Below are 110,944 nucleotides of genomic sequence, written 5' to 3'. Positions count from 1 at the left end.
AATATATATAAGGGTAAAGTGAACTTAAGAGGAGAGGCATGTACAATTTATGTTTGGTATGTTTGTGTGTGCGCTTGTTAGTATATTGGGGTTCTTTTTTAAAACTTTGAATCTATTTGGATTTGTACGATTTGTTTATGCCTTGTTGCGAGTTCGCGGAGAGGGGCGGCATACAAATCTAAATAAATAAATAAATAAATATATGAAAGAAAGAAAATATATATGATAAGTGAGAAAAAGGAATGACAATTGGACAGGGGACGAAAGGCACACCGGTGCACTTATGTACGCCCCTTATGTGGTATTAACACGTCACGTGATCTTGATTCCGTCCGTCTTTTAATACAGCATAAGATCATCCCAAGAACCTGGTAACACTGGAAAACAGGTGAAAGGGAAGAAATACCCCCAACCTTAAAATGTCAGCTTGGATCAAAAAAAAAAGGAAACCCGTTTGAGGTTAACAACCCGGTCATTTTGCAAATAGGGATTTATAGCATAATCTGTTCTGTAAATCCTTTTTTTGGGGTGGGGTGGGGGGCTTTTCCCTTGTATCTCACATCTCCTTTTCCCCACTCCCTTTCCTTCCCTTAATTTCCTATTTTTTTTCCTTCTCTGTAATTTACATAATAAAATAAAATAATACCCCAAAAAAAATCTTGATAGGTTAAACAGCGCAGTACTTAACGTCAGCAGATCAGTCCTAGGATCAAATTAGTATTTAGTAGCATTTACATCAAGCATACACAAAAGTTTCCAACTGCCCAGTACGATAAAAAGACTGCAGAAACATAACCTGTTCTGTAAATCCAGCCAGCTGAACAATGATAATTAAATATGTTCTATTCCTATATGTTATATGTTATAATAGATATGTTCTATTACTATATCTTCTTTTCTATTCTTTCTTAGATATATTTTACTATGAGTATCTCCTCTATAACCTTCATCATGTATTTTACTCTGTGTGTGTGTGTGTGTGTGTGTGTGTGTATATATATATTTAGATAACGGTTGGTATGGTTTTTTTTCCATTTTACAACAGCACGAAGCTTGGAACTTCAGCCTGATGATGGTGAATGTGATTTCACCGAAACGTCGCATAGACACTCAAATTATTACATGGGGCAAAACCCGAACTCAGAACAATCTACATATATATATATATATATATATATATATATATATATATATATATATATATATATATATATATATATATATATAATGTCGGATCACCCTGGTATATTGAAGGAACGTCACAGCTCCTTTTTGCTTTTTTCCCAGTAAGGAAGGGTGTGGCTAGCTGATGAGGACAGAACAAGGCCGAAATGGGACCATCCTAGTCTCCCTTAATTTTAAAAAAATTTCAGCTAAAAACATTTGATACATATATATGTATGTATGTATATGTCACATGTTTTTTTTTTGCTGAATTTGAAAATTAAGGGTGACCAGGGTAGATCTATTTCGGCCTTATTTTTGGCCTCATCAGCTAGCCATACCCACTGGGTCTTGAAGCTGCAACCTTTTGCCCTTGTAAGGCAGAGAATTATCCTCTAGGCTACAGTATCCAATCCCTTCAGCTCTGCACCAGGGAAGGGTTACATATTTTTGTGTCGAATCACCCTGGTGTATTGAAGGAACATCACAGCTCCTTATTTGCCTCTCGGCCCAACCCAGGGCCATTTCCAAGGCAGTTAATTTTATTGATAGCCGACAATTCTATCTGTATGTGTCACATGTTTTGTTTTTTTTGCTGAATTTGAAAATTAAGGGAGACTAGGATAGATCTATTTCGGCCTTATTTTTGGCCTCATCAGCTAGCCATACCCATCCATACATCCATACATCCATACTGTACATCCATACGTACATAAATACATACATACATATATATATATATATATATATATATATATATATATATATATATATATATATATACCCACTAAAACCCTCATTGTGTATTGGACAAAATAAATAAATAAATAAAATAAAATAAATATGCTGAGCGTTGAGTGGCAGGGCAAGTTTGTGAAGATAGCAATGGCATTTCTTAAGAAAGGAGGAATTATTAAATTTTCTGCAAACTCGCCTAATTTTTTGCCATCTATGAAATGGCAGCCACCTCTATCTATGCATTTATTTAGTATTTATTTATATATATAGTATATAGTTACTCTGCGGAAACATACTTTTCTAGAGACACAAATGGGTGGAGAAAATCAAGAGAACCACAAATTTACAAACCTATCCTGAATATTTGTGGCTCTTCCTGTAAAGAGTTATTTTCTACTGTTACAATTTTATTTTTATTTTTTTTGCTGTTGTTGTTCCAGTTACTATTTTGGCCCAAACTGAATATGTTACTTATTTTACAGACAATCACCTTATTCCCCACACCCAAAATGTGGTAGGTTTAAAAATAGACATTTCCTAAGCATCACGGGACGGTCTCTTTGGTCTCATTTTTCTGGATCTCTTTCAAGAGTTGTTGTGTCTGTGGATGAGATTATTTTAAATCCTGGCAGCGCCTAGAAGTCACGGAGCATCAGCCAACGTTTTGTTCAGTCCTTAATTAATGCTTTCAAATCCTCTTAAGGAACGAACACCAAACGTTGGCGATGTTGGATAACCATTTGTCTGGTGTAGGGTTTCCTGCCTAAGCAGTTGGCTGGACTAGACGATCTCAAAGGTCCCCTCCAACTCTGTCATTCTATTATATTCCATTCCATTCTATTTCCTATTCTATATTCTATTCTATATTTTCTATTCTATTCTATATTTTCTATTCTATTCCATTCCATTCCATTTCCTATTCTACATTCTATTTTATATTTTCTATTCTAGTTTTTCTATTCCATTTTATTTTTTTCATTCCATTCCATTCTATTTTTTATTCTATTCTATTTTTTCTATTCTATTCTATTATTTTTTTCATTCCATTCCATTTCATTCTATTTTCTATTCTATTCCATATTTTCTATTCTATTCCATTCCATTCTATTTCCTATTCTATTCTATTTTTCTTTTCTATTCTATATTTTCTATTCTATACTATTCCATTCTATTTTCTATTCTAATCTATATTTTCTACACTTTCTATATTTTCTAATCTATTCTATTCTATTTTTTCTTTTCTATTCTATTTTTCTATTCTATTCTATCCTAGCTTATATTTTCTGTTCTATTCTATTCAAATGGTGATGTAATTGGAAGAAAAGCAAAGTGCGAAACCCAGGAACCTGTTTAGACAATAGAAAGGCCTTTCTACACTGAGCCTTCTGATACACACTGCTCCAGCTCACCTTGGGACTTCATTTTGTGAGGGTGCCCACAGGAGGCGTTGGGGTTTTTTTTGTAATCCTTTATAATCTTATTTTTGTAATCCTTTGTAACCCACCTGGCCATATAGATTGAGGGCACAATCAATACATCTTTTATTAGGATCTTTTATAAGGTGGCAAGATCTTATTCTCCCCAGTAATAATTAACCTCTTTTATTTCTTGTTTATTCTGATTTCATTTATAAAATCAACTCATTTATTATTATTTATTTATTATTTATTCTTTGTCCAATATACAATACATATGAAAGAGAATAGACATTAAGTGATATATATATAATGATAGAAAGTAAAGAGGAAGAGAAGTAGGTGGGAAGGAAAGAATATATATGATAAAAGGGAAAGGAAAGACAATTGGACAGGGGATGAAAGGCACATCAGTGCACTTATGTACGCCCCTTAATTTCATTGATCAAACTTACATAAATTAATAAGTAAAAATATAATATCTTTTTTTTAATGGAAATAAGGCTTAGTCCCGCAGGCGTTATTAATTGCATTACTTTCCACGCGTGGGAAAGTTGCTTTTCTTAATATATATATTTTCCCACGTGGAATGTGGTGCCAGTCAAGGGGCGTGGCTCGGGAGGAGGCGCGGCGGTGAATTTTCCCCGCCCCTCCAAGGGAGTAGAGATGTAGGTCACGTGCTCTCCAGCTCTCGTCCTGTCCCTAGGGCGCGTTTGTGTGCCTCGTTTGCTTTTCTCTATATAGAGAAAATAAAAGAAGAAAAGTGGTTTCGCTTTTCGTTGTCGCTGTGGATTCTCCCCTCCGCCCCGTAAAATTTATACTTGATTACTTTCAAGGGCACAAGCAAGACCCTTAAAGCAGTGATTTTCAACCTTTTTTGAGCTGCGGCACATTTTTTACATATACAAAATTATGGGGCACATTGAGCGGGGGGGGGGGGAGTGGGGGGGCTACAAAAAGTTTGGACAAAAAATTATTTCTCTTCCGCCCTTTTGCTCTATTTCTCTCCCTCTTTCTCTCTCTTCCTTCCTTCCCCTCTCTCCATCCCTCTTTCTTTCTTCCTTCCTTCCTCTCTTTTTTGCTCTTTCTATCTCTCCCTCCTTTCCTGCCTCCCTTTCTCTCTCTTGCTTTCTTTCTTTCTCTCTCTCTCTTGCTTGCTTTCTCTCTTTCTTTCTTTCTTTCTCTCTCTTTCTCAGCTTCGCGGCACACCTGACCATGTCTCGCGGCACACTAGTGTGCCACGGCACACTGGTTGAAAAACACTGCCTTAAAGGACGTAAAATGGGGCCGAGCTCATTTAAACAACGTCTCACTCAGCAAAGGGGAATCTTGTGGTCGTAAGTCGAAGACTACATGTAATTAGAGAACACTAAAATAGAATAGAACAGAATAGAAAATAGAACAGAACAGAAAATAGAATAGAATAAGGAATAGAATAGGATTCAATAGAATAGAGAAGAGAAGAGAAAATAGAATAGGATTCAATACAATACAATAGATAATAGAATAAGGAATAGAATAGAATAGGATTCAATAGGATAGAAAATAGAATAGAATTGAATAGGATTCAATAGACTAGAATATATATAGACTAGAATATAGGATAGGATAGGATTCAATAGAATAGAAAATAGAATAGGATTTAATACAATAGAGAATAGAATAAAAAATAGAATAGGATTCAATAGAAGAGAATAGAAAATATGATTCAATACAATAGAATAGAGAATAGAATAGAAAATAGAATAGGATTCAACAGAATAGAATAGAGAATAGGATTCAATGGAATAAAACAGAACAGAATAGAATTCAATAGAATAGAATAGAATCTCCTATATCCCATATACATCTTCTATCCCTATATCTTTCTTCTATTCTCATTGATTATTTTATCCTATACTCTCTCTTGTATTCTTTCTCTTAATTCTATTTCCTCGAAGGTGTCGTCTGTTACCTTCATTGTGTATTATTGTGTATTGGACAAAAAAAAAAAATAGAAATTTTTGGCCAAGTGTGATGGGACACACAATTTTTCTTGGTGCCTATGCTCTCAGTGTGAATAAAACAAAAGAAAAAAGACATTTCACTTAATTAAATGTAAAAATTCTTTAATCTCAGGCACAACGAAGGATATTTGTGAACCGCGGATGCAGAAAAAAAAAACCCGGATTCATTTCACTGGAGGGAAAAAAGACCTTTCTTGCCAAGCGCACCCGGAAGCTGCCGTCGCGAAGTGGATCCCACGGGGACCGTCTTATTTGTAGGTTTGGATGATCTGCGGCGCGCAAGCGGATGGGGGGGGGGAGACACGTTCCGGGCGCTTTGTGACGCTCCTACGCCGCCCGTCCGTCCGTGCGTGGCGGCACATGCGCGGTCGGCCTCTCCCGTTTTACCTCAGCCGAGCTTTTCCCTCAGAGCGACCCCGGGCGGCGGCGGGGGCGGCGGGCGGACGGGTGGGGAAAAGACGAGCCGCCGCCAAGACGGACTTCCTGTGGGACAAGCGCACCGGGCTGACGGCCAAGAGGGTGAGGCGAGGCGAAGGGGGCCAAGAGGGGGAGGCCTCGGGCGGCGGCGGCTCTTCGGGACCCCGAAACAGGCCCGGAGCAGCCGGGGTGGCCTCCAACCCGACCCAAAATAAAAATATCCCTCCCGGGGCCATTGGTGCACAACTGCCCTGCAAGGTAGGCCGTCCCTGTCCCATTCGGCCGCCTAAGGCAGTGTTTCCCAACCTTGGCTACTTGAGGATACTTGGACTTCAACTCCCAGAATTCCCCAGCCAGCGAACGCTGGCTGGGGAATTCTGGGAGTTGAAGTCCAGATATCTTCAAGTTGCCCTAGGGTTAACATTTATTTTAATAAATTATATATACTGTATAGTAAATTTCATATAATAAATAAATAAAAATGAGGGCGGAGAGGAGGAAGGGAAATCTCTCTGGTTGCCTTTCTTGGGTGGAAGGAAAAGGAGGCCACTAGGAAATCACACCGGAGTAAGACCAACGGGGATTTGGAGGGGGAGAGGAGAGAACTGGGTTTGAGATTTGGGGGTCCCATTGCTCTCTCTCTTTTCAGCCTTGCCCAATGGGAAGATGTCTACGGAGAGGGGCAGAATACAAATCTAATTATTATTATTAATAATAATAATAATAACTTCCCCTAGAGATCCAGTAACAGGTAGTCCTTGACTTACAACCGTCCACTTAGTGACCGTCACAAAGTTTGACAACTGCTTGGGGGGGGAAGGGGGACTTCGGTTGTTCACACTTTAGGGACCTTATGATAGCAAAATCTTCAGAAGAGAAGGATTCAGGGGTCGTGATTTCTGACAGTCTCCAAATGGATGAAGAGTGCGGGCAGGCGGTAGGGAAAGCAAGTGAGATGCTTGGCTGCATAGCTAGAGGTATAACAAGCAGGAAGAGGGAGATTGTGATCCCGTTGTATAGAGTGCTGGTGAGACCCCATTTGGAATAATACTGTGTCCAGTTCTGGAGACCTCACCTACAAAAAGAGATGGATAAAATTGAATGGATCCAAAGACAGGCTACAAAAATGGTGGAAGGCCTTAAGCATAAAACGTATCAGGAAAGACTTCATGAACTCAATCTGTATAGTCTGGAGGACAGAAGGGAAAGGGGGGACATGATTGAAACATTTAAATACTCGAAAGGGTTAAATAAGGTCCAGGAGGAAAGTGTTTTTAATACAAAAGTGAACCCAAGAACAAGGGGACACAATCTGGGATCAGTTGGGGGAAAGATCAGAAGCAACGTGAGAAAATATTGACTTGAAAGAGTAGTAGATGCTTGGAACAAACCTCCAACAGATGTGGTTGGTAAATCCACAGGAACTGAATTTAAACCTGCCTGGGATAAACATATATCCATCCTAAGATAAAATACAGGAAATAGTATGAGGGCAGACCAAATGGGCCAGGAGGTCTTTTTCTGCCATCAATCTTCTATGTTTCTATGATCCAAATTCAACCCCGTTGGACAAGTGACTCATATTTATGTCCAGTGCAGGTGGGCGGGGAGGGGTTCCATGATCCCCTTTTCGTGACTGGACAAGTCAATGGGAGGGAAGCCAGATTCACTTAGCGATCAGGTTACCCCCTGAACAACTTGTGCAGTGATTCACTTAAACAACTGGGCCGAGAAAGCTCATAGAATGTGGACAGAATTCACCAAACGTCTTCCTTGAACGACAACAATTTGGGGGGGCTTCCATTGTGGTCGTGGTTCATGGACTAGCTGTAAAGCCTGGCCTACCTCACAGGATTGTGAGGAAGAATCTTGGAAGTGGGGGCAGGGTGCTAGATGATGAATGAATGAGCTCAAAATGTATAAAACTTTGTAAGGAAGTCATAGAAAAGAGTTCTTTATTGCCCAAGTGTGATTAGACACACAAGGAATTTGTCTTTGGTGCAGATACTCGAGGGTAGATAAAAGAAAATATAACATTCGTCAAAAATCATGAGGAAACAATATTAATATAAATTGTTAGGACACAAGCAACAAGTTACAGTCATACAGTCAAAAGTGGGAGGAGGTGGGTGATAGGAATGATGAGAAAAAACTATTAGTAATAGTCGTGCAAACTTAGCAAATAGTTTGACAGCATTGAGGGAATTATTTGTTTAGCAGAGTGAGGGCGTTTAGGAAAAAACCTGTTCTTGTGTCTAGTTGTCTTGGTGTGCCATGCTCTGTAGTAACGTTTTGAGGGTAGGAGTTGAAACAGTTTATGTCCAAATATTTTTTGGAGAGTTAAGTAGGAAACTTGGAGAGTTAGAAGTGGCTTTCTTTTTTCCTTCCAACTGGCCTACCTTGCAGTGTGGTTGTGTGGTGATTTTGTGGGGTTTTTTCCCCTGTTTCTTACCACTTTTAAGGTTCAACCTCTCAGTCCTCTGGCTTCTTTTCCTCTCCTTGCCAGATGCCTCGTTCTCGGAGGTTTCTGTCTTCAGAACGCAGCAGCCGGGGAAGCTACCGCGACTGTTACCGAAGCCGTAAACACAAGCGTCAACGGAGCCGTTCCCGCTCGAGCAGCAGTGAACGGTGGCGCCACAGAGAGGACAGCTATCAGGTCCGATCTCGGAGGTGAGTAATGGTCCCTAAGGCTAACAATGCACTTAGACCAGTGGTTTTCAACCTTTCTAATGCCGCGACCCCTTAATATAGTTCCTCGTATTGTGGTGACCCCCAGCCATAAGTCTAGCTCTAATTCTCTCAACAAAGCTTTAAGGTGATTGGCAGGAAGGTCAGAGGGACAACCCCACTTTAAACGCCTGATTGGTCGGATCTTGCTTTTTAGCCTTTTTAAATGTATTACAGTATTGTTATTTTAGACTCTAACTATTAGATTTGTTATTATATATTGTTTTTATCATTGCTGTAAGCCGCCCCGAGTCTACGGAGAGGGGCGGCATACAAATCTAATAAATAATAATAATAATAATAATAATAATAATAATAATAATAATTGTAAAAAATATGTTCCAAGGCACCAGAAGTCCTCTACTTACGACCACATTGTCTTTTCCCATGGTCTTAGGCGACCCCTGTGAAACAGTCATTCGACTCCCAAAGGGGTCCCGACCCCCAGGTTGAGAACCACTGACTTAGACCATGACTTAATGACCACCACAATTTCTATAGCTAAGCGAGACGGCGACTGAGTTGAGTTTTGCCTCGTTTTTACAACCTCTCTGCCACAGTTACGAAATGAACTACTGCAGTTAACGTTCGTCATTGGGTGGTTCAATCTGTCTTCCCCACTGACTGTGCGGGTCAAAAAATGACAGAGGGATCACGTGAACCGTTGTAAGTATGAGTCAATTGCTGAGTGTCACGCGACTGTGGGAATGCTGCAGCAGTCATTTGTGAAAAATAATAATAATAATAACAGAGTTGGAAGGGACCTTGGAGGTCTTCTAACCCCTCCTGTTTAAGCAGGAAATCCTACACTACCTCAGACAGATGGTTGTCCAACATCTTCTTAAAAACTTCCAGTGTTGGAGCATTCACAACTTCTGGTGGCAAGCCGTTCCACTGATTCTAACTGTCATTAAATTTCTCCTTAGTTCTTATTTACTGACCATAAATATATTTTTTCAATACTGCTGTAACTTCAGGGGTCACTAAATGAACTATTTTACATGTAATCCTCAAACAGAATTGAGACCAGAATTTCTCTTCCTAAGCAAGATAGTTAAGTGAGCCCTGCCTGATTTTATGACCATTAATTGTTAAACCTAATTGCTAATCACTTTGCTTGTTAAGTGAATCATATAATCAGTTTTCTGGATGAGTGATGTGGTGGCCTAGAGCAGTGTTTCCCAACCTTGGCAACTTGAAGATATCTGGACTTCAACTCCCAGAATTCCCCAGCCAGTGTTTGCTGGCTGGGGAATTCTGGGTGTTGAAGTCCAGATATCTTCAAGTTGCCAAGATTGGGAAACACTGGCCTAGATGTGGAGCCTTTCGCCTCACCATCAGGAGCCTGTGAGTTCGATCCTAGATAGAGGCAGATATTTCTCTCTCTCTGGGCACAATGAGAAGAGACCTGCTGAACAAAACTCTGTGTTGGCGACAGGGAAGGCATCCAGCCAGTAAACACTCAGCGGCATTCAGTTGCTCTCCCCCCCCCCAACTTCACCCTGCAATTAAACGGCGGTTTTCTGGATCACCTTCATTTCGCTCTTCCTCCCAGTTACGACAATCACTCGTCCGACCGACATGCCTACGACCGGCAATACCTGGAGGATTACCGGCGAGACGGCTACAGTGACCGGGGAGGCGATGCCTACTACGAACCCGAATATCACCCTTCGGATGAGTACCAGCGTTCCCGGGACGGCAGTTACCGGAACTGCAAGAGCAACCGGCGGAAACGGCAACGGAGACGGCGCGGGAGCCGCTCCTTCAGCCGTTCCTCCTCGGTGAGTGATCTCTGCTTTTTCCGATCCTTTGATCTCTTCGGCCTCTCCTGATCTCCGGAATTTCGCCTAGGAATGATTGGCATTCTGGATTTTCATGGGAATCGCCACCACGGAATGGGATCCGAGTCTGTCTCTCTTGAATTGGTTGGGAATTGACATTTTTTTCTGGGACTGGCAGTAGTGGAAGCTTGGTCGGGGAAATGTGATTTTAAAGAATTTCCTTCTGTAAAGTTTCCACTGCATAATAGTGGGAGAAGGCTTTTAAAGGCCCTCACATAATCCAAAATATTATTTCTATATATACTGCTCAGAAAAATAAAGGGAACACTTAAACAACAGAATATAACTGCACGTAAGCCAAACTTCTGTGAAATCCAACTGTCCACTTAGGAAGCAAAACCGATTGACAATTTCATTTTGCTGTCAGCACTTTCAACTTTGTACAGAACAAAGTATTCAATGAGAGCATTTCATTCATTCAGCTCTAGGATGTGTTCTTTGAGTGTTCCCTTTATTTTTTTTTCCCAGCAGTGTATTTATTTTGAAGAACTTCAAAGTCAAACATTTCTGATCACGGAGTCTTTCCGGTGGTAGCCCCCTGCTCTTTGAAATGATCAAGCCTCCACCCACCCAACAAAGCTAATCTTGCCCAACTCTATTAACCTTTTCAAAAGCATTAAAAAAAAAAACCCTTTCCCCTGGAGTTGTGGGGCAATTTATTAAACTTACGGTATTCATGATTACATTTATATGTTCCCCACTGTCTCGGGTGAGTCCGGTTGGATTTGACGGCCCTGCTGTACTTTTTCTTTCTATTATTGTTGGTTTCGTAGCCGTATAAATCGGGTGGGTGGCTGGGTAGATAGATAATTTCTGAGCAAACTACAATGGTGGGATAGTGGTTGATCACATCTATCCATTTCATAAGATTCTCTTGCCTTCAAAAACCGTCTGGCCGCTAAAAGTTCCGAGGAAAACTTGTCAGGCCCGGCAGGTAGAGTCACCTGCACAGGGCAAAAGTGTTTTGGCCTCTTCAAAATCTTTAATTTTCTTCTTTTGCTTTCCCAGCGTGTGTGTATGCGCTGGACGAGTGATGCTCAACCATTTTCGGCTCACATGTGTGCACCCACTAGTGTGCCACGGTGCTAGACGAAGGGCATAGAATCTGTCGTCTGTCTATACACATAGTCCTCGACTTACGACCAACATTCACTTGTTAAGTGAGACTTCGCGTAACTGCACCCTATTTTACCCCCCCCTTTTCCCCCTTGCTGCAGTTGTTAAGCGAATCACTTGGTTGTTAAGCGAATAGGGCTTCCCCTGTTGACTTTGCTGATGAGAAGTAACTGAATTTAAACATGCCTGGGATAAACATATATCCATTGTAAGATAAAATACAGGAAATAGTATAACGGCAGACTAGAGGGACCATGAGGTCTTTTTCTGCCGTCAGTCTTCTATGTTTCTATGAAGCCAGATGGGAAGGCTGCTTCGACCGTCATAAATGCGGGACGGTTGCCAAGCACCCAAATTGTGATTGTGGAGTGGGGAAGATGGCTGTAACCTCAAGTCGTAACTTCAAACTGGCATGAAACAAATGGGCCCTAAGTCGAGAACTACCTGTATATTGGTTGGCATTTAGGATTTTTATTTTGGGTACGGACCTCTTATCAGCCCTGCTATAAGACCCTTTTTATTTTTATTTATTTTTATTTATTTGGTTTATTAAATTTATATCCTGCCCCGACTCTTCGGAGAGGGGCGGCATACAAATCTAATAAATTATTATTATTATCCCGCTCTTCTCACAAATAAAAAACAACTCTGGTTTTCCTTCCACAACAGCCCTGTGAGGGAGGTTATTAGGCGACGTGCTTATTTAGACTCTGTTGGTAGATGGCGGGAACTAAATTCAGAATTGCCTGAACGAATTGTTGGTTAAACTTCCAGAAGGAAGTTTTTAAAAAGCGACAAATGCAAAAAAATGAAATTGAAGGCCCCGAAGGCCCAGGTGCAGGTTGGGTTAATTGGGTTTGGTTGTAATCCAAGGGAAGAAGATTTTGGAAAGGGACTCAACCCCAAACGTCAAGAGGTCACTTTTAGGCCGGGTGGATTGCAATCCTAAGAAGCCAGTGGACCTATGCTCTGTGTGACCCAGACCCACATTTTTAAGGGGAATTCAAGACCCACCAGGATGAGAAAAAGTAAAGATGAGGGCTCCTCCATGGGGACTAGAAACCTTGAAAGGAGTGGGGGTGGGTGGGAATAGGATGGAATATGATTGTGCCGTCCTTTTTTCCATCCTCGCCTTAAGGATAGCCAGCGCTGCGCTGTGGCCTGCTTCATTTGCACATCTGCCTTTACAAGAGGTCAGAATGGATGACCTCTGGCAGTTCAGGCCTTTAACAAGGAAAACATTTTTGCATTTGACTGTGGGGAAACTGTGATGCGACCCCACCCCTTCCTTTCCCCTCTCCCAACCCCAGCCAGGTGGGCTATTGATGGTGATGGGAGACAGGAGTTTATCCCCCCCCCCACCTTCCTAGGATCCTCCCCCTCCTCTTCCTTTCGCAGGAGTGGCTTTCTGATATTGGGGAGGGGGTCCAACCCAGAAATTTTCAGTGCCAGCTTGCCTGTTCTCGCCTAGAAACAACCAGGGTGGGGGTGGTGATTATACCTTGTACCTTGTGAGCCGCCCCGGGTTTTTGGAGAAGGGCGGCCTACAAATCTAATAAATAATAAAATATTAATAATATATCCTCTTCTCCTTGGTTTTCTGAACTGCAAACTCAGATTTTGACCCTGGTTGGTGTGAATGGTTTGCTAAATTCTCTTAAATTGAGGGCATGGGGAGAAATTTGGCCTTTCCCTGTCATTCCATCGCTGGCTTTTACTTGAATTGTGGCTTATGGGGTGGGGTCCTCTTCTCGGGGCAGGGGGCACCCCGTTTGCAGAAGGTGCTCTCCCTAACTTTGATGGATGAGCCCTATTTTTTTCCCCCTGAATGCAGGTTGTCCTCGACTTACCACAGTTCATTTTAGGGACCGTTCAAAGTCACAGCCGCGCTGGGGGGAAAAGGGGGGACTTACGACCACTTTCCTACTATGAACGGTGGGGATTTTACAATCGGACGTTTGGCAACCGCTTCACACTTATGACGGTTGTTGCAGCGTCGTCGTCCTCTTTTGCCACCTTCCTACAAGCCGCGTCCACAGGGAAGCCAGATTCGCTTAACGACCACGTGACTAGCTTAAGGAAGGTCATAAAACGGGACAAAGCTCACTTAATAAATGTCTCGCGTTCGGGGGGGTGGTGGCCGTAAGTCGAGGACCACCTGCAAAAGACCACCCTGAGCCGGCGCGTGTGTTGAGCATTGCTTTTCCTCCCTTGCCCCCCCTCTTACTGTTCACGTCTGTTATATATTGTTTATACCTCTACGCCTCTGTGCCGTTACGAACTCGGCCTGGAATTCGTCCCGCCAACACCTCCATATCCGCCACGGGCCCACCGTTGTCCACTTGGCTGGCTTACCCCCTTCGCCGCCCGGGTGAAAACAATGAATGAAAACCCTCCCCTTCTCCGCCCCACCGCCGCCGCCGCTGCCTTTTTCGGGGGGGCCTCCCCGGCAGCAGAGTCGTCCCGGCAGCAGGAGGAGAGCCAAGAACGTGGAAGTCGACGTGGAAGGCCACCTCATCTATCGGGTCGGCGACTGTCTCCAAGAGAGATGTACTGAGAAATCGTAAAATTAATGTCTAGTTTAAGCTCCCCCCACCCCCCCACCCCTCCGTCGCAGTTACAGAATCGTTCTTAGCTTCCTCCCCTTTGCCTCGTTTGTTCCCTTTTATGTTCTCTCTCTTTGCAGTGCCTTTTTTTTTTTTAAAAAAAGACTACACCGCAGTCTTTTTTTATACTCCCCCCCCCTTTTAAGCATCCTTCCTCGCTTTTGGCTCCTATCCCTTCCTTCCCTCCCTCCCATTTTATTTCTGTATCGATATCCGAAGCGTTAGGGACCGGCCAACATAGCTTCTCTTTTTTCTTTTTTTTTTTGGTGGTGATGTTTTGTTATTTGGCCCTCCGGACGCCGGCCCCTGCGCCTCACCCTCTTCTCCCCTCCCCTGCCCCCAAATCTCTTTCCCCCTTTCCTCTGCAGACGAGATCATCACCACTCTCGGGGAAGGCACCTTTGGCCGCGTGGTGCAATGCATCGATCACCGCAGGTAAGCGGACTGCGGAGAAAGGGTGCTACCCTCCAGGTAGTATGGAGGCCCAGCTGGTTGCAAATTTTCCTCCTAGGCTGAATGGCTGCCACAGATCCATGCCTAGAAAGGGTTTCCAGGATGGATGGATGGATGGAGAGAGAAGGAAGATAAGGATAAATGTTAGATGAGATTAGATAGATAGATAGATAGATAGATAGATAGATAGATAGATAGATAGATAGATAGATAGATAGATAGAGTAGATAGATATAAAGATAGAAATTGATACAGTAGATCAATAAATAGATTAGATATGATAGATAGATTAGATAGATAGATAGATAGATAGATAGATAGATAGATAGATAGAGGAGGTAGATAGGTAGATAGGTAGATAGGTAGATGAGGGAGGGAGATAGATAGAGATGAAGATAGATGGATGGATGGATGGATGGATGGATGGATAGATACAGTAGATAAATAGATATAGATAGATACAAGAGATAGATACGATAGATACAGTAGATAGATACAGTAGATAGATAGGCATAGGTAGGTAGGTAGGTAGATAGATAGACAGACACTAAATAGATACAGTAGATAGATACAATATAGATAGATAGATACGATATAGATAGGTAGGTAGGTAGGTAGGTAGATAGATAGATAGATGCAGGCAGGCAGGCAGGCAGATAGGAAATAGAGTTTAGATTAGATAAGTTAAATAGACTAAAGTCAGATTGGAGATGGATGGATAATTGGATGGGTAGAAATAGGTAGATAGGGTGGGTAGGTGGATTGTTGTAAGGTGGGTAGATATAGGTGGTAGAAACAGAGGGAGAGGGAGCAGGAGAGAGAGGGATGATAGAAATAGACATAGAGAAGAATTAGAGATGAGATGACAGACAAAAATCAGATAGATTGGGGATGGATAGTGATTAGATGAATGGAGGGATAGACAGACAGATAGATGGATGGATAGATCGATGCAGAGTTTCTCAATCTGACCAATTTGAAGATTCCTGGACTTTTAACTGCCAGAATTCCCCAGCCAGCCAGGGCTTTAAACAAATGACAGTTGAGTATCAATGTGCCAAGCTGGTCTGTCTTGGTCTTATATTAGGCCAGAGCAGAGCATTTACAAAGAGGGCCGGGTCAGTCCGCCTGCCCTGGTTGCTTTCCCTGCCCTCACTTTCTTCCCCGTCGTTTCTCCGACCCTTTCAGGGGCAACACCCGGGTGGCCCTCAAAATCATCAAGAACGTCGAGAAATACAAAGAAGCCGCTCGCTTGGAGATCAACGTTCTGGAGAAAATCAACGAGAAAGATCCCAACAACCAAAAGTAAGTTGGCTTGGGGCCCCCTCCTGGGTGAGAAAGAGGCTTTGTATTTTGGGACACATTTTTGCTCCCGGGGACGAATGCCCGGCCTTGCGGTGCCAACTTGCAATGGACGGTTGATTCCTGGGTCAGAAGACCAGCCTGGCACCCAGGAGCCTCCGCTAGAGATTTATCCTAACTGGGTAAGCGGTGCAGGCAGTCCTCAACTTACGACCACTCCTTTAATGGGTGTTCCAAATCACACCCGTGCTGAAAAAAACAAGGGACTTGCCGCTGGTCCTCGCTCTTGTGACCCAGGGACACTGGAGCGGTCTTGCAGGCAAAATACAGGGGCTTGGCCATTGGTAACATATTTACGATGTTTGCAAGATCGTGGAAGGGGGTGGGGAGTATCACCTGTGTCATTTGCAACTGTGCCAATGAGCAAAGCCAGTGAGGAAAGATGGTTTCGCTTAATGACCATGTGATTACTGTGATTATTTATTAAGTTTATATGCCGCCCCTCTCCGAAGGCTCGGGACGGCTTACAACATATAAAAGCAGTATACATCGAGATATAATACTTAAAGTTAAAATTTAATCATTTAAAAAGTTTTATAGATGCGTGAGAGATATTAAGGGTATAAAAAGTCAATAAAACAGAAAAACCATGGGGAAAATGGTACAAATGGATCTAAAATGGAACAATTCAGAGAAATGTAAAGAGAAATACATACAACACTCTCTCATTAAGATTAGCACAAGTAAATGTATAAATATATAAAGTTGTATACTTTTTTGACTTACGGACGATGGCTTCCCTCCCCCCCCCCCTTTTCCCTGTTTTTATTGGCTGGGTCATTGCTTCCCCCTCCTTTATTTTTAAGAGAATAGGCCCAAAACAGATCTGGCCAGGTCTGTGATAGAACCCTTAATAGATACAATCACATTTACTCATAGGTGTGCTCCATGTTTCAGTCCAACCCGACCTGTGTTTTCTCGGGTGCCAAGCATATAAGTCAATTAAATTACATTTTTGAAACGTTAATTCCTCTCTTTCCAACCTCTCCTCCTCCTCCTCCTCTTTGCCTTGGTTGCTCTTTTTCAGCCTCTGCGTCCAGATGTATGACTGGTTTGACTATCACGGCCATATGTGCATTTCCTTCGAGCTTCTGGGCCTCAGCACCTTCGATTTCTTGAAGGACAACAACTACCTTCCTTACCCGCTCCACCAGATCAGGCACATGGCTTACCAAGTGTGCCAGGCGGTCCGATGTGAGTGTCCGGGGTGGGAAGGGGGCAGCAAGGGGGCTGGGAGAAGAGGGGAGGGGGGAGGGGGGTCATTCTAATTTGTTTTGAATTAGCTGGCAGTGACTTTCAGTGTAAAAGGGTGCGTGCCAACTGCCCTACTTCCATCCGTCCATCTGCCTGCCTGCCTGCCTACCTATCAATCTAAATGATCATCTATCCCTATCTTTTCCTTCCTTCTCATCCATCCATTCATCCACCCAATCTTTATTTTTCCATTTCCTCTCCATTTCTTGTCTCCACTTTTTATTCCCTCCCTCGCTTCCCTCTTTGTCTGTGTGTCTATGAACCTCCTTCCTTCCTTCCTTCCTTCCTTCCTTCCTTCCTTCCTTCCTTCCTTCCTCTTCCTTCCTTCTTTTCTTCCTTCCTTCCTTCCTTTCAACCCACCCATCTATCCATCCAATCTTTGTATCTTTCCTCTCCATTTCCTCTCCATTTCTTGTCTCCACTTTTTCTTCCCTCCCTTCCTTGTTGCTTTGTCTGTGTGTCTATCTATCACCTTCCTTCCTTCCTTCCTTCCTTCCTTCCTTCCTTCCTTCCTCTTCTTTCTTCCTCTTTCTCTTTATCTGCTTGCTTGCTCCCTCCCTCCCTGTATTTGTATCTCTCTTCTCCATTTCCCCTCCATTCTTTTCCTTCCCTCCCTCTTTGTATCTTTCTCCTCCATTCCTCCCTCCATTCTTTCCCTCCACCTCCTTTCTTCTCTCCCTCTCTCTTACCTTTTCTCTCCCTCCCAGTTCTACACGAGAACAAGCTCACCCATACAGACCTCAAGCCAGAGAATATCCTTTTCGTAAATTCGGACTACGAGATGACCTACAACCTGGAAAAGGTGGGTTTTTGTCCCGTCTCCTTCTGTGCTGTGGCCCCCCCCTCCCCTTCAAGGCTACTCTGGGTTGGGCCCAATGGTGGGAGAACATTGTCCTGGCTGCTGACTCCCACTTTTTCCCTTCCTTCCCAGAAACGCGACGAGCGCAGCATCAAGAACACCGCCATTCGCCTGGTGGATTTTGGCAGCGCCATTTTCGATCACGAACATCACAGCACCATCGTCTCCACGCGGCACTATCGGGCACCTGAGGTTATTTTAGGTCAGTAGTTCGACCCCGGTGCCCCTCTCAGCTCCGGGTTTTAGTTCTGAATACCACAAATGCAGACTTGAAGCTCCCCTTTTTTCTTTGGGTAACAGAGCTCGGCTGGGCCCAGCCTTGTGACGTTTGGAGCGTTGGCTGTATCGTCTTCGAGTATTATATGGGCTTCACCTTGTTCCAGGTGAGTGTGGCAGGTAGGAGCCATTGGAAGAAGGTGGGGTGGGTGTGCCATAACAAAATCAGATGGTTCAAGGTCTTTGCTTCGTCTTTTTTTTTGTTCACTAACTAAAACTCCCCTCTCCTTTGTAGACCCACGACAATCGCGAACACCTGGCTATGATGGAACGTATCTTAGGCCCCATCCCATCGCGGATGATCCGAAAAACAAGGTAAGAGTGTTGGGGGCAGAGGAAGGAAGGGGTACGATCCTCAGGGATGGTAGAAAAGCTAAAGAAACGGTCATAAGTCAAAGGTTCACCTGTACAGTGGTACCTCTGCTTAAGAACTTCATTCGTTCCGTGACCAGGTTCTTAAGTAGAAAAGTTTGTCAGTAGAAGCAATTTTTCCCATAGGAATCAACGTAAAAGCAAATAATGCGTGCAAACCCATTAGGAAAGAAATAAAAGCTCAGGATTTGGGTGGGAGGAGGAGGAGGAAGAAGAGGAGGAGGATAGTCGCTGATGAAGGAAGAAGGTGAGGGGAATAAAAAAATCCAAAATTTTAGGGCAAAAAAAAAGAAAAAGAGGGACCCTGAGGCGGCGAGGAGGAGCACACACCTCCTGTACACTGCCTCCCATACACTGGCTGCTGCTGCTGCTGCTACCTGCTTCCCCTTCCTTCCCATGCTGAAGGGCTCCCCTCTCCTCTTGCTCTCTCACTCGCTTTTCCTTCACTGTGGTGACTCTTCGGTTTGGCTGAAACTGAGTTGATCTGGCTGGGGAGAAGCGCCCCCTTTTGCCTTTCCGCGCCCAGACGCTCCGGGAGGCAACCTCGCGCCGGGTGTATGGGAGGCAGCGCGAGGGAGTCACCACAGCGAAGTGGTTTCTTCCCTCTCCAAGCACCCAGAGAAAGGAAAATGCTCCGTTCACTCTGGGCTACCAAAACCTCCTCAAGCACCACCGAAAGGCTCTTTTGGCAGCCCAGAAAAGCCCGAAATGACCGGAAAGTGGCTGGGCCTTCGTGCCGCTCTCAAATTTCAGGCTCGGGTTGTTAAGTAGAAAATGGTTCTTAAGAAGAGGCAAAAAAACCTTGAACACTCGGTTCTTATCTAGAAAAGTTCTTAAGTAGAGGCGTTCTTAGGTAGAGGTACTGCTGTATTTTTATACCAAGGAGCAACACACACTTGCCCTTCGTACCACTGACGGTTTTTTCTGATGTTTCTTTTTTTTCCCCTTTTCCTGGTTTAGGAAGCAGAAATATTTCTACCACGGACACCTGGACTGGGATGAGAATACCTCCGCGGGGCGCTACGTGCGTGAAAACTGCAAGCCGCTCCGGGTAAGCCAGGGCCTGTCCCTGTGTCCCACCAGCCTGACCAAGTTTGGATTCCTTCAGGAAACCATAATCGTACATCACAACGAATGTGATAAATACATGCCAGGCCCCGAGCTTCTGGATTTTGGTCACTGAGAGTGTGAAAAACAGCCCTAAGTCATATATTTCAGTATCATCAGACCCTAAACGAGTGGATTTCCTGTCTTTGGCCATTGTCCATGCCTCCTCCTCCTCCTCCAGCTATTAAACTCACAGAAACGGGAGGGACCGTAGAGGTCCTGTAGCCCGACCCCACGCAAGGAGAAACTTTGCAGCCTGTTTCTCCAGCCACCGGCTTAATTTTATTTTATTTATTTATTTATTTAATTTGGCTTCTATGCCGCCCAATCCCGAAGCACTCAGGGCAGCTCAGAAAATTACATATAACAGCAACAATAAAAAGGAGTCAAGAAAGAGGAACTAATATCTAAAATCCTAATTGAAACTAAGGACAATTCAACAGCCTACATACTAGTCATTCATACCAATTCAGACACATGGACAAGATAGTGGTTGATTTAGGGCCCCCAGGCCTGCTGGCATGATAATCATAATCATAATCATAAACACAAGAATAAGGGGGCGCCATCTGAGGTTAGTTGGGGGAAAGATTAGTAACGTGAGAAAATATTTTACTGAAAGAGTAGTAGATGCTTGGAACAAACAATTTCTTTTTGATTCTCTTACTAAAACCTCAATTTAAAAAGGCTAATAAAATAATAATAATAATAATAATAATAATAATAATAATAATAATAATTTTATTAGATTTGTATGCCGCCTGTCTCTGAGGACTCAGAGCGGCTCACAACAGGACAATACAGAATATCTCCGGGACCAACTTCTGCCGCACAAATCCCAGTGAGCGGTTAGGTCCCACAGAGTTGGCCTTTTCCGGGTCCCGTCGACGAAACAATGTCGTCTGGTGAGGCCCAGGGGAAGAGCCTTCTCTGTGGTGGCCCCGATCCTCTGGGATCAACTCCCCCCCGGAGATTAGGACTGCCCCCACCCTCCTTGCCTTTCGTAAACTCCTTAAAACCCACTTCTGACGTCAGGCATGGGGAAATTGATTCTGTTTCTGTTTTATGTATGGTTTGTATGAGATGTATGATTGCTTTTTATATTAAGGGTTTTTAAATTGTTTTAATCAATTGGATTTATACTGTTTTATTGTTGTGAGCCGCTCCGAGTCTTCGGAGGGGGGCGGCATACAAATCTAATAAATAAATACAGACAGACAGACAGACAGACAGACAGACAGACAGAATATACAAATCCAATGGTTAAAAACAGTTTAAAACCGTCATAAAAATAATCATAGCCAGGTCTTCGTGGCCTTATGGAAAGCCAGCAGGATGGGGGCCGTATGGACCTCGGGGGCGGGGGGGAGTTGGTTCCATAAAGTCGGGGCGGCAGCAGAGAAGGCCCTCCCCCTGCGGCCCCGCCAACCTGCATTGTTTAGCTGGTGGGAGCTGGAGGAGGCCGACCCTGGGTGCTCTAATTGGTCTCTGGGAGGTCTGTGGCAGGAGGAGCGTTTTTAACGGGCGCCCCACTTCACCCCACTCTTCCTCCTAGCCGTTCCTCTCTGCTTCTCTTTCCAGAGATACCTGGCGTCCGAAGCTGAAGAACACCACCAGCTCTTCGACCTTCTGGAGGGCATGCTAGAATATGAACCGGCCAAGCGGCTGGTCCTCTCCGAGGCCCTCAAGCACCCCTTCTTCAGCGTCCTCCAACTGCAGCCCGCCCCTAAAGCTTGGGATTCGAACCGGGACATCAGCCGGTGACCCATCGGGCCTCTTGCCTTCGTTTCCTGAACCCTGACACACACACACAAACACACACACAAACACACACACTCAACATATTTGGCCCCTGTGGTGGCTGTCACGTCTTTCTCCATTTTTGGTGCTTTTACAACCGTCCGAAGAATATAGAAAAAAAACCTTTGAGTTCTCCTCCCCCTCCAGGTTCTCTCCCTTTTTGTTACTGTATAAAGCTTGTGGATATGTTAAATAGTCTGTAAATATCTCTGTCGATAATACACACACACGTATATATATATATGTGTGTGTGTGTTTGGGTGTGTAAATTATATACGAGACACACACGATATCTTGGTGCCATTTCCCTCCCTCTGTAAATAATGCTACCATTGTCCACCCCCTCCCTTCTCCTTCCTGCCTGGTTCTCTACCCCGCGTGGAGTTTGCGGTTGTCGGACAATTATTTTTGGGGAGAACAAACCGCATCCCCGTTTCAAATGCCGGGATTTTATATGAATTTTGTACAGTCTTGATGGGGAAAATAAAAAAGGCCACGTCCAGTGACGTCTGCTCTGTGTGGGTGTTAACGCTTCCTGGAGATGGACAGCAGAAAAGGACCTCCTGGTCCATCTAGTCTGCCTTTGTACTACAGTATTTCCTACTTTTCATCTTAGGGTGGATCTGTGTTTATCCCAGGCAGGTTTAAATTCAGTTAAATTCATGTTCTCTCCACTTTTCTCTCTCCTCTCACCCTAAATGGTAATAACGCCAAATCCAGTCTAAACCTCTGGCCGAGCGTGTGATTGATTATAATTATACTTATTTCTGGCAACACACATACAATTCCAGGGTATCCGATTGTGTTCCTTGCCCCAGTGTGCTTCTATTCAGGATAGGGGGAAAAATTATCCCTTCACTAAAACACGATCCTAACTCACTTTCCAGCGCCGCCGTAATTTCAGTCCGTTACTAAGTGAACTGTTGCAAGTCGAAGACTACTTGTGTTAGATCCGGAGGCGTGGGCCGACTCTTCCTGTTCTAAGAAAGCATTGTACGTCCAGGACTATATAGCAGGGTGCTAATTTTGCCTTAAATTTATATCAAAGCCTGAATCCCGAACGGCTAGATTTTTCTCAAAGGGCTGCAAATTAGCAAGATCTAAGTGCATATTAAAAATTGGCTGAACAAAAGAAAAAAATAGCAGCGACTTGTTTAACAGCCAAAATTCTGGCCCCCATTGTGGTCGTAAGTCCAGGGTGTTAATTTGTTTCAGAAAAGTGCGTCTTTTAAGCCGCAGATGATTTAAGGCTAAAGAGAAAAAAAAGGGACGATGGACTCAGCGTCCCTCCCCCTTCGATGCTGGACGTAAGGCGCTTAAAACCCAAGTCCTTGGCAGCTGCGGCTGAGCTGGTCCTTCAGTTTGTTCTACAAACCCTTTCGTCCCTCTCCATGGGACTGTTGTGTCTATTGTGGTGCAAAGGGTTGCTTTGGACAGCAAAGCCCAGGACTCTGGTTCTATTTTTGATTGACAAGTGCTAAGCAATGTTCATAAAGGCAGTGCCAGTCCTTTGGTCAATTGTTTTGGTTGAGGAATCTTTTCAGTTCGTTCACAGCTCCTGGTGCTTTTCTTGTTGTCATTACAGTATTTTATTTTTTCTAGTATTATATGTTAAGGAATTGCGTGTATCTCTCTCTTTGTCTGTCTATCTCTTCATCTAATATCTATATCCATGTATCTCTAATATCTATCATTATCCATCTAATTATCTTTATCTTATCTGTCTGTCTGTCTGTCTCTATCTATCTATCTATCTATCTATCTATAATATCTATATTATCCATCTAATATTCATCCATCCATCTTCATCTAATATATATCATCTATCTATCTGTCTGTCTATCTATCTACCTACCTCTAATATCTATATTATCCATCTAATGTCCATCCATCCGTCTATCTTCATCTAATATCTATATCATCTCTACCTACCTACCTACCTACCTATCTATATCATCTAATTCTAATCTATTCATATATCTCTTTCTTTCTCACTCTCTTCATCTAATATCTATATCAATCCATTTCTGCCTACCTACCTACCTACCTACCTACCTATCTATCTCTTCATCTAATATCTATATCCATGTATCTAATTATCTAATTATCTCTATCCTTATCTGTCTGTCTATCTACCTACCTACCTACCCCTAATATCTATATTATCCATCTAATGTCCATCCATCCATCCATCCAACCATCTATCTTCATCTAATATCTATATCATCTCTACCTACCGTACCTACCTACTTACCTACCTACCTACACCTATCTATCATCTAATATATTCATATATCTCTTTCTTTCTCCCTCTCTTCATCTAATATCAATCCATTTCTACCTACCTACCTATCTATCTCTTCATCTAATATCTATATCATTCTCTCTCCATATCTCATCTCTTTGTCTGTTTGTCTCTCTCTCTGTTCCTCCTTTTCAGCCTTGTCCAATCTTTGGAGACCTCCTGGACAAGCCCCTGCAGTTTTCTTGCCACAGTTTTTCAGAAAGAGGCTTGCCATTGTCTCCTCCTTAGGGCTGAGAGAAAGTGGCTGGTCCAAAGGTCAACTGAGGCAGGACTAGAACTCCCAGTCTTTTGGTTCCAAGCCTTGCACCTTAACCCAAACTCTCTTCTTCCTACCTGGGATAAATCTATTTGTCCTACAGGTACCACAAGGTGTTGTAAACTGGCCTTCCACCTTAAAAACAAATTTAGGATCTGCTTTTAACCCGGGGTTCTCCCAAATCCATTGAGGACTAGCTCCTTGCTGTTTATCCAAGAAAGACTAAATACCTGAAGCTGTTTGTCCTCCAGACAAGGGCACACACCTAATGATCTTCCCAACAGCTCCGCTTACATACCATCTGCCCCGAGTCTTGCCAGCTGTCGTGCAAATGGATCAAGGCAAACGTGTCCTCCTTATTGCTCCTGATCTCCACTTAAAGATCTCCAGCAGACAAGATTTGTAATCATCCTTTGGCCACGTCCAGAGAGGGGAGATCTACCTACTCCAAGAGAAGCTGAACGACACTGGGAATTTACCTTTGTGAGTCCCATCGTTGTTCGATGGAAAGCGAGAATTATCGGTTGGGATGTAGACTTTGCTTCGGTTCCGGCGGAGGGAGAAAAGTGTTGTTTTTGCGTCTTTCGTAAAGCTTGCTTTGCGTTGCTTTTCAGCCCCAGCCTCTTCTCCATTCAGCTCCCATCCTTTTACCATGAGACCATCGGGGTTTGGGGACGCAGTGAAAGAACTGCTGTGTGGTTTTTCAGCCGGTTCCGCCAAGGACAAAGACATCGGCGTCCAGAGAAGCCTCAGCTGGGAACCAGTCAAGATGCAAACCCACCCAAGGCAGAAGTAAGTGCGGTTCACAAATTGGTATACTGTACAGTGATACCTCGTCTTACAAACGCCTCGTCATACAAACTTTTCGAGATACAAACCCGGGGTTTAAGATTTTTTTGCCTCTTCTTACAAACTATTTTCCCCTTACAAACCCACCGCCGCTGCTGGGATGCCCCACCTCCGTACTTCCGTTGCCAGCGAAGCACCCGTTTTTGCGCTGCTGAGATTCCCCTGAGGCTCCCCTCCATGGGAAACCCCACCTCCGGACCTCTGTGTTTTTGCGATGCTGTGATTTCACTGAGGCTCCCCTTGCTGGGAAACCCCACTTCCGGACTTCCGTTGCCAGCGAAGTGCTCTTTTGCACTGCTGGGATTCCCCTGCAACATCACAAAAACACAGAAGTCGGGAGGTGGAGGTGGAGTTTCCCATGGAGGGGAGCCTCGGGAATCCCAGCAGCACAAAAACGGGTGCTTCGGCTGGCAAAAGGGGGGAATTTTGGGCTTGCACGCATTAATCGCTTTTCCATTGATTCCTATGGGAAACATTGTTTCGTCTTACAAACTTTTCACCTTAAGAACTTCGTCCCGGAACCAATTAAGTTTGTAAGACAAGGTATCACTGTACTGTATTTTTCGGAGTATAAGACACACTTTTCCCATTCCTAAAGGAGGCTGATAATTTGGGTGCCGTCTTACACTCTGAATGTAGCCTTTTTTTCAGTCATAACTAGCTGCTAATGATCTTTCCAGCTCTTACCTTGCGAGCTCTTTCATTGTTACTCTCTGCGAAGAATGTTTTCCAAGTCCTAACTCTTTTTTTATTGTTCTAACTTGCTCCGAATAAGTTTCTTTCCAGCTCTAACCAGGTGCTAATGATCTTCCCAGCTCTTACCGGCTTGCAAGCTCTTTCATTGTTACTCTCTGCGAAGAATGTTTTCCAAGCCCTAAGTCTTTGCAGGGCTTTTTCCATTTCTCTACTTGCTCCAAATGTTTCTTTCCAGGTGCTAACGATATTCCCAGCTCTTACTGGCTTGCAAGTTCTTCCATTGTTACTCTCTAAATAAAGTAAATAAAATAAAGGGTTTTTTTTTAAAGTCCTAACCAGGGAATAAAATAATGTGCTGGCTAAGGACGCTAGCCAGATAAATACCTGGTAAGCAGATTCTTTTTCCTATTGTTCTCCCCCAAAACTAAGGTGGATCCTTTCTTTCTTTCTTTCCTTCCTTCTTTCCTTCCTTCCTTTCTTCCTTTCTTTCTTAAGAAACCACAGAGTCCGGTGGCTCATTCCAGGTGTTGACAACTCTGTTGCTGAAGTCAAATTTTCTGCAATCGAGTTTGGAGCAGTTTATTTTGAGTTTGTATCTACTATGTGCTCGTATATTATTATGGTTGAAGCTGAAGTAGTCACTGACAGGTAGGATGTTGTAACAAATAATTTTGTGTACTACACTTAGGTCAGACTGTAGCCGGCATAGTTTAAGTTGCCCAAGCCCAAAATTATGAGCAAACTGTTCGAAATCACACAGCTTAATAGCTATATAAGTAGTTGAAATAGATATATCGATATAGATAAAGATAGATGATAGATTAGATAGACAGATGGCTGGCTGGCTGGATATAGATGGATAGGTAGGTAGGTAGATAGATAGATAATAAAAAAAGAATAAACAGGTGGAGAGAGGGAAGGGAGAGAGGGATTGTGGAGCAAAAGGAAGGAAAGGAATCTAGGAAAAGAGATACAGATAGAATGGAAGGAAGGAATAGATTAATGGGTATCTTTTCATCCTCTCCTCCTTGCCTTTTTTGCTCTCTAGTTCCATTTTGAAGCATTGATACCAGAGTACTGTATTTGATCTAGTCAGTTTCCCAGTGCCAACTCCCAGAGTCGCTTTTCTTTGCTTCTGATAAAACTGATGGGAATTAAAACTGTTAGTATCTTTCTTCGGGCTATAAAATCTTCCAATTCTGTAGAAGAAACGTATAAAAGCAGGGGAGATTTTTCCCCCCCCAGGAGAAACAGTGCCTGGCTACGCGTTCGAAACCTGTGTTTTGTGTTCGGGAGTCGATGCCGCACTTTTATGATTTCCTTTCCCCTCTTCTCTTCCTCCTTTGCCAGGGCTGAACGAGATGCTGTTTTTGCCCGGCAGAAAACCCAGCGTGCTTCTCTCAGAGCTCATTTGAGGGAGAAATACAACCTCCCGAAGGTGAGAAAATTTTTTTTGGCTTCCGAAAGGACCGGTACAGGTTCCAGGTAGTCCTAAAATTATGACTCAAATTAATAAAATACAGATACAGTGGTGCCTCTACTTACGAACTTAATTCGTTCTGGGACCAGGTTCTTAAGTAGAAAAGTTTGTAAGAAGAAGCCATTTTTCCCATAAAAGCAAATAATGAGTGCGATTGGGGAAACCACAGGGCGGGTGGAGGCCCTGTTTCCTCCCAGGAGATTCCTAGAGGCCCCACGAAGGCTTCTCCCTGCCTTTCTGACCCTGTTTCCTCCCAGGAGATTCCTAGAGAGGCCCCATGGAGGCTTCTCCCCGCCTTTCTGACCCTGTCTCCTACCAGGATATTCCTAGAGAGGCCCCACAGAGGCTTCTCCCCGCCTTTCTGACCCTGTTTCCTCCCATGAGATTCCTAGAGAGGCCCCATGGAGGCTTCTCCCCGCCTTTCCGGCCCTGTTTACTCCCAGGAGATTCCTAGAGGCTTCTCCCTGCCTTTTCCGGTTACAGTTTCGGAGGCTCGGGGTTTATAAGTGGAAAATAGTTCTTGAGAAGAGGCAAAAAAATCTTGAACCCCCGGTCCTTATCTAGAAAAGTTCGTAAGTAGAGGCGTTCGTAGGTAGAGGGACCACTGTACTCCTCGACTCAACAGCCATTCCTTTAGCGATGGGAATCAAAATGGCTTTTTCACACTCAACAACCGTTACAGCCTCCCTGGGGATCACGCAATCCAAATTCAGCCACTGACTATTTTGACTATTTATTTCGTATTTGTGATGGTCATAGTATGGGAATTATGGGCAGCGTGGTGGTGTTGGTGTTTGCGCATGTGTGGAGGGATAGGAAATGGGTGTGGGCGCATGCGCCTGTGCTACCACAAACACACACAACTTTTGGCACGCGGACCAGAAAAGGTTCCCCATCACCCGGTAGAGGGTCTCTATTCTGCTTGTCGATCTTTATTCTTTCTTTCTCCCTTTCCCTTCTTCTCTCAGAACCCGGCGGACGAAAAGCAGCTGGGAGCCGCGAAGGTGAAGCCACAGCTGCCCCGAGACCTTCTGAGCCTGGTGCAACCCACCACGGCCTTGCCGATCCCTCCCAACCTCCCTGGCTTCGGCAGGATAGATTTCGAGTCCTTGCAAACGACCCTCCAGAGCCCAGCGCAGTCTTTCCCACGGCCGGGCCAATGTCGTGTCATGTGAAACAAGGCCGCCTTTTTGTTGTTGTTGTTGTTGTTGAAGATGCAGGAAATAAAATAAAAAATTTGCGTAGCGAGCAACCTTGGGTTTCTTGGAAGGCTGCTTCGGCCGTCTCGTAGAACGTCGGAAAGGTTGCAAACTTTGAGTAGGAAGAGGGGGCCATGTCCAGATGTAGCCCTGCGGCCATTATAGAAGCGGTCCTCGACTTACGACCACAATGGAGCCCCAGAGGAGTCTAAAAGGCGTTTATAAATTTAATAAATTAATAATAATAATAATAATAATAATTTATTAGATTTGTATGCCGCCCCTCTCTGAAGACTCCAAAGAGAATTAAATTCCTGTTGCTCAGTGAGTCATTTTGTCAGGTCCCCTATTCTACGACCTTTCTTGCCACAGCGGTTAAGGGGGTTAAGTGAACCCCAGTTGGCTCTTGCAGCATGAATCATCTTTTTTATAAAAAAACACACAACACATTTATCATTTACAGTGTATTTACAGCGTGCAGATAGTCCTCAATTGACAATCATTCGTTTAGCGACCGTTCAGAGTTAAAACGTCCCTGAAATACCGTGAATATTAGTATTATTGTGAATCAGAACTCAGACCCTCGGCCACTGTCCCGTGTTTATGACGCTCCCAGGCTCAGCTAATCCCATTGGCGACCTCCCAACAAGCAAAGCCAATGAGGAAGCCGGATTCATTTAACCACCAAGTCACTCGACTTAAGACCTGTAGCGATTTCACTTAACGACGGAGGCCAGGAAGGTCATAAAACGGGGAAAGACTCACTTAACAACGGCCTCACTTAGCAACAGAACTTTTGCCCTCGGTCGTTAAGTCGAGAACCACCAAATAAATCTAAACTCTCAAATTGATTTGTGAGCCACCCCGAGTCTTCGGAGAGGGGCGGCATACAAATCTAATAAATTATTATTATTATTATTATTATTATTATTATTATTATTATTATTATTATTATGCTAAACACGTTAAGCCTTTTTATTGCGTTATTAGGGATTTATTTAATTTGTTATTTAAGTGTCTGTCTCGCGTACATGCAATAAAGAACCAAACTGGTTAAAAACAATTGATTTTTACACAGGAAGTTTTTAAGAAGGTGTTGGATAACCATCTGTCTGATTTAGTGTAGAGTTTCCTGCCTAGGCAGGGGGTTGGACTAGAAGACCTCCAAGGTCCCTTCCAACTCTGTTGTTGTTATCAACAATGCAACACAGCAAACGAGATCACTATGCTGGATTTCGTATTTCATCACTAGTCGGGCGCTTCCCAAGCACCTAGGACTGCGTGATGTAGATTATATTTGCCAATCCCAGTAAAGCGGCCTTTTGCAATTGACAGGTGGAGATTTTGTCAATTCCGATGGTTTTCAAATGTCCGCTGAGATCCTTTGGCACTGCGCCCAGCGTGCCAAGGACCACTGGGACCACTTTCACGGGCTTATGCCAGAGTCGTTGCAGCTCGATTTTCAGATCTTCGTATTTCACTAATTTCTCTAGCTGCTTCTCCTCAATTCTGCTGTCTCCTGGGATTGCGATGTCGATGATCCACACTTTCTTTTTCTCCACAATCACGAGGTCTGGTGTGTTATGTTCCAAAATTTGGTCAGTCGGAAGTGGGAAGTCCCACAGTAGTTTTGCTTGCTCATTTTTGCCCACTTTTGGGGGCTTATGATCCCACCAGTTCTTTGCCACTGGTCGATGGCAGTTCCGGCACAGGTTCCAGTGGATCATCTGTGCCACAGCGTCATGTCTATGCTTGTAGTCAGTCTGTGCGATCTTTTTGCAGCAGCTGAGTATTTGATCGATTGTTTCATCTGTTTCTTTGCAGAGTCTGCACTTTGGATCGTCAGTTGATTTTTTTGATTCTGGCTTTGATAGCGTTCATTCTAATGGCCTGTATATAATAATAATAATAATTATTATTATTATTATTATTATTTCTACTACTACTATTATTACTATTATTATTATTATTATTATTATGTCAATACAACACAGCAAATGAGATCACTATGCTGGATTTCGTATTTCATCACCAGTCGGGCGCTTCCCAAGCACCTAGGACTGCGTGATGATGATGATATTATTATTATTATTATTATTATTATTATTATTATTATTATTATTATTATTATTATTAATTAACTTGCTGCAAAGTAAAGACTTGCCACCGCTAACCCTCACTTTAAACCAGGTTGTTATTACAGTATTTCCCTGCTCCCCTTTTCAATTCGACGGATTAAGCTTGGGCTTCTCCCATCTGGTGCGGACTACGTTTCCCGCCGTCCCGCGCGCGCGCGTGGTCACGCCTCCCCTTCCCCCTCTCCCTGACGTCACGCCGACCTCCGCCCGTCACGCGCAGGGGGAACCGCCCTCCCTGGCCCAAGCTGGTTGGGCGACGCGCGAGGCCGCGGCCGTCCAATCGGCGTGGAGCGCCTCTGCGGCGGGGGCCCAGCGGAAGGCAGAGCAGGGCCGACGGAGGGAGCCCGTGGCGGAGGGAGGAGAGGCCGCGAGGGAGAAGAGCCGGCATGAGCCAGAGCGGAGGAGGGAACCCTTTCGAGGGAGAGGCGGGGAATCCCTTCCAGGTGCGTAACTGGGGGGGGGGACTTTTTGGGGGGGGGGGGTCCCCCTGGGCTGGGCCTCCTCCCCCCCCTTCCAGCCTGGCTGGTTTGCCTGCCTTTCTGAACTCCTCCCCCTTTGCTCCTAACAACAACCCCGCCAGGTAGGCCGGTTGGAGGAAAGGAGGGGGCTGCTGGGTTGGAGAGGAGGGAGGCCAGGCCGAGGCTTTGGGGTTGGGTTTGTTCAAAGGGGGGGGGGGCGTTAAAGACAACCCCCCCCCAACAGCAGTGTGAGGATGGGAAGCCAAAAATTCTAGTCCTCAGGGAGGAGGGAGGGCATAGGGGGACAAGAGGATCTGGCTTTTGAAATCTTTTGTCCCCCCTTCCTTGAAATGTGTTTCTCATTCCCTCCCTCTCTCCCTTCTTCCTTCTTTTCCTTCCTTGCTTTCTCTCTCCTTTCTATTCTTTCTTTCTCTTTCTTTCTGCTTTAATCTGTTTCTCCTTCCTTCCTTTCTCTTTTCTATTCCTTCTTTCTCTTTCACTTTTTATCTGTTTCCTTCCTTCCTTCCTCTCTTCCTTCCTTTCATTATTATTATTTAGACATATACAGCTTTACAGCCCCCTTTAAGCAATTTACAAAATCAGCTTCTTGCCCCCAACAATCTGGGTCTTCATTTTACCTACCTACCTCCTTCCTTCCTTCCTTCCTTCCTTCCTCTCTCCTTCCTCTTCTTTCTTTTTCTCTGTTTCTCTGCCTCATTCACTCCATTCCCACCATTCTTTACCTGATTCATAGTTTGGCAAATAAACCACCATGGAGCCCATCCCACATTAAACCACCTTTAAAGACAATGAGCCAAGCTGGTCAAAATATTTATCTTTTATCGAGAACTTAATTCTGTTTCTGCTTTGCTGGGTTTCAACTCAATTAGTTGAGCCAGGCAATTGGCTGTTCATCAGTTCTATTCATTACCCAAAAAAAGGAGAATTAGCAAAATTTTGCCTTTTGCTGCTGAGATAAAAGAGCTTTTATATTTATCACATAATCATTCCTTTAACTGCAACAGGACAAAACTTTCATTTGGCCAAAGCCATTCAACCAAATAATTTTAGTTAGTTACAAATTTAGTTTTAAAACTCTGGGAAGGCAGGAAAAATAATTACATTTTTGCCTTTGGGGAAAAAAGAGATGTTTCAAACAATGTTGCATTTTCGCATCTATCTTTGCTTTATTTTGGCCTCTTTTGGAATATCCTGATTTCTGAAAACGATGGCAGCTCTTGCTTATTACTACTTCCTGATTTGAAAGCCAGCAGAGATTTGGGGCAAATCACTTTTGGGGGGGAAAAGAAGAAAGAAAGTGTCGAAATAAAATTTCCTTAACTTATTTCGCAATAAATAAACAATGAATAACATGGTTGACCTTGTTTGCTAGTTAGATCTATTTAAAGGAGTCCCCCCCCCCCTTTCTTTTGCAATTTGGTGAAAAGTAAATAAAATAACTTGTTTTTAGAGGCTTTAATTTTTTTGGGGGGGGGGACTTTTAAAAAAAAATTCTCTGAAAATGAGCTGGGGCATGGCCTGGATGGAGCCTCCAGTTTTCGGGAGCAGTCTATCTTGTCTGCAGCTTAGGGCCTTTCCTGAAAACACCAGAAGGAGGTTGTGGGTTAAAATGCAAATTTTGGGGGAAAAAATGTTGGACTGTGCAGAAATGAGTAGGCTTAATAATAATAATTACTATTATTATTATTATTTATTAGATTTGTATGCCGCCCCTCTCCGTAGACTCGGGGTGGCTCACACCAATAACAAAGACAATGTAAGAACAAATCTAATAATTTAAAAAACACTAAAAACCCCATTATTAAAAGCAAGCATACACACAAACATGCCATGTATAAACTGTCTAGGCCCCGGGGGAGATGTTATTGTACTTTCTCTCTTATCTCGTTAATTGCTATCTAGAACCAGAATCTGATATTCCCAGAAAATTATAGGATGAACCATCGTACAATTAATAGTAGTTTTAACTGTCCAAGTCTCTCCATGCTACACAGCTTCTTTCAGTTGTTGGATATTTGTTTTTGTATCAAGACTGCAAATTCTTTGTTTCCCCCTTTTTCTAGATCCACTAATCATTCCTAGGATCATTTACTTCTCAAAAGAATTTTATGTATTACATGGCCAAAATAGATGAGACCTAGTCTTGTGATTATGGCTTTTAATGTTTCTGGTTTTCTAGGATTCAGCAACTGTTGGTTGTTCTGTCTGTCCATGCAATACACAATAATTTACACTAGCACTATAGTCCAAAGGTGTCAATTATTCTTCAATAATAGAATGGCAGACCGATCAAAGAAAAGAATTTCGTACTGTTGGGGGGTTGGAAACTTTATAAATAGGTCGAAAAAGAAAAGGAATAATAAATAAACAAGATATTAACAAATAGCAACTAGTCATTGTTCTGTCTGGGTCACTCCAGAAGCTGTGACCAACCCAAAAAGATAAGCCAGACACACCGGTGCAAGGCAAATGCAGTTTATAAAGTTCAAGAGAAACAAAACTAACAGAAAATGTTCTTACAAAGCAGGAAAATACTGGAGCTCCAAATATATCCACAAAGGCAATAGTTCATGCAGCAATACAGGATTCTTGCTGCCAAAACGGGGCTGTAAATAGCAGATATACACCTCCCACGGGTCTTCCAAACTGCTGGGCCACAAGCCAGGAACAGAGACACCGAGAAACAAGACAGGGTACCGCAACTCCAAACTGATAACACTCCACATGGCTTCAAGGGCTGGCCTGCCTTATATACCCTTTCCCTGCTAATGAGGACCACACCCAAGCCCAGCTGTTCCTAATTCACTACTGATAGTATTTCTTCAATTGCTCCTTTCTTTGATCTGAACGTCTCTGTCACATGTCAATGACAGCTTGAGCTTCGTCCCCTAGTGACTCCAAGCTACTGGCTGGGGAGAGCCCCTCCCCAGGGCTCTCATGCTGTTTTTCCTCGTCACCTTCCTGACTATACTCTCCCCCGTCCGACTGCTCAGCCCCCTCCTCTTCGCTCTCATCCTCCTCCGGGCATGGTGCCAGCAAAGACGCAGCTGGACCCTGATCGGCCTCAGGCTGAACCATAACAGTCATCAGCAATTATAAATATCAACATAAATGGTACATATTAATGGAGAAAGATCTCCAATTGAATAGTTGGATAATAATGCATCGAAATCGACACGCCGATGTTACAGAAATGTAAACCAATAGATACTTGAATATTTTGTCAATGTCTTTTTTGTGTTTGTATTGGTTTTTTTAAAAAAACCTAATAATTATTTTTTTAAATGCAAATTTAAAAAATAATTGCAATTTCATGAGAAACATTCCTAGGAAGAATTGTGTGGAAGAGAGTCCCATGGGCCCGAAATCAGGAGAAATCTACTTAGATCTTTTTTCTTCTTCTTCTGATTAGCAGATTTCAGCAAAGGGATCTTTTAATATTTGCCTCTTGGGAAGGGAGTTGCAACTCACAAAAATATGGCCATAGACAGTCCTCGATTTATGACCGTGTTTGAGCCCGGAATTCCTGTTGCTGAGTGAAAATAGTTGTTTGCGACCTTTCTTGACATAGTTGTTAAGTGAGGAACGCAGGATCCGGCTATTTTCAGTGCCGTTGTAACTTCGAGCGGTCACTAAATGAACCTAAGTCAAAGGTTGTCTATATATTTATCTGGGTGTCTGTATATTTATTTATTTATTGGATTTGTATGCCGCCCCTCTCCGGAGACTCTGTGCGGCTAACAGCAATAATAAAACAGTGTACAATAGTAATCTAATACTAAAAACGATTAAAAACCCATTAATATAAAACCCAGACATACATACATACATACCATGCATAGAATTGTAAAGGCCTAGGGGGAAAGAGGATCTCAATTCCCCCATGCCTGATGGCAGAGGTGGGTTTTAAGTAGCTTACGAAAGGCAAGGAGGATGAAGGCAATTCTAATCTCTGGGGGGAGTTGGTTCCAGAGGGCCGGGGCCGCCACTGAGAAGGCTCTTCCCCTGGGTCCCACCAAGCGACATTGTTTAGTTGACGGGACCCGGAGAAGACCCACTCTGTGGGACCTTATCGGTCGCTGGGATTCGTGCAGCAGAAGGCGGTCCCTGGGATAATCTAGTCCGGTGCCATAGGTCATAACCAACACTTTGAATTGTGATTGGAAACTGATCAGCAACCAATGCAGACTGCGGAGTGTTGGTGCAACATGGGCATATTTGGGAAAGCCCATGATTGCTCTCGCAGCTGCATTCTGTATACACGTGTACACTTCACAGTGTATGTAATTTCGATTGAAGAAAATATTTCCCAAACTTGGAAGTTCTAGGGAAAGAAACATGGGTATAAAAAGAAAAAGAAGAAAAACAGAGAGAAAAAGAAACGGAATGATAAACATTGAGAAAACGGGGGGGGGGGGGGGGGGGATGAAATATTTAAAAGAAGCAATTTTTGTTTTCCTTTGCAGAAGTTAGATGCCTAGTTAATTATTCAGTTTTCCAAAAGTTCTCCTTGGTCAATTTACAGCTCTTTTTAGGGCAGCAAAACTCAAAAATTGCTCATTCATTTTTCTCTGGGAGGTTTTTTTGGGTAAAAAAGCCCTTAAGGGGTTTCCAATCTTATGAAAGTATATATATTTTTTGTTCTTTTGCCAATCGGACCATGAACTTCGTATTTGCAATTTCTACCTTACATTCTTCCCAATCCTCCCATCCATGATGTGTATTTTCTGCAGTTTTTCCGCCTTCATGTGTTATAATACAAAGGAAAGACAGGGGTTTAAAAATCGCGATTAATAAATAAAATAATAGACTTTGCAGGAGGCTCCCCCCGTAGAAAATTGTCCACAAACAAAATCCGATGCCTTTGCATCCAGTCTCCAAAAAAAAGGCGATAATTTCTCCTAATTTGCAGAGAAATATATATTTGGGGGGCGAGAAGAGAAGGTTGAAGATAGGGATTTTGGAACTTTGGTTCGGATTTTGCTTCAAAATTCAAAGAGTAGAGAAACTTGGGGTGGTTCCTAGGAAGGAGTGGTCAAATGTAAATAAATTTTCTTTTCTTTTTAAGTTTAATTACGTCACTCTTTTTCTCCCCTCTTTCTAAGGATCCGGGCATAATTCAACACCAGCCAAATACCGATTACGCTACCCTTGATGTATATAATCCTTTTGATAATTCGGGGGTGAGTCAATGTCTCGATTTTTTGGGGGGTGGGAATTGAGAATGGGGTTTGCTCTGTTGGGATTTGACGGGCGTTCTGGCTTTGCTTTCAATTTGGAATGCCACCTGATTGACAGGTAGTCCTCAACTTGCGACAACAGTTGAAAGCAGAATTTCCCTTGCTAAGTTTTAAACGAGTCACGTTCTGCAGAAATTTGAATTTTCTCTGTTTATTTTTTTCTCTTGGGGCAGCTTCCCCCGCCGTACCAACCCACGGCTCCCACAATCCCCTCTGCGGCCACAGTTCCTGTCTCGGAGGTGCCCAAGAAACCCAACAATGTGGAGCCCAAAAACTACGGCTCGTATGGGACTAAGGTAAGGAAGGAGAGAGATGATATGATATGATATAAGTATTAGATGTTGGATGGAATGGTTGGATAGATAGAAAGAAAGAAACAAAGAAAGAAACATAGATGGATGGATGGACGGATAGATAGATAGATGGAAGGATGGGTGGATGGGTGGATGGGTAGGTAGGTGGTTAGATGATGGATATATGGCTGGCTGGATAGATAGGTAGGTAGATGGTTGGATGGATAGATTGATTGATAGGTAAGTAGGTAGAAAGGTAGGTAGGTAGATGATGGATATGTAGCTGGCTGGATAGTTAGATAGGTAGATGGTTGTATAGATAGATAGATAGATAGATAGATAGATAGATAGATAGATAGATAGATAGATAGATAGATAGATGATGGCTGGATGGATAGGTAGATGGTTGGATAGATAGATAGATAGATAGATAGATAGATAGATAGATAGATAGATAGATAGATGATGGCTGGTTGGATAGGTAGATGGTTGGATAGATAGATAGATAGATAGATAGATAGATAGATAGATAGATAGTTGATGGCTGGATGGATAGGTAGATGGTTGGATAGATAGAAAGAAAGGTAGGTAGATGGATGGATATATGGCTGGCTGGAGAGAGAGAGAGAGATTGGATAATAGAGATGGATATTAGATTAGAGATAGATAAGAGACTAAGGTAAAGGGAGAGAGAGGGAAAACAACCTGGAGAGGTAAAAAGTCAAAATAGAAAGGTAAACTTTGAGATAAAACTTGGGGGGGAAATTGGGGGGAAATTCCAGTTTGGTCTGGTGGGGAAGGCTCCAGGTTAGAAACCAGGAGATGGTGAGTTCTAGTCCCACTTTAGGCATGAAAACCAGCTCTATGACTTTGGGCCAATCACCAGGAGGCTGGGAGTTCTAGTCTTGCCTTATACAGGAAAACCAGAAATGTGTTACAGTTAGTTTGACGCTTCCAGGCTGCCTTGAAGTGCATGGGACAGCAATCCTCAGCACGGCCAGTAGGTGGTGCTGCAGACCCGTCAAAGAATCCCTTCTCTCTTTCCGATATAGGACGCGACCTCAGCCGCTACGGCCGACCTCTTAAAACGTCAAGAGGAGCTGAATCGGAAAGCCGAAGAGCTAGACCGGAGAGAGCGCGAGCTGCAAAACGCGGCCTTAAGCAGCGGGGCAGGTAGGGGGGTGTCCTTTGCCACACATTCGCGCCCCCCCCCCCCAAATTGCCCCGCACCGAAACACCCACCTGTTGCTTTCCTGTGTTTACAGCCAGGCCGAACAACTGGCCCCCGCTGCCTTCCATCTGCCCCGTGAAGCCCTGTTTCTATCAGGACATTTCCGTCGAGATTCCCGTGGAATTCCAAAGAACGGTCACCATCATGTACTACCTCTGGATGGGTAAGCAAGTTCAGAAGCAGACATGAATATCTCTATAGATGGGGGTCTAGGCATTGAATAGCTCTATGGGACATTTAGCCACTCCTTGACAATATATAAAGAAAGGCTGATGGGGGAGACACAGCCAAGGTCAAATTCCAATGCCTAACTCTTGTATTTTGGGACTTTGTTTGAAAAAATGAGAAAATAGTTTATATACATACATACATACATAGTCGCCCCGAGTCTGCGGAGAGGGGCGGCATACAAATTTAATAAATAAATAATAAATAAAATACATACATACATACAATTACTGGAAATAATGACCCATTCACATGATGATTTCAAAGCAAAGCAATTCTCGTATTTTATTATTATTGTTGTTGTTATTATTATTATTATCCCAGCGACCACTTAAGTCCCACAGAGTTGGCCTTCTCCGGGTCCCGTCGACTAAACAATGTCGTCTGGCGGAACCCAGGGGAGAAGAGCCTTCTCTGTGGCGGCCCCGACCCTCTGGAACCAGCTCCCCCCTGGAGTTTAGGATTGCCCCCACCCTCCTTGCCTTTCGTAAACTCCTTAAAACCCACCTCTGCTGTCAGGCATGGGGGAATTGAGATATCTCCCCCAGGCCTATAAAATTTATGTTTGGTATGTTTGTGTGTAAGTCTTGTTTTTAAATAAAGGGTTTTTTTAGATATTTTTTAATATTAGTTTTGTTATTGTACATTGTTTTTATTATTGCTGTGAGCCGCCCCGAGTCTACGGAGAGGGGCGGCATACAAATCTAATAAATAATAATAATAGTAATAATAATAATAACAACTATTTCTATTACTATTATTATTATTATTTTATTCACCAAACCCCCCCCCCCAGTAATACACAGCAAACGAATATCTCAAGTCAAACACTTCCCAAGCGTCCAGGACTGAGTGATGTATTTTCGTATGATGCGCGCAGATCCCAGTACAGTGGCCTTTTGCAACCGACAGATCGTGATTTTTTCTACGCTTATTGTTTCTGAATGCTGGCTGAGGTCTTTTGGCACAGCACCTAATGTGCCGGTTACTACTGGCTTATGCCAGAGTCGTCATAGTTTGATTTTAAGATCCTGATATCGACTATGTTTTTCTTGTTGTTTCTCATCAATTCGATTGTCACCTGGTATGGCGACATCAATGATCCACAGTTTTTTCTTTTCCACAATTGTATATTGTGTTTAAAAACATTGCCAGTTTGAATTAGAAAATATTTTGGTGTTGTTGTTATTGTTGTTGTTGTTATTATTATTATTATTGTTATTGTTATTATTATTATATCAGTACAACACAGCAAACGAGATCACTATGCTGGATTTCGTATTTCATCACCAATAATAATAATATCATCCCAAGCACCTAGGACTGTGTGATGATATTATTATTATTATTATTATTATTATTATTATTATTATGATGTCAATACAACACAGCAAACGAGATCACTATGCTGGATTTCGTATTTCATCACCAATAATAATAATATCATCCCAAGCACCTAGGACTGTGTGATGATATTATTATTATTATTATTATTATTATTATTATTATTATTATTATTATTTCAATAGAACACAGCAAACAAGATCACTATGCTGGATTTCGTTTGCTGTGTTGTACAGTAGAACCCCGACTTACGAGACCAATTGGTTCCGGAAGGAGGCTCGTAAGTCGGAACGCTCGTATGACGAAACATTGTTTCCCATAGGAAACAATGTAAAGTCAATTAATCCGTGCAACAACAAAAAAAACCGCTGCCGCCGAACGCGGAAGTTAGCGTTCGGCTTCAGGAGACAGCTCCTTGGCGCTCGTATCCCGAATGTGAGCTCGGGAGGCGAACAAAAATGTCGCTCCCCTCCCAGTTCTTATCTCGAGTAGCTCGTAAGTAGAGCTGCTCGTATGTCGAGGTTCCACTGTATTGACATAATGTTGTTGTTATTATTATTATATATTTATTATATAATATATAATAATATATATAATATATATTATATTGTATATATTTATTAATATATATTATATATATTATATTATATATATTTATTAATATTATTATTATAATAATATATTTATTATATATATATATATAATATTTATTATTACTATTACTATTATTATTATTATTATTATTATTATTATTATTATTATTATTCTCTTTTGACAGTCAGCACAGTGGCTCTTTTCGTCAACTTCCTGGCTTCCCTGATCTGGTTCTGCGTGGCTTCCTCAGGCGCTTCTGGATTCGGACTCTCGATCCTCTGGACCTTGATTTTCACGCCTTGCTCCTTCATGTGCTGGTATCGGCCCATGTACAAAGCTTTCCGGTACGTCGGCATCGCGCCTCCCTTGGCTTTGGCGGGCCTGCGGTTACGTATCGGCCCTGGTTTAGATCAGAGAAAGGGGGGACAAGGTGGCAAACTAGAACTCACCAGGAGACGGTGATTTCTAATCCCAACTTGGGCGTGAAAGCCACCTGGGTGATTTTTGGGGCCAATCACCAGGAGGCAGTGAGTTGTAGTCCGATCTGAAACATGAAAGATGGCTGGATGACTTTGGGACAATCACCAGGAGATGGTGAGTTCTAGTCCTGCCGTAGGCACAAAAGCTGGCTGGGAGAATTTGAGCTAAGCACTGGGAGAGAGTGAGTTCTAGTCCCGCCTTAGATATGAAAGGGTGACTTTGGCCGTGAGTTCTAGTTTTACCTTAGAGCCGACTTTGGGCTGATCACCAGGAGAGTGGGAATTCTAGTCCTACCTTAAGCATGAAAAGCCAGCAGGGTCAGTTCTAGCCCCGCAGAACTGAAAGCTGGCGGGGTCACCAGGAGACGGTGACCGCTAGTCCTGCCTTAGGCGCAAAAGCTGGGAGAGTTTGAGCTAAGCACTGGGAGAGAGTGAGTTCTAGTCCTTGGACATGAAAGGTCGCTGGCTGACTTTGGGTGGATCACCAGGAGGCCAATAGTTCTATCTCCACCATCGACCTGAAAGCTGTCTGGGTGCGCGAGTTGTAGTTCTGCCTTAGGAACAAAGGCCAGCTGAGTGACTTTGAACCAGGCTGGGAATTCTAGTTCCACATTAGACCTGAAAGCCAGCTGGCCAATCCTTATTTCTCCACCCAATCTTGGATTGTTGTGGCGGAAATAGGAAGAGGAAGGTGCCTTATTGCTGATGTTCGCCGTCTTGAAGTATTTTGTGGACGTAATAAAAGTACGACAGCGAATCTGGTGGAAGGTCTCAAGCATAAAACCTATCAGGAAAGACTTCATGAACTCCAGCTGTAGAGTCTGGAGGATGGAAGGAAAAGGGGGGGACATGATCAAAACATTTAAATATGTTAAAGGGTTAAATAAGGTTCAGGAGGGAAGTGTTTTCAATAGGAAAGTGAACACAAGAACAAGGGGGCCACAATCTGAGGTCAGTTGGGGGAAAGATCAGAAGCAACGTGAGAAAATATTTGACTGAAAAAGTCGTAGATGCTCGGAACAAACTTCCAGCAGACGTGGTTGGTGAATCCACAGTCACTGAATGTAAACATGCCTAAGATAAAACATACAGGAAATAGCATCAGGGCAGACTGGACGGACCAGGAGGTCTTTTTCTGCCGTCAATCTTCTATGTTTCCATGTTTCTAAATCAAAAATAAAACCGCAGGGGCGAGCCACGTCTGTCGCCCTCCATCTCTCTCTCTTCCTCCTTCCCTGGCAGGAGTGACAGCTCCTTCAACTTCTTCGTCTTCTTCTTCATCTTCTTCGCCCAAGACGTGATCTACGTCCTGCAGGCCATTGGGATTCCCGGTTGGGGTTTCAGGTAAGGGACGGATCCTGAACGGATTCCGCTCAGGTGGGGTCGACGCCTAAATCCTGAATTTTTAATAGCGGGCAGGTCATAACATGGCTCATGCTACGTCCATGATGGCGAAGCTATGCCCACGCTTATCAGTTGATTTTCAGCCTTGGGGAACGCCGTTTCGCCCTCTCGGAAGCCCCCTAGTGCAAAAATCAGCACAACGGGCAAACCAGAAGTCCGTTTTCCTGAACTTCCGGTTTGGCTGTTTATTTCACCATCCCTCGTGAGGCCTGCGCGGCTGCGCGGAAAGAGGGGGATTGTGCTCGGGCAGCACAGGGGTGTGTTCATGCATGGAGCGGGAGGGTGCGGGCACATGCTAACACACACACACGCTCTCAACACGCAAAACGACGTGGCCTGGCCCCGTCCTCCTCCTCACTTGCAAATTGTCGCATGGTGAAGTTTTTTTAAAAAAAATTTCCCTTGTTTTTAATTTTTTTCCAGGCAAGAATTTTTTTTAAATTTTACACTCCAATCACATATTGCAAAATAACATACCCTCAATCTGAAAATACATTATAATAATTATTTCTTTGAACTTTGGTATCCATGATCTATCCAATGCAATACAATTGACCTCTGGACAAGAGTAATTGTTTTTCTGTCTTGCAGCGGTTGGATTATCTGCATTGAGGCCTTTCGTCACTCCCCGGGGGTGGGCATTTTCATGATGCTGGTGGCCGCGTTGTTCACCGTCGTTGCCGGCTTGGGCATCATCATGTTGAAACGGGTGAGTAGAGCGGAAAGACCAGAGGTAGTCTTCGCACTTACGACCACAACGGGAGCTCCAAATTCCCGCGGCTAAACGGAACGTCGGATGAGTGAGGGCTGTCCCACTTTACGACTTTTCTGGCCACGTTACTGAAGTGAGTCACTGCCGTTAGCTATAGTATTTTTCGGAGTATAAGACGCCCCTTCGTTTTTTGGGAGGAAAATAGGGAAAAGAATCTGCTTGCCAGTTATTCATCTGGCTAGCGTCCCTAGTCTGGTCGGTTTCAGCTAATTATTTTATCCCCTGGTTAGGGCTTTTAAAAAAAACTTTATTTGGAGAGAGTAACAATGAAAGTGCTTGCAAGCCAGTAAGAGCTGGGAACATTGTTAGGGCTGGAAAGAAACATTTGGAGCAAGTAGAACAGTGAAAAAAAACCCTGCAAAGACTTAGGGCTTGGAAAACATTCTTTGCAGAGAGTAACAATGAAAGAGCTTGCAAGCTGGGAAGAGCTGGGAACATTGTTAGAGCTGGAAAGAGACATATGGAGCAAGTTGGAGCAATGAAAAACCCCCTGCAAAGACTTAGGGCTTGGAAAACATTCTTGGCAGGCAGTAGCAGCGCAAGAATCTGCAAGGTAGGAGCTGGGAAGATCGTTAGCAGCTAGTTAGGGATGGGAGAAAGAAAAGCTTCAAAATGAAGCTACATTCAGCGTATAAATTATCAGGCACTTTTAGGGAGGAAAAAGGAGCATCTTATACTCCAAAAAATACAGTAAGACAATTGTTAATGGAATCTGGCTACATTTCCCTGGACCTGGCTAGTTGGAAGGTCGCAAAAAGGGGAACGCCCAGCCCCTTCATGCATATGAGTCAGTTGCCGAAGCATCTAAATCGAGGACTACCTGTATTCGATGCAGAATTTGGACCAGTTCCTCCTAAGGATCGGTTCTTCCTTTTCCATCTCGGACGAGCCCCCGATTTCTCGTGCCTCAAAAACTCAGCATGTCCACATACACATTCTCCCGGCTGACCTTTCCTCTCTTCTTCCCACAGATCCACTCCCTTTACCGCCGCACCGGCGCCAGCTTCCAAAAAGCCCAGGCTGAATTCGCTGCTGGCGTTATGTCCAACCAGTCGGTTCGGACGGCGGCAGCCAATGCCGCCGCCGGGGCAGCCGCCAACTCGTTCCAGGCCCCCTAAAGGAAGTACGACCTGCTAGTTGTCAACGGAAGTCGGCCGACTTTGCTGGGACTCTTTCGCCAAAACAAACCCCTCCCCTCCCTCCAAGTGCACGGCCTTGCCTTCCTGGCCTTGAGTTTCCTCTCTCTCCCCCCCCCCACTTTTGCGCTGATTTTCAGAAGCTTCCGTTCCGCTATCTCGGCAGGGAAACCCGCGATGGATCCACCCTGCGACGGCTGCACTGACTTGAAGATCACCGATCCATGAACACGGCTTGAATCTTCTCTTCCTCCGCTCGAAACGGACAGAGGACCTAGCCGCTCTTTATCTCTGCTTGCGACTTCTCCGGTTTACCCAAATCGGGAGGAACGGGGGTCTTTCCTTCCCGCTCGTGTGCCCGAAATATTTGGCTTTTCTCTTTCGCCTTCGATCCCGCGCTCCCTCCCCATTTATTTTCCCCATAAATTAATTTAAGTTTCCTTTCAGCCCCGATCTTTCCGTAGATTTGCTAAGCCAAGCATGTCCGTTTTTCTCACCCTTAGCATCTTTTAAGACATGTGGACTTCAACTCCCAGAATTCCTCCTGGCTGGCTGGGGAATTCTGGGAGTTGAAGCCCGCACCCTTGAGAAACACCACCAACGTTAAATTAATCCGTAGATTTCCGTTATGTCGAAATCAAGAGGGGCTTGTCGAGTGTCTATTTACACGACCCTCATCTTGGGTTTTCCAAACCTGGCAACTTTTCAGCTACGTGGAATTCAACTCTCAGAATTCTCCCTGGCTGGGGAATTACAGGAGTTGAAGTCCAACCTCCTTAAAGTTGCTAAGATTGAAAAAAAACTCGATTTTAATTCCCCCCCCCCCTTTCTCTTATTTTGATGGCTTCTGCCAGTGCTGGCCACTGGGATATAAGTTCCTTTTTTGTTGTTGTTGTCGTCGTTGTATTAGCAAGGGGAGTAATTTTATTCGCCCCCTAAGTCACCTCTGGCCCCTACAATCGTTTTTCGGCCCCTTACGGTGCCTTCTTTTTTATCATTATTTATTTTTTTGCCTTCAAAGTTTTCACGCGGCCCAGTCGGGATAAAAGGGCTGGTTTTTTGCGGATGAATAAATTCTCCCGTCGCCCCGAAATTTGAGAATTGGGATCTCCCAAAGCGAGCTTGAAAGTCTTTTAAACTCTCCGATCGGCTCCTCGTTTTCTCTTTTCGGAGCCTCTCTGAAACACGGGGGCTGGGTAGGGAGAGGAGGAAGGACCGATTGAGACACCCCAGTTTAATTTGGCAATGTTTGGGGTGGGGCTTTGCTATGTTTTCAGGGTTCTTTTTCCAACTTTACCGCTGCCCATCGGGGCGAGATATGGTTTCAGGAAGCAAATTTTGCAAGAAGATGCGCGGGCGTCGAAGCAAAAATATCACCGGAAATCACGGAAGTCTTGCCCGCGCACCCTCTCGCCATATTTTCCTTCCTGCGCATGTCCAGACGCCAAATCTCTCTCTGATGCGCGCCCCCGATCCATTTCCACTATCGGCACGGCGTCCCCTCCTCCCCGTTCTGGCGGGAACCCGATACTGTCTGTTTTGCAATTTGGGGTGGTCTTCCCAAATTCTCCTTCTCCGCCGTGTCTCTTTTGCTGTGTCTGTGAACGACTCTACATTTCGTACGTTTCCTCTTTATTTGACTTCTCTGGTGGACACGCCCCCCGCTTGTTGGTATATTAAATTTCAGACCCCACCCACCCAAGGTTTTCCCATCTCGTTCCCGCTCTTCTTTGAACTCCCCCCCTCCCAACGCCCCACCGTTCTTCGTGCGTCTATAAATGTGCAAAATGCAATATTTCTTTCCCTTCTGTACCCCTCCGCATTTCTCCTTGTTGTTGTTGTTGTTGTTATTATTTTTGCTGTGCCAAGCGCAAGACGGAGTATGGAACTTTATTTAAGGAATAAAAACGACATTTTATCTCAATGGTTCCCAAGGCGCTTTGTGGACCCTTCCTCAAATTCTGACCAGTGTTCCCTCTAATTTTTTGGGGGGGGTGGATGGAAAAGTATAGTGTCTGAGCGGCAGTCCCTTCGGGACTGGGCGGCACAGAAATATAAATAAATAAACAAACAAACAAATAAAAACCCACCCTGTTTTGCCTCAGAGAATTTCAAATAAATACTGTCCTCTGTGTCTATAACAGTGAGCTCATAATAGGGCAACTCTATCAATATCAAAATGCCACTTAAATAGTTGAGCTAGTTTCAAACTAGATTTTGATTTTCTTTCCCTCTTCCTTACTCCCATTCTTTTTCTTTCTCTTTTCCCTTCCTCTCTTTTTTCTATCTGTTTCTCTCTCTTCCTCTCTCTCTCCTCCCCTCTCACTCTTTTCCTCTCGGCTTCTGGGCAGGTTTGGAAAATTCTGAGTTGATGATGATTTTTTAAGTGAGCGATTGCTCACTGCTCAGCTTAGAGGGAACTATGATTCTGACGGTTTTGTCACTTCGCGGAAGGGGAAGCTGCTTGGAGGGGCTGTGCGTGGGAAAAATCAGGCCAAGATTTTTGAATTTTTGACAAGCAGGAAGAGGGAGATGGTGATCCCCGCTGTATAGAGCGCTGGTGAGACCCCCTTTGGAACAATACTGTGTCCAGTTCTGGAGGACCTCACCTACAAAATGATATTGACAAAATTGAACGGGTCCAAAGACGGGCTACAAGAATGGTGGAAGGTCTTAAGCATAAACGTATCAGGAAAAGACTCAATGAACTCAATCTGTATAGTCTGGAGGACAGAAGGAAAAAGGGGGACATGATTGAAACATTTAAATATGTTAAGGGGTTAAATAAGGTTTCAAGGAGGGAAGTGTTTTTAATAGGAAAGTGGACACAAGAACAAGGGGTCACAATCTGAAGTTAGTTGGGGGAAAGATCAGAAGCAACGTGAGAAAATATTTGACTGAAAGAGTAATAGATGCTTAGAACAAACTTCCAGCAGACGTGGTTGGTAAATCCTCAGTAACTGAATTTAATGATGCCTGGGATAAACATATCTCCATCCTAAGATAAAATACAGGAAATACTATAAGGGCAGACTAGATGGACCATGAGGTCTTTTTCTGCCATCAATCTTCCATGTTTTTATGACTGCCTGGGTAATGAAACGTTGACAAACAAACAACAAACTTTGTTTAAACAGAGTTTAAAATAAACTCAGAATTGGAAGGGACCTTGTAGGTCATCTAGTTCTAGTCCAACCCCCACCCCAGGAGGAGATCCTTCACCATTCCTGATAACTTCAAGGAGTACCAAGAATTCCAACAAATTAAAATTCTTTTTTCTCAGTATTCAAACAGCCGATGACTCAAACCCAGTTTTCTACATTTCAACTGTTAAGTAACAAAGCGGGCTGGGTTGTTACAGGAAGGCACTCCCCAGTAATCTAGTTTAATCTTAGTTAACCAAGTTGCACAAATGCATCGCCAATCTTTTCACTTAACCTAGTTTAAAATACTGTTGCTCCATGGCGCTTGCAGGAAGCCGGCTAGTCCACCAGAGGGCGCTGATGTTTATACGCAAGGGAAATATTAAATAAGATTTTTTTCCATCGGTGCGAATAATTCATGGTTATGATTTATGCGATGGCATGTCCCAGCTCCCAAATAATCAAACAAACTGAACGGAAAGGTTAAAAAAACTCACAATTTTCTTCATTCTGGATTTCAGTGAGCAAAAGTTAGTTTGGCTAAAAAATAATAATTCGGAGTAGAGGAAACAGGGATAATAAGATGGCAATCTCTAGCAAGGCTTAATTTATTAGTGTTAAAAAATAATTTATTTGCTTTTTAAACATAGCCAAGTTAAATGGCAAGTAAAGTTTCTTTCTTTCCTTCCTTCCTTCCTTCCTTCCCTTCCTTTCCTCCCTTCTTTCTTTCCTTTTCTTCCTTTCTTCCTTCCTTTCCTTCCTACCTCCTTTCCTTCCTTCCTTCTTTCCTTTCTTTCCCTTCCTTTCCTTCCTTCTTCCTTTCCTCCCTCCCTCCCTCCTTTCTTTCCTTTTTTTCACTGCTGTGTTGATTGTTCTCAACTTTGGTTGATTTGGGAGGTTTATTACTGCAGCAGTTAGATGACTGCAGTTAGGAAAAAAATCCATTTACCAGACAAAGTAAGAAAATTTTTATTACTGATGGGAACAAACGCAGCTTCATTGCAAATAAGAAGCCACCGCTTTGCAAAATGACATTTCGGAGAAATTTAAAAGCAAAGGGAAAACGTTGGTTTCAGGAGCTCGTGATGACTTAGGAAAAGGAGGTGGCTTTTTTGCTGGGCCCCGTTGAAATTGCCATCTGCTGGATTTTAGCCGCAGAGCCGAAAAAATTGAAAAAATTGGCAACGGATCTCGTTCCATTAGCTAAGAGACCTCGCGGGAAACGTTTTCCCTGCTGGCTTCTATCCGGTTTGGGCTCCTGATGGATCAAAGCAGCTGCTGAAAACATTTTATTTCCAACTTAACAGTAGGTAGGATGCTAATAGGACCCTTCTGGAGATGGATGGATGGATGGATGGATGGATAGGTAAATAAGAAATAGATGATAGAGTTTATATGAGAGAGGAGAGAGATGATGGATGGATGGATGATAAGATAGATAGATGATAGATAAGAAATAGATGATAGAGTTTATATGAGAGAGGAGAGAGATGATGGATGGATGGATGATAAGATAGATAGATGATAGATAAGAAATAGATGATAGAGTTTATATGAGAGAGGAGAGAGATGAGGGAGGGAGGGAGGGATGATAAGATAGATAAGAAATAGATGATAGAGTTTATGAGAGAGGAGAGATGATGGATGGATGGATGATAAGATAGATAGATGATAGATAAGAAATAGATGATAGAGTTTATATGAGAGAGGAGAGAGATGATGGATGGATGGATGATAAGATAGATAGATGATAGATAGATAAGAAATAGATGATAGAGTTTATATGAGGAGAGAGATGATTGATAGATTGATTGATTGATAGATGATAGGTAAGTATCAGTAGGTAGGGAGGTAGATAGGTGATGGATGGATAGATGGATAGATAAGAAATAGATGATATAGTTTATATGAGGAGAGAGATGATTGATTGATTGATTGATTGATTGATTGATTGATGATAGGTAAGTATCAGTAGGTGGGGAGGTAGATAGATAGGGGATGGAGATGGATGGATAGATAGGTAGATAGGTAGGTAGGTAGATGATGGGTAAGTACCGGTATGTAGGGAGGTAGATAGGTGATAGATAGAGGGATGGATGGATAGGATAGATGATAGCTAGATACTGGTAAGTAGGTAGATGAAAATAGATTAGATAGATGATTGATAGGTAAGTACCAGTAGGTAGGTGAGAGGGAGGGAGGGAGATAGGTGATAGATAGATAGGATAGATAGATAGATAGAATAGATAGATAGATAGATAGAATAGATAGATAGATAGATAGATAGATAGATAGGATAGATAGATAGATAGATAGATAGATAGATAGATAGATAGATAGATAGATAGATAGATAGATAGATACAAGACGGGAGAAAAGATTGCAAAAGCAGGCCTGAATTTTGCAGTGTTTTTTTTTCCTCCAGATGCTTGAAAATGGGCGGCAAAGGTCCAAATCTGTTAGAAAAGCTGTGTTTTTTTTTTAAAGTAATGGTTGCAAAATTTGAAGAAAAAGGAGGAAGCAAAATTGCAAAGCCAGTCTTTTTTTTTAAAGGGGGGTGGGGTGGGTGGGGGGAAGCAATTAAAAAAAACACCCACCTACCACCTCCCTCTGTGGAATAATTTAATTCATTTAACTTTTAAGCTGCCCCAACCCCTTGCGGACTCTTGGAGGTGTACAATCATAAGCATTATAATGCAGATGCAAAATGAGCAGTAAATAAATAACTTTTTTAAAAAAAATTATTTGTTTTGTCAATGCAGGGATATGAAGAAATAATCCTTAATATACACGAATAAAAGATTAGAAGAACATAAGAAATAGTAATAGGAAAGATAGAGCAAATATCTCTCCCATTGTTATTTTACTTGTGTTCATACGTTTTTGATTTCAGTTTTGGTATTGTGCATGTAATAATAATATTATTATTATTAATTATTTATTTATTTATCTATTTATTTATTTATTTATCAGATTTGTATGCCACCCCTCTCCGTAGACTCGGGGTGGCTAACAACAATAATAAGACAATATAAGCAAATCTAATATTTAAGTTAATTTAAAAACCCTAATTTAAGAAACCAATCATACATACAGACATACCGTGCATACATTTTATAAGCCCACGGGGAAGGGAAAGTCTCAATTCCCCCATGCCTGACAATAATAATAATAATAATAATAATAATAATAATAATAATAATAAAGAAATAGTCATATTTATACACATGATGATTGTAAGACATAGAAAGACATCATAAAGCAGTAAAAAAAAAAATACAACATATGTATAAGATCCATTTGTTATCTATCCCTCCCTCCCACCAGTTGTGTGATAACAGGCTGGAACAGAGGGGGTGGGGTCAAATTTCAGGATCTGGGCCGGAGAACTACAGCTCCCAAGAGGCAACAGGGCAGGGTAGTTTAAAAAAAAACCCCCACAATATTATTATTTTCCCTTTCCCTTCTCTGCAGCATCAGGACCGGGGCTGGAGAAGGATGCAGGATGTACTTAAGGAGAGGAGGCGGAGCTTAAGAGCATCTCTGGCTTGGAGCGGTCCTGCAGCCCAGCAAAGAAACTCCACCCCTTCTGGGTAAGGCTGCACCCGATTTTTAACTCCTCTTTTGGGGGCCGGGGGAAAAAAATAGGGGAAGGGGTGGGGGTGGGGGTGGAAATTGATTTTTTTTCAAGGGAAGAGTCCGTTGCTCGGAGCTCTTCGTTGGGGAGGTGGTTAAAGGCACCGAGTCTTATGTTTTTTGCTGCAAGGGGATGAGAATTCAGGGTTGGGCTGGCTTGGATTTTTAAGTTTTTAGGAAGGTGTTGTGACCCCCGCTCCCCAAATACAGACCTTCTTCTTTCCACCCCCCAAAAGAGAGAGACAAATCGGACCTTTCTTTCCTTTGGTGGATTGGGAATTTGGGGATCCCCAGCCAGGATTGGGGTTCGGGGTGGCCCCAATTCCAGAACTCTTGTTCCCCCCCCAAGAAAAGCCTTCTTTGCAAGCAGCCTGTTGGGGGGGAGGGTTTTTTGGGGGTTATAAATCCCATGTTTGATTTCGGGATGGCGAAGAGCAGCAACAAAAATGATTCATAACCCCCACAAACTTTCCCTGGGTGACAGCACAAAAATACTGGGGGTTTTGTAAGGTAGCTGATGGCCTTAAGTGTCCAATACCACACCTGTCTCTCCTCCCTATAGCCCACCCAAATTCCCCCCACATCTGGATGACTAAAGATGTTTGCCAGCTGTGGGGAGGGAGAAGAGGAAGAGGAAGGAGAAGAAGGAGAGCAGGGAGAGCGATGGAGATGAAAGGAAGGGAAGGAAGGAGAGAGAAGGGAAAGAGGGAGGGAGAGAAGGAAGGAAGGAATGAAATGAGATAGAGAGAGAGAAAAAAGTAAAGAGGAAGAGAAGGAAGGGGGAGGGAAGAAGGGAAGGAGAGAAGGAGGGAACAAGAGAAGGAAGAAAGGGAAGAAAAAGAGGGAGGAAGGAAAAAAAGAAAGAGATAGAAGGAAAGAGGGAGAGAAGGGGAAAAGGAGAGGGAGGGAAGGAAGGAAGGAGATAGTGATAGAGATGGAAGGAAAGGAAAAAAGGAAGGAAGGAAGGAGATAGTGATAGAGATGGAAGGAAAGAGGAAGAGAAGGAAGGGGAGGGAAGGAAGGGAGGAAAGAAAGAGGAGGGAAGAAGGGAAGGAAGAGAAGGGAAAGGGAGGGAAGGAAGGAAAGAAAGAAACAAGATAGATATAGAAGGAAAGAGGAAGAGAAGGAAGAAAGGGAAAAGAGGAGGGAGAGAAAGAAGGAAAGAGGAAAAGAAGGAAGGGGAGGGAAGGAAGGAAAGAGAGGAGGGGAAAAGGAAGGAAGGAGAAGGAAGGGAAAGGGGGAGGGAAGGAAGGGAGGAAAGAAACAAGGAGATAGAGATACAGATGGAGAGAGGAATAGAAGTGGGGGAGAGGGAATGCAAGGAAGGAAGGAAAGAGAATGAGGAGGAAGGAGAGGGAAGGAAAGAATGAGAGGGAGGGAAGGAAGGAAAGAAGAACGGGATAGAGAAAGCGATGGAAGGAAAAAGGAAGAGAAGGAGTGACAGAGAAGGGAAGGAAGGTGAAGAATGATGGAGGTGGAAGGGGAAGGCAGGCCAGCAGAAGAAGGAAAGAAAGAAATGACGATGGAAGGAAAAGAAAAAGCGGAGAAGGAGTGATGGAAAAAGGAAGAAAGGATGAGAGAAGGCTTGGGGCAGGAAGGCTAAAAGACCCTTCCAAAGAGCTCAACTTGCTTCCAACTCCATCATTTTTGACCTTTTGGCTTTTGAGGCTGAATTTGTGGGGCGGGTTTTTATTTTATTCATTTTTTTTTTTCATTTTAGGATTTATCCCACTCCAGAAACCAACAAATGACCTCGACGCTTTTGAAGGAAGGGGGGGAAAAAATAAATAACCCAGCTCCGTGATCGAGATAAAATTTAAAAAAATAATAATAATAATAATCAGCTGGAATTAAATTACTTTTCTTTCTTTTTTCCTGGCCTTCTCGCCTGGAATTGAGCTGCCACTCTGCGCGTGCCCAAAAACACTATGATGATGGATTTCCAGACCGGTCTCCTAGCAAAATTGGGCCAAAATCATCCCAGCTAAAAAAAACCCAACATTTTTAAAAATAAAAGCAACCCTCTTTCACAATATGGAGGTCTCGTCCGTGGAACGGCTCAAAGAATTCAAGTGGGGATTTTTTTTTTCATTTAGGAAAAGGCGACTTACGTTCATTTAATTGAGGAAGGGGCAAGAGGGACGTGGGAGTGGACTTTGCCTGCCCAAAATATGCATTTTACAAAGGCTGGCAGCTGCTAATCCAGGGACCGGAATCGGTTGGACGTTGCTGCGAAAAAAAGAAACGGAAATAATCTCTTGTTTGTTTTCCTCCATGTTCCTAGTCCTCATTTTTTTTTAAAAAAATATATATATATAAATTGTTTTTGGGCTGGGTTTTTTGGGACCACTTTCATGAGTCTGCTTTTCGGCCGTCATGATGCCCTCGCGCAGCGATTCGAGCTACTCCTTAACTGGACGGACATCTCACAGTTTTACACACTTGCGTGTGCGAAGGGCTTGGCTGCAAATTATCCTCCTCTTGGGCTTCATCCAGATGATCCTGGGGGTCCTCATCGTGACGCTTAGCTTGCTGGTCACTACTTCCATCCCCTCGCAACATCCCATCCGAAACTCCTGTCCCATCTGGGCCGGTTTTCCGGTGAGTCTCTTCCTAAAAAGTTGGTGGGAGTGTTTGTGTGTGTGTGTGTGTGTGTGTGTGTGTGTGTGTGTGTGTGTGTGTGTGTGGAGATTGATTTATTTATTTATTTGATTTTTAAAATTTGTTTATTTATTTATTTATTGGATTTGTATGCCGCCCCTCTCCAGAGACTCGGGGTGGCTAACAGCAACAATAAAACAGTGTACAATAGTAATCTAATACTAAAAATGATTAAAACACCCATTAATATAAAAAACCAAACATACATACATACATACCATGCATAGAATTGTAAAGGCCTAGGGGGAAAGAGGATCTCAATTCCCCCATGCCTGATGGCAGAGGTGGGTTTTAAGTAACTCACGAAAGGCAAGGAGGGTGGGGGCAATTCTAATCTTTGGGGGGAGTTGGTTCCAGAGGGCTGGGGCCGCCACAGAGAAGGCTCTTCCCCTGGGTCCTGCCAAGCGACATTGTTTAGTTGACGGGACCCGGAGAAGATCCACTCTGTGGGACCTAACTGGTCACTGGGATTTGTGCAGCAGAAGGCGGTCCCTGAGATAATCTGGTCCGGTGCCATGAAGGGCTTTATAGGTCATAACCAACACTTTGAATTGTGACCGGAAACTGATCGGCAACCAATGCAGACTGCGGAGACTCAGGGCGGCTTACAACATGTTAGCAATAGCACTTTTTAAAGAGAGCCAGCATATTGCCCCCAACAATTTGGGTCCTCATTTGACCCACCTTGGAAGGATGGAAGGCTGAGTCAACCTTGAGCCAGGGATGAGATTTGAACCGCTGACCTACAGAAATGGAGTTTATTTAGGGGGTGGGTGGGTTGGGGGAGTTGAAGGATCGTGCCATCCCCGTTTGCTTCCAGAACAGAACAGAAAACCGATCTGAAATAGTTCGAAGGGTACCACGAAAGCTTTGGAAGGTAAGCTGAATTTCGAGGGGCTCAAACATCCAGCCAGAAGTAGGGGAAGGGAAGGGAAGAAGAGGAAAGAGGAAAATAAATGAGAAAGGAAAGAAAAAGGAAAAGAAAGGAGGAAGAAGGAAGGAAAGAAAGGGAAGGAAGGAAGAGATAGAGGTAAAGGAAAGAAAGAAAGACAATGAGAGAAAGAGAAGAGAGAGAAAGGAAAAGAAAGAAAGGAAAGGAAAAGAAACAAAAAGAGGAAGAAGGAAGGAAAGGGAAGGAAAAGATAAAGGTAAGAAAAGAAAGAGACAATGAGAGAAAGAGAGAAGAGGGACAAGAAAGAGAAAGAAAGAAAGAAAGAAAGAAGGGGAAGGGAAGGAGAAGGAAGAAGGAAGGAAAGGGATGGGAAGGAAGGAAAAGATAGAGGTAAGGGAAAGAAAGAGTCAATGAGAGAAAGAGAAGATAGGGAGAAAAAGAAAGAGAAAGAACGAAGGGGAAGGGAAGGAGAAGGAGAAGGAAGAAGGCATGAAAGTGAAGGAGGGAAAAGAGAGAGGTAAAGGAAAGAAAGAAAGAGAGACAATGAGAGAAATAGAGAAGAGAGGGAGAAAAAGAAAGAGAAGAAAGAAAGAGAAAAAGAGAAAAAGGGGGAAGGAAAGGAAAGGAAGAAGGAAGGATTAAAGGGGGGAAGGTTTGAGTACCCCTACAGAAAATATAATTGAAATTAGGATAGGATAGGGACTAGAAGAGGGGAGAGGAAAAGAGAGAATAAGTAGAGAAGAAGAGAATAGAGACCTGAAAATATTCTAGAATACAGAAAAGAATTGAGCCGCCCTGAATTTGAATTCAAAATCGAATCGAATCGAAACCCAACAGACGCTACCAGCAGGTTTCCTGGCTCTGGAGAGAGCTTCTTTCTAGAAAGATCGAAAGCCGAAAAAACAACTTTATTCCCTTTCTGGAAATTGGCTCTCCCTCCCTCTCTCTCTCTCTCTCCTCTCTCTCCGGCTGGCCGAAGTTCCCGGCCCTTTTGCATTAACGGCGCTTCAGCTGCCTTGCAACGAGACGCAACGATAAATTATTCAGGGCCAAGGCTTCTTTCCATTAGACGCGGGCGCGAGCATGAGAAAAGCCCGCCGCTGCCCGGCCTTGGCACTTTACGAGCATCTCAGACATATTTGCAAAAAATGCCATGCCAACCAAGGAAGGGGAACTCTGTTCCCCAACTTTTACTAACCACGGGCTTCCCCAGCGGGACATTGGGGAAGGCGGTTGGATGGTGCAACCAGGATTTAGCTGGGTGGGTTCCAGCCACCGAGCTAAAAAAAGGGGATCTCGGTTTTTTCAGGGTGGCACATTTCAGACTCCATGACCAGCTGGAGCCTGAGAGCGATGATGGATAAAGAGTCAGGCGGATGGAGCTGGGAGAGTTTGCTAGGGAGGGTTGTGGGGAATTGGGGATGTCTGGTTTAGTGGAAAGAAGGACCAGGGGTTGCAAAAGGGAAGGGAAGGGATATTGGAATGAAGAAATAGAACAGAACAGAATAGAACATTCTCGGTAATATCGGTAAAATGAGGACCCAGATTGTTGGGGGCAATAGGCTGACTCTCTGTTAACCGCTTAGAGAGGGCTGTAAAGCACTGTGGATTGGTATATAAGTCTAAATGCTATTGTGAATAGAATAGAATAGATATTGGAATGAATAGAATAAAATAGAATGGAAGTGGAAGAATAGAATAGAATATTAAATTGGAATAGAATAGAATATATTGGAATGAAGAAATAGAATAAAATAGAATGGAAGAGGAAGAAGAATGGAATAGAATAGAATATTAGAGAAGAGTGGCATAGAATAGAATATTAAATTGGAATAGAGTAGAATAGAATAGATATTAAAATGAAGACAGAGAATAGAATAAGAATAAATAGAATAGAATATATTGGAATGAAGAAACAGAATAAAATCGAATGGAAGAGGAAGAAGAATGGAATAGAAATGAAATAGAATAGAATATTAGAGTGAAATAGAATAGAATATTAAATTGAAAGAGTAGACTAGAACAGAAATTAAAATGAAGACAAAGAATAGAATAAGAATAGAATATATTGGAATGAAGAAATAGAAGAAAATAGAATGGAAGAGGAAGAACAGAATATTAAATTGGAATAGAATAGAATATATTGGAATGAAGAAATAGAAGAAAATAGAATGGAAGAGGAAGAATAGAATAGAATATTAGAGTAGGGTGGCATAGAATAGAATATTAAATTGGAATATAGAATAGAATAGATATTAAAATGAAGACAGAGAATAGCATAAGAATAAATAGAATAGATATTGGAATGAAGAAATAGAATAAAATAGAATGGAAGAGGAAGAAGAATAGAAATGAAATAGAATATTAGAGTATAAATAGAATAGAATATTAAATTGGAAGAGTAGAATAGAACAGAAATTAAAATGAAGACAAAGAATAGAATAAGAATACAATATATTGAAATGAAGAAATAGAATAAAATAGAATGGAAAAAGAACAGAATAGAAATGAAATAGAATAGAATATTAGAGTAGAGTCTAGAGGGAAATAGAATAGAATATTAAATTGGAATAGAATAGAATAGAATAGAGAATAGAGAGCAGAACAGACACGATGACAGCATGCCAATATTGGAGGGCCTGTCCCAAAGAAAAAGGAATCAATTTATTCTCCAAAACCCCTGAAGGGCAGGACAAGAAGCAACAGTTGGAGAGAGAAGCAACATGGAAATAAGTTTTTTAAAAAAATTGAAAGTTACAACAATTAAGCAGTGGAACAACTGGCCACCTGAAGTTGTGGGTGCTCCATAACTGGAGGTATTTTATGAAGGCAGTGGACAACTGTTTGTCTGAAAGGGTGTGGGGTTTCTTGCTAGAGGATTCCTTCCAGCTCTGTTATTCCATTATTTCTATAAATTTCTCATTCTGGTTTTCTCTCTTTCTAGCTGGCATTCTCTGGTGTGGTTGGCATTGTTTCATGGAGACGTCCGTTCACCCCCGTGGTAAGTAAGTGGGAAGCTTTGTGGGAAAGCAGAGGAGTACCAGGAGACACATCCATGGTGGCCCTTGGACCCCCTGAGTGGTCCACCCCCCTCTCCCTTCCCCCTTCGCATTTTGGAAAGAAAACTGGACTTTTCCACAATTTTGCATAAGGCAATTATATTCCTATGCAGCAGACAGAATCTCTTACCCAAAATATAAAATGGGGCAGGGGAGATGGATGGATGGATGGACGGATGGACGGACGGACGGACGGACGGACAGACAAACAGAGATGAAAGACAAATGAGAGAGAATTGATAAATAGATGACAGATTAGATAGATAGATATAAATAGAAGATAGATATAAATAGAGAGGATAGATTATTATTATTATTATTATTATTATTATTATTATTATTTATTGGATTTGTATGCCGCCCCTCTCCGCAGACTCCGCAGATGTACTATAAAGAGAGGGACGGACAGACAGACAGATAGATATATGAGATAGAGGTAGAGATAGATGATGTGTGTATGTAAGAGAGAGAGAGAGAAATAGGAGAGATATAAATAGGATATATAGACACAGGGAAAGAAGATAATATAAAGAAAAGAGATAGATGATAGATAGATAGATAGATAGATAGATAGATAGATAGATAGATAGATACCGTGTTTTCCCAAAAATAAGACCCTGTTTTATATTTTTTTGAACCCTGAAATAAGCACTTGGCCATATTGCCATGCATTCAAAAGTCCAATTGGGCTTATTATCAGTGGAGATCTTATTTGGGAGAAACTGGGTAGATAATGATAGATAGATAGATAGATAGATAGATAGATAGATAGATAGATAGATAGATAGATACAAACATACATACATACATACATGCATGCATACATACATGATAGATAGATAGATAGATAGATACATAGATACATAGATATGTACATAGATAGATAGATAGATAGATAGATAGATAGATAGATAGATAGATACATAGATAGATATATACATAGATACATAGAAACATACATAGATGATAGATAGATAGATAGATAGATACAAACGTACATACATACATACATACATACATGATAGATAGATAGATACATACATACATACATACATACATGATAGATAGATACATAGATACATACATAAATGCTAGAGAGATAGAGAGATGATAGATAGAGAGAGAGAGTATATAGATAGATAGATAGATAGATAGATATAGATAGATAGATACATACATACATACATACATACATAGACACATAGATGATTGATAGATAGATAGATAGATAGATACAAACATACATACATACATACATACATACATACATACATACATACATGGTAGATAGATAGATAGATAGATACATACATACATACATACATAGATAAATACATACATAGATAGATACATAGATATGTACATCCATAGATAGATAGATAGATAGATAGATAGATACATAGATACATAGATAGATAGATAGATATATACATAGATACATAGAAACATACATAGATGATAGATAGATAGATAGATAGATACAAACGTACATACATACATACATGATAGATAGATAGATAGATAGATAGATAGATAGATAAATACATAGATACATAGATATATAGAAACATACATAGATGATAGATAGATAGATACAAACATACATACATACATACATACATACATAGACACATAGATGATAGATAGATAGATGGATAGATAGATATAGATACATACATACATACATACATACATACATACATACATACATAGACACATAGATGATAGATAGATAGATAGATAGATAGATAGATAGATAGATAGATAGATAGATAGATAATAGAGTGTAGTAGAGATTTCATATCATTCAGCCAATGACTCTGAAAACCTTTTTTCAAGATTAAAAAAGTCTAGGATTTTTTTTCTCCTGATATTTTCGAGCATGTTTGGAAGTCTTTTGCCCTCTGAACCGTCCCTTCTGCCCCCCCCTCTCCAGATCACCTTCTTCACCCTGCTGTCAGTCTTAGGGGTGATGCTCACCCTGGCCGGTTCTATCCTCTCCTGCCAACACGCCCAGCAGGTGAAATCCCTGGAAGTCTGCGAGCGGATAAGACTGCGAGACGGATCTTCAATCCCAAAGGAGGTGGGATGGCGACGCAGCCTGAAGGCCCAGGTGGGGTTGCAAGGGCTCGATTACGGGGAAGGGGGAGGAATCGTAGTTGGAGGAGCGAGGCTTGGGGCTGGGGGGGGGGGGAGGGAAGGGACGCGGAGTTTCTCAGCCTGCTATCTTGGAGACAGAGGAGGAAAAAATATCTATCTCACTTGTGACACCATCCAGAATACAGGAAAAATTGTATCCCACTTTTAATCCAGAAGGCAGGAAAAATTGTATCCCACTTGTGACACCATCCGGAGTGCAGGAAAAATTGTATCCCACTTTTGATACCATCCGGAGGGTGGGAAAAATTGTATCCCACTTTTGACACAATTCAGGGGGCAGGAAAAATTGTATCCCACTTTTGACACCATCCAGAGTGCAGGAAAAATTGTATCCCACTTTTGATAAAATCCGGAGGGCGGGAAAAATTGTATCCCACTTTTGACACAATTCAGAGGGCAGGAAAAATTGTATCCCACTTTTGACACCATCCAGAGTGCAGGAAAAATTGTATCCCACTTTTGATCCAGAGTGTAGGAAAAATTGTATCCCACTTTTGACACCATCCGGAGTGCAGAAAAAATTGTATCCCACTTTTGACACAATTCAGAGGGCAGGAAAAATTGTATCCCACTTTTGACACCATCCAGAGTGCAGGAAAAATTGTATCCCACTTTTGATCCAGAGTGTAGGAAAAATTGTATCCCACTTTTGATCCAGAGTGTAGGAAAAATTGTATCCCACTTTTGACACCATCCAGACAATGCTCTAAAAGTCCCAGAATCCCCCAACCAACCTGCTTTTAGAGGCAATGGTCTTGTGTTTTTCATTCGCAGTCTAGTTTTCTGTATAAGAAATGCATCTACTCGCCGTCTGAATCGGGGATTCCTGCCTGCGGCAATAAAGCAGATGTGGATTCGGATTGTTCCAGGATTCTTCTAGTTCTGAAAGTGAGTGGCAGGCAAAGATTTCACCCTATTCATGGTGGAGAAATAGTGGGGGGAAATTGACGGGGTATGCTGAGTTAGACTAACGGAACCTCTCAAAACTTTCCCATTATTATTTACATTATTATGGTTTGTTACAAAGTCATCCAGATGTTTAGACTGGATTTGGCACTTTTTTAATGCTCCTGTGAAGCCCCTCCCAAGGATTTGTGAACGACAGATGTGGTGGCTTAATAACATGAAAAGTATTGTTGCCGGATTTCATCTGTCCCAAGTCCAGCTGCCGTTTGTAATTGACCGATGAGGATTTTTTCAATGCCGATAGTATTTAATTGTTGTTCCTCACATAGCCAGATTGTTTAAACTGGACCTGGCCTTTTGTCCACTTATGTAGTCCTTCCAAAGGACCTGGGATAGACAGGTGTGGATGTTTGACGGTGTTAAAGTTCTCATTTAAGCTATCTGAAAAATCGTTTGCTATTGACCGCTGGGGATTCTGTCAATGCCAAGAGTGTCCCATTGCTATTATTATAGCTGTCAAACAGTCCTCCAGATGTTTAGACTGGATTCAACAATTTTATCCACTTCTCAAGTCTTTCCCAAGGATCTGGGATAAGGCAGACATGAACGTTTGATGGGATCTTGAAGGATTTAAGCTGCCCCAAGGAAAACTGCCTTTTGCAATTGACTGATAGGGATTCTGTCAATGCCGACAGAGTTCAAGTCGTGCTCCAGATATTGGAATATTGTTGTTCTTATTTCCCTTGTTTGGAATTTCTCCTCTCTTTCTCTTTCTTTTGTTGATCCTTTCTGACGATTTCCCCTGTCCTCTCCCTAGGACCTTCTCTTCAGCATCTGCGGCTTAACCATCTTCTCCATTGTCGTCTGTACCCTGTCCGCCATCATGTGTTGCATCCAAATTTTTTCGGTCGACATTCTCCACGTGGTGAGTCGCCGAAAAACACGGGTTGGCTTCAACTTACCACCAGAGACTCCTCCACCCAGAATAGAGTTGGAAAGCACCTTGGAGGTCTTCTAGTCTAACCCCCTGCTCAAACAGGAGACCCTAAAACCATTTCAGGCAAATGACTATCCCGTCTCTTCTTAAAAACCTCCAGGGGTAGAGCCCCCACCAATTCTAGTGGCAAGCTGTTCCACTGGTAAACTGTCCTCAACGTTAGGAAGTTTCTCCTTCATTTTTGCTTCTCTCCTTGTTTCTGCTCTGCCTCCTGGTGCTTTGGAAAATAAATTGGCTCCTTCTTTGTGGCAGCTCCTCGTGTACTGGAAGATTGCTATCATGTCACCCCCTAATTCTTCTTTTTCTTACGGAGTTGGAACTACAACTCCCATCACTGCCAGGCGCCAGCCATACGTGACCAGCAATGGCACTGCTGGTAGTAAGAAATCTTTGGCTTGGTTAGCTCAAACGGTGGCTGTGGTGGATACTTGTATTTTCTCTTTAAGAATATATATCATTTATAGCATTTAGACTTATCTACCGCTTCCTAGTGCTTTTACAGCCCTCTCTAAGCGGTTTACAGAATCTGGGTCCTCATTTGACCACCTCGGAAGGATGGAAGGCTGAGTCAACCTGCACTTTTTCCAAAGTCTCAACATATTTGTTAGTACTGCGTACATAACAGTTGGGTTTGGCAATAAATAAACAAGCTAACAACGAATGCTTGTATGTATTGAAGCACTATAGCTTTAAGCGTTAGTTTTGGGACTTGCCACAAGAGGGAGCCAGAAGCGTGATTCTCTCTGTGTGTGTGTGTTTTTCTGCTCATGTTATGCTGATTCATTGTGTCTGCTGCAGTAAGAACTGTGTGTTCGATGATAGTTTATGTACTTGTAGTATTGTATATGCATTGAGAGTTATTGACTGATTTAACTGATTTAACCGTTTTCTTTCAATTTTTTCCAGCTCTCTCCACCTCGTTCGAGTTCCGTAACTCTGGACTGTACATCCCCTCCGGACACTTATTTGCAACATATGTTGGATCTGGATGAGTTTGTGCCCCCGGTTCCACCTCCTCCTTACTACCCCCCAGAATATACCTGCAGTTCAGAGACAGATGCCCAGAGGTGAGATTGATAAAAACAATGGATTGCAGGGAGTAGTAAATACATTTTGGGTCAATGGGAAAAATTTTTTTTTTGCTCTGTAAGAAGATCAGGGAGGTTTTGCTGGCAGTAGAAGCTCAATTCAAAGGGAAAGAAAAAGTAAGAGGAAGGAAGGAAGGAAAGAAAGAAAGAAAGAAAGAAAGAAAGAAGGGGAGAAATAGAGAAGGAAGGGAGGGAGAGGGAGGAAGGAACCCACCACAAGACTACATATACCAATTCGTATTATTATATCTTTTATTTTTATTTTTGTTGTGCAGCATTACCTACAATGGTTCCATGGACAGCCCGGTACCCCTCTACCCAACTGATTTCCCTCCAAGTTATGAGGCTGTGATGGGGCTCCGTGGGGACAGCCAGGTATGGTTTCTGTCCTTCAACCCAAGTCAAAAGGGGTTAGTTGAGTTGTTGCTGGGGTTGTTCTAAATGAGCAGAAAGACAGAGTACTTCTTTCTTTCTTTCTTAATTTCTTCCTTCCTTCCTTTTTTTCTTCCTTTCTTCCTCCCTCCCTTAACTTTCTTCCCTCCTCCATGCTTTTCCTTCCTTCCTTTTTTATTCATTCTTTCCTTCCTTTCTTCCTCCCTCCCTTCCTCCCTTAACTTCCTTCCTTCCTCCATCCCATTTTTTCTTCCTTCCTTCCTTCCTCCATCCCTCCCTCCCCTCTCTCCTTTCTTTTTCTTTCTTTCTTTCCTTTCTTCCTTCTTTATTTCTCTCTCCTCCCTCCCTCCCTCCCTCTCTCTCTCTCCTTTCTTACTTTCTTTTTCTTTCTTTTCTTTCTTCCTTCCTTTCTTCCTTCCTTCCTTCTTTCCTTTCTTTCTCTCTTCTTCCTTCCTCCCTCCCTTCCCTCCTCCATGCTTTTCCTTCCTTCCTTCCTTTTTTATTTATTCATTCTTTCCTTCCTTTCTTCCTCCCTCCCTTCCTCCCTTAACTTCCTCCCTCCCTCCCTTCTCTCTCTCCTTTCTTTTTCTCTCTTTCCTTTCTTCCTTCTTTCCTTCTTTATTTCTCTCTCCTCCCTCCCTCCCTTCTCTCTCTCCTTTCTTAATTTCTTTTTCTTTCTTTTCTTTCTTCCTTCTTTCTCTCCTTCCTTCCTTCCTTCCTTCCTTAACTTCCTTCTCCCTCCCTCCCTGCTAGAATGCAGCATTGCAGGCTGTCCTTCTGAGGTCGGTAGAATGAAACGGTATATAAGTCTAAGTGCTATTCCTATTGTATAACAGTAGTTCCCGTGTTTAGTTGTTACTTAGGCCTCTTGCAGAACCCCCATAGACAGCAGCCTCTATCTTGAAAACCTCACGGTCATTCGTTCCATGAAGCTAAATTAATGGACGTTTTCCGTCCCCATTTTGCAGGTGACGCTGTTTGACTCCCAGTTTACAGAAACATCGCATGGGCCGTGTTCCTGCAACCAGGTCCCTTCCGTTGTGCTCAGTGGCGAAGGTAAATATACACACACACAAATGCACAATTGTTTTGATGCACAACTGGCAAAAGTCCTTTTGGGGTAGCTGTGCCTCCACAAAATCCCTTATATGACAAAAAAAGTGCAGAGGATGGTTACACTTAGAAAACTGGGGGAAAAAACAGATCTTAAATTAAACCAGTAATAAAAGTAGAAAAAAGCAGATTTAGTAGAAAGTCTGACAGTGTTGAGGGAATTATTTGTTTAGCAGAGTGATGGCATTCAGGGGAAAAACTCTTCCCGTGTCTAGTTGTCTTGGTGTGCAGGGCTCTGTAGCGACATTTTGAGGGTAGGAGTTGAAACAGTTTGTGTCCAGGATGCGAGAAGGGTCACTAAATATTTTCACCGCCCTCTTTTTGACTTGTGCAGTCTACAGGTCCTCAATGGAAGGCAGGTTGGCAGCAATTGTTTTTTCTACAATTCTGATTATCCTCTGAAGTCTGCGTTGGTCTCGTTGGGTTGCAGCACCAAACCAGACAGTGATAGACGTGCAGATGACAGACTCAATGATTCCTCTGTAGAACTGGATCAGCAGCTCCTTGGGCAGTTTGAGCTTCCTGAGTTGTTTGTTGTGCGTTTTTGATGTTAGGTGACATAGAAACATAGAAGATTGACAGCAGAAAAAGACCTCATGGTCCGTCTAGTCTGCCCTTATTTCCTGTATTTTATCTTAGGATGGATCTATGTTTATCGCAGGCATGGTTAAGGTGACCATTTTAGGTCTTGAGATATGATAGAATCTAGAAATTTGAAGGTCATGTTTGGTGACTGTGCCATAAAGCAAAGAGGTATTGGAATAAGGTGCAGGATTGGCTAAAAGAAATACTAGGAAGAGAGATAGAAAAAAACCCCTCCAGAATTGTTTTTACTAGAAATAGCCCATGAAAAATATGGAAAAGGATAGTTCCATTTAATTTTACACTTAATAACTGCAGTGAGGTTAATATACCTGAAAAATAAAACTACGCCAACTGAAGACAAACTAATGAAAAAATAATAATGGCGTGTGCATAAATGGCGAGATTAACCATGGAAATGAAAGATAAGGACGAGACAGATTACTATGTAATTTGGGAGAGATTTTATCTTTGGTTAGGAAAGAAAAACAGTCCAGAAATTTGAAAAAACTAGAAAGACAGGAAGGAGCAGATAAAGAGAAAGAGAAACGAGGGAGGTCTTCGGTAAGAACAAAAATAATGATAGTATTTATTATGGAAATATTGTTGATTGGAATGACAAAACAGGGTGGTCACAAAGGGCCCAGTGTTTTTAAATGTTTGCTTTACGGGTGTGTGTATATAAATAAAGAAAAACTAAAAGAAAAAGGAATATGGAAAAGTAAGAAGAGAGGAAGGGAAAAAGAGGGGTTATAGAAAAAAATTAGAAAAATGCACCAACTTCTCACTCTTTTTGAAGGTAACAACATCACAACTGCAACTTTTGGCTTTTCCACAACAGTGTGCTCAAGCCATTTTTATAAACAATAGGCCTGTCTAATTTATAAAACCAGGATCAAGGATTCATATATATTTATTTTATTTTTTTCCCATTGCAAACACAAAATCCAAAAAAGCATTTTCAAACAAGAGACATAATTAAGTATGATTTCTCATACATCCATACAAACATACATATAACATATTTTTGCTGATAATGAAAAGGGAGACTGCTGTAAATCTATTTCTTGCTTATTTGCCTTCATCAGGTAGCCACATCCTTACTGGGATTTGAACCTTAGCTACAGACTCATCTCCTGTATCAGCTTGTGTATATGTATGTGTGTGTGTGTGTGTGCGCATACACATACATACACACACACAAAAAAAAAACCTTTATATATATATAATTTATATGTAATATATAAAATCACACATAACCCCCCCCCCCTGGTAGAAGCTGATATAGGAGATGACCCTGTAGTCTAAAGGCTAAGGTCTCTGCCTTACAAGGCAGAGGCCCCAGGTTCAAATCCCAGTAAGGGTGTGGCTACCTGATGAAGACATAAATAAGCCTGAAATAGATCTATAGTAGTCTCCCTTCCTTTTCATTATCAGCAAAATATGTTACACACACACACAAACACACACACACACATGTATTGTATACAATTTCTTTTAAAATACATAAAAATTCAACATCTATCAATGACGTCCTTATCCATAGCAACTTGATTTATTTTTTTTTAAAAAGATTCACTAAACCGTGTTTAAGTCCCTCCCTCCGGCTTATCTTCATTCGCTCTCTCATTTTCCACAACAGCGATCTCCGTGGACAGCAACTCGCTCATCATGTCGGAAATCGTCGACATTCCTGGAGACAGCAGCCCCTCCGAGGATTCCTGCCTGCTGGAAGGGAGCGGATCGGCCTGCTCGGTGGACTACGTCCTCTTCCGCTCCATCCAGCGCAGCCGAGCGGATTACTGCCTGAGCGTCGATTGCGGGCAGTGCGGCCTTCACCCCCAGGGCCCGTTTGAAGACATCCCGCAGGCGCGTCTGCGAGGCGAGCGGTCCTTCTCCTGTTCCACGCCGGGCACAGTGTACGACGGTCTGCTGGAGGTCGGTAGCGCTCAGACTCACAGCTGCCACCGCCTGGAGGGTCTCGGCCACAGCGTGGGACCCTGTTTCCCCGAAGTCCGCGTGAAGCCCAAGGTGATGGTGTCGGCGCGCAAAGGGCCCAGGCGCCGCAGCAGCGAAACGTCCTGCCAGTCACCCGTGATCCGTTGTCCGTTGATGAGGTCCCACAGTGACCCTGGGATGGCTGTGTCCAGGGAGGCTGGTAGGTAGAATGGGGTAATAAGAGTTGGAAGGGGTCTTTGGAGGTCTTCTAGTTTGGACTCCTGTGAAGGGAGGGAGGGAGGGAGGGAGGAATAACAGAATTAAAGAGTTGGAAGGGACCTTCAAAGCATTCTAGTCCAACCCAGTAAGTAGGTAGGTAGGTAGGTAGGAAGGAAGGAAGGAAGGAAGGAAGGCGGGAGGAGAAGGGAATTTGAGGGGAAGGAAGGAAGGAAGGAAGGCGGGAGAAGAAGGGAATTTGAGGGGAAGGAAGGAAGAAAGGAAGGAAGGAATAACAGAATAAAAGAGTTGGATGGGACGTTTGAGGCCATAGGTAGGTAGGTAAGTAGGAAGGAGGGAGGGAAGGGAAGGAAATTTGAGGGAAAAGCAGGAAGGAAGGAAGAAGGGAGGAAGGAAAAAAATAGAATATCAGAATCACAGAGTTGGAAGGGTCCTTGGAGGTCATCTGGTCTGACCCCCTGTGAAGGGAGGGGGAGGGAAGGGAATTGGAGGGGAAGGCAGGAAGGAAAAAAAGAATAGCAGAATCGCAGAATTGGAAGGGACCTTGGAGGCTCTCTAGTCTGACCCTGTAACATTTCAGACAAACGCTTGTCCGTATCTCATCTTCAAAACCTCCAGCGAGGCCCACCGTTGTAGTAGGCAGCCAACTCCTTTTCCGAATTGAACACAGGCAGTGGGGGGAGCCACGGGGCCATGTGACGGTCACCTCTCACCCGAGAATCGTCCCCTCCTCCAGCTCAAATCAAATCTTCTCCCTTTTCGGGGAGCGACGGACGCCCCAGGTTTTCATCCTTTCCGTTTCCTCCCCTCCCTTCCACCCCACAGAAACCGACGACCACGAAGTCTTCTGCACGAAAGGCTCCGGAGACGACGCTTCGAATTCCTCAGCGGAAACAGGTGAGGGCTGTGTTGCCTAGTGGTGATTCCCTCCGGCCCCAGAACCATCATTTCCCCCCCCCCCCCGCCGTAGCCCCGCATTTCCCCAAGGTTCCCGCCCTCTGCGTGGGGTCCCTGACGTTCAACGGTTTCATTTAGTGACCGTTTGAAATTTATCACGAGGTGAGGAGAAGCCAGGCACCCTAACCCTTGACGCGAGTGACGTCAAGTTGGCCACTTTTAAGCCAGTCGCATGACCTTTAAGCTGCCTCCCCGTCATATGATCCCCAAGCCTCTCCTGCCTGGTCATATGACCGGTAAGCCACACCCCAAAAAATAAACCACGCCCACAGTGTGGTAGTAAAAAAATGTGTAGCCCTTCACTGAGCATGTTGTAAGTTGGTGCTGTATGATCGCAACCCCCCCACACTTAAATTCTACCCCCTCCTCTGTTCTCAGGAACGTGTTTGCACCCGTCACTCTGCGACCCACTCTCTCTGGTTCGCGTGGCCGGCAAATCCAAGCTGGAGCTACCACCGAAGGTGCCCCACGACCTCTCCAATACTATCACGCGCTCTCTGGGGGACCTCAAGACGTGTCGGGGGTCTCGCGGCCTGGTGGCCCGTTTCCTGCACCGATCCAAACGCAACCTGACCTTGCCGGGCGCGGAAATGAGTTCTCGCGGGAACAAGCAGGTACCGTACTTGGTGGGTGGGTGGGTGGGGTTTCCTCACGTTCTGAGGGAGGGGGCTTAGCTAAGTAGGAGCAAGAAGGGGCTTGAGGGGTATTTTTTTAAAAAAAGAATAGGATTCCTGCTTGGGTAGGGGGCTGGACTAGAAGACCTCTATGGTGCTTTTCAACTCTGTTTTTTCTCTTGTTCTGCTATTCCTTCCTTCCTTCCTTCTCATTCCTTCTTCCCTTCCTCTCTCCCTCCCTTCCCTCCCTCCCCCCTCCCTTCCTTCCTTCTCATTTCTTCCTTTTCTTTCTCCCTTCTTCTATTTCTTTTTCTTCCTTTTCTCCTTTCCCCCTTCTCCTCTTTCTGTTTCTTTTCCCTCCTCCTTTCTTTCCTCGCTCCTTCTTATTCCTTCCTTCTCCTTCCTATTTCTCCTTTCCTCCTTCTCTTTCTATTTCTTTATTTTCTTTCTTTCCTTCCTTCTTTTCTATTCCTTCCTTTTTTCCTTTCCTCCTTCTCTATTTCTTTTCTTTCCTTCTTTCCTGCCTTCCTTCCCTCTTCCCATTCCTTCCTTTTCATTCCTTCCTTTTTCTCCTTTCCCCTTTCTTTCTTTCTTTCTTTCTTTTCTTCCTTCATTTGTCTGTCTGTCTATCTGTCTCTCTCTCTCTTTCCACCTCCCTCCTTCCCTTCCTGAACAATAACATGAACTTTATAAAGACAGTCTTGATTAACAGGTTTATCTCGCTTGACCTGACCTTATAAAAGGCAAATTTGCAGCAAGATAATTGTAATGGAGAGCAATTAACGTCGGAAGCAAATGTCAGATTTTGTCAATCATGATGGTGAGCTGTTGGGTTTGAATGCCGCTACCGACAAACTATGCCCGGTTGGGTCATCATTTCACAGTTATTTTGTTACTTGAAGTGGGGGGGGGAGATGATTGTAGGCAGTGCAATAAAGTTCCCCAGCAACTTTTCTTGTGGGGAGCTGCCGGCAGAGGGCCCTGCAACCCATAGTCATGTGGCTCCAGTTGACTGTGGCAAGGCAGGGAGGTCAAAGTGGCCGGCACTCAACAGCTCAATGCCTGTTGTTGTGAAAGATTCTTGTTTCATTGGCCCTCGAGAATAAAATACAAAACAGGAAAACAAAAATCGAACACTAGCCCAAAACAAACGAGTACAAAAAAAATGTGAACCTTGAATACATCTGAACATAAAAGCTGGAGGCTGAAAGGTAAATAAATAAGATGGATGGGTGGATAGATAGATAGATAGATAGATAGATAGATAGATAGATAGAGAGAGAGAGAGAGAGAGAGAGAGAGAGATAAAGATAGAGAGAGAGAGATAGATAGATAGATAAAGATAGAGAGAGAGAGAGAGATAGATAGATATAGATAGATAGATAAAGATAGATAGATAGATAAATAGATAGATAAAGATAGATAGATAGATATAGATAGATAGATAGATAGATAAAGATAGATAAAGATAGAGAGATAAATAGATAGATAGATATAGATAGATAAAGATAGATAGATAGATAGATAGATAGAGAGAGATAGAGAGAGAGATAGATATAGATAGATAAAGATAGAGATAGATAGATAGATAGATAAAGATAGAGAGAGAGAGATAGATAGATATAGATAAAGATAGATAGATAGATAAATAGATAGATAAAGATAGATAGATAGATATAGATAGATAGATAGATAAAGATAGATAAAGATAGAGAGATAAATAGATAGATAGATATAGATAAAGATAGATAGATAGAGATAGATAAAGATAGATAGATAGATAGATAGATAGATAGATAGATAGATAGATAGAGAGTGGGATAGAGAGTGGGATAGAGAGATAAAGATAATCAATATAAGATAGATACAAAAATAGAAAGATATAGATAATAATATAGATATTAGAGGTAGGTAGGTAGGTAGATACAAAGAGAGAGAGATGATATGGATAGATAGATAAGTAATTGAGATAGATAAAAATAGATAGAAAATAGATATAGATAGATAACAGATAATATTAAAAAGATAGAAAGATAGATAGATGATACATAGATAGATGGTAGATATACACATAGGTAGATAGATGATAGAGATAATCAATAGAAGATAGATAGAAAATATAGAAAGACATAGATAATAGAAGAGAGAGTAGATAGTGATATAGATAGATAGTGATAGAGATAATCATAGAAGATAGATACAAAAATAGATAGAAAGATAAGGAATAGATAGGTAGATAGGTAGGTAAGGAGGTAGATGATAGAGATAATAAATAGAAGATAGATAGAAGATATAAATGGAAAGATAGATAATAGAAGAGAGAGGTAGAAGATAGATAGAGATGAGATGGATGGATGGATGGATAGATAGATAGATAAGTAATTGAGGTAGATAATAATAGTAGATAAAAAATAGATATACTGTAGATACAAAGATAGATAACATAATAGAAAAAGTGATAGATAGATAGATGATAGATAGATAAGATGAAAATGATAGAGAAGAGATAGATAGACAGATAGAGATTAGATAGAGAGAGAGAGAGAGATAAAATTGTGGTTGTGGTTGTAGGTTGAGCATTACCATACTACTGAATTATGCTTCTCACCCTGAGTATCCTTGGTTATTCTTCCTCATCCCCATCCTCTATCTGTGACGTATCTTTCTCAGCCATTCTCAAGCGATTCCTGTTTTTTTTTCAGGTGTTAAGGCTGGGGAGCCCATCCCATGGCATCCATCTGCAGAGCTGCGGAGACCTGAACTCGACTTCCCCTTTACGGCGTCTGCTCTCCGGTCGCCGGCTAGACCAAAGGCGCCCCTGCAGCCTGAGTGGACTTCTGCGAGAAAGCAATCTCTGAAGAGCAGCTCCAATACTTGTCCTCCCGCGGAAGAGGATTTGGAGCGGAAACCCCTCCGCAAGATGGACTTCAGGCGAACCCCCTCGCCGTACAATGTCCAGGACCGGCCCAACAAGGCCAAGCGATACCGTTGCTGGGAAATTATTCCGCCTCGCTCAGGATACACGCGAAACCAAAGCGGGGAGTCTCGTGCTCCCGCACGGCGATGTCCCAAAATTATTTTGAAGGGGAGGAACCACAAAAAGGAAGGAGGGTTCGCCTGGCTGCCGGCGCACCGAGAGGACAGACCCGTCGACTCGTGGTACCTAAAACAACGATAGACTCAGTTTTAAGGGCTCCGCCGAAACTCGTTCTGGAGTCCCGGTTATCTTCGCGCAGCGTTAATCCGGCGAGCTGTTCTAAAATAAGAGATCGCGTTGAAGGTATTTCTTACGCCTCGACGGGAAAGACTGACCCAAGGGGTTGGGTTCACCATGCGACCCATAATCCTCCGTTCCACACCGAATTCACTGCCTCTGAGATATGCTGTTCCTGTTATCCACGATACGTCCGCGGTTGTCGTGCTCTTCGGTTCCTTGTACACTTATTTCTTGCATTCGTCCCTCTTTTGTGGATACCTCACTTAAGTGCTGTGCCTTTTTGGGGGTGCTTCCTTCGGAGAGGCCACCGTGGACTTGGAGGGCACCCGGTTGAATTGGGGGGGGGGCAGGGGGCGAAAGAGAGAGGAGATGCCACAGGCCCAGATTCCCGCCCCCAAATAGTTCAGATCACCGCTTGAGGGCACCCGATTTCCCACGATAGACTGTCCCTCCCCTCGGAGGCTCCATAGATTCCCCTCGGAGTAAGAAATTATGATAATTCCAGGGCCTCGACCAATCCCTTCGATGAGAAGAGGGGTTATTCGTACAGATAGTCCTCGACTTACGATCAATTGAACCCAACATTTATATTGCTAAATCAGACGGTTGCTAAGTGCACTTTGACTCGTTTTACAACCTGTCTGGCCACAGTTGTTAAGGGGAATCACTGGAGCTGTTACGTTAGGGACACAGTAATTTGGTGAATCCGACTTTGATGTGGCGACCATGATAATTATGAATCATTCACCAAGGGTCTGAATTTTGACCACATAACCACGACATGGATGCCTTTTAAGTGTGAAAACCAGTCCCGGGTCCATTTTTTCAGTTCCGTTCTAACTTTGGTCACTAAACGGAACTGTTGTGAGTCAAGGACTACCTGTCGTAAGAAATTTACAATAATTCCGGAGCCTAGAAGCATCCTCAGATTTAAAAAAAAGGGTGTGTGTGTCAGCGGTAACTCTTAATGTCTTCCCGCTATCGCAAAATCACCATATTTTGCGAAAGGAAGCGAGACTGTCCAACATTTTGATTTCCTTAAAGAGATCCCCCCCCACTCTGCCCCACTGTTTGGCATTGTCCTCTTGATTCCAAACCCAGGTTGGGTTCCCAGTTTTCAGAAGGCGCATGCGGTAAGATCTCGCCAACTCCTTTCCCAACTTTCTCAACCCGGGGGTGGGGGAGTTGGATGGGGGCGTGTTTGAGGACTACTAGGGTTCCCCTACCCCAACCGGTTGCCTCTGGTCTTTAACCAAAGCCTGCATGTAAAACCCCAGGAGACTCGCCACCTGTGACCTCTCTCGGTCGCTTGGGAAGACGGAGGATTCTCTGCATAGGGGAAACAGCGGGCAATCTCCATTGGCTGCACATGTTTTTGCGATGCACAAATGTCTCGCCTGAGGAAAGACAAATAAAGCCATATCGAAAATTGAGGGTGAGAGTGGGTGACTGTGGGTGAGGGCTGGATTAATAATAATAATAATAATAATAATAATAATAATAATAATAATAATAATAATAATAATGAGACAGCAGAATTGAGGAGAAGCAGCTAGAGCAATTAGTGAAATACGAAGATCTAAAAATCGAGCTGCAACGACTCTGGCATAAGCCCGTGAAAGTGGTCCCAGTGGTACTTGGCACGCTGGGCGCAGGGCCAAAGGATCTCGGCGGACATTTGAAAACCATCGGAATTGACAAAATCTCCATCTGTCAATTGCAAAAGGCCGCTTTACTGGGATCGGCAAACATAATTCGCAGCTACATCATGCAGTCCTAGGTGCTTGGGAAGCGCACGACTGGTGATGAAATACGAAATCCAGCATAGTGATCTCGTTTGCTGTGTTGTACTGACATAATAATAATAATGATGATGATGATAATAATGATAATAATAATAATAATACAACAAAACAGTAACAACAGTTCTTTCTCTTCCTCCTCCCCCTTCCTCCTGCCCCTCATTTTCTTCCTCTTCCTCCTCCTTCCTTCAGTTTTCTCCTTCTCCTCCTCCTGCTTCTCTTCTCCTCCTTTTCTTCCTCTTCCTCCTTCCTTTTTTCCTCTTTCTCTCTTCTTCTTCCTCCTCCTTTTTCTTCTTCTTCTTCCTCCTCCCCCCTCCTCCTCTTTAGCTTTCTTATGTTTTTAGAAGAAAGAGGCAAAGATGAAACACAAGAAATAATTGAATGCTGGGAAAGGGAGAGAAAAGTAAGGAATGAGAAAGAAAGAAAGAAAGAAAAGCCAAAGGTAAGGAAAAGAAAGGGAGAGAAGGAAGAAGGTAGATTTTTTTTCAGAAAGAAGAAAAGGGAAGGAAGGGGGGAAGGGAAGAGAGATGAGAAAAAGGAAAGAAGAAAGAAAGAAAAAAGAAAGACAAAGGGAGGGAAATAAGAAAAAAGAGGAAGGGAGGTGAGAAAGGGAAGAAAGAAAAAGAGAGGGAAGGAGGGAGATAAGAAAGGGAGGGAGGGGAAGGGTGATAAGAAAGACGAAGGGAAGGAAGGAAGGAAAGAAAAAACATATATCCATCCTAAGATAAAATACATAAAATAGTGTAACGGCAGACTAGATGGACCATGAGGTCTTTTTCTGCTGTCAATCTTCTATGTTTCTATGAAAGGAAGGAAGGAAGGAAGGATGGATGGAAGGAAGGAAGGATGGAAGGAAGGAAGGATGGAAGGAAGGATGGAAGGAAGGATGGAAGGAAGGAAGGAAGGATGGAAGGAAGGAAGGATGGAAGGAAGGAAGGATGGAAGGAAGGAAGGAAGGGGAAATGAGAAAGAAAAAGAAATTGGAAGGAAAGAGGGGATGGAAAAAGGGAGGAAAGAAGAGAAAATGAAGGGAGATGAGAAAGAAAGGAGGTAAGAAGGAAGGACCACGACCTTGGTCATTAAACAAAACACCACCACTGTGTTTCTGGTCTGACCTCACTTTGGCTTTGCAGAAAGGTGTCACTGCGAAGTCTGGTTGCCAGGTTATTTTTTTTCCTTCATCCCCGTCATTAACTCCGAACGGTCACTAAACGATTCGGTGCCTGAACGAAGGACTCCCTGAGTCAACCACCCCATGCAAATGAAAACAATTTTTGCACGTGCTTTGCCGAGCCGGAAGTGACATCATTGAAAGTGTTGAGATTGCAGTCCATGAGAGCGTAGGATAAATAGCTCCATCGCCGTTGCATAATTAATCCGGGATTAAAAGTCCTGAACAGCTAATCCCGGGTGTTCCATACAAATCACAAATCCTTTGTGTAGGACACACATTGGTGATACGGAGCAATCTTTGGAATCTGGCGTGTAAATAAAAGAGATAATCCACTGGAGCTGGGCGGCGTACAAACGTTAAACAATTAAACAATATTTACCCAGGAGAGTGTTGGGACGCCTTGGCACCTGCCAATCACCTGATTCGGATTTCTGAATCTTACGCAACAAATGGACAAGCCCAAAACACCATTCCCAGCCAATGACTTCAAGTCCTCTGATCCTCAATTGTCTCTCCAAATGTGACACAAATTCTTGCACATGTTTACAACTCGCCTGTCGTGGGCGAACCCGTAAACGCTTTTGAAATTTTTTTGCAACAAAGCTGAACTCTTAAGGGCGGTCCCTATAACACATGACGAGCGTAAGGCGGTCCACCCATTACGATCGTTAAGTCAGGACCCGAGCCGATTTTATAACCTGTTTTTGCTGTGATTGTTAAGTGAATGAAACTTTGGTTGTAAAGCAAAACTCGTACTGTATTTTTCGGAGTATAAGAAGCACCTTTTTCCTCCCTAAAAGAGGCTGAAAATGTGTCTTATACTCTGAATGCAGCTTTTTTCAAGCTTTTTTCCCCCAGCCCTAACTAGGTGCTAACAACCGTCCCAGCTCTTACCTTGCAGGTTCTTTCATTGTTACTCTCTGTGAAGAATGTTTTCCAAGCCCTAAGTCTTTGCAGAATTTTTTTTCATTGCTCTAACTTGCTCCGAATAAGTTTCTTTCCAGCCCTAAACAGGTTCTAACAACGTTCCCAGCTCTTAGCAGCTTGCAAGCTCTTTCATTGTTACTCTCTACGAATAATGTTTTCTGAGCCCTAAGTCTTTGCAGAATTTTTTTTCATTACTCTAACTTGCTCCGAATAAGTTTCTTTCCAGCCCTAAACAGGTTCTAACAACGTTCCCAGCTCTTAGCGGCTTGCAAGCTCTTTCATTGTTACTCTCTCCAAATAAAGTTTTTTTTTCAAAAAATCCCTAACCAGGGGATAAAATAATGTGCTGAAGCTGACCAGACTAAGAACTCTAGCCAGATAAATATCTGGTAAGCAGGTTCTTTCCCCTATTTTCCTTCCAAAAACTAAGGTGCGTCTTATACTCCAAAAATTAGAGTAATCAAACCTTGTGGTTGTTGATGATGAAAGTCTAGTGAAGACCACATGCCTGTTGTTATTATTTTTATGAATTTCTTAGAACAGGAGGCCTGAAGGATCTCCGCAATTGCGTGTTATACCGCAAAAAAATACAGTAAGTTGTTTGTTTCCCAAAACCAGGCATAATTAACAGTATAACGGAGTCGGAAGGGAGCTTGGAGGTCATCTAGTCCCACCCTCCACCCAAGCACCTACCTAACTACCTATCCATCCCACCCACCCACCCACCCACCCATTCATCCACCCACCCACCCATTCATCCACCCACCCACCCATCCATCCATCCATCCATCCATCCATTCATTCAACTTTTATACCTCCCACTCCCAAAGGACTCAGGGCGGCTTACAACAACAACATGAGTACAATATAAATACAGTGGTACCTCTACCTAAGAACGCCTCTACTTAAGAACTTTTCATCTCCTTCTCTTTCTTTCTTCTCCTTTCCCCTCCTTTCCTCTCCTTCAAACAGGACAGTCTCACTGCTTTTACGCAAAGAAACTAAACTTCCTCCAAAGGTTTGAAGGCACCTGGCCAAACAATAACCACTCACGAAAGACCATAATGCACCACCAGAAATATTTAAAGATTGTTTTCTTCCTTGACATGGTGACTGAGTGTAGACGTTTTCCCTCGAGCGATGGACAGGTTCTTCTTTCTGTTATTTCATCCATCCATCCCCGCGCCATAATATAATATAATATAATATAATATAAAATAATATAATAGCAGGATACACTAATGGGCAGTGAAGGGCTCCACTTCCCTTTGGGGATCCTGGTAGGCGCAGAAGCACGAAAACAGAGCACAAATTGCCAAAATCTCACCCATGCAAACATCCTCGTGCGAGTTTTGGTTTTGGGTACATGTCCATCTGCCCGCAACGAACTTCGGAGCCCACTGAAAAGTCCTAATAGATTGTGGATCCCATTTGTACCGAGTGCATTTACGCAAAGAAACTAAACTAAACTTCCTCCTCCTCCCCTCCTCTTTTTCTTCCTCTTCCTCCCTTCTTCCTTCTTCTTCTTTCATCTCCTTCTCTTTCTTTCTTCTCCTTTCCCCTCCTTTCCTCTCCTTCAAACAGGACAGTCTCACTGCATTTACGCAAAGAAACTAAACCTCCACCAAAGGTTTGAAGGCACCTGGCCAAACAATAACCACTCACGAAAGAACATAATGCACCACCAGAAATATTAAAATATTGTTTGCTTCCTTGACATGGTGACTGAGTATAGACGTTTTCCCTCGAGCGATGGACAGGTTCTTCTTTCTGTAATTTCATCCATCCATCTCCGCACCATAATATAATATAATATAATATAATATAATATAATATAATATAATATAATATAATATAATATAATATAATATAATATAATATAATATAATATATTAAGAACCGGGTGTTCAAGATTTTTTTGCCTCTACGTAAGAACCATTTTCTACTTAAGAACCCGAGCCCAGAAACATTTCCCATGAAATTTGAGAGCGGCACGAAGGCCCGGCCAGTTTCCTGCTATTTGCCCTTTAATCCCGGTCATCTCCGGCTTTTCTGGGCTGCCAGAGGAGCCTTTCGGTCGCGCTTAAGGAGGCTTTGGCAGCCCAGAGGGAACGAAGCATTTTCCTTTCTCTGGGAGCTTGGAGAGGGAATAAACCTCTGCCAGTGCCCAGAGAAAAGAAATGCTCCCTTCACTCTGGGCAGCGACTGTCCTCCTCCTCCTCCCACCCAAATTCTGAGCTTTTATTTCTTTCCTAATGGGTTTGCACGCATTCTTTGCTTTTATATCTTCTCCTCCTCACTCTTCCTCTTCCCCTCCCCTTCTTCTCTTCCTCCTCCTCCCCTCCCCCTTTTCTTCCTCTTCCTCCCTTCTTCCTTCTTCTTCTTTCATCTCCTTCTCTTTCTTTCTTCTCCTTTCCCCTCCTTTCCTCTCCTTCAAACAGGACAGTCTCACTGCATTTATGCAAAGAAACTAAACTTCCTCCAAAGGTTTGAAGGCACCTGGCCAAACAATAACCACTCACGAAAGAACATAATGCACCACCAGAAATATTAAAATATTGTTTGCTTCCTTGACATGGTGACTGAGTATAGACGTTTTCCCTCGAGCGATGGACAGGTTCTTCTTTCTGTAATTTCATCCATCCATCTCCGCACCATAATATAATATAATATAATATAATATAATATAATATAATATAATATAATATAATATAATATAATATAATATAATATAATATAATATAATATACTGTAATATAATATATTAAGAACCGGGTGTTCAAGATTTTTTTGCCTCTACGTAACAACCATTTTATACTTAAGTACCCGAGCCCGGAAACATTTCCCAGAAAATTTGAGAGCGGCACGAAGGCCCGGCCAGTTTCCTGCTATTTGCCCTTTAATCCCGCCCATCTCCGGCTTTTCTGGGCTGCCAGAGGAGCCTTTCGGTGGCGCTTAAGGAGGCTTTGGCAGCCCAGAGCAAACGAAGCATTTTCCTTTCTCTGGGAGCTTGGAGAGGGAATAAACCTCTGCCAGTGCCCAGAGAAAAGAAATGCTCCCTTCACTTTGGGCAGCGACTGTCCTCCACCTCCCACCCAAATTCCAAGCTTTTATTTCTTTCATAATGGGTTTGCACGCATTCTTTGCTTTTATATCTTCTCCTCCTCCCTCTTCCTCTTCCCCTCCCCCTTCTTCTCTTCCTCCTCCTCCCCTCCTCCTTTTCTTCCTCTTCCTCCCTTCTTCCTTCTCCTTCTTTCATCTCCTTCTCTTTCTTTCTTCTCCTTTCCCCTCCTTTCCTCTCCTTCAAACAGGACAGTCTCACTGCTTTTACGCAAAGAAACTAAACTTCCTCCAATGGTTTGAAGGCACCTGGCCAAACAATAACCACTCACGAAAGAACATAATGCACCGCCAGAATTATTTAAATATTGTTTTCTTCCTTGACATGGTGAGTATAAACATTTTCCCTCGAGCGATGGACAGGTTGTTCTTTCTGTAATTTCATCCATCCATACCCACGCTATCATATAATATAAAATAATATATTAAGAACCGGGTGTTCAAGATTTTTTTGCCTCTAAGTAAGAACCATTTTCTACTTAAGTACCCGAGCCCGGAAACATTTCCCAGGAAATTTGAGAGCGGCACATAGGCCCGGTCAGTTTCCTGCTATTTGCCCTTTAATCCAGGTCATCTCCGGCTTTTCTGGGCTGCCAGAGGAGCCTTTCGGTCGCGCTTAAGGAGGCTTTGGCAGCCCAGAGCAAATGAAGCATTTTCCTTTCTCTGGGCGCTTGGAGTGGGAATAAACCGCTGCCAGCACCCAGAGAAAAGAAACGCTCCCTTCGCTCTGGGCAGCGACTCTCCTCCTCCTCCCACCCAAATTCCTAGCTTTTATTTCTTTCCTAATGGGTTTGCACACATTCTTTGCTTTTTTATTGATTCCTATGGGAAAAATTGCCTCGACTTACAAACCTTTCTACTTAAGAACCTGGTCACGGAACGAACTAAGTGCTTAAGTAGAGGTACCACTGTAGATACAAAAGAGTAGAAAGAAGTTGAATATTATCTACGGCTAAAACATTATCAAACTAAAACCCCCATTAAAAAATTATAATAAAAAAATGGCAGTCACGCTCACACACACCACAAATGCAGTTGGCCATGGAAGATGTCAAATTATGGGCCCCCCTGAGGCCTGCCGGCAAAGCCAGGTCTTGTGGCCTTGCCGAAGGCCAGCAGGGTGGGAGCAGTGTGGAGATTGGAGGGAAGTTGGTTCCATAGAGCCGGGGCAGCCACAGAGAAGGCCCTCCCCCGACTTGCATTGCTTAGTCGACGGGGCCTGGAGTATGTGGCAAGAGACGGTCCTGTAAATTACTGCCTAAGGGGGAAGCCAGATCTGTTTATCACCCCCGTTACCAATCATACAACGGCGGTGACTCACTTAAACTCACTCGGCACAGGAAGGGGAAGTTGAAGGCCAGGAAACTGTTGTTTGGTGCGAGCAACGAGACCATTTTAAAAATAGATTTGTAGCCAGTTGTTACAGTCGGTTGGTTGAGAGCCACGAAAATTCGATGTCTTCCAGATAAGGCCCACTGGCTCTTTCTCTCTCTCTCTCTCTCTCTATTGTTATAATTATCTTGATTGATGGCGCCAACTGCTTTCTCCAACCGGAACACCTCGGTTGAAACCACAAGGACACACAATCACACTTGCTGCAGGCCACAGAGGAACCTCCTGATTCACCTCCAAGGAAAGCCAAATATACATCGTATACATCATGTTCCTCTTCCTCCTCCCTTCTTCTTCTTCTTCCTCCTCTTTTTCTTCTTCTTCCTCCCTTCTTCCTTCTTCTCCTTCTTTCATCTCCTTCTCTTTCTTTCTTCTCCTTTCCCCTCCTTTCCTCTCCTTCAAACAGGACAGTCTCACTGCTTTTACGCAAAGAAACTAAACTTCCTCCAAAGGTTTGAAGGCACCTGGCCAAACAATAACCACTCACGAAAGACCATAATGCACCGCCAGAAATATTTAAATATTGTTTTCTTCTTTGATATGGCGAGTGAGTGTAGACGTTTTCCCTCGAGCGATGGACAGGTTCTTCTTTCTGTAATTTCATCCATTCATCCCGGTGCCATACTATAATATAATATATGCCATGGTATGCTTGTAAGTATGATTGGTTCTTTAAATTGGGGCTTCTTAGATTATTTTAATATTAGATTTGTTTACATTGTCTTTTTTATTGTTGTTAGCCGCCCCGAGTCTTCGGAGAGGGGCGGCATACAAATCAAATAAATAAATAAGTAAATAAATAAATAAATATAATATAATATAAATTATATTACATATCATATCATATTGTATTGTGAGCTGCTCCGGGACCTTGGAGAGAGGTGGCATACAAGTCTAATAAATATAATATAATACAATACAATATATAATATAATATAATACAATATATAATATAATACAATATAGCATAATACAATGCATTATATATATACTGTATATATATAAATCTACGAAAACACACACACACACACATATACAGTATATAATTAGGGATTTAGATAGCCATGTAATTTTTAATTTAATTGGATTAATTTTTTTTGTAATGGACTGTTTTTTATATGTTGTAAGCTGCCCCAAGTCTTTAGAGAGGGGTGGCATAGAAATCAATGAAATAAATAGCTAAATAAATAAACAACTAAACAAAAATAGAAACAAGTAAATAAATCTAAACTGAACTGAAGTAAACAGAACTGAACTGAACTGAACTAATAGTTGACAAGATTGAAGACCTCTACCTCTGCAGTAGAAAGCTTGCCCGAAGTGGGCAGCAGCCACACGTGTTTCCTCCCCCCCCAGACCGCCTCCTCTCCCTCCCTTTGGCACCCCACGTGACCGCAGATCAGCTGATTCCCCGCCCCTCCCGCTGGGCAGGTGACCGCCGCTGGCCTGTCTTCTGCCGCTGCCAAGGCGCTAGTCCCTGCCAGCTCGGGACCGCGGCGTCTTTGCTTTCAAGCATCGGGCGGAGGAGGCAAGAGCGGCGCGGAGGTTGGGGTCGTCGGACGAACGGCCGGCAAGGTGGGGATGGAAGGAGGGGGAGGGTGGGTGGGATGTCTCTTGGAATAGGGAGCCCCTTCGCCTTCCTCCGTTCCTTTATCCCTCGTCCTGCTTTCCTTCCTTCCTCTCTTCCTTTCCTCCTTCCCTTCTTCCTCGCTCCCTCTCCTTCTTTCCTTCCTTTCTCCCTCTTCTTCCTTCCTTCCTCTATCCTTCTCCCCTTCTTTCCTTCCTTCCTCTCCTTTCCTTCCTTTTTTCCTCTCTCCCTCTCCTCCTTTTTTCCTTCCTTCCTTCCTCTATCCTTCTCCTTCTTCTTTCTTTCCTTCCTTCTTCTCCTTTCCTTCCTTTCTTCCTCGCTCCCTCTCCTCCTTTTTTCCTTCCTTCCTTCCTTCTTTCCTTTCTCTATCCTTCTGCTTCTTTCTTTCCTTCTTCTCCTTTCCTTCCTTTCTTCCTCGCTCCCTCTCCTTCTTTCCTTCCTTCCTTTCTCCCTCTTCTTCCTTCCTCTATCCTCTATCCTCCTTCTTCTTTCTTTCCTTCCTCTCTCCCTCTCCCCTTCTTTCCTTCCTTCCTTCCTTCCTCTCCTTCCTTTCTTCCTTGCTCCCTCTCCTTCCTTCCTTTTTCCCTCTTCTTCCTTCCTTCCTCTATCCTCTATCCTCCTTCTTCTTTCTTTCCTTCCTTCCTCTCCTTCCCTTCCTTTCTTCCTCTCTCCCTCTCCCCTTCTTTCCTTCCTTCCTTCCTCTCTTCCTTTCCTTCCTTCCTTCCTCTCTTCCTTTCCTTCCTTCCTTCCTCTCTTCCTTTCCTTCCTTTCTTCCTCGCTCCTTCTCCTTTCCTTTCTTCCTTTCTTCCTCTTCTTCCTTCCTACCTTCCTCTATCCTCTATCCTTCTCTTTCTTTCTTTCCTTCCTTCCTCTTCTTTCCTTCATTTCTTCCTCTCTCTCTCCCCTTCTTTCCTTCCTTCCTCTCTTCCTTCCTTCCTTTCTTCTTCTCCTCTTTTCCCTCCTTCCTCCCTTTCTCCCTCTCCTCCTTTCCTTCCTTCCTTTCTCCCTCTCCTCCTTTCCTTCCTTCCTCTCTTCCTGCTTTCCTTCCTTCCTCTTCCATTCCTCCTTTCTTTCCTTCCTTCCTCACTCCCCCTCCTCTTTCCTTTCTTCCTTCTTTCCTTCCTTCCTTTATCGCTCCCTTTCCTTCCTTCCTTCCTTCCTTTCTCTTGGGTCTTTCCCCCCACCACAACAACCCTGTGAGGTGGATTCGCCTGAGAAGGATTGGGTCAAAAATTCACCCAGCTGGCTTCCATGCCTTAGGCGGGACTAGAACTCCCAGTCCCCTGGTGATTGGCCCCGGAGTCACCCAATTGGCTTTCGTGCGTAAGTTGAGACTAGAATACCCAGTCCCCTGGTGATTGGTCCCGGAGTCACCCAATTGGCTTTCGTGCGTAAGTTGAGACTAGAATTCCCAGTCCCCTGGTGATTGGTCCCGGAGTCACCCAATTGGGTTTCATGCGTAAGTGGAGACTAGAACTCCCAGTCCCCTGGTGATGATGACAACCACATCACCGTGCTAGAAGTTGGCTTCCATGCATGATTAGAAGGGGGAATTTAAAAAAAAAAGAAAAATGGGGGGGGGGCAAGATGGCGGTTCCCATGGACCAACATTGCCCAGTCTGATTTGGTGACGTCATCATGACATCGCCAGAAGGTCGCGACCGATTGAGGGACTAGTCCTCTTGAGGTCTCCTAGCGTGGCTCACCCAGCTGTAGCCCAGTGCTCTGCAGGTTGCGATTGGATGGTTTCTGGAACCATGCGTGGCCTTTGTAGGATCTCGCTCGACACCCTGAGCCTGGCACGGTGGTGTCAACAAAGAGCCACCTCCGAACGCCCAGTGGAGTCGACGGGTGGAAAACTGCATTTTTCACAATGATACAAATCAGGTGTAGAACTGGCTTTTCGCCCTCGGCTCAGTGGCATAGCCCGAATTTGATTATTCTTCCAAACAAGCAAAGGAGGCTAGTTAGAAAACCTGCCCTGTTTTGGAACCTGGCCAAGTTGCCAAGAGCCGAATCAGGATCGTCATGTGTCCAGGAGTTCCTCTGGAGCGCTGGAAACCTGAATGTCGGGGGGCACCTGGGAGAAGCAGATGTAGTAGCCTGACAGTTGTTAAAAGATCTGATCGGAGGATTTCAGCTTCGGGCTGCCTTCTGCAATTGACCGTTAGGGATTTTTTGGTCAATGCCGATGGTGTTTAATTGTGGTCTGTCACAGGCAGATGTTTAGACTGGAGTTGACACTTCTGGTCCTTTCCTCAAGGGCCTGGGAGGGGCAAAGGTAGATGCTGAATAATAAGATTCAAAGTATAATTGCAGGATGTCAGCTCTTGCGAGTCCAGCTGCCATGCAGTTGAGCGATATGATGATGATGATGGCACAGTCACCAAGGTGTTAAGACCGGATTTAGCATTTTTACCCCTTGATCACATGCTTCTGGAACAGGAGGAGTTTTTATTGTGATTGTTGTGGTTCTTCTTCTTCTTCTTCTTCTTCTTCTTCTTCTTCTTCTTCTTCTTCTTCTTCTCCTCCTTCTTCTCCTTCTCTTCCTCCTCCCCTTCTTTTTTTCCCTCTTCCTCCTCTTCTTCTTCCTTCTTTCTTCTTCTCTCCTCCTTCTTTCATCTCCTTCTCTTTCTTTCCTCTCTTTTCCTCTCTCCTTCTCTTTCTTCTCCTTCAAACAGGACAGTCTCCCCGCTTTTACGCAAAGAAACTAAACTTCCTCCGAGCTACTCATCCGAAGGTTTGAAGGCACCTGGCCAAACCATAACTGCTCCACCAGGAATATTTAAAGATTGTTTTCTTCCTTGACATGGTCAGTGAGAGTAGAAGTTTTCCCTTGAGCGATGGACAGGTTCTTCTTTCTGTAATTTCATCCATCCATCCCTGCTCCAGAAAGACTAACTTTCTTGTCCCAAAACTTCTCCAACGTCTCCTACAGCTTGGTCCAGCTCGGGCTTGTAAGATACGTGCCATGTACTCAGTGGTGTTGATTGTTCAAGATTACAAGGAATGTGTCTGTTACAGGTGTGTTGCCATTGTCGAGCCTCTGGGGTTGTGCAGTGCGATTCTAGCTGCATCCAGCGACTTGTTGTGAACTTTGAACTCTCGCGGGAAAGAACAGGTGCCAGTTGAATTTCGGCCTGCCAATCCTCCAAGCCAACTAGGTAGCATCCGATTTATGCGGTATAACCTGTTTTAAAAGTATTTCCTTATTTTCACTTCCTTTTGGGGGAGTATCACCTATTCCATGCCAAGCGGAGCTTTCATCCTGAATTCCCAGGTAAGTGCAGCTTCAAGAACTGTTTTTAAAAAAATAAATTTAAAAAGGCAGAATAGAATAGGGGATAGAATAAAATAGAACATAGATAGAATAGAATAGAATAGGGGATAGAATAAAATAGAATATAGAAAGAATGGAATAGAATAGAATATAGTATAAAATAGAATATAGAAAGAATGGAATAGAATAGAATATAGTATAAAATAGAATATAGAAAGAATGGAATAGAATAGAATATAGTATAAAATAGAATATAGAAAGAATAGAATAGAATAGGGGATAGAATAAAATAGAAAGAATGGAATAGAATAGAATATAGTATAAAATAGAATATAGAAAGAATGGAATAGAATAGAATATAGTATAAAATAGAATATAGAAAGAATAGAATAGAATAGGGGATAGAATAAAATAGAAAGAATGGAATAGAATAGAATATAGTATAAAATAGAATATAGAAAGAATAGAATAGAATAGGGGATAGAATAAAATAGAACATAGATAGAATAGAATAGAATAGGGGATAGAATAAAATAGAATATAGAAAGAATAGAATAGAATAGAATATAGTATAAAATAGAATATAGATAGAATAGAATAGAATAGAATAGGGGATAGAATAGAATAGAATAGAATAGAACATAGATAGAATAGAATAGAATAGGGGATAGAATAAAATAGAAAATAGAAAGAATGGAATAGAATAGAATATAGTATAAAATAGAATATAGATAGAATAGAATAGAATAGGGGATAGAATAGAATAGAATATAGATAGAATAGAATAGAATAGGGGATAGTATAAAATAGAATATAGAAAGAATAGAATAGAATGGAACAGAATAGAATAGAATAGGGGACAGAATAAAATAGAATATAGGACGAATGGAATGGAATAGAATAGAATAGGAGATAGAATAGAATATGGGACAGAATATGGAATAGAATAGAATAAGGGCTAGAACAGAAATAGAAACAGAAATAATAGAAATAGAAAATGGGATAGAATAGAAAATGAAATAGAATTGAATGAGAATAGAAATAGAATAGAATAGGAATATTCTAATCCCCCCTTTCTCTCCTCTCCCTGGAATCCTTTCTGGTTTAAGAGAATATATTTTAATATACTTTTTTTTAAAAAAAATCTTCCGCATCAAAAACATAATTAACCTCACATATGTTTACAGAGCTGATCAATATGCGTATACTCTGGCTTAAAAAGAAATAGTGCCATAAGCTAAGCGGCCTTCCAGTTTTAAGGTTATTATTCAATCCGTCTCGGTCTTCCCGCTGAACTCCCCCTCCCCCTTAAGAGGATAATTATGATGTGGTGACAGGCGTGGATTTGGCGAGGATCTAATGTTTCCTGCAAAGGTGTCACCAGGCTGCTTTAATTAAAAAAACAACAACCCCAAACCCGATCTGGCCAGAAGGATCTTTTTCAAGATTGGGCTGATACCAGTGAAGGAACCCAGGGGCACGTTGGCACGAATTTGACCGGTAGGTAACAAATGTCTTTTGAGTTCAACTTTAAGTGGTGAACCTGAAGTTTTTCTAACAACCCTGGGAATTTGGGTTTTTTTCTCCTCCCCTCTCCGCACTTCTTCTCCTCTTTGTTTCTTTCCTTTCCTCTTTTCTTTTTTCTTCTTTTCTCCCTTCTACCCTTCCTCTCCTCTCTTCCTCTCCTCTCTTCCTCTCCTCTCCTTTCCTCTCTTCTTCTCTCCTCCTCTTCTTTTTTCTTCTTTCCTCCCTTCTACCCCTCCTCTCCTCTCTTTCTCTCCTTTCCTCTCTTCTTCTTCTTCTTTTTTCTTCTTTTCTCCCTTCTACCCCTCCTCTCCTCTCTTCCTCTCTTCCTCTCCTTTCATTTCCTCTCTTCTTCTCTCTTCTTTTCTTTGCTTCTTTCCTCCCTTCTACCTCTCCTTTCCTCTCTTCTTCTCTCTTCTTTTTTCTCCTTTCCTCCCTTCTACCCCTCCTCTCCTTTCCTCTCTTCTTCTCTCTTCTTTTTTCTCCTTTCCTCCCTTCTACCCCTCCTCTCTTCCTCTCCTCTCTTCCTCTCCTTTCATTTCCTCTCTTCTCTCCTCTTCTTTTCTTTTCTTCTTTCCTCCCTTCTACCCCTCCTCTCCTCTCCTTTCCTCTCTTCTCTCCTTTTTTCTTCTTTCCTCCCTTCTACCCTTCTCTCTTCCTCTCCTTTCCTCTCTTCTTCTCTCCTCCTCTTCTTTTTTCTTCTTTCCTCCCTTTTACCCGTCCTCTCCTCTCTTCCTCTCCTTTCCTCTCTTCTTCTTTCTTCTTTTCTCCCCTCTCCCCTCTCCTCTCTTCCTTTTTCTTCTTTTTTCCCTTCTACCCCTCCTCTCTTCCTCTCCTTTCCTCTCTTGTTCTCTCCTCCTCTTCTTTTTTCTTCTTTCCTCCCATCTACCCCTCCTCTCCTCTCTTCCTCTCCTTTCCTTTCCTCTCTTGTTCTCTCCTCTTCTTTTCTTTTCTTCTTTCCTCCCTTCTACCCCTCCTCTCCTCTCTTCCTCTCCTTTCCTCTCTTCTTCTCTCCTTTTCTTTTCTTCTTTCTGTTACTTTCTATTTTATCTCAAAACAACTTAATAAAATCGCTTAAAAATAAACAAGAAGGAATTTTGAGCAGGGTGTTCACGCAATCTTAAAAAAAACAACAACAATGAACAGTGATGTTTAAAATTGCTTGAGGCTTCCTTTTGCAAAGATGTCCTTTGCCGAGTTGTAACTCACTCTCCTTGTGAATGACTAAAGCTCTCTCTGATTCGGAAGTCTGCAGGTTAAAAGACCAAGTGGAATCAGAATTTTATGCGATTTGGAATAAAGTGTACCGTATATATGGATAGATAAGAAGAAGGAGTAAAAGTAAAACTTATGTGAGAAACGTAGAAGTATGGTTATGACTTAAATTTTGTGTTCTACTTAGTTTATATACGAAGGTTTTTTTAATACAAGGTTAAACAAAATTTCTTCTTTTCATTTGAAGTAATAAGTTGATTTAAAGTATTAATAAGGTATTCTTTTTTCTGTATGGAAATTTGACTTCTAGAATAAGTGGGGAAATTGCAACCCCAATTTTATGTTAAATGTATGTTTGTCAGTTTTGTCTTTTTTATGAAAAATTAATAAAGTTTATTATATATAAAAAAAGGATTGCCTAAAATGTTATACCTTATATTTTGGTTGGCTACTTGTTTTGCATGGGTAGCTAGCTAGCTATTAAAAAATTGGAATCTCTTGTCTTCCTTTCAGGCGTTTTGCAGCTTACAAAGAACCATCTGCAGGGTGTGTCTCTCTTTGTGTGTGTATTTGTGTGGTCAGATCTCCAAGTTTTCTGGTTTTGCAACCCAGCGTGGGATATTGGGAGAGATTATGGCATTGGTGATAATCCGACTTGTCGCTTTGATCTTCTTGCTATCCATGGCCAAGACAGCAATGGGTAAGTTTTTTGGGGAAATTTCTTTTGTCTAATTACACATTTCCCCCCACCCTGTGTGCATTGTTTATTTATTGTTTATTTTATTTATTCATTTGTCCAATACACAAATACATAGGAAGAAAAATAGACATGTGATAATATAAATGAGGGTGAGAGTGGACTTAGAGGAGAGGACATATGAAAGGAAGAGAATATATAAGATAGGAGGAAGGAAAAAAAGACAATTGGACAGGGCACGAAAGGCACACCAGTGCACTTATGTACGCCCCTTAGTGGCCTCTTAGGAACCTGGAGAGGTCAATCGTGGAGAGTCTAAGGGAGAAGTGTTGGGGGTTAGGGGTTGTCACAATTGAGTCCGGTAATGAGTTCCACGCTTCGATAACTCGGTTGTTGAAATTGTATTTTTTACAGTCAAGTTTGGAGTGGTTGGTATGAAGTTTGAATCTGTTGCGTGCTCTTGTGTTGTTGCGGTTGAAGCTGAAGTAGTCATTGACCGGTAGGACGTTGCAGCATATGATCTTGTGGGCAATACTCAAATCGTGTTTTAGGCGCCTTAGTTCTAGGCTTTCTAGGCCCAGGATTGGGTTTTAAAAACAAAACAAAACAAAAGGAAGAGTTTGCAGTAAATTCCCATGGCAGTGGAGTATTTTGCAACCTTTCTGTCGAAAGGCAGTCTACCTATGAATGAAGGGTTTAGCTCAGGGATGAAGTCCAACAGGTTCTGTCAGGTTCTGGAGAACCAGTAATGGACATTTCATTTGAAGCCAAAAAGGCTTCAAGAGTTGTTAACCTCATCCTGCGTAGCTTCTGCTCCGGCAATCTCACACTACTAACCAGAGCTTACAAAACATTCGCCAGACCAATCCTTGAATACAGCTCATCTGTCTGGAACCCACACGGCATTTCGGACATAAACACTCGAGAAAATGTCCAGTGATACTTTACTAGAAGAGCCCTCCTCCACTCGCAACAGAATACCCTACACAATCCTAAGTTTGGAACGCTTCGAACTACGTCGCCTTAAACACGACCTAAGCATAGCCCATAAAATCATTTTCTACGACGTTCTTCCTACTTCAGCTTCAACCACAGCAACACAAGAGCACACAACAGATGCAAACTGAAAGTGAACCGCTCCGAACTCGACTGCAGGAAATACGACTTTAGTAACCGAGTAGCTGATGCCTGGAACTCACTACCTGACTCTGTAGTATCATCACCCAACCCCCAAAACTTTACCTTTAGACAACCTCACCCAATTGCTAAGAGGTCAGTAAGGGACGTGCATAAATGCACCAGCGTGCCTTCCGTCCCCTGTCCTAATGTTTCTCTCTTACTAGTTTTTTCCCGAATGCCATCACACTACTAAACAAATAATCCCCTCAACACTATCAGACTTTTTACTAAGTCTGCACTTCTATTTCTACTAGTTTTTTCTAATCATTCCTATCATCCTTTTCCTCCCACTTAGGACTGTATGACTGTAACTTGTAAAAATCCTTGAGATTTTTATTAAATATTGTTTCTTCATTGCTTATTTGACCCCTATGACCAATCATTAAGTGTTGTAGCACATGATTCTTGACAAATGTCTCTTTTTCTTTTATGTACACTGAGAGCATCTGCACCAAAGACAAATTAATTTATTTATTTATTTTATTTATTATTTAGATTTGTATGCCGCCCCTCTCCGCAGACTTGGGGCGGCTCACAACAAGTGAAAAAAGAATCTACAACAAATCTAAATTACTGTTTAAAAATATTTAAAAGACCCCCATATTCTAAACACACATACATACAAACATACCATTCATAAATTGTATCTGCCCGGGGGAGATGTTTCAGTTCCCCCATGCCTGACGACAGAGGTGGGTCTTGAGGAGTTTACGAAAGGCAAGGAGAGTAGGGGCAGTTCTAATCTCCGGGGGGAGTTGATTCCTTGTGTGTCCAATCACACTTGGCCAATAAAATTCTATTCTATTCTATTCTAGTGTCATGTATATAAGCATTGTTATATCTTTGTATACTACCAATATGAACATTTTGAGTAGTCTGGATACCACCTCTGTCTGGCCCCAGAGTTGGGTGGGAATGGGGATTTTGCAGTATCCTTCCCCTGCTATGCCACCAAGCCATGCCCACAGAATCGGTAGGGAAAGAAATTTGAATTTCACCCTTAGATTACCTGCTGTTGAGGGAGGCATTCCTGATAGGCATCTGACTGGTCTTGTTTGTAAACAAAAGACACGAGGAGAGGGTGGATCTGTCATTTAAGATAGGACTTCCTGCTTTTTTTTTATTTTAATGAGGGTTTTATTTTAATGAGTGATCCTATGAGAAAGGTGAAGAGATTTGGTTATTTCATCACTTTGGGTTAGCTGGGTGGTAGTAAGGAAATTTGAATTCAAGCACAGCTGTTGTTGTTTTTCAGATAGATGATAGATAGGTAGACAGACAGACAGACAGATAGATAGGAGATAGAGTGTTACATGAGGGAGAAGAAAGAGCGAGAGAGATGGTAGATGATAGATAGGAGGTAGGTAGGTAGATAGATGATAGAGGGTGTGTATGAGAGAGAGAGAGATTAGAGATAGATTAGACAGACAGAGAGAGAGAGAGATAGAAAGGTGAGTATCTAGGTAGATAACAATAGCATTTAGACTTATATACCGCTTCAGTGCTTTTACAGCCCTTTTTAAGTGGTATTACAGAGAGTCAGCCTCTTGCCCCCAACAATCTGGGTCTTCATTTGACCCACCTTGGAAGGATGGAAGGCTGAGTCCACCTGGAGCCTACTGAGATTCGAACTGCCAAACTGCTGGCAGCCGGTCATCAGCAGAAGTAGCTTGCAGTACTGCATTCTAACCACTGTGTCACCGAGATAGGTAGGTAGGTAGGTAGGTAGGTAGGTAGGTAGATGGATGGATGGACGGACGGACGGACAGACAGACAGACAAATAAGAAATAAGTCATAGAGAGTGTGTATGAGAGAGAAAAGAGAATAGAGAGAGATGATAGATAGATAGATAGACAGACAGACAGACAGACAGACAGACAGACTGATAAATAAACATAGATGATGGTGTGTATGAGAGAGGAGAGAGATGATAAATAGATAGACAGATAGACATACAGACATCTAGATAGATAGATAGATAGATAGATAGATAGATAGATAGATAGATAAAACATAGATGATAGAGTGTGTATGAGAGAGGAGAGAGATGATAAATAGATAAATATACAGGTAGATAGATAGATAGATAGATAGATAGATAGATAGATAGATAGATAGATAGATAGATAGATAGATAGATTAGATAAGGGAGCAATGAAGGAAGGAAGGATGGAAGGGATAGATAGATAGATAGATAGATAGATAGATAGATAGATAGATAGATAGATAGAGTAGATAAGGGAGCAAGGAAGGAAGGATGGAAGGGAGATGATAGATAGATAGATAGATAGATAGATAGATAAAACATAGATGATAGAGTGTGTATGAGAGAGGAGAGAGATGATAAATAGATAAATATACAGATAGATAGATAGATAGATAGATAGATAGATAGATAGATAGATAGATAGATAAAACATAGATGATAGAGTGTGTATGAGAGAGGAGAGAGATGATAAATAGATAAATATACAGGTAGATAGATAGATAGATAGATAGATAGATAGATAGATAGATAGATAGATAGATAAAGATGCAGATAGATAGATGATAGAGATAGATGATAGAGATGATAGATTAGATAAAGATAGATGGATGGAGACAGAGAGATAGATAATGGATAGCTATATAAATGGGATAGATAGATGAGCGAGAGAGAGAGAGATTGTAGACTAAGATAAATGATCGAGATGATAGATAATTAGAAAGAGATAGAAGGAAAGATGATAGAGGGTGTATAAGAGAAAGGAGAGAGCGAAAGATAGATAATAAAGATAATAGTGAGAGAGAAAAATCGATAGATTAGAAAGAGAGAGAAACTCTCTGCCATTGTAACTTTGAACAGTCACTAAAGAACTGCTGTAGGTCGAGGCCCCAGTTTGTATTCCACCTATAGATTCCATATAGATTTTCCATAAAAACAGTTCCCTTCTCCATTCAGGGAGCAGACCCTGCCATCCGAAGTACTTCGGAGATGACGCGATCGTCTGCGTTTGTAACAGTACATATTGCGACACCCAGGACCCCGTCCTTCTCCCTCCCTTGGGTCAGTTTGCCGTGTACGAAAGCAGCAAATCCGGCCACCGACTGGAACGCCGAGACGGCCATTTCCAGAAGGAAGTGACCAAACCAGGTACTTCTCCTTCAGAGGAGTCTATCTATCTATCCATCCATCCATCCATCTATCTATCATCTCCCTTCCATCCTTCCTTCCTTCATTGCTCCCTTATCTACTCTATCTATCTATCTATCTATCTATCTATCTATCTATCTATCTATCTATCTATCTATCTATCTAATCTATCTATCATCTCCCTTCCATCCTTCCTTCCTTGCTCCCTTATCTACTCTATCTATCTATCTATCTATCTATCTATCTATCTATCTATCTATCTATCTATCTATCTATCTATCTAATCTATCTATCATCTCCCTTCCATCCTTCCTTCCTTGCTCCCTTATCTACTCTATCTATCTATCTATCTATCTATCTATCTATCTATCTATCTATCTATCTATCTATCTACCTACCTACCTACCTACCTACCTACCTACCTACCTATCTATCTATCTATCTATCTATCATCTCCCTTCCATCCTTCCTTCCTTCATTGCTCCCTTATCTAATCTATCTATCTATCTATCTATCTATCTATCTATCTATCTATCTATCTATCTATCTATCTATCTATCTATCTATCATCTCCCTTCCATCCTTCCTTCCTTGCTCCCTTATCTACTCTATCTATCTATCTATCTTTCTTTCTATCTATCTATCTATCTATCTATCTATCTATCTATCTATCTATCTATCTATCTATTAGATAAACAACACAACATATCTAATTAATTAAACATTATAATTATAATTAAATTAAAAGGAATAAAAATCATAATTCCATTACATGCTTCCAGCTAGTGATGTGGTTTTTATTTTGTGTACTTATCTTACCTCTGGGTGACTCTCCCTTCCCATCCTTTCTTTTCTTAGACGTCCATCTGATCTTGGAGTCAGCCCAGCGGTATCAAAGAATAAAAGGGTTTGGTGGCTCCGTGACGGACGCAGCCTCCATCAACATCCTGGCTCTCTCGCCCAAGGCCCAGAAAAATTTACTCCGTTCTTACTTCTCGGAGGAAGGTGAGCATCAGTGCAAGGGGTTTAGTGATAGAATTGATTGGATAACCATCTGTCTGAAGTGGTGGAAGGTTTCCTGCCTAAGCAGGGGGTTGGACTAGAAGACCTCTAAGGTCCCTTCCAAATCTGTTGTTGTTATCATCATCATCATCATCATCGTCATTGTTGTTGTTGTTTTGTTGTTATTATTGTTGTTGTTATTATTATTATTACTATTACTATTGCTACTACTATTATTATTATTATTATTATTATTATTATTATTATTATTATTATTATTATTTCTAGAATGAATTGTGCTCAGAAGGAAATGTACCTTTTATCTCCATTTTTGAGCTGGAAAAATTCCCTGGGAACAATGTGCACATATATCTAACTAAAACCTTTTTTTCCCTTAGCTTTGATCTTTTTTCCGTTTGAGAACAATAACAGAGGAAAGGAAAAGGGAGGGAGGATGGGGGGGGGGGAAACCCACCAAACAGGCTTCCTTTTGAAAATTAAAATTCTTAGCATCTCCGCCGGAGGTGAAAAGCAAGGCGCTTTGATGATGGGCGGATTAGAAATAGACTAGATAATTTCCGGTAGTTTATTGTGTTGATTAACGATGTAAGAATCACGTTTCCTTAAGGCCTGGATTGGATAAAGTTCATTTAAGGATTTAAGTAAGGATTTAAGAGCTCAGAGGGGTGATAGTTATGAAGAAAGAGAGGGGGCACAGGGGAGGGAGATGATAGATGAGAAAGGTGGTTGGTTGGTTGGATGGATAGATGGATAGATTAGATAGATAGATAGATAGATAGATAGATAGATAGATAGATAGATAGATAGATAGATAGATAGATACGCAGATAGATAGATACGCAGATAGATAGATAGATAGATAGATAGATAGATGATAGATAGATAGATACGCAGATAGATAGTTAGATACGCAGATAGATAGATAGATAGATAGATAGATAGATAGATAGATACGCAAATAGATAGATAGATAGATAGATAGATAGATAGATGATAGATAGATACGCAGATAGATAGTTAGATACGCAGATAGATAGATAGATAGATAGATAGATAGATAGATACGCAGATAGATAGATAGATAGATAGATAGATAGATAGATACGCAGATAGATAGATAGATAGATAGATAGATGATAGATAGAGACGCAGATAGATAGATGATAGATAAAGATAGATGGATGGAGACACAGAGAGATAGGTAATGGATAGCTATATAAATGGGATAGATAGAGGAGTGAGAGAGACAGATTATAGACAGATATATGATCAAGATGATAGATAATTAGAAGGAGATAGAAGGATGGATGGATACACAGACAAATAATAAATATATGATAGATATATAAATGGATGGATGGATGGATAGATGACATGATAGACAGAGTAGGTAGATGATAGATTAGATAGATGGATGGATGGATGGACAGAGATAGAGACACACTGACAGATGATTGATGATAGATAGAGATAGATGATAGAGATGATAGATTAGATAGAGATGGATGGATGGATGGATACACAGACAGATAATGAATATATAGATATATAAATGGATGGATGGATAGATAGATGACAGATGATAGACTGGAATAGTAGATAGATGATAGATTGGATGGATGGATGGATGGACGGACAGAAAGACAGACAGAGATAGAGACACACTGACAGATAGATGATAGAGATGATAGATTAGATAGAGATGGATGGATACACAGCCAGATAATGTATTTATGATAGATATATAAATGGATGGATGGATGGATAGACTGACCCATGAGAGATGATAGACTGACCCACGCACGGACTAACTGTCTGCCTATCATCACACCACAGGGATTGAATACAATCTGGTGCGGATGCCAATGGCGAGTTGCGATTTCTCGGTGCGGACCTACACGTACGACGATTATCCGTACGACTACGAGCTGAAGAATTTCAGCCTGGTTGAAGAAGACCTCCTAATGAAAGTAAGCTTTACCCGCTTCCCCCCCCCCAAAAAAGTGGGGGATATTGTCAGAGGGGTAAGGCAGCTGTGGCTGGTCCCAGTTAGAAACATAGAAGACTGACGGCAGAAAAAGGCCTCCTGGTCCTTCTAGTTGGCCCTTCTACTATTCCCTGTATTTGATCTTAGGATGGATCTAGGTTTGTCCCAGGCACATTCAAATTCAGTTCCTGTGGATTTACCAACCACGTCTGCTGGAAGTTTGTTCCAAGCATCTACTCCTCTTTCAGTCAAATAATATTTTCTCACGTTATATCTAATCTTTCCCCCAACTAACCTCAGATTGACCCCTCCCTCCCACTCTTTCTCCCCACAGATCCCCATCGTGCACCGGGCCAAGGCTATGTCGAAGAGGCCCATCTCCCTTATGGCCAGTCCGTGGACTGCTCCGATTTGGATGAAAACCAACGAGGACTGGAAAGGAAGAGGATGGCTGAAAGGGGAGGCAGGAGACTCCATCCACAAAAGCTGGGCTTCCTATTTTGTCAGGTGAAACGGGCAGACAAAAGGTCTTTAGTTTGGAAAAACGCCTCCCTCTGCAGGCAGTGAAGGGCATTTGCATCCTCTAAAGCCATTCACTCCAAGTTAAAATAGTTTTTAAAATTAGAAATGTACCATATGTTTCCAAAATTTTAAAAAAATAGTTTTCAATTTTTTTAAAAAAAGTTATTAGGTTCCACAGCAGCCACCACAATCCTTTTTATCCTGGGCGACGACCGAGCCAGTATGGACTTCTTTTTGTTTTGTCTCTCCGTTAATTTAAATGAGTTAGGTACGTTTAGTCTGGCTCCTCTGACCACTCCGGCAAGGTTAGACCTACCAGTAGTTTACACTACCACCGGCACAGCTCTCAGCTTCATTGAAGCACACAAGCCCCACTACTACATCGAGGCGTACCCATCAGTGGCGATTATTATTATTATTGTTGTTGTTGTTGTTTTATTATTTTATTATTTATTACATATGTATGCCGCCCCTCTCCGAAGACTCTAAGTGGCTAGTTTTCAAAAATAGTTTTCAAAATTTTAAAAAAATAGTTTAGCTTTAGTTTAGTGATTTAGCTTTACTAGATAAGGGGTCAAAGCAATGGCAACTGCAGTTTAATGTTTCCAAATGTAAAATAATTCACTTGGGCAAAAGGAATCCTCAATCTGAGTATTGTATCGGCAGTTCTGTGTTAGCAAAAACTTCAGAAGAGAAGGATTTAGGGGGAGTGATTTCTGACAGTCTCCAAATGGGTGAACAGTACGGTCAGGAGGCAGGGAAAGCAAGTAGGATGCTTGGCTGCATAGCTAGAGGTATAACAAGCAGGAAGAGGGAGATTGTGATCCTGCTGAATAGAGCACTGGGGAGACCCCATTTGGAATAATACTGTGTCCAATTCTGGAGACCTCACCTACAAAAAGATATGGATAAAATTGAACGGGTCCAAAGACGGGCTACAAGAATGGTGGAAGGTCTTAAGCATAAAACGTATCAGGAAAGACTTCATGAACTCCATCTTTATAGTCTGGAGGACAGAAGGAAAAGGGGGGACATGATCGAAACATTTAAATACGTTAAATGGTTAAATAAGGTTCAGGAGGGAAGTGTTTTTAATAGGAAAGTGAACACAAGAACAAGGGGACACAATCTGAAGTTAGTTGGGGGAAAGATCAGAAGCAACGTGAGAAAATATTCAGTTCCTGTGGATTTACCAACCACGTCTGCTGGAAGTTTGTTCCAAGCATCTATTACTCTTTCAGTATAGTAGATGCTTCAGTGTAGTAGATCTACTACTCTTTCAGTATAGTAGATGCTTGGAACAAACTTCCAGCAGACGTGGTTGGTAAATCCACAGGAACCGAATGTAAACATGCTTGGGATAAACATAGATCCACCCTGAGATAAAATACAGGAAATAGTATAAGGGCAGACTAGATGGACCGTGAGGTCTTTTTCTGCCGTCCATCTTCTAGGTTTCTACACACAGGAGTTGACATCAGACCAGTTTTGCTGCTTTAAATGTGAACAGCGGTGTCTGTTTCCCCTTTGGCCAAGGTTCCTTGACGAATACGCCAAGCAGAACTTAACCTTCTGGGCTATCACCGCTCAAAACGAGCCTACCGCTGGATTTGTGAAACATTATCCATTCCAGAATTTGGGGTTCAGTGCAGAAACACAACGTGACTTCATAGCCTTGGACCTCGGCCCTGCGCTGGCCCGGAGTTTGCACAAAGATATCCGGCTAATTACCTTAGACGACAACAGAATTCATCTCCCTCGATGGGCCAAAGTGGTGAGTGGAAAGCTTAAAACTTGAAAACTTTAAAAACAAACAAAAAACAAACAATTATTTTAAAGAAATCAAGCTGCTAGTCCCTGTGAGCTGGAGGGAGGCAGACAATGACAGAGTTCTAGAGCGAGAAATAAAATCCAAACGTCTGGATTTTCTTGAAAGCTCAGAAGGCAGAACTATTGAAAGTTATAAAATTCTCAGGTTTTTTTCCCCCTCTTGGATACACCGAGTCTTCCCATAGGACGCGTGTCGGCAACTTGCAGCTCCAGAGCTGCATGTGGCTCTTCGGGCCCTCCGCTGTGACTCCCTGTCAGGTGACCCCACCATTGTGGAAATCCACCCATCTTAAAGCATATTGGCTGGGGGGTTCTGGGAATTGAAGTCCATATATCTTAAAGAATGCTGGCAGGGGGATTCTGGGAGTTGAAGTCTGTTCTGTCGGGCTCTCTGGTAGACTCCTCCCAAAAATTCACAGGTACAAATTTCCGACACACACACACGTTTGAAAATTCAAAACAATGTTCTTTATAATGACAATTCACTTAAACCAAGCCCTCTTTTGGTATAGCAAAGAGCCCTCGTCTCCAAACAAACTGGTAATTTGTACAAGTCCCTTATCAGTTCTGTGATACTTAGCTTGCAGCTGTGAGGCAATTCACAGTCCTTCTTCTTTCACAAAGTGAAACACACTTTGCCCTGGTTTAATTTCCAAACGGGGAAAAATCAGCACACGAAAGGTCAAAGTCAGTAAAGCAGTCACGAAACACAACGATCAGATAATCCTCCACAATGGCCAAACCCACAGGCTGCTCTTTATAGCAGCCTCACTAATGACCACAGCCCCACCCAATCACAGGTGGCCTCATTTTCTTTGATAATAATCTCTCAGTTGTTGCTGCCTATGCATCGCTCTCCGCATGCGTGGCTGTATCATTAACTCTTGTTCCGAATCCAAGGAGGAGCTAGATAAGTGATCTCCTTCTGAGCTGTCTGCCACACTCTCCTCCTCCCTGTCACTCATGTCTTCTTGGTCAGAGAAGCCTTCATCAGCAGATTCCACCAGGGGCAAAACAGGCCTGCAGCATGTGGATGTCTCCCCCACATCCACAGTCCTTGGGGCAGGAGCTGGGCCAGAGCTAACCACACCAAAGTCCATATATCTTAAAGAATGCTGGCTGGGGGATTCTGGGAGTTGGGTTAAAACAAAATCCACTAAGCTAGATAGTCTTCTAACCGAGTTAGAAGTAGCCATGCCTGCAGTTGTTGAGGGGACGGACTGGATGACCTCTGCAATCCCTCCGGACACTGATCCTTTCCCCTCCCCCCCTGTTAAGGTGTTGAGCGGTGAAAGCCAAGCTTATCGCTACATTCACGGCATTGGCCTCCATTGGTACCTGGATTTCATCAGCCCCATCAAGGCCACGGTGGAAACCACCCAACAACTCTACCCGGACTATTTCCTGATTAGCACGGAGGCTTGTGCCGGCTCCTACTTTTGGCAACGGGCTGTTATTCTGGGGTCCTGGGCTCGAGGGGAAGACTACAGCCATAGCATCTTGGAGGTATGGATGGGTGAGGGGGGGGTCGGTGGTAAAGTTGATGGAGAAGAAAGAGAGGAAAGAGAAGGGAAGGGGAGGGAGGAAAGGCAGGGGGAAAGAGGAAGGATGGATGGAAGGAAGGAAAAAAGGAAGGAGGAGAAGGGAGAGGAGAGAAAGAAAGAATGAGAGAGAGGCAGGGGGAGGAAGTAAGGGAAGGGTCAGAAGGAACAATGGAAGGAAGGAAGAGATGGAGAAGAGGAAGAGGGGAGGGAGGAAAAAGAAAGGGAGAGGTGGAAGAAGGAAAGAAAATAAAGGAAGAAGGAAGAAAACCAGAGTGAGGGAGGGAAGAAGGAAAGGAGGGAGGAAGGGAGGAGAAGAAAGAACGAGAGAAACTGTGGGAGGAAGGGGAGGATCAGAAGAACAATGGAAGAAAGAAAGGGAGGGAGGAGAGAAGAGAAGAGAAAGAAGGGAGGGTGGGAGGAGAATTGTAGGGGAATGGTAGGGGAAGGAAAGAGAAAGGAAGGAAAGGAGGAAGGGAGAGGTGGAAGAAGGAAAGAAAATAAAGGAAGAAGGAAGAAAAGCAGAGTGAGGGAGGGAAGAAGGAAAGAAGGGAGAAGAAAGAACGAGAGAAACAGTGGGAGGAAGGGGAGGATCAGAAGAACAATGGAAGAAAGAAAGGGAGGGAGGAGAAATGAGGGGAATCGTAGAGGAAGGAAAGGAGGGAGGGAGAATGGAAGAAGGAAGGAAAACAACAAGAAGCAACGAAGCAGAGGGAGGGAGGAAGAAAAAGAAGGAAGGAATTGTAGGGAGAGAGAAGAGGAATAAAGGAGAGAAAGAAAAGAGAGGAAGGAAGAAAAGAGAAGGAAAGAAGAAAGGAGGGAAATAAAGCTTTAGCCTGCCCTTCGCCCTCCTCATCAGAGACCCCGATTCTTTCCTGGACTCCCCTCTAGAACCTGAATCACCACGTCGTCGGTTGGATCGACTGGAACCTGGCCCTGGATTTACAAGGAGGACCCAACTGGGTGAAGAACTTCGTGGATAGTCCAATCATTGTGGACACCAGCCGAGACACCTTCTACAAGCAGCCCATGTTCTACCACTTGGGGCACTTCAGGTGTAACCGTCGGGCTGGGGTGGGGGAGTGGTGGGAATTGAGCCCCAAAGGAGGGACTTTAGGGCTGTACCTATGGCGTGCGTACCAGAGGAAGAAGGGGGCTTCTCCGTCGGCATGGGTGCCGTCACCACTTGCTCTTTTGGTTTCCGGCCCCCCCAAATAACCCAGAAACGCCCCAAAAAATCAACTAACAAGATCAAATGACTAACTTAAGATCAACTGATTAACCTTTTTAAAAAAAAATTATTTATTTTAATTTTTTATTTATTTTATTTATTATTTATTTATTGTTTTATTTTTACAAAAAAAATTAAATATAAAAAATAATAATAAAATATTTTTTTATTTTTTATTTTTTATTTATTTATTTATTTTAAATGTTTTAATATACAGTGTTCCCTCGATTTCCGCGGGGGATGTGTTCCGAGACCGCCCGCGAAAGTCGAATTTCCGCGAAGTAGAGATGCGGAAGTAAATACACCATTTTCGGCTATGGACAGTATCACAAGCCTTCCCTTAACACTAAACCCCTAAATTACCATTTCCCATTCCCTTAACAACCATTTACTCACCGTTATTACTGCTACTCACCATTGAATAAGACACTTAAGTGATCCTGATATTTAAAAACATAATTATTTATTAACAATAATTATTTTTTTGTTATTTATTTGCAAAAATTATTAGTTTGGCGATTGACATATGACGTCATCGGGTGGAAAAAAACGTATAGGAAAAAAAACCGTGAAGTATTTTTTAATTAATATTTTTTGAAAAACCGTGGTATAGGCTATTCGCGAAGTTCGAACCCGCGAAAATCGAGGGAACACTGTATATACATAAATAAAATTAAAAATATTTTTTTTAAAAAAAAAAGGCCCCCCCCCAAACTTGGGAACTTTAAGACTTGTGAAAATCAACTCCCAGAATTCCCCAGTTGGGTGGAGAATTCTAGGAGCCGAAGTCTTAAAATTGCCAAGTTCCCAAGTTTGGGGACCGCTTTTTTTATTTCCTTATTTTTTTTATTTAAATAAAAAATAAAGTAAAAAAATAAAGTAAAAATAAAAAAATTTAAATTTTTTTTTAAAAAAGTGGGGCCCCCCAAACTTGGCAATTTTAAGAGTTGTGGACTTGGACTCCAGCCAACTGGGGAATTCTGGGAGTCGAAGTCCACAAGTCTTAAAGTTCCCAAGTTTGGGGACCCCTTTTTAAAATTTTATTTATTTACTTTATTTATTTTTTTATTTATTTATTTTGTTTTAATTTTTATTTTATTTTTTAAAATTTATTTTCTATTTAAATAAAAAATAAAATAAAAATTAAAACAAAAAAAATAAAAAATAAAATTAAATAAAAATTAAAAAGGATGGGGGGGGGCAGGTTTGGGGACCCCTTTTTTATTTTTATTTTTTTAAATCCTCTCCCCGTTTTTCCTCCCCGCTGTAGCAAGTTCATTGTTGAAGGATCTCAGCGTGTTGGGTTGACGGTGGTTAAAAGTAACTTTATTTGCAAGCTGGAACATGTCGCCGTGCTTCGTCCTGATGGATCGGCGGTGGTGGTCGTCCTTAACCGGTGAGTGCCAGTATTACAAGCGCCTGTGCTTTCAAAGAGCCAAGTTACTAGTTTTCATGAAGGCCATTTTTTTTTTGGGTCCTTTTCAAACACCTCCCTCTTCAAAGCAGGCTATCCAAGGTTCAGGTCACGAATTTAATACATATTGCATTTTGGGGGCTATAAGACACACCGGTGTGTAAGACGCACCAAGATTTTGAAGAGGTAAATAAGAAAAAAAAAAGTTTTTGCTCTCCCTAGTCCCCTTTGTGCTCCTGATTTTCATGTGTTCATTTCATTGGTCCGAATCTTTAGTTTTTCACACCAACCTGACATTCAGGTGATAAATTCCTCTTTAGAAACTCTGTGGGAATTAGCAACACCAAGAACAAAATTGTGTAGTCTGTCGCCCATTAAATTAAAATTAGCCATTGAAATTATATTTCTTTTTTCCCCCAGATTTTTCTTTTCCCCCCATCTTAGACAGATGAAATAATTTGTGATTTGAAATGTGATTTAGGATACTTTACTATTTTTAATATATTTTATATATAAAATGGATAGATAGATATCTAGATAGATAGATATCTAGATAGATAGATAGATAGATAGATAGATAGATAGATAGATAGATAGAGAGATAGATAGATAGATATCTAGATAGATGGATAGATAGATAGAGATAGATAGATAGAGATAGATAGAGATAGATAGATAGAGAGAGAGATATCTAGATAGATAGATATAGATAGATAGATAGATAGATAGAGAGAGATAGATAGATAGATATCTAGATAGATGGATAGATAGATAGATAGAGATAGATAGAGATAGATAGAGATAGATAGATAGATAGATAGAGAGAGATAGATAGATAGATAGATAGATATAGATAGATAGATAGAAAGAAAGAAAGAAAAAGAGAGAAACGGAAAAGAGAAAAAAAGAAAGGGAGAAAGAAAGACAAAGAGGGAGGAAAAAGGAAGACAAAGAGAAAGAGAGGAAAAGAGAGAAAGAAAGAAAGAGAAAGAAAAAGAGAGAATGAAAGAGAAAGAAAGAGGAAAAGAGAGAAAGAAAATTACATTCTGGATAATCTAATGAGCGTCATAAATGCCATCCTGACATCCAAGTAAGAGAAATTCCTCTTTAGAAACAGCAAGAACAAAATTACGTAGTCTGTCGTTCATTAAATTAAAATTGGCCATTAAAATTATATTACATTTTTAATAGTTTTTTTCTTTTTTCTTTTTCCCTCTTACAAAAACAAGGTGAAATCACATTCACCATCATCAGGCTGGAGTTCCAATCTTTGTGTTTTTGCAAATGAATATTAGCAACTGACATTTCTTCTTAGCATGTAGTGTGGGGGTGGAGATTTGCTTTGAATGTAGCAAATAGATTGGGTGACTATGCTTCCGTGATCTGATTGGTTGGTGTAATCATGGTTATAGAAGGAATGGCATGAAGATTATGAAGTGTTTTGTTTAAGCATAGTCACCCAATCTATTTGCTACATTCAAAGCAAATCTCCACCCCCACACTACATGCTAAGAAGAAATGTCAGTTGCTAATATTCATTTGCAAAAACACAAAGATTGGAACTCCAGCCTGATGATGGTGAATGTGATTTCACCGAAACGTCGCATAGACATGCAAAACATTACACAGGGCAAAACCCGAACTCAGAACAATCTACATACATATACCCGTGAAAATTTACGAAAACAAATATATATATATGTATATATGTATGTATATATATGTATATATGTATGTGTGTGTGTAGATTGTTCTGAGTTCGGGTTTTGCCCTGTGTAATATTTTGCATGTTTATGCGACGTTTCGGTGAAATCACATTCACCATCATCAGGCTCAAGTTTCCAAGCTTCGTGCTGTTGTAAAATGGAATGTTTGCAACTGTCATTTCTTCCTAGTATATAGAAATCTCCACCCCCACACTATATACTAGGAAGAAATGACAGTTGCAAACATTGCATTTTACAACAGCACGAAGCTTGGAAACTTCAGCCTGATGATGGTGAATGTGATTTCACCGAGCACTATTTCAGCCTTATTCTGGCCTCATCAGCTAGCCATACCCTTACTGGGATTTGATCCTGGGGCCTCTGCCTTGTAAGGCAGAGAATTAATCTCTAGGCCACCAGATCTGATCCCTTCAGCTTTGTACCTATATGGTGGTTTTTTGTTTTGTGATACATACAGAACATAGTTTGTTGGCTATGAATAAATTAACTGCCTTGAAATGGCCCTGGGTTGGGCCTAGAGGCAAAAAAGGAGCTGTAACGTATATATATATAAAAAGAGTGTAACATATATATGTTTTTGTAGATTTTCACGGGTACAGGTATGCTGGTCTTGGCATATTCAGGTTTCTTCCCATGTAGGATTTGGAAATTTCTGGTGACTAACAAACGTATCCCAGCTATAGAAACTGAAACCAGACTCAGAACACACATTGCAAAATAACCAAGTAGCCTGCAAGCTCCAACTACTCAGGATATCATGCCTTATCAACCATTAACTAATCAGCATACCTCTGCTACATCAACGACCCCAGGTGTTACCCCACTGACTCACCAGGAAGTTTCTACACAGCAGGCAATTGCTGAGCCATCAAACCACACCCAGCCACCAGTATTTATAGAAGGAAGGCAGCTCAGGTCTCGCTGTGTTCGCCCTAGAACAAGGACAGAAACACCAGCCTGAAGATGACTAGTGGGACCTCGTCGAAACATCGCCAGAAATTTCCAAATCCTACACGGGAAGAAACCCGAATATGCCAAGACCGTCATATATATAAATGTAACAACACGTATACCTACACAGGGCAAAACCCGAACTCAGAACAATCTACATATATATATATAATTTTATATAAGAGATTTTACAAACATATCCTTATTCATTGAAGGTATACGTGTTGTTACATTTGTATGCTTTTAAGGTGGAGAAAAATATTTTAAAACCCCCCTTTTTAAAAAAAAACCAAAAGAACAAAATTGTGATAAATACATTTAGAGTAGAAGAAGTTAAGAGTTGTGTACCTGTTGGTGATTGTGGTTCTGCTTCTGTTTCTCCTTTCTTTTCCCTTCTCCTTTTTTTCTTATTCCTTCCCCCTTTTTCCTCTCTCTTCTTTCCCATTTTTTCTTCCTTCCCTCCTTTTCCATCTCTTTTCTCAACACAGGTCTTCGAAGAATCTCACCATTGGCATTTCGGACTCGGCTGGTTATATTTCAGCCCAAATTCCTGCCAAATCAATCCAGACGTATCTCTGGCGGCGCCAATAAAGAAGGAGTCAGCAGGAAAAAAAATGGCCAAGCTACTGAGATAGTTTACTAACCTTCTTTGGATGGTGGTTCTCCCCGATGGATTACGTTCTTGTAGGATATAAACCTGGGCAGTGAGCAAAGAAGCAGAGATTTGCCGTTTGCTGGGATGAACAAACCACAATTCATTTATCTACCGATAAATGGTTCAAATTAACCGAAACCAAAGTGTTCCTTCGACTTTTCTGGCTGGGAATTCCTTGGCAAAAACCATTGGCTTCAGCGCTGTGTGCTGCCCAGTCCTTTGGAAGCACCTTTCATTAAACCATGAATCCTGGCTTACAAGTCACAGTGCCGCTGGCCGCCTCCAAGCCTAGTTACGACTTTCAACCTGGATGAGGTCGGCTGAGTCGATCTTGTTGCAAATTTGTAGCTACATCGTGGTCAGCATTTCAAATTCATCATCATCAGTTTTTACTTCTTTCCCTCCCCATTTTCCGTCTTCAAGTTATTTCCAGTGTGAGTGACAACGTGATGCCAATACTTAGCTGATTATATTTATTAAAATATGTCTTTCTTCAGCTTCAGATTACATGTCCTGCACAAGGGAGAATTAAAACTTGTGGCTTCTTCTTCTTCTGCTTCTTCCTCCTCCTCCTTCTTCTCCTTCTCCTCCTCGTCCTCTTCTTCTTCTTCTTCTCCCTCTTCCCTCTTCCCGTTCCCCTTCTCCTTCTCTTCCTCTCCTCCTCCTCTATTGTGATTGCTGTGGTTCTTCTTCTTCTTCTTCTCCTCTTCTTCTTCTCCCTCTTCCCGTTCCCCTTCTCCTTCTCTTCCTCTCCTCCTCCTCTATTGTGATTTTTGTGCTTCTTCTTCTTCTTCTTCTTCTTCTTCTTCTTCTTCTTCTTCTTCTTCTTCTTCTTCTTCTTCTTCTTCTTCTTCTCTTCTTAGAAACATAGAAGTCTGACGGCAGAAAAAGACCCCATGGTCCATCTAGTCTGCCCTTATACTATTTCCTGTATTTTATCTTACAATGGATCTATGTTTATCCCAGGCACGTTTACATTCAGTTACTGTGGATTTATCTACCACGTCTGCTGGAAGTTTGTTCCAAGGATCTACTACTCTTTCAGTAAAATAATATTTTCTCATGTTGCTTTTGATCTTACCCCCAACTAACTTCAGATTGTGTCCCCTTGTTCTTGTGTTCACTTTCCTATTAAAAACACTTCCCTCCTGGACCTTATTTAACCCTTTCACACATTTAAATGTTTCCATCATTTCCCCCTTTCCCTTCTGTCCTCCAGACTATACAGACTGAGTTCATTCAGTCTTTCCTGATACGTTTTATGCTTAAGACCTTCCACCATTCTTGTAGCCCGTCTTTGGACCCGTTCAATTTTGTCAATATTTTTTTGTCTTTCTTCTTCCTCCTCCTCCTCCTTCCTCCTCTTTCCTCCTCCTCCTCCTCCTCATTATTATTATTATTATTATTATTATTATTATTATTATTATTGGTTCATCACACACTCAGCCAGATGTTCAAACTAGGTTTGGCATTTTTATGCATCCCTGAATCCTTTCCAAAGACCTGGGATAGCCAGATGGTGTTAAAAGTCTCCTTATAGGAGGTCAGCTGTTCCAAATCCAGCTGCCTTTTTGCAATTGACCGATGGGGGAATTTTGTCAATTCCAAAGATCTTCAATTGTTATTGTTATAGTTCATTGCACAGATGTTGGATTTGGCATTCGTATCCATCTGTCGAGTTCTTCCCAAGCGTGTGGGATAGACAGATGTTTTTATTGAATCATATTAAAGATAACTGCAAGGTGTTAGCTCTTCTGAATCAAGCTGCTTTTCGCAATTGACCGATGGGGGATTTTGGTCAATGCCGACGGCGTTCAATTATGATTATGGTTCGTCAGCCAGGTGTTTAGACTGGATTTGGCCCTTTTTGGCCACCTACTGAGCCCTTCCCAAGGATAGGCAGATGTTTAATAATATTACAGATAATTTTGCAGGATGTCAGCAGCTCCCAGTCATTGCCTGTTTGCAATTGACCGATGGGGGATTTTTGTCAATGCCGACAGCGTTCAAGTGGCACTCCAGACTTCCTTGGGATTGCACCCAATCTGCCTATCGCTCTTGCACCTTCCCTCCTCCTTCTCTTTTACTACTGTTAAGATTTTGCACGCAGACTCTTTTTCGGCCCGCCTCCTCAAGAGGCGGTCTTACGCTCAGCTGGCTGAAATCAAACCAAGTTTGTTTCCCCTCTGGAACCATCATTTAGAACGTCCTTCTCTTCGCGGAGCTTTCAAACCTGTTTGGAGATGGACGACTTGCAGTTGGGAGTTTAGCCGACTCAGATCGGGTCCGTGACACATTGTGATTGAAAAATAATACTTCTTTGGCGCACAACAATAACATGAACAACCCCATTTAACATCTTTCTTGTGTTCTACCTTATTTTATCTTGTAGTTCCGCCTGGGAATTTTGGAGTCCTACGGGATTGGGTGGGGTAGAAGTTGAATACATTGAATTAAATTAAATGTAATTAAATTTTATCCTTGGCCTGAAGAAAGGCCCCAAAACCTTTTTGTTGTTGTTTTCCTCTTCAAAATTTAGCTGCGTCTTATGGTCTGAAAAATATGGCGCTTTGTCATTTTCTGCTGCACTTGGAAAAGAGAACTCAACTTTTGATCCTACGCCTCTGAAGATTGAGATAAATTATTCTTGCCCAGGTTGCAAAAAAACTGGCGATTTGCCCAGGTTGCAAAAAGAATTTTCTGGAATTTTCTACACATTTCTAGAATTTTCTGGAATTCTAGAAAATTCCAGAAAATTCCAGAAAACTCCAGAAAACTCCAGAACATTCTAGAACATTCTAGAAAAATCTAGAACATTTCAGAAAAATCTAGAACATTCCAGAAAAAATTAGAACATTCCAGAACATTCTACAAAATTCTAGAACATTTTAGAAAATTCCAGAAAATTTTAGAACATTTTAGAAAATTCTAGAAAGTTCTAAAACATTCTAGAAAGTTCTAGAAAGTTCCAGAACATTCCAGAAAATTCCAGAACATTCCAGAAAAATCTAGAACATTTTAGAAAATTCTAGAACGTTTTAGAAAATTTCAGAAAATTCTAGAACATTTTAGAAAATTCTAGAACATTCCAGAACATTTTCAAATATTCTAGAACATTTTATAAAATTCTAGAACATTTTAGAAAAATCTAGAACAGTTTAGAAAATTCCAGAAAATTCTAGAAAAATACAGAAAATTCTAGAAACTTTTACAAAATTCTAGAAAATTCTAGAACATTCCAGAACATTTTAGAAAATTCTAGAACATTTTAGAAAATTCTAGAACATTTTAGAAAATTCTAGAAAATTCTGGAAAATTACAGAAAGTTCTAGAACATTTTAGAAAATTCCAGAAAGCTCTAGAACATTTTAGAACATTCTAGAAAATTACAGAAAATTCTAGAACATTTTAGAAAATTCTAGAAAATTCTAGAACATTCCAGAACATTTTAGAAAATTCTAAAACATTTTAGAAAATTCTAGAACATTTCAGAAAATTCTAGAACATTTTAGAAAATTCTAGAACATGTTACAAAATTTTATAACATTCTAGAACATTTTAGAAAATTCTAGAACATTCCAGAACATTTTAGAAAATTCAAGAATATTTTAGAAAATTCTAGAACATTTTCGAAAATTCTAGAACATTCCAGAATATGTCAGAAAATTCTAGAACATTTCAGCAAATTCTAAAAAATTCTAGAACATTCCAGAACATTTTAGAAAATTCTAGAACATTTTAGCAAATTGTAGAACATTTTAGAAAATTCTAGAACATTTTGGAAAATTCTAGAACATTTTAGAAAATTCCAGAAAATTCTAGAAAATTCCAGAAAATTCTAGAAAATTACAGAAAATTCTAGAACATTTTAGAAAATTCCAGAAAATTCTGGAAAATTACAGAAAATTCTAGAAAATTCTAGAACATTCCAGAAAATTCTAGAACATTTTAGAAAATTCTAGAACATTCCAGAAAATTCTAGAACATTTTAGAAAATTCTAGAAAATTCTGGAAAATTACAGAAAGTTCTAGAACATTTTAGAAAATTCCAGAAAACTCTAGAACATTTTAGAACATTCTAGAAAATTACAGAAAATTCTAGAACATTTTAGAAAATTCTAGAAAATTCTGGAAAATTACAGAAAATTCTAGAACATTTTAGAAAATTCTAGAAAATTCTGGAAAATTACAGAAAGTTCTAGAACATTTCAGCAAATTCTAGAAAATTCTAGAACATTCCAGAACATTTTAGAAAATTGTAGAACATTTTAGAAAATTCCAGAAAATTCTAGAAAATTACAGAAAATTCTAGAACATTTTAGAAAATTCTAGAATATTTCAGAAAATTCTAGAACATTCCAGAACATTTTAGAAAATTCTAGAACATTTTAGCAAATTCTAGAACATTCCAGAACATTTTAGAAAATTCTAGAAAATTCTGGAAAATTACAGAAAGTTCTAGAACATTTTAGAAAATTCCAGAAAGCTCTAGAACATTTTAGAACATTCTAGAAAATTACAGAAAATTCTAGAACATTTTAGAAAATTCTAGAAAATTCTGGAAAATTACAGAATATGTCAGAAAATTCTAGAACATTCCAGAACATTTTAGAAAATTCTAAAACATTTTAGAAAATTCTAGAACATTTCAGAACATTTCAGAAAATTCTAGAACATTTCAGAAAATTCTAGAACATTTCAGAAAATTCTAGAACATTTTAGAAAATTCTAGAACATGTTACAAAATTCTATAACATTCCAGAACATTTTAGAAAATTCAAGAATATTTTAGAAAATTCTAGAACATTTTCGAAAATTCTAGAACATTCCAGAATATGTCAGAAAATTCTAGAACATTTCAGCAAATTCTAGAAAATTCTGGAAAATTACAGAAAGTTCTAGAACATTAGAAAATTCCAGAAAACTCTAGAACATTTTAGAACATTCTAGAAAATTACAGAAAATTCGAGAACATTTTAGAAAATTCTAGAAAATTCTGGAAAATTACAGAAAATTCTAGAACATTTTAGAAAATTCTAGAACATTCTAGAACATTCCAGAATATGTCAGAAAATTCTAGAACATTCGAGAACATTTTAGAAAATTCTAGAACATTTTAGCAAATTCTAGAACATTCCAGAACATTTTAGAAAATTCTAGAACATTTTAGAAAATTCTAGAAAATTCTGGAAAATTACAGAAAGTTCTAGAACATTTCAGCAAATTCTAGAAAATTCTAGAACATTCCAGAACATTTTAGAAAATTCTAGAACATTTTAGCAAATTGTAGAACATTTTAGAAAATTCCAGAAAATTCTAGAAAATTACAGAAAATTCTAGAACATTTTAGAAAATTCTAGAATATTTCAGAAAATTCTAGAACATTCCAGAACATTTTAGAAAATTCTAGAACATTTTAGCAAATTCTAGAACATTCCAGAACATTTTAGAAAATTCTAGAACATTTTAGAAAATTCTAGAACATTTTAGAAAATTCTAGAAAATTCTGGAAAATTACAGAAAGTTCTAGAACATTTTAGAAAATTCCAGAAAGCTCTAGAACATTTTAGAACATTCTAGAAAATTACAGAAAATTCTAGAACATTTTAGAAAATTCTAGAAAATTCTGGAAAATTACAGAATATGTCAGAAAATTCTAGAACATTCCAGAACATTTTAGAAAATTCTAAAACATTTTAGAAAATTCTGGAACATTTTAGAAAATTCTAGAACATGCTACAAAATTCTAGAACATTTCAGAACATTTCAGAAAATTCTAGAACATTTCAGAAAATTCTA

The 110,944-nt window shown here is 41.9% G+C and overlaps 6 protein-coding genes across 18 annotated transcripts; 5 read left to right on the top strand and 1 right to left on the bottom strand.

Annotated features, from left to right (window-relative positions):
- The first annotated feature begins 5,602 nt into the window (after window positions 1–5,602).
- CLK2 (CDC like kinase 2) lies at window positions 5,603–22,018 on the top strand. 6 transcript variants are annotated; one of them, XM_070766438.1, is made up of 13 exons: window positions 5,603–5,842; window positions 8,247–8,410; window positions 10,023–10,251; window positions 13,884–13,977; window positions 14,402–14,468; window positions 15,675–15,791; window positions 16,876–17,042; window positions 17,810–17,904; window positions 18,034–18,163; window positions 18,262–18,344; window positions 18,473–18,552; window positions 19,570–19,660; window positions 21,298–22,018. In XM_070766438.1, exons 1-13 carry the CDS (start codon window positions 5,684–5,686, stop codon window positions 21,478–21,480), a joined length of 1,659 nt encoding a protein of 552 aa, XP_070622539.1. In that variant the 5' UTR covers window positions 5,603–5,683; the 3' UTR covers window positions 21,481–22,018. The 6 variants fall into 6 exon arrangements, with proteins under 6 accessions (XP_070622539.1, XP_070622536.1, XP_070622537.1 ...); XM_070766435.1 differs by having other exon boundaries at window positions 5,603–5,998; window positions 13,881–13,977; XM_070766436.1 differs by having other exon boundaries at window positions 5,606–5,998.
- A 583-nt stretch (window positions 22,019–22,601) lies between these two features.
- On the top strand, window positions 22,602–28,354 carry LOC139175369 (complexin-3-like). The gene is made up of 4 exons (XM_070766443.1): window positions 22,602–24,560; window positions 24,692–24,869; window positions 26,973–27,060; window positions 28,071–28,354. Exons 2-4 carry the CDS (start codon window positions 24,730–24,732, stop codon window positions 28,275–28,277), a joined length of 435 nt encoding a protein of 144 aa, XP_070622544.1. The 5' UTR covers window positions 22,602–24,560; window positions 24,692–24,729; the 3' UTR covers window positions 28,278–28,354.
- A 2,327-nt stretch (window positions 28,355–30,681) lies between these two features.
- SCAMP3 (secretory carrier membrane protein 3) lies at window positions 30,682–45,563 on the top strand. 2 transcript variants are annotated; one of them, XM_070766442.1, is made up of 9 exons: window positions 30,682–30,882; window positions 36,024–36,101; window positions 36,332–36,454; window positions 37,504–37,624; window positions 37,717–37,845; window positions 40,033–40,192; window positions 41,570–41,671; window positions 42,323–42,440; window positions 43,475–45,563. In XM_070766442.1, exons 1-9 carry the CDS (start codon window positions 30,826–30,828, stop codon window positions 43,619–43,621), a joined length of 1,035 nt encoding a protein of 344 aa, XP_070622543.1. In that variant the 5' UTR covers window positions 30,682–30,825; the 3' UTR covers window positions 43,622–45,563. The 2 variants fall into 2 exon arrangements, with proteins under 2 accessions (XP_070622543.1, XP_070622542.1); XM_070766441.1 differs by lacking the exon at window positions 30,682–30,882 and adding an exon at window positions 33,954–34,032.
- A 6,701-nt stretch (window positions 45,564–52,264) lies between these two features.
- On the top strand, window positions 52,265–72,661 carry ENTREP3 (endosomal transmembrane epsin interactor 3). Of its 2 annotated transcripts, XM_070766748.1 has the most exons (12): window positions 52,265–53,019; window positions 56,916–56,972; window positions 58,967–59,143; window positions 59,965–60,078; window positions 60,914–61,021; window positions 62,000–62,160; window positions 62,457–62,556; window positions 63,543–63,630; window positions 65,912–66,427; window positions 67,270–67,341; window positions 67,780–68,015; window positions 70,718–72,661. In XM_070766748.1, exons 1-12 carry the CDS (start codon window positions 52,795–52,797, stop codon window positions 70,871–70,873), a joined length of 2,010 nt encoding a protein of 669 aa, XP_070622849.1. In that variant the 5' UTR covers window positions 52,265–52,794; the 3' UTR covers window positions 70,874–72,661. The 2 variants fall into 2 exon arrangements, with proteins under 2 accessions (XP_070622849.1, XP_070622850.1); XM_070766749.1 differs by lacking the exon at window positions 60,914–61,021.
- LOC139175428 (uncharacterized) lies at window positions 69,102–70,595 on the bottom strand. Its single transcript, XM_070766548.1, is given in 1 exon segment — window positions 69,102–70,595. A coding segment is annotated over 1 exon segment (1,494 nt).
- An 8,416-nt stretch (window positions 72,662–81,077) lies between the features above and the next one.
- LOC139175161 (lysosomal acid glucosylceramidase-like) lies at window positions 81,078–107,650 on the top strand. 6 transcript variants are annotated; one of them, XM_070766067.1, is made up of 13 exons: window positions 81,078–81,222; window positions 84,260–84,515; window positions 85,890–86,015; window positions 87,768–87,954; window positions 92,073–92,264; window positions 93,123–93,269; window positions 95,124–95,257; window positions 95,609–95,781; window positions 97,333–97,570; window positions 98,905–99,132; window positions 100,059–100,222; window positions 101,669–101,794; window positions 104,979–107,650. In XM_070766067.1, exons 4-13 carry the CDS (start codon window positions 87,888–87,890, stop codon window positions 105,079–105,081), a joined length of 1,572 nt encoding a protein of 523 aa, XP_070622168.1. In that variant the 5' UTR covers window positions 81,078–81,222; window positions 84,260–84,515; window positions 85,890–86,015; window positions 87,768–87,887; the 3' UTR covers window positions 105,082–107,650. The 6 variants fall into 6 exon arrangements, with proteins under 6 accessions (XP_070622168.1, XP_070622167.1, XP_070622171.1 ...); XM_070766066.1 differs by having other exon boundaries at window positions 85,703–86,015; XM_070766070.1 differs by lacking the exon at window positions 85,890–86,015 and having other exon boundaries at window positions 84,260–84,399; window positions 87,779–87,954.
- Window positions 107,651–110,944: the final 3,294 nt, after the last annotated feature.

This window comes from Erythrolamprus reginae, chromosome 13, assembly GCF_031021105.1.
Source record: "Erythrolamprus reginae isolate rEryReg1 chromosome 13, rEryReg1.hap1, whole genome shotgun sequence".
NCBI classification, from domain to species: domain Eukaryota; kingdom Metazoa; phylum Chordata; class Lepidosauria; order Squamata; family Dipsadidae; genus Erythrolamprus; species Erythrolamprus reginae.
Note: the sequence above shows the minus strand (reverse complement) of the source record. Positions and strands in the feature narration are given on the sequence as shown.

Bases quoted from the DNA above. Each gene is read 5' to 3' on its own strand.
- ENTREP3 (XM_070766748.1), top strand. From the start codon at position 52,795: ATGATGCCCTCGCGCAGCGATTCGAGCTACTCCTTAACTGGACGGACA. The intron at 59,144-59,964 runs GTGGGGTTGCAA...TTTCATTCGCAG, and splicing joins GACGCAGCCTGAAGGCCCAG to TCTAGTTTTCTGTATAAGAA. The intron at 61,022-61,999 runs GTGAGTCGCCGA...AATTTTTTCCAG, and splicing joins CGGTCGACATTCTCCACGTG to CTCTCTCCACCTCGTTCGAG.
- CLK2 (XM_070766435.1), top strand. From the start codon at position 5,684: ATGCGCGGTCGGCCTCTCCCGTTTTACCTCAGCCGAGCTTTTCCCTCA. The intron at 17,905-18,033 runs GTGGGTTTTTGT...CTTCCTTCCCAG, and splicing joins TGACCTACAACCTGGAAAAG to AAACGCGACGAGCGCAGCAT. The intron at 18,553-19,569 runs GTAAGAGTGTTG...TTCCTGGTTTAG, and splicing joins CGGATGATCCGAAAAACAAG to GAAGCAGAAATATTTCTACC.
- SCAMP3 (XM_070766442.1), top strand. From the start codon at position 30,826: ATGAGCCAGAGCGGAGGAGGGAACCCTTTCGAGGGAGAGGCGGGGAAT. The intron at 30,883-36,023 runs GTGCGTAACTGG...CCTCTTTCTAAG, and splicing joins AGGCGGGGAATCCCTTCCAG to GATCCGGGCATAATTCAACA. The intron at 42,441-43,474 runs GTGAGTAGAGCG...TTCTTCCCACAG, and splicing joins GCATCATCATGTTGAAACGG to ATCCACTCCCTTTACCGCCG.
- LOC139175369 (XM_070766443.1), top strand. From the start codon at position 24,730: ATGAGACCATCGGGGTTTGGGGACGCAGTGAAAGAACTGCTGTGTGGT. The intron at 24,870-26,972 runs GTAAGTGCGGTT...CTCCTTTGCCAG, and splicing joins CAAACCCACCCAAGGCAGAA to GGCTGAACGAGATGCTGTTT. The intron at 27,061-28,070 runs GTGAGAAAATTT...TTCTTCTCTCAG, and splicing joins AGAAATACAACCTCCCGAAG to AACCCGGCGGACGAAAAGCA.
- LOC139175161 (XM_070766065.1), top strand. From the start codon at position 84,483: ATGCCAAGCGGAGCTTTCATCCTGAATTCCCAG. The intron at 95,258-95,608 runs GTAAGCTTTACC...TTCTCCCCACAG, and splicing joins AAGAAGACCTCCTAATGAAA to ATCCCCATCGTGCACCGGGC. The intron at 99,133-100,058 runs GTATGGATGGGT...ACTCCCCTCTAG, and splicing joins ACAGCCATAGCATCTTGGAG to AACCTGAATCACCACGTCGT.